Here is a 144179-nt window from a genome sequence, read left to right as displayed (position 1 = left end):
GAGCGAATTCCACTACAAATCTACGATAACCAACCGCAAAAACATTAAGATCTTATTGTGATGGCCCTGAATGATTACCAAGACCAACCATATCTTTCTTAGATCCGAATTATCTACTTGAATTTTCACCCTAATCCATGCCTACCTTCCAAATTGTAGCTCAAAATACCCCTGTTTAACTCCCCATCAAGCCTACATCATATTTCAATAAATCTCATTAATTAGAGCTTACCATCCGTCATCCCAACTTCATGACTAATCAGACCTTACCATTGTACTCGGAGACCCCAAAAACCTCAGCACATCAAATTTCATGACCAAACACCTCCATTTGATCGTTAAAAAAGTAAAATTCTATTTCCGGCCCTCTTCTTGATTAAAAAACCATAAGCTAAGACCATGATCAAAACTAAACCAGTCAATCTACACCTCTGATCAAAGATCCATCAATTCCATTAAATTCAGTATGTTCAAACGTTCCAACCCACCAAATTTCATCCAAAAATTCCCTTGTTTGACCCTTATCAAACAAAGATTCTATTTTACAAAAACCCGTTGATCCAAATTTGTCAGCCATAGATCTCAATCATCCCGACTCTATTTGACTAATCAGACACCACCACTATGTTCAAAGACCCAAAATACCCTAGCATGTCAAATTTGACATCCTAGAGGTGTAAAGTGGGTCATGTCAGGCCGACACGGCACAGCCTGTGGGCCGTACCGTACTAGCCCACGGTTCATCACGGGTTGTGCCACCCTCCCCAGTGAAAATTTTGGGGGTCAGCCCAGCATGGCCCATGGCACGGGCCCTGCCATGCCGTGCCGCAAGCTGGGGTGGCACGCAGGCTAAGCCTTAGGCCAGGTCGAGCCATGCATCGGGCCAAAGCTAGTTATTTAAAAAAAATGACAAAAATTTAAAATTTTAATTTTATATGAATTTTGTGTATAAAATTGCTTATATATGCAATAATTAAATAAATTAGTATAATAAAATTAAAAAATATATTTATTTTATTAATATATTATATATTATATATTATTATATAATATTATATATATATGGGTCGTGATGGCCTGTGAACCTAAAACCCCAGACCCAACACGACCTACATGGTCATGCCGGGCCGGGCCGCGAGGGGCACGACCCAATTTACACCTCTATCACATCCTAATTCATCCATTTGTCTGTTAAACTAGAAAGATATCATTTAGACGCATCAGATTGAATCACCACATCAGTAGTCCCAACCCAGGACCTCAAGAGTGTAGGGTCTGATGTCAATCCCTTACCTGACCCGTTAGAACACTTGGATCAATGAAATTTAGCCTAATAGACCCAGAAAGCCCAAAACCCAAAGGTACCCCACTTAAAACCAAGAAAAGACAAAATAGCATTTTAAAATTCATCAAATTTACATTTTTTGCCACCAACAACCTCAAATACGAAACTGCCATGACAGGCATGCCTCAAGCTCCCATTAGATGCACAAAACCCATGAAAACCATCCCAAATCGGTGAAAATATTTCACCAAATAGGAAAACTTGACTAGACATTTGTTTCTTTGAAGAATTTTCACTTATTTGTGTGAAAAATTTGCCATTGAGTCCCAAGCACTATATTTGGACGAATTTTAAACCTTTTCTCCTCATTTTTTTTCTCTATAAATAGATACCCAACTTGAGCTTGAAAAAGGGGTGCAGTTTTCCAACTTTTATAATACACCCGTTCTACTTAAATCCTTAAATCCTTGAAGCCAAGCTCAAGCCTCAAATTTGTTTCTCCTATTTTCCAGACTTAACACCAAAAACATTCAATCCGGATCCGTAATTCGCTCAAGCTTCATTTGAAGTCTTTCTAGCTGTTGGAAAGTTTGTATCGAGGTCACACATGAGGGATTTGAAATTTGCATGAAACATTCAAGCATTCAATAGTTTCAAACCACTTTCAATCTCATCCAACCACTCTTTTGTTCAGTTTGGCTGCTATCGAGGTCACCATGCATTGACAAGGTTACATTTGAGATGTAAGTCCCACACGTTATCTTCTATCTCAGGTTTTGATTGTAGGTTGCTTGAAGTTCTAAAACCTTGGAGAATTCTTGGCTTCTTCTAAATTGAGTATAGAGGCAGAGAAGGCAAGGCTCTTAGGAAAATTAGTACCTAAGACCCGATAACATCACTTTCAAAGTCGGTCTTAGGAGAAGCTGAGAGCACATTTCTCCAGATTTCATAAATTCTAGCAGCTGTGTTCACTGGTTTTCCATAAGAAATTGAGCCTAAATAACTCCCATATTGAGCTGCTACAACAGTTTGGAGAGAGGGGTGCCTAATACCTTCCCTCTCCCAATCCTTAGGATTTGAAATCTCTTAATTGTGTGTCTTTTCCATGAAAAACAAAGTCACTATCAAAGGCAAATCAATTTTTCAAATTAAAAAATGAGGACCCATTTCCTCTAAAAAATGGGTGGTGACTCCACCTTTTTAAGCTAGCCATGATCTTCTCGGAATGCACAGCCCGTTCCTCTAAAAACTCATGGTGTCCAATGAAACTAAAATCTCTAAAACTCAGCAGCATCCTCATCTGTTGTTGCAACCACTGTGTACCCCATCACTAGTTATCTCAAATATTACATCGCTCATTCCTATCAAGCTTGGTAGTACAAATTATCTTCTTTGCATCATGTTTGACATGTTTGACACTGTGAGTACCCTACTGGTCACCGTGAGTACCCCACTGTGAGTACCCCACTGGCAATATTTGAGATGTTTGACATGTTTGACATCTTGGATCATGTTTGGTAGTACAACCACTGTGAGTACCCCACTGGCCACCGTATGATGTTTATTATTGATGGATCATGTTTGACACTGGCAAAGAAAAGTTCAGCATTTGAATCCTGGTATGAAAAGGATCAAATGCTCCTTTCTTGGATTCAGGCGACTCCGTCTACATTGTGTTACGTGACACGGTAGGAGTAAAGTTGGTTAAGCAAGCTTGGGACATTGAGACATTCTCAAATGCCGTTTTGCATCCCCGACACCCATGCACATCACCACCTTATGTCGACAATTGCATAGGCTCAAAAAGGGATTACACACCATGACCGAGTACCCATAACGGTGTAAAGGCATTTGTGATCAGCTTGTAACTTGTGGCTCCCTTGTATCTGATGAGGAGTTTCAAATTTGTCTTCTTGATGGATTGCCTCCTTCATACCGTCCTTTTGCATCAACTTTTAAAGGGCAATCTCGTAGAGATGGTGTCACTCTCTAGGAACTACACGATCTCCTTATTTGTGAAGAATTATATCTTTAATTTGGATTTTGGCACTTGCTCACAGCGCCCACATAAATCTAGATGTAATACATTCAATGGTCGTTCCTCTCCACAACAACGTGATAATGGCATTGGCAAATACTCTAGATCATCAACAATGACAACCACATCTCCACCCAACCCCTCTAGTGTTTCTCACTGCCTTCCCTTGATCTGGAGAACAAACATACACCTCCATTGTAGAATCTCACCACGTCTTTTTGCTACAAAAAGGAAGCCCCCGAGGGAAGACCTCTTGCATGGTGCATGAAACTTTGAAGCCCAACGCTTTACGGGCTTCTTTTGATTTTCACAAAATCTTTAATTATAACTAACAAGTTGATGGGCCCGATTCTCTCTTGGGCTCAATCCCACTTTAGAAAGCTAGGAAGAAAGGAGATTAGAAAACCTTTGACTATCATAACAACAAGGATTCCCCTTAACAAATCGGGAAACATAGACTTGGAGAAGAGGGTTTTATTTTGCTCTAGAATAGTTAAATACTAATTTAAGATGATGAAATTGGTTTATTTTCTTTTTATATTTTGATAAATAAGATTGGGGTTTGCATTTCTCAATATGGATCAAGCGCTCAAGGTAAGTGGTAGTTTTGAGATCAGAGATGTTTTTTGAGGTCTTATTTGCTCTAACAATACGTCCTTCAAATGTGTTTTTTGTTGAAATGGAGAAGAGAACTTGTAAGTGCAGAACTCCTTGATTAATTTCTTATCATTCTCTACGATGGAAATGGAGATCTGCTAAGACAAGGAACTAGAGTCGTGAAATAGGCCTGTTCTGACAACCAAGGCTTCAGCCGTTCAGCGTCAATGATCAATGATGCTGAAGGAATCAATGGATTCCAGTGCTGAAATCATCACAAGTCGTCTCAGATAGTGTTATGTTTGTGTCTTGAATTATTTGTGGCGACCCACTTCATGAATTCGTTCCGAATTAATTTGAGAAAAAAGCCAAAGGTAAATTTTCATAGTGGTTTGTAGTGGATGCGTAGGGCTTGGGCCGCTAGGACCCGACCCATTTTCATCTTATAGGTCTGAACTGAATACGAAGAGTTATGTGTTTCGGGGGTTTTATCTCTTGTACATAGAGTCTGAGTCTTGTGAGAGACAAGGGAGACATTGGATGTATTTGGGGCTTAGGGTTTTTTGTGAGAGCACAACACTATATTTCTTCTCCATTACCTACTTCATAGTGGATTTTTGTTCCTTCTTCACCTATGGACGTAGACTATAAGCCAGACTGCGTAAATCTGTGTATTCTCTATGGTTGTTTCTCTTTATCTCCGTTTTACTTTCATTCTGAGTGCCATTTTGAATCTATTTTCCTGGATTTTTCTGCAACAGATAATGTTTCACAAAATACCTTTTCGTGTTGAGTGGGACATTTTGTCGTCAGGTAGGAATAGTGGAGTCATGTTGCCAAACCGTTTGAAGAGATGCATGGCTGAAGCAATGGTAATTAGTTGCATGCTTTTCCAAGGAGTTTTGGTATTTTATCATTTTTTATTTTTCTTCCAAAATGGTCTCAAAATGCCTATATGGCACCCATGTTTACTCAAAGCAGCAACACCACCCAACCGTAACAAACAACTCCGGAGCAGTTTGGCTTCAGTTGGTGCAAGCCAGTGCTCATACAATTCGAACAATCTCGAGGATAGGCACATGCCTTAGTTGGCCTGGCTTAGCTTTCCTTGGGGACTCTTGGGGTGTGAACCTATGGGAAGTTGAAGCCGTAAGGATGTGCCTGGGCGAGGTCACGGAATGCTTCCTATTTTAGTGAAGTACTTAGTTGAATTTGTGTGTTTGCTCATAGTGGCTGAAGTCTTAGGCCAATGCCATAGACGAGGTCCCTGTAGTGTCTTGCCTTAGCTAGAAGTTCAAGTAGGCGTATGGCCCATCAAGAGTCATGTGCCTTGGTTGTTGTCCTGTCCAAGCGTATAACCTTGGCGATGGTTGTGTGCTTCAGCTAGTTGCACAACCGAGGGGTCCTGGTAGATGGGCACAGTCAGAACATTTCACTAGAGTTGAAGCTGAGGGGGGAGGAAATTTTTACTTTTCATTGATAAGCCTTCAAAATTACAACTCATTTGTAGTACATTCAGAGATTATCAGAATTCCAAGTACAAGGAACCGATCTTCCATTCAAATACTCTAGCCGAAAGGTGTCGGAGTTGAGGGGTCCTAGCAGTTGGGCATAGTCAGAACATTTCACTAGAGCTGAAGCTGAGGGGGGAGGAGTTTTACACTTTTCATTGATAAGCCTTCAAAATTACAACTCATTGGTAGTACATTAGGAGATTATCAGAATTCCAAGTATGAGGAACTGGTCTTCTATTCAAATACTCTAGCCGAAAGCTGTTAGGGCCAATGACCTTCTGTAGGGATCTTCCCAATTGGGGCCAAGCTTGCTAACACCAGGCTCAAGTACCATAACTTTTCTGAGGACGATGTCTCATTCCTTATAATGCATTTCTTTCACTCAAGATTTGTTATAGCAGGCTACCCTCTGTTGGTAGGCCGCAACCCTAAGTTTAGCTTGTTCTCAAACACCTTCCAATAGGTCTAAGTTATTTTTGAGTTCTTCATCATTTTCGGCCTCAATTCCATGTCAATTTGAACGAGGTCTCTCCCGTGGTAGTCTGAGGTCTTGTTTGGTAAGCCCATAGGGCGCTGAATGGCTCGTTGGCCCAAAGGCATTTAGCTTTGTCTAACCTTATCTTCAGTCCATCAAGGATAGCTCTATTGGTGACCTCGGCCAGGTCGTTGGTTTGAGGGTAGCCTACCGAGGTATACTGTTGATTAATGTTGAGAACAAAAAACCATTCTCAGAATCTAACGTCATTGAATTGTTTACCGTTGTTAGTAACGAGCATTTGGGGGATGTTGAAGTGACAATTGATGTTCCTCAAAAGAGATTTTGAATCATCTTTCTGTAATGGTGGTCAAGGGCTTGGCTTCGATTCACTTGGTAAAGTAATCAATTGCGATGACAAGGTATTTCTTGTTTCCTGTGGCTTGAGGGAAGGGGTCAAAGAGATCCATGCCCCATTTGAAAAGGGCCATGGACTGCTAAGCTCCAAGAGGGTGATGGCTGGCCGATGGGAGATGCCAGAATGTCTCTAGCACCAATCACACTTCTCCATAAGCTCGGTTGCATCCTTTTGAACGTTTGGCCAAAAATACCCTTGTCTTAGTGCTTTTGGGGCCAAGGCTCTTCCTCCGAGGTCGTTGCCATATGTGCCTTCATAGATCTCTTGGAGAACATACTCACACTCCTCTTGATGAAGGCATCGGAGGTAGGGTAAGGTGAAAGAATTTCTATACACTTTCCCTTCAAGCAAAGTGTAGTCGGCCGCCTACCGTCAAACTCGTCTTGCTCCGTTTCTATCAGCGGGCAATTGCTCATGTTGTAGGTAGGCAAGGATGGGGTCCATCCAATAGGGGTTGGCTTACATGAGGAGCACCTAAACTTCTTCGATGTTGGGTCGCGCTAGTTTTTCTACACGGACAATGCGGCTAAGGGCTGGACCCGATGTGCTTGCCAATTTGGAGAGGGCATTAGCCCTCATATTCCCGGCTCGGGGGACTTGCAGCAAGGGAAAGCACAGGAAGTGACGGGCAAGCTTTGGTACTTTGGCCAAGTACTTGGCCATGTTGGGTTCTCTAGCCTCGTACTCATTATTCACTTGGTTCACCACTAGCTAAGAGTCACTGAAAACTTAAATGTGCTGGGCACCAAGGTCTTTGGCAAGTTATAAATTAGCGAGCATTGCCTCATTCTCAACTTCATTGTTAGAGAGTAAGAAGTCAAATCTCAATACGTACTCCACTTTAGTGTCATATGGGGCAAGGAGTATGATACCTAGTCTGATTCATTTTGCGTTGGAGGATCCATCTATGAACAACTTCCAAGTCGGTCGAGGTCTATTATCTTTTATTGGAGATTGGCTGAGGGGTTTACTGAAGGTGCACTCCACCAAGAAACCAACCAAGACCTGCACTTTGATTCTAGGCCTCAGCTAGTACTATAGGTCAAACTCAAACAACTTAATGGCCCATTTGGTTAGCCGACTAGAGGTTTCCGGCTTGGAGAGGATGGACTTGAGGGGTTGGCTGGTCAATACAATGATACTGTGGGCTTGGAAGTAGGGTTTGAGTTTCTTGGTCAAGAGATATTAGATAGGCCCCTACACTCCTTCTTCTCTCACTAGTATGGAACTAACGGCCTCATCCCCGGCCAAGAGATATAGGAACTACGTGTCTCTTGGAAGCGGCTGAGTGAGTAGAGGGGGCGAGGCGAGGTAGGACTTCAACTCATCAAAGGCTCATTGGCATTCTTTAGTCCACAAGAAGTCCTTCAGTTTCTTTATGGTGCGAAACAAGGATAGGTAGCAATCAGTCGACTTCAACATGAATCAGCTGAGGGTAGCTACTTGGCCAGTAAGTCTTTGAGTTTCTATGATTGACCGAAGTGGCATCACGTTAAGTATAGCTTGAATCTTCTCTAGGTTGGTCTCAATACCCCACTGCATGACGATGAAGCCCAAGAATTTGTTTGCGGTGACACCAAAAGCACACTTTTTTGGATTAAGCTTTATGTTATAGTTCCACAAAGTGGCAAAGGTCTCGACTAAATCCTAGGTGTGTTGGTTAGCCTTTAGGCTTTTGACAACCATGTCATCTACGTAGGCTTCAACGTTTCTTCCCATCTGATGCTCGAAAACCTTGTTCACAATCTGTTGATAGGTGGCTCCGGTATTCTTCAGGCCGAAGGGCATGACTTTTTAGTATTAGGTGCGATGCTCAGTGATGAATGAGGTCTTCTCCTCGTCCTCAGGGTGCATCTATATTTGGTTGTATCTAGGGAAAGCATCCATGAAGCTCAATAGCTCGTACCCTATAGTGGTGTCAATGAGGTGGTCGATCACTAGCAAAGGAAAGCTGTCTTTAGAGTAGGCCCAGTTGAGGTTTGTGGAATCAAAACAGAGTCGCCATTTCCTGCTAGTGTAATGTACCTTTTGGATGAAGTCGATGTCAAGTAGCTTGTCAAATTCCTCTCTAATAGATTTCTAATGCTCCAATGCAAAGTTCCTCTTTTTTTGCCCAACTAGCCTACAACCTGGGTCCATGCTCAACCTTTGATTGAGTAATGACTGAAGGGTCAATTCAGGGCAGGTTAGCAGTAGACCAAGCAAAGACGTCGACATTGGTTTTATGAAAACTTACCAGTTCGAAAAGGGTGTTTGGAGGAAGGTTGGACCCGATGTGTACTGCCTTCTGGGGCTTGTCCTCATCTAGGGGAACTGAGACAAGGGCCTTGGCTGGTTGGCTTCGGCTCGCTAGTTTGTCCCCAAGGTCGAATCCTTCCACCAGTAAAGCTTCCTTGTTTTTCCTTTTAGCATTGCCACATAGCATTGTGTAGCTGTTTATTGGTCCCTCCAAACAACTCTGACGCCATGCTTAGTGGAGAACTTGAGGGTGAGGTGGTAGGAGGAGATGGCTGCCTTGAGCGCATGAAGGGTTGGCTGGCCGAGTATCATGACAAGGAGCTCGGTCATCCTCATCACCTACCAAGCATCATGACAACGAGTGGCACGTCGACCGATTATAGCTGCTCTACAGTCAACTTCATCTTTTCAAAAGTGTCATGGAAGAGGATGTCAGATGATGATCCATTATCGATGAGGCTCCTCTTGACCATGAACTTGGAGATGGTCATCGTGACCACCAACGCATTGTCTTGGGGCACCGGGACCCCCTACAAGTCATCATTTGAGAAGGAGATGACATCATCTTTCTTCCGCTTCTTGGGAACCGGCCCTTGGATGTTGAGTTGCTTGGTGTAGGCCTTGTGGTCCAAGGCCAAGGCACCACCTATGGTTGTGCCCTCCACTATGATGTCGAATAGATTGTTGTGCTTTTGTTGCTATGAGGATAAGGTGCTGACGTTGCCTCCAACATATTCCTTCAAGAGATCGAAGCAGATGAGAGACTTGATCTCATTCTTTAAGTCATAGCAATCCTCCATGTCATGGTTGGTGTCGCGGTGGTATTTGCAATATTTTTTGGGATTAACCCTCTTGGGGTTCCTCTTCATCTTCTCATGTCACTTTACTCCTATTTCCTTACTTGCATGAGAATTTGCATATGGGTGGAGTTGAGTGGCGTGTAGTTGTTGTAGGTTAAGGTTGGCGGCTTCTTGTTGCCATCTTTATTGTTGTTGTTGCCACGACCATCACCATTCTTCCTCTTCTTTTCTGATCCCCCCGGCCATGGTCAGCCTTGCCTTCTTGACGCTCGCCGGCCGAGGCCTCCTCGATGGTGATGTACTTCTATGCTATATTTAAAAATTCTGCCTTGGTTTTGGGTAGTGTCTTGGCAACAGAGCACTTGAGAGGCCCAAGTAGGAGGCTGTTGATTGCTGCATGCATGGAGACCGTGGGGTCGAGATCTCGAACCTCGAGCTCTTCTTTCTCGAAGCGGTCAACGTAAGACTGCAGACTCTCGCCACGCTTCTATCGGATAGACATGAGTGAGATGACGCTCTTCTAACACTATTGGCTACTGATAAAGTGGGAGAGGAAAAGACTGGTGAACTACTCCCTTGAAGGTTTCTTGGAAGGCCCAGCATGTCAAGTCGTAAGAGCATCTGTAAAGGAGCATAAGTGCTCTAAATCTTTCCAGGTGGTCGTCCGAATCAGTGGTTGCGTCGTACATCTCCAATGTGGGGGCATTGAAGTGGGACAATAGGGACTCTGAGATGATGGAGTCGTTAAAGTTGTCCATTTTGTTGGACGACGGACTCTGGCTTGTAAAAGCATTACATCGGCCCTCCTTAACCTACTGAAGTTCATTTTTCATGGTGGCAATCTATGCTTGAAGGTGGACAATCTTCTGGTTGATGGGAGTCTGGGCCTTGTCCTGGTCCTCTCAGACATGGAATGAGTCAAACCAGTTCCTAGAGTATTCGAATGCGGGCACATCTTGATTCCTTCTGGACATGGGCATATCCTAATTCCTTCAGGCCTATCGATTGTTGAGGAGTTCGCGAAGCTCTGATACATGCGAGGGAGAGGTGTCTGCCTCTAGCCCTCGAAGGAGGACCGTAGTAGCTGGAGCACCCGCCATCATCCAGGGGGCTTTCCACTCGGTAGTGTTGTTCGTAGTCCTGACGGTTGTCGCGGGACCCTGTTGGATCCCCACCCCTTGGTTGGAGGTCTTCGGTAGCTAGCTTGCGTGTCAGCTATTGCTGGATACGGAGGGGTCGGCCTTTTTGTGTCCAACGGTATTCGAAAATCCGATTTTGAATTAAATATTCGACATAATTGAATTGAATTCAGATAGTTCGGATATTTAATCGGTCGAATTCGGATATCGCATTCATACCGATTAGTTAATTGGATTCAAATTCAGATATGATGTGATTTGATTCGATAAATATCCAAATTCGACCAATTATTTTATTCTTATATATAATATATAAAATATTTTATATAATTTATATATATAATAATTAAGTTATATATTTATGTACTTTATATCAATAAAATATTTATTTTATTTTTATTAATTATCTCAAGTAATTAATTAAATGAATTTGAATCAAATCAAATATTCGAATATTTAATCCGATTCGAATTCAGATATTAATTTTCAATAATCAAATCAAATTCAAATATTGGGTTTTCTATTCGGATTCAAATTCGGATATTGTCTAATCTGAATCGAATTCGATCGGTTTACACCCCTAATCAGTGAAGCCTGAGAAGAGTGTCCACTGTGATGCCCCAAGGGTGGCCTCCTTTCGAATTCTAGCGGGGCAGACCCTGAGGGTGGCCTCCTTTCGAGCGCCCCACCTTGTCCAATCTCTAGGTGATGTTATCGAGCCGATCGAGGACCATCCTGAATTGGTCCATGGTTACCAGGTTCTGAGCATTTTGAATATTATCTTGATTATCAGCAATTGTGTTGGAAGTTTGGTAGTCTTTTCAAAGAATAAATGTTCACTTGAGGAAAGTCTTAACAGTCGTTCCCACAGACAGTGCCAATTGTTGCTGCCTAGGCTGAGAGCTGATGTGTCTGAAGGCTATTAGAGTTGAGGGCTTATTGGTCTGACCTATAGAGGAAGAAGCATATCAGAGGCCCCCAGTGTTATCCTAGGGGCAAAGGCTTCAACGGTTGAGTTAGTAAATGCGTATTGAGGGGTCAGATGAGACCTGATGTAACCGTTTTTGGTCATGTACCATTTTTTGTGATGTATAAATTTTTTGGCTAAGTACCTCGTTGTTTGACCCGGTGGTGACGTGCCTTGGTGATGAGCTACTTGGTGGCGAACTGCCCGGTGGCAAGCTCCCTGGTGGAGAGATACTTGGTGGTGAACTGCCTGGTGGCGAACTGCCTGGTGGCGAGCTGCCTGGTGGCGAGTTGCCTGGTGGCGAACTCCCTGGTGGCGAACTGCCTGGTGGCGAACTGCCTGATGGCGAACTGCTTGGTGGCGAGCTGCCTGGTGGCGAACTCCCTGGTGGCGAACTGCCTGATGGCGAACTGCCTGGTGGCAAACTCCCTAGTGGCGAACTGCCTAGTGGCGAACTCCCTGGTGGTGAACTGCCTAGTGGACTCGTCACTTGACTTGCTCCTAGGCGGCCTACAACTTAGAGGATGGTGGAGCTCCCTGGTGCAGCGCAACCCGACTACCCTCCACGTGAGGTGATTTTCTCTCCTTTGTAGGTGGCGGGAGCTGAGGGACCTGCGAGAACTGAATCAGAGGACCCGGGGGTATTTTCCCGGCGGGGACTCTCCGATGCCTAAGTTAGCATTCCGATTACAGAGGGCTTGGAGAGAAATGAGAGAGCTAGAGAACGGGGGTTACCATCCTTAGGCCGCGTGCAGGCTGCCCTTAGGCCGTGTACAGGTCGCGCCAGGCCAGCCAGACCAGTGCCCGGGGGGGGGACACCAACTTGGTAAGTTGTTGCCTGGGTGTTTGCCTAGTTGTCACGAGGTGCCACGTATCGCAATTTCACTGGAGGGCCAAATCTGCCCTCATCAATTGTCCCCCACTCCCGAGCTGAGAGTAACTCTGCGAAGGGAGTAGATTTCTTTTGGCCTGTAAGTCGACGAGCTAGTAAGTTTTGATCCAATTCCTTTGGCTTTGGGAGCTGCCTGTATGTGGCGAGCTGCCAGTAAGACGAGGGGGTCTCCGCCAGTTCAGTAGTGTAGCCCTTAGGTTCTGGGGCAACTTATAGTTCACTTTTGCTGATTTGCTCTTGCTGAGGAAGCGACTGGATATTTAGCAATAGTGTGGCCCGTAGGCTTTGGGAATGACTCGTAGTCTTACTCTTCTTTGACTTTTGCCCGTGCCGGAGAGGCGACCGGGCCTTAAGCAGTAATGTGTCCCGTAGGCTTTGGAGTGACTCGTAGTCTACTCTTTTTTGACTTTCCCGTGCCGGAGAGGTGACCGAGTCTTAAGCAGTAATATGGCCCGTAGGCTTTGGGAGTGACTCGTAGTCTACTCTCTTTTTTTTTGACTTTGCCCGTGCCGGAGAGGCGGCCGGGTCTTTAGCACTAATGTGGCCCGTAGGCTTTGCCTGTGAGATGTCGAGCTATGATTGTGTTGCATCAGTTTCATAATGCCGGTCACCCACTCCTACAAGAAGCTACTAGGAGGTCGACCTTTGGGGGCAGCACTACTAACTTTAGGTCGCCAGCTCACACGGGAGCCTTGGAAGGCTCGACTGGTAAGGGTGCCTATGTAGTCTGTTGGTCGTCAACTCCCGCGGAATCCACGAAGTGCTCATCTTTGTAGGGGGACCTTGCGGAGAGGACTGATGAGGCATTATCTGAATTTAAAGTAAGGTTGGTAGAGCTACTTAGTCTGTTAGCTCCCTGCATAGTTTTTGAGTTCATAAAAAATGTAAACTATAAAGCGATAGTTTCAAAAAAGTGAGGACTTAGCTTTGGTAAGATGAGAACTTAGCTTTTGTAGGATGAGAACTTAGCTTTTTGTAGCGTGTTCTCACAGACGACGCCAATTGACCCGGTGGTGACGTGTATATATTTTTTGGCTAAGTACCTCGTTGTTTGACCCGGTGGTGACGTGCCTTGGTGATGAGCTACTTGGTGGCGAACTGCCTGGTGGCGAACTGCCTGGTGGCGAATTGCCTGGTGGCGAGCTGCCTAGTGGTGAGCTGCCTGGTGGCGAACTGCCTGGTGGCGAACTGCTTGGTGGCGAGCTGCCTGGTGGCGAACTCCCTGGTGGCGAACTGCCTGATGGCGAACTGCCTGGTGGCGAACTCCCTGGTGGCAAACTGCCTGGTGGCGAACTCCCTGGTGGTGAACTGCCTAGTGGACTCGTCACTTGACTTGCTCCTAGGCGGCCTGCAACTCAAAGGATGGTGGAGCTCCCTGGTGCAACGCAACCCGACTACCCTCCGCGTGAGGTGATTTTCTCTCCTTTGTAGGTGGCGGGAGCTGAGGGACCTGTGAGAACTGAATCAGAGGACCCGGGGGTATTTTCCCGGCGGGGACTCTCCGATGCCTAAGTTAGCATTCCGATTACAGAGGGCTTGGAGAGAAATGAGAGAGCTAGAGAGCGGGGGTTACCATCCTTTTTTTTTTTCCTTTGGCTTTGGGGGTTGGAGTCCTTATATAGTGGTGCCCTCGCGGGTTAGGTGGGTGAAAAGTCTTCAAACGGTAAGACGTCATATCCCATCAGAACCGGGGTACGGTGATGAACTCCTCGAGGTTGTCAGGCTGGCGCTTGTGTCAGGCGGCTAGGTCGGCGCCTGCGCCAGGTTGTCAGGTCGGCGCCGGTGTTAGTCGGCGGATCGGTGTCGGGGCCAGGTTGTCAGGTCGGCGCCTATGTCAGTCGGCGGGTCGGTGTCCGGGCCAGGTTGTCAGGTCGGCGCCTGTGTCAGTCGGCGGGTCAGTGTCCGGGCCAGGTTGAGGTCGGCGCCTATGTCCGTCGGCGGGTCGGTGTCCGGGCCAGGTTGCCAGGTCGGCGCCTATGTCCGTCGACGGGTCGGTGTCCGGGCCAGGTTGCCAGGTCGGCGCCTGTGGTAGGCTGATCCAGCCAGGTCGCGTAGGCCGCGCAGGTCGCGTGCAGGCCGCGCCAGATCGCGGGCAGGCCGCGCGGGTCACGCGTAGGCCGCGCCAAGTCGCGCGCAGGCCGCGCAGGCCGCGCCAGGCCACGTACAGGCCGCTCTTAGGCCGCGTGCAGGTCGTGCCAAGCCAGCCGGACCGGTGCCCGAGGGGGGAACACCAACTTAATAAGTTGTTGCCTGGGTGTTTGCCTAGTTGTCACGAGGTACCACGTGTCGCAATTTCACTAAAGGGCCAAATCTGCCCTCATCAAGACCTAAATAAAATAGAGATATCTCAGATGAGTTAGAAAACTTAAAGCATTTAAAGCATTAGATGCCAAGATAACTTACCTAAGGAATGACGCTTGTTATTTCTACTTAACCTGGAATTTGTTATGGGTGAACGGTTAAGATGCAATTTGCTGAATATCACATATCACTGTCCTGAACCTGCCATGTGCGCCTATGCCATTGGGCTTGTCATGTGCGCCTCCATCAGGAATCACTTTAATTCCTTATGACAAAACCAAGAAAGTTGGTACTATAACTTTAATTACTTTAATTCGTTGTCCAATTTTGAAAGTTGGATAAGAAGGCTTTAACATCAGCTTTTTTTTCTTTTTTTAATGGGTTGAAGCTTTACTACCTCTTTAAAGTAACCTACTTTATAACAACAGCCAAAAATTATTTCGCAATCAAGGGCTATTTCGTTAGTGGGAGGTATAGCAGCTCAGCATCCATGGCTCGAATGTGCTTAATAAAGTGAAAAGTCAAAATTTGAATGCATTTCGACCTGGAGGCCCAATAATTGCATTTAGTCTCTGCCATACAACTTATGATTGAAATCTGCCTGTAAGGACGTAATATTAATCAAGAGAGAAAGGTATGCCGTATGCCTCATCTACCAAGGATTTTATAAAACGGACCGGACAACGGACGGTTTTGGCCATCGGTTCCCGGGTTAAATAGGCCAGTTTAAATGGATGGCCTGTTCTGTTTTAAAAAATAAAAATTAAAAGAAAGCAGTGAAAACCATTATTTGGGCAAGAATGGTTTCAGGATGAAAAAAAACCAATTGCCTACATGGTTCGAGGTCAACCGGTTGGACCGTTCAGTCCAATCCAATTTTCAAAACCTATAGCACTTAATATCATGGTCAATACAAAATTGAAGTCCCATTTTTCTTTCCCCTTTTTATACATCTCAGCGTGACAAAGATTCTTTTCCTTTTTTTATGAGAGATTTACTAAAGCACCCGCATAGTTTTACAAATTTCCTAAAACATATTTTATATTTTGCATTTTACTAAAATGCCCCTATATTTTGCAGCTAATTTTCTAAATGGACCTTTCATTGGGTGGGAGTGGAAAATGATGGTTTTGACCCTGACACCAGTTCAAACAAATTTCTTTTTACTAGAACTTGAACACCATTATTTCTTTTTACTAGAAAGCCAAACAAGGGATTGAATTTCTTTCAAGTGGGTACAATTTTGTGAAACCATTCTTTCATGAGCCATGCCCTTAATATTTTAAAGTGGGTACAATTTTGAAGTGCTAGGGGTAATTTTGAAATAAATAGGCATGAGCCATGCCCTTAATATTTTTATTTTCCACTCCGTATACGTGATTATGTGATCATTTCCAGATGGCATTACAAACTGTTATCAAAGGAAGATTCAACACACTATAGAGGGTGTTTTAGTAAAATACAAAAGTTATTAAATGGCCATTTTTTGAATCTTTGAAACTACATAACGAGTGTCATAAATGGCCATTTTTTTGGCCCTTTAATTTTTAACGTGAACAAAAGTTAAATGAGGCATAATCATTCACATAGATAAAGCATCCCAGCAACTACCCAAATGTCACATCCCTTCCAACTGGAAAGAACAAAACAGCTAGCATTATTTTAGCCTAGGCCAAGTTATTGTATAGGGATTGTAAGGGGTGGATTTTGTAAATTCTATATTCTTCTGGCTACCCAACCCCTCCCAAACATGAAAAATATAAAATCCTCTCCAACCCTATCCCTCCCATGTTTGAGGATGGGTTTGTGATGGGTCTACAACCTGTATATATCTAAATTTTTGTTATTTTCTATTATTTATAAAAAAAAAGCAAAATAACATACACAAACATCAAAATTTCTATTTATTTGATTGAAACATGTAAAAAATATAAAAACTATCAAATATCTTTTACATAAGCTTCAAAGCATTAATTAATTTTTAAATTTATACATAACACATAAGCTCATATGCTTTAAAATAACGTCTAAATTAGAAACAAGATGTGTAAAGCTGGCTTCTACATCAAATTAGAGACAAGCACACCAATTACAAGTACATTTGTTTCTGTTACAAGTACATTTGTTTCTGTTTGTGTAGAAGCAACTTTTACATTAAGCTGTCAATGGATTTCCATAGTTTTTCGAGGGAGAATAACATTATGTCATATATATTAACAAAGGAGGAAGGAACTTAAGACGAAAGCGCCCTATATATCTAGGGGTAGACATGAATGGAGCTTTTCATGAGCTATTCAAGCTCAATTTATGAAAAGCTTGATTTGACTTGGCATAAACTGAGTTTCAAGCTGAGCTCAAGTCCAATAAATTTGGCTTGTGAGGCTAGCAAGCCTAATCGAGCCTATATTATATATATATATGCAAAATAATAAATAAATTTTATATGCAAAATCAGAAGTATTTTTATATGTATAATGTTTATTTTTTTATAGGAAACTTTGCACATAGTTGAACTTGCTCTTTAACATGAGTTTTTGACTTGAGCCGAATTTGAGTTTAAGTCCCTAACTTGAATCAATTATCGAACTTGACCCTCATTTTTTTTGTGAATAGAGTTTGACTAGCTAGGTATTTGGCTCGTCTTTAATTAAAATCTACCCCTAAACACCAGATTATATCTACAAAAATATTTAACTCCTGTAAAGTTGCAGCGATATTTCTCGCCTCCAATGGGTAATGTTCCAATTTCCTGGGTCCTTATTGATCAGCTTTGAGCCAACATTAATAGAATCACTTACCACTAGAAAGAAGAAAAACCTAGTTGTTTGGCAATGTAAAGACTTGTGAGAGCAGCAATGGATTTCGAAAGTTTCGATATACTTGATTCCACATCCGGTCTGATTATTTTGTTCGAACTTACATATAATTAATAATGAGATTGAATGTACACTTAACTCCACCTAGGTATGAAAATAAATCTGTTCGGATTCAAATTAGGGTATCTCGAATCCAATCCAATCTGAAGATCTGGTCGAATCTCACAAATGATGATTTGAATCCGAATCAACTAAGGATATTGGATATCCAAATTTGATTCGATCCGATTCAAATAACGAAAATTTTAATAAATTATTAAAAGAGAAAACATAAAAGTGTATATAAAGAAAATAAAAATACACTCCACAACATTTTAATGCTCGTTCAAGTGAAGGCAACAAAAGTTATATATATATATATATATATATATAGTGGCAAGGGTCATTGTGAATTTGTGATTAACTCCAGTCTCGAGGTATAGCAGTGTTGTGTTCATGATTTGGCCCATGTTGCTTCATCTCATTGTCATCCTATTCCGGCTGCTTCTGATGACGAACGCAGCAGCTGCAGCAGAGGCGTCCACATTAATGTCTCTGACAAAGCCCGGCTGTGTGCAGAAGTGTGGGAACCTCAGCATCCCTTACCCGTTTGGCATCGGCGATGATCCAAACTGTTTCTTGAACGAAGATTTTCAGTTGATCTGCAACACCACCGGTGATACTCAACTACTGCAGATGTCCCACAGTAGTACTCTGCCCGTTTTGAACATATGGCTGCAAGGCCAACTGACGACCTCCGTTTCTGGAGCTACCAAATGTTACATGTTTGGGGGCAAAGACCGGTGCGGCAGAGGTATGACATGGCTTGGGCTAGTTTTGCGAATGTGTATAGGGTATCTGATACCAGAAACAACGTGAATGACCTTAGAATCGTTGGCATCCGAAGTCAATTAGTGCTGGATTGGGCAATTCGAAACAACAATAAGACTTGCGAGGAAGCACGACGAACGAACAATTATGCCTGCGGGAGAAAGGAAGCAGGAATTACGCATGTGGGGATAATACCGACTGCTCTATCTCCAACAACAGCCCTGGATATATTTGCCAATGTATCGACGGTTTTCATGGGAATCCTTATCTTCCCCATGGATGCCAAGGTATGAGTTATCAGATCTTAATTTTTCCGGTTTGGATTCAAACTTCTCAATTTAGTTAACTAGGAAAATAAAGGTAGGCATCTTATATTACTGCATATACGATACCACCCATTGCTACGTTTCGGAGAAATGTGTGGCCGATCCAAACTATTCGTTGGAGGATGTGTCTAGAGTCTAGACCCGCCTTGCCTTCAGTCTTTCTGTTTTGGACTTTTGGGACTTTTTTGACTGCACTTTACCTTACAATTCTGATTTGCAGCCCCCTCCTACTCGTAGACCTCTCTATAAACCGCATTCTGCCGGTAAATTTGGCATCAATCCACAGAAAGGATTCATTCCAGCCCTAGTAAAATGTTGGTGACGCACACATATCCTCTAATACACCCCTCAAGTAAAATGCTTGGATTTGAAACTAGCTTACTCCGTAAAGTCTATAAATATGCTCGCTCCATTGATGGGTTTAGTACTCAAGATGTACATCCGCTATCTCATCACCAGGAGAGATCAACTGAAGTTGATGTAAGCGCGTGTGATCAAGATAAGGACAATAAAGTGGTAGTCAACTTGACATGCCAAGGTTGTACACGAAAGATAGGGTGATGTTATCACACTAAATGAGTGGTGGCATCAAGAATCAAACTCCAATCTCAATTCTGATTCTAATTCCGACTGCAAATCAAACGGACCCTTATATTCCAAAGCATTTGGTAGAGGCTCGCCACTGAACTTTGATAGGTGTGTGAAGATAGTCATGGAAGAGCTAAGTGGCATAGAATTTTCCATGTGCATTTATTTGAGTAAATTGAGGATATAACACCTCTGAGAGAGTAATAGATGGGAGGAATGTGAAAGTTGATCGTTCAATGATTATGTTGTGCCAAAAGTGAACTAGAGAGGTAGAATTTCAAAAATTTATAGAACCCAAATGTTGAAATTGCACAAGTGACAAAACTGGTTTTTCTTATTGGATCGATTGCGTTCTTAGACCATGAAAGATAAGATTTTTTGGATCAAAATTAAATATATTACCTTGATATCCAAAAGTAAAAATCAAAGTTGTGTAAACACCCAAGCTTGAATTTTCCCGGTAACATAGCAACAAGTTGAAGATGGTACAACTTTATCCTTACAATTTTGGATTTCTTCTCTAGAACTTACAATAGCAAAGGTCCAATCTTTGTTACATTTTTGGGTGGTCTTTTGACCCGAAACAGACCTAAAATAGTGCTAGAATAATGGATAATAGTTATGATCTAATGTGGTTAAAAACTCCAGCCAAAAGGTTTCACAATGGTGGGATAGAATTTAGGTAATAAGGAAAAACTTGCATAGTTTAATCCCTTTTAACTCTTCTCTAGACTGAGGGTTGAAAGAGCCCTCTTCTAATCTATTAATAACTCCTAACTCATTCAGGATAAGACTGCCACTACATCGGAATTCTTCTAACTAGCCAAACTACAAAACCTACTTTTACTACACTTATCTAGCACATAGTTTAACTAGGACTCTTATGAAAGACTCTTAATTATCTATTAGAACTTTGTTAATTTCAAAAATTTTTTATCCAATTAAGAGGTTATAGCTTGTATAGAGTGGAACTCACAACATAACAGGAGTACGAGTATGCTACAATTCTGTAAACACTTGACACTACATTAAGGGAAGGACTTTTTTCTTCTTTATCTTTATATCATGGTGTCCAACTTCTAACACCATTAGATTCTTCATTGAGGATTCAAATAATTCTACTGATGACAAATTTAAGACTCTAAGCAGGAAGTTGTATAAAGTGTTATTTGTGTTTTAACATAGTAGCAGATCCTATCACATTAATTATTTAGCAACATATAATTCTTGAATGTCTCAACATACCTAGTATTTGACCTCAAAAGGATTTAACTAGTTAGTATATCAAGGACATACAAATTTGATATCCATTTTGATATCAAAAATTGTTGTTTGGTATCATTTACGCCATGTAAGATGGTTTTTGAGAAATCATGTTTGAGTCTGTTTGGTACTGATTTATTTTTTGTTTTAGAGTTATTATTCAATGCCATGTTGGATGCCATGTCTTCCTCAAAAAATCGGATTTAGTAAAAAATCAGGAAATCACAAAAAATGTGATTCCTGAAAAGGGATGATTTCAATAATTGATTTTTGGCTGATTTCCTAGAAATAAACATAATCGGCCAACCAAACAAGAAAGAAATCACTAATTCTTCAAATTCTGTTATGGATCCTACATGGCGCCGATTTATGGGAAATCATCCTCGATGCCAAACATCACCTAGAAGTACCACTACTGCCGTCCTTCGTGTCATTCATTCGTATGCTCTAGAATTTGCGTTAAAAGATCTTGAGCCCTTGAGTTTGTTCTTGGGTATTGACTGGTCTTATTCTCTTGCAAAGTAACACATTCTTGATGTTGTCAAATGGGCTGATATGGATGGATCAAAACTCGTATCATCTCCTCTACCTCTCAAGTCATCACTTTCTCTAACTTTAGGTAAATTTGTCTTTGGGCCAACGACTTATAAGAGATTAGTAGGCGCTCATATGCTATGAACTGGGTATGCCAATTCATGCATGCATCCACTAATGAACACTTTGTTGTAGTTATGGCATTTATAGATTCACTTCCGGCCTTCACAAATGCAAATTAGCAAGGTAACCAGATGATGGGCAATTCATTGGTAATTATGCCATTTACCTTAGAATTTAGTCTCTTGGGCTCTTGTAAACAAAAGACCATAGCTAGGTCAAGTATAGAGGCCAAATTAAGATCTCTTGCTGATGGCACTGTTGAAATCATATGGTTATAATAATACTTAACAAGATTTGTGTTCTTCTCTCTTTTGGCCCAATAATTTACTGTGATAATGTAGGAGCCATTTACCTCTTTGCCGTTTGAGTGTATCACTCTTGCACAAAGCATATTGCTATTGATTTTAACTTTTTATAAAAGTAGGTAAATTCTAAGCAACTCCAAATTCATCATCTGTCTTTTGCTAACCAGCTCGCCAATCTATATATATACTAAAGTAGAAACATTCTACATCATGGCTTGAGCTTTCTCCCTTACCCCAACTGAGAAATCTCAGATTCTTTACATTTTAGCCTTCGTTGCTCCCTCATGAAACCACCTCATCACTCCCTTCACCCTCTCTTATTTTGACATCTCAACATGCCTGGCCCATCCCTCTTTCCTCTATGTTTATCCCTTTGGATATCCTTTTCTAAAACTATTCCTAAAATCACTCTCATTCCTAATTATCTCTAATTCTTGTTTATCCTATCCCCTACTTTTGATCTATATCTATCAAAAGAATATGTAATAAACTTAAAAATTGTATTAAAATTAGAAAATCATTATAATATATTTCATAATATTTGAATTAATAATAATTTTATATTTTACAAAATGAATAAAAAAATTATGTATTAATTTATGCATTATGAAATTCAATAAATAAGTAATATTTAAATAACTAAATAATGATATTATTTAAATAGATAAATAATATTGTAAATAACTAATTTTAAATATTATAAAAATAATAACTAAATCATATTTTAAATATTATTTAAAAATAAATAAAATGGATTAAATAAAGATATTATGTAATAACCTTAAAAATTTTATCAAAAACAAAAAAATAATTATAACAAATTTAATAATATTTGATAACAAGAATATAAAATATAAATAATTTAAAAAGTAACTAAGTAATAATATAAATAAATAAATTTTAAATGTTTTAAAATAAAAAAATTAATACTGGATCATATTTTAAAGGTTATTTTAAAACAAAAAATAGATTAATAATGAAATTATGTAATAACTTTCAAAATTTATTAAACACAAAAATTTAATTATAATACATTTAATAATATTCGATAATAATAATATAAAATATAAATAATTGAAAATTTTTAAGTATTTTTGAAATAGTGAAAGTAGATTAATTAAATAATCTAGAGGGTAAGTAAGCCCTCCAGGCGACTTTATTAGCCCTACCTCTCAGTTGTCCGCTAGCAAGGAATTGTTAGATCGCGCATCAACATATAAGTTAAATTGGAGAAGCAACACAAGAGTTTATTCAAATGCTGCTGCAGCTTCATTCTTCAACATAGAGGAAGGTGAAGGGCATTTACACAAGTTCGAAAATTGAGAAAAAAGAAAAAAAGAAGTAAAATGGTTTAGGAGCAGTAAATGAAAGAAACAGAAAGAGGGTAGCACTTCCTTTAATGAAAGAATTAAATTTTATTAAACTTACTTTTAGATAACAAAAGCAGGGTGCATTTACTCTACAACTAAAACTGAGGAACAGTATGGGAGAAAGAAGTTAGATACAGTAGTAACTCTCCAACTGAAATTGAGAAACCGTGCAGGAGAAAGAGGCTAGAATGGGTTGCCCCAAGTGGGAAGTACAAAAAAAAAGAAAAGGAGAAAGTGTAAAATAGAAAAACAAAGAGAAAACTTAGGACTGAGCCAACCAAGTTTACCTGTTCCACCCCAAATTTGTCATCCAAAACGAAGAGAAAACTAAGAGAGAGAAAGAGAAAGAGAGAGAACTGAAAATTTTTGGAAGATTTTGAGAGGGACGATTTTCGGAAGGAAAATACAAAAAAAAAATAGAAAGCTGGGATCGAGAAGTTCTTTGGGTGCTTTCTTAGTATAGTGTGGTGGTTAATTTCCTATTATATCATGATTAGAATGGTGAATGGTTTTGTCTCTAGTTATGAAAGGTGGAAAACAGATAGAGGGCATGCTGAGTTTTCAACTTTTGAGACATGAAAAAGGAATGAAGGGTGGGTTAAGCCCATATGATGTGGCCATCTTTATTTTAATCTATACTCTACATAATAAATTATAGATATTTAATTTGCTCAACATGAATTAAAAGAGGAAAAATTTGTTTAATTTGTTGTTTTCTGTCCTATCACCTTGTGATACTACATCGAGCTGACGATGATGACGACAGCATTTTTGACGTGGTCGTCAGATACAAGGTCTGGTTGCCAAAATAAATGTGGGAATATTGATATCCCATACCCATTTGGCCTAGTGGGAGATGATCCAACCTGTTACAAAGATGATGAATTTAAGTTGTTCTGCAACACTGCCGTTGATCCTCCCCAATTGACGATTTATAGCGGCAGTGACGATTACTGGATTGACCATTCCATTCTGAATATATCACTTGAAGGTGAACTGATGACCTCCATTTGGGGAGCTGTCATATGTAACATGGAGGCAACAAAAGGCCTGCGGAGCGGCATTAGTGTTAAATATAAATTTCCAAACACATACAGGCTCTCCAACACTGGCAACAGATTAATCACTGTTGGTTGCAACATGTATGGAGCTTTGTTTGGCGATGTAGGCTGTCGGTCCTTATGCCAGAAAGATGCAAAAATTATAAATTCATCCTGCGGTGGCTCTGGTGGTTGCTGCCAAACAACGATACCAAAGGATCTTAATGAGTTTCTACCTTCCATAGGATTCTTTTCTGGCTTCGCACAAAACTGGAATATCAGCAGATGTGGGTTCACCATCTTGTCCGATAAGGACTTGTTTGCATCACAAGTGTCAGGTCTTTGGGATGTAAGAAACGACGTGGAATACCTTTTGAACATTGGGATCAGGTCTTCGATGATATTGGACTGGGCAATTCGCAATGCTGGTTATGCCTGCGGGAGCAATGCTGGTTATGCCTGCGGGAGCAATGCTCATTGTATCGACTCCACCAATGGCCCTGGATATCTATGTCATTGTCTCCAAGGTTACCAAGGGAACCCTTACCTCTCCAATGGATGCCAAGGTATGCAATCTCAATTGTTCTCTGTTTTTATTTATAGCCACCCAAACTCTCAATCTTGTTTAATTAATTAATTTGATTAGAAGGCTCTATTTTTGGATTCACAGCGCTTGACAGGTCAAATACAAAAAAGACATGTGAGAAAGGAAGCAGAGATTATGCATGCGGAAACAACACCGACTGTTCTATCTCCAACAACAATCCAGGTTATATATGCCACTGTATGCAAGGCTACGACGGGAATCCTTATCTCCCTGATGGATGTCAAGGTAATACATTCTTTCTGCTCTTTTTCATCATCAAATTGCACAGTTTAATCTATGCAATTGTTCTCACATATATAGAGAGGATCGTTAAGACAATATGTTTAACACCTACTCTTTCAAACCGCACTATATTAAGGCATATATGCATAGACAGTATATTCAGTAAGCAACATGCATCTGTTGTAGTAGAAGCTAGGCTCCGGTACATTGATTGGGTACCAGACCGTGAAACAGTGCTCTGTTTAGGAATGTATTTTATTTTGTACACATTAAATTTGAGTCGAAATAAAATTTTCACAATTTTTTTCAACTTGCAGTCTATTATTCATGTTAATTTTCTGTTATTATTTTTTTATTTTTTTCTAAATTTTCTTAATTTAGGAAAATTGGAAAAGAAAAAAATAGGCCCAAATTGGGCCCAACCTACGATGCCTCGGTTCCTTAGGAGGGGCACCGTGCTGCCCAAGCACAACCCACAAAGGCCTGAGGCCTGGCATAGCACAACATAGATGGCGTCTAGGCCGCCTTCAATCTGTGTCATGCTGTCACGGCATGACCCACATTACAAGTCTAATCCCATCCACTCTATACTTCTTTTGGGCTCGACAATCTACCTGATTGAGTTGAGCATATGCCTTTCGAGCTAAAGAGCTCTCTGCCCCTGTTGTCACCCCCGTAGAGATAATGGTGATGAATCTAACAAGAGGGGGGTCTTGATCACCTGGAGCTTCAGCATTGCTGGGGGATGGCTTTGTCGTGGTCTAAGAAGTCGGCAACGTATCTTCCGGTCTCTATCCTCGTCATATGGTGTCCTCAATTTAATTGAAGAGCTCCCTGTAGTCCTTGGTGTCATGGGTATGGTCGCAGTGGAATCAATAGTATTTGTCCTAACATCTTTGTTTTACAATCTCATCTGCTCTGGCCAGTAGATGTAATCTCTATACTTCACCTGCTATCGGCTCGTGGAGTGTCAAGTAGCATGTACTTTCTGAAGTTTCATAGATTGGACCTCCAACTATGATAATGCTACCTGTCCAATCTCTTACTATCACAAACAAACTGACGATCATCTCCATCATTGCATTTTGGAATCATGCCACTATTCCTCAACTTCTCTCCTACTGGCCTGCACATACTCCATTAATGTACTTGTCTAAACATAAGATAAGCTCAGACATGTCGTTCATGCATGAGGGCAGCCACCTTGACCAATGGGTCTAAGTCCTACATCTGTATAAACCCGATGTTGAATCTTGATAATAATTCTTAGAGGGACTCGTAGCAACCCTCTAGTGTCATTGGTTGCTAATGTACAAGGTGAGCATATCTTTGAATTGGCTCTAGGAGCTTAGAAAATGAAGTAGTACTAGAGCAGAGTACCATTCATAGGTAGCTTCCTTAGGACTCACGAGGCTTAACATCCTCACCCACGATAAGATATTAAATTTGTGCATTTTCCATTAATTCAAACTTTTGGTATATTGGTAAGCACTTGATCCTTAAGTCATACTTGGTATTAGAGCATAGGTTGCAGGTTCAAGTCCCCTAGGTAATGCTAGGGGAGAATTGTTAGTTAGGCTACAACTGTCTTCATCCCTTAGGCTGCATTTGTTTTAGGTATAAATTCAGTTTTACACGTATGGGAAATGGGAATCGATTTAGTTATCAATGGAAATTGGGACTGGTAGATTTTGAAAATTTACACAGACCATATTTGGTTGTTAAAGTGTAAATTTGGTGAGATGGTGCAGAGGAGGAAAAGATGATCTACAGAGGAGGAGATAAGCAGGAGAAGAAGAAGAAGAAAAAGGAGGACGAGAACAGAGAAAGAGAGAACAAAAGAGAGACAGATGGTGAGAGAAAGGTCGGAGGTGGGTTCAGATCTGCCATTGCCAACAGCGGTGACAGAACAGAGAGAAAAATGGGGGGAAGAAGAAGAAGAAGAGAGAGAGAGTGAGAGAGAGAAAAATCACCACTGCCGCTACCGCCTTTGGTTCAGATCTGCTCTGGGTTCAAACCGGAAATGCCTATCAACAAACTCGTCGACTGATAATGTCTTTGAAGATTGAAATATAAGGGTATGATCTTTGGTAGCAATGTGGATGGCCGTTGTCCCCAAGTCAACTCCTTGTTAATGCAAATGCTAGTCTCCCTCTCCACACTTGACAAATGACTAATCTGAGAGCAAAAACTGTCTCTCATCTCCTACAGAATGGTTGTCTTCTGGGAAATGGATTAATAGAATAAAAGAATGGAAATGAAGGCATAGATTAAGATAGAAGAAAGAAATCTCACTCGGGCATGGTGGGTGTCGAACCCAGAAGCATCAAGGGTGTCGTGGAGGATGAACTGGTTGTCTTGGGTGAGGTTCTAGCTCTGGCATTGACAAATGAGGCGAGGTGGAGACGATGACAGAAATGGAAGGTGCTTTGGGAAGTTGGAGCGAGAGGAAAAGGTGAAGAGGTGAGAAGGGAGGAAGTTGTTGTAGTCCATGGAGTCAGAGTACTCATGGCCCCCATGTTTCAAGGACGGAGGTGGGTTCTGGATTGTGAGAAAATTTCAGTCTGTCAGAGAGAAAGAAGAATCATGAGAGAAAAAGGAGGAGGAGAAGTAAGGGTGGCCATGAGCCAAGCTCTTCACGAGCTACTTGAGTTCGGCTCGACTCGGTTTCAATTAAGCTTCGAGCTAAGCCCGAGCCTAATAGAGCTTGACTCATGAGGCTCGCGAGCTGACTCAAATATATAATAAATTTATAGAAAATAATATATATAATAAAAATATTATAATTATTAATTTTTTAAATATTAAATAAAAATATTTATATATTATTTTTATAAAAAATTTTTTCTCAAAATGAAGATCGAGATCGAGCCTTGTAAAATAGTCTCGAGCTGAGCTCGAGCCTCATACTATTCAGCTCAACTCGACTCAAATCCACCCCTAAGGAGAAGAGAGAAAGAGAGAGAATGAAAGAGAGACAAATAGTGAGAGAAAGGTCAAAGGCGGATTCAGATCTGTCACAGCAACTGGTAGCAATGGTGATGATGGAACAAAGAAAGAAAGAAGGGGGGAAGAAGAAGAAGAAGAGAGAAGGAGAAGAGAGTGGCAAAGAGGAAGAAAGAGACATTAGTTTTACATCAATAAATTCAATGTATATATTACATCGATTATAGGTGTAAAGAAAATTCAAAATGAACTTTTACACCAATTTATGGTGTAAAATTAACTCTTTCCAAATGAATGTAAAACCGACCAATGGTGTAAAGTTTACCCTAGTTCAAATTTCCACCCAAACAAACGTGGCCTTAAGGCTCGCAGGGCTTAACATCCTTACCCACTATAAGGTACTAAAGTTTTTTTTACACCATCAATCATCGCTTGATCCTTTAAGTCATACCTAATTGTTAACCTTATGTGTTTTGATGATAACAACCTCATTGATAGTATCAGTGGATTTAGAATTTAAGTATGTTGATAATTCAAGTGATTCCATAAATAAGCTAGAACCCAACCAAGAAATGCAAATCTACTCTCATGGACAAGAAGAAGTGAAGAAATCAAATTTTAGGAGTTTATGAAGTTTGTTTTTACATTTATTAGGACTCAATGTAATAATATGACATGATGCACTACATGGGTTAGGTACAGAACTATTTTGGTTTACTACAAGAATAGAGAGTGATGGTTAATTTATATAAAGTTCATAGGCTTTCATTAATAAACTCTATTTTAGACAAAAATGTGAAAAATCTATGTTTGGAAGCCTAAGGATTTGATTATCAAACTTTAGGAGTTGATTGGTTATTGTTCTATGTTTGAGGCACTAGATTGGTTATTGTTCTATGTTTGAGGCACCCTTAGTAGTTGACTAATTGTGATGATTGATATTAGTGTCACCTAGTAGTTGACTACTTAGAAGGTAGTAGTCGATTGCCCAAGGTTGTCAAGTCTGGGGTCACACTAGCACTAACCAATGGTCAACTATGTGTGACAACCAAGATGACCTTGCAAATAGTAGTCGACTATAAAAAGGTAGCAGTTGACTACTAGAGAAAAGAGATTCCTTCTCACACATAGTAGTAAAACTATCATGGCCTAGTCAGTCGCCTACCTCACAATGAGAATGAGATTTTTTTGACCATTTGAAACACCAACGATTATCTCCTCTTTGGATAAACCATTAATTTTATTGAAAAATTCATTTTTGAATGTTTCCTAAAGGAGGAGAAAGATCATCCTCCAATGGCTCAATAATGGTTACAAGTGCTTTTGCATTGATTCAAAGTTATTTAGGTAGTGTTTCAAATGAAGAACAAAAATAGGAGAAAGTTTTGGAAGTTTTTTGAGAAAGAAAGTCCAAAGAAAACAAAGCAAATAGAAAGAGAAAAGTGTGAAGAGACTTTGTGCTAAGAAGAGTTTCATTCTTGAGAGAAGAACTATTTGTGGTTGATTATTTCTCACCAAGCATCTTCTCTCTTTTCTAGTTTCAGTACCAGTGCATTCTCTTGCATTTGTAATAGTTTAATTATATATTTCATATCAGCCTTCTAGAGGAATTTTATTCAGTAAAATTATTGTTTATTATTATATTTGTTGTGATTGCACATATGAAGCCATTCAGTTATTGTAAATAATTTGTTCGCATTTAAGAAGTCCAATAAAATAGTGGAGTTGAAACTCTCATAAGGTGTGCCTGAGGAGTGGATATGTAGGTTAAGAACAAATGAATCTCTACAAATCTATATATATATATATATATATATATATATATATTATCTTGGGATCAATGCATATATTATTAGTTCATTTGCTCTCTGTTACATTGTTTTTGCATTCTCGATAGATAAGGAAAAATAGGCAATATCCTTTTAGAACCCAATTCAACCCACTCTTAGATTGGGCCACACTTGGGTAACAATGAAGGCCATGCACATAATGGCATCGATGGCACTATGGAGCATCACTAGAGCCTTGAATCATTCTAGGTGGTTAACAAGGTCTATGGTGCCATCATATTTCTTGAAATGGGGCACTTTAAACTTGGTCGGGGAAAGATCCTCCAGGATCTCCTTTGTAAATACTGGTTCCTTAATCACATGGACTTTTGTAGAAGTAGCTTGGTGGCTCTAGTTATTCCCCATTTGGTGCATCTTTTTGCGCGGTCTTCCAATTGTTTACAAGTCAGGTAGACCAATTTTCAGTCTATTCCCATTTGGTTTACAGAAGATCTAACCGTCAAAGGCCAAAGAGCCGAAAAGATTCGAGAAGCCCATTTTGGTCTAATTCTAGGAAGCTCCAAATGAAGCTTTTCATGTCTTTCACATTTTATTCTCGTGTGGAAAGACATGGAAAGACACACAAAAAGACGTGTATTTTCCAAACTAGTTTTGGGCTCCTCAGATCATCATGCAAAAGCTCAATATGTTCTTTCATTGTCAGAGCTACCAGAAGATCTTCCCAAAAAGACTTGCCAAATGACCCCTTATACTCTTTCTAACCTGATGGCTTTTCTCAATTGCATCAAGCCTTTGGCATATGTCCTGGAGTTATTAAGCCAATGTTGTGTTTTTCGTGGCTTAGTTTTAGGGATGGGTTGTCCCTTTATCCTTAATTAAGCTCGATGTAGAATGAGGACAGTGGGGTTGGACTTGTGGCCCCAAGCATTCCTTGGCTGCAACAGCGAAGAAGTTATCAGCCTTACAAGTAGGTGTGGGGCAAGGCCATGGGGGCCAATCTAGTCTAGGGGTGGATAAACAACTAAGGGAAGCACAATACGGAAAGCAGGTCCTTTGCAAGGACAAAGTTGTGTATGCCGAAACAAGCGAAGGCAGAGGCTGAGGCAAGGACATTGATAGGGTTAGGTAACTGATCAAGATTGGGGCAAGTAGGCAGCTATAGCAGCAATGCAGGCCACATATCTAAAGGGCAGGGAACCTGAAAAGATTATTGCTAAAACCATGGCCACTTTTACTTTGGTAACTCCATGGGTGGAGTATGCAGTTAAGTGGAAGGGGTTTCCTACATCATAAGCATCAGATGTATGAGTAGACGAGTTGATTGCAACCGACGACGAGGACTTGATCAAACAATGGGATGCACTAGCGAACTGAGTGCAATGAGGGCATTACACAATCAGGTGGGGGAGAAAGTCACGGAGTGACACAATATGGTGCTTGGCTAGAGGTTTTGTAGATGGTTCTTGAGGTTTCTAACCGATTCTGCATGTTTCTGGAGTATTCCAAAGCGTTCTAAGGTGTCCTGGAGTATTCTCCATGTACCTAGAAGGGGCTAGGTGCTGGGGGAACTCTCTAGAACCTTGTAGAACAATTCGGGTATGTGTGGAACAACCTAGAGGGGTTGAGAGCAATCAAGACTTCCTCTAGAGTATTCTTAGATCTTATGGAGAAGGCATCCCTCTGAAAGAGTGTAGAAAGTAGAATGGTCTAGATGTGCTTCTACATGATTCCAATTGTACATAGTTCTAGAGGATTCCTGGAAGGGGTAGTGTATAAATAGGGGATCTCTCCTTCATTTGCAATAGGCTTCCAAGTTGTAAGAGCATTCATTGAGTTGTAAGCTTTCTTCTAGTGCAATACAATTTCTTCTTACAATACTTGATGTGCTCTTGTGTGCCTTGGTGTGTGTCCTTAGCACTTAAGCAGCCTGGCAAGAAGGGTCTCAGGCGTGCAATTTTGTTGGCTTGTTTGGAGGGCCAAGTGAGTGCCACACGACTTCAGCCAATGGGAGCAGTTAGGTCATGAAAAGAGATTATCTTAATGCGATGTCTATGTTCAATGGGCTGTGGAATCGATGATAATGATGTTCCATGCTAGTAATAAAATACATGGGATCTGCACCTTTCATAATGGGGCTTATGAATTTATTACTAACATGAAACATTATTGCTGGTTCTACAACCTGCTAAATAGACATCACATTTAGCTAATCCAAATTTAAGCATATAAGGGCACATTTCCCAAGGTAAAGATATCTACACACTCCCAACTCTTAAATTCTACATTTCTCTCATGTTCATAAGCTCTTCAGCTTGTATAATTATGACAGCTCGGCTTAGCTAACCACCCTACTCTCTTATTGACATGAGCACTAGAGTGGGTTGCCTCAATTGAGCAACCAGACTATGCAAGAAAAAATGGCTCAAATGATTGACCCATCGGTTGTTGGCCAGAATCAGCATGGTTGACCTCCTTCAACTTGTCGAAGAGAGAACCCCCACCAAAGTCAACCTCGAAATGCCCAACAGTTGCGTCACTCCAATTCTTAAATTTGAAGAAGTCCATACCTAATATCTTCTAGTAGTCATCTATTGGCACCACGGTCACATCTATGGCACCCTGCCAGCTCCCTAGCTAGATGCTTACCCCCTGAACAATGCCCTCGATCTCATGTTCTTGGGAATTAATTTCCTTGATCGTGTCCATGCTCTTTCTAACCTCTAAGCCTATGCGCTTTGCCTCCCCAATTGAGACAAAGTTGTGAGTCACCCCTGTGTCGATCATGGCCTGGGTCTTTTCACCATTGATCAATGCCTCAACATACATCAGCCTTGACCTAATCATGGTCTTGGCTACTCCCTTAGCTGGCTTGTCCATCTTCTTAACACTGCAAAGTAACTACAGTGACTCCCATCTTGGCCTCCCCATGATCGTCTTTCTGCTCCCCATCTGTGCCACTAGTGTACCAAGTGCCCTCCCCTGACTTAGGCAGGTTGGTCTTGCCATCCTGAGGTTTGGTTTGGGTCCCCCTTGCCTTGGTAATCACTTTGCATGCCCCAATCATCCCTATGGTTATGGTGAACTCCTCCACCTATGTCATGGCCACTCCTTGCAAACTTGGGCTCCATTGAGCTACCTATGTTGCTCTCCCCCAACTTCTTTGCCTCGGCCTTGGCAGTGGCTAGATCTTGCATGCCCCTGCATTGCAACTCAATCTTTGCCCACGATTGGAGTCTATCCATGAAGTTGAACAACTCCTTGTCATCCATGTCAGGTATCTCAAGCATGAGTGTGGAGAACTCCCGTACATAGTCCCTAATCGACCTAGTATGCTTCAACTTCCTCAAATTGCACCACGCCAAGTACTGTACATTCTTTGAATAGAATTGGCATTTCATGCCCCGCTTGAACTTATCCTAAGTGTCAATGTGACACTACCCCTTCTCCATGTCTGCACATGCCACCTCCACCATAAGGCAGTTGTGTCGGTTAAGTACCTAGTGGCAACACGTACCTTGGCTTGCTCATCCCTTATGTACATGGCTTCAAAGTACTGCTCCATGTGCCATAGGAAGTTGTCCAATGTCCACGCATCCCTGACACCATTGAAGTGAGGTGGCTTAGGTGCCCTTACCTTTGGCATGTCCCGTAGAGTCCCCACCTCATCCTATGCTAACAGCTTCTTATAGAGCACCACGTCTGCCTTCAGCTTGTCCACATTAGCTTGGACCTTGACCAGGCTTCCCATCATCTTGGCTTCCAGCCTTTCCCACTTCTTGTCTTCCACATTCCAAGCAAGATCTATGACCTCTCCCATGTTTACCTTGAGCTCCACCAGCCTACCCTCCAGGCCATCAACTCGACTACCCATGTCTGTGAACTTGTCTTGCATGTCTCCCACGGCAAGCTCCAACCTCACCATCCTAGCCTCCAATGCAGCAATGAAGTCCCTTGATGCTTCCCTTGTTTCCTTTGAGTGGCCCTTCTCCCACTTGTGTGTCTTGTTATTGTCGAGTTTGTCCAACATTATGTCCACACACAAGCTCCCACGCACTCCTAGCAAAGTTGCTCTGATACCACTTATCATGACCTAACTACTCCCATTGACTAAAGTTGTGTGGCACTCACTTGGTACTCCAAGCAAGTCAGCCAAACTGCACGCCCAAGACCCTTCTTGCTAAGTTGCTTAATTGCTAAGGACATACACCAAGACATACAAGAGCACACTAAGTATTAAGTATTATAAGAAGAGATTGTATTGCACTAAAAGAAAGCTTACAACTCAAAAAATGCTCTTACAACTTGGATGCTTTTTACAGTTTGGAAGCCTCTTGCAAATGAAGGAGGGGACCCACCCCTATTTATACACTACCCCCTCCAAGAATCCTATAGAACTATGTACAATTGGCATTATCTAGAAGCACATGTAGAATATTTTACCTTCTACACTCTTCTAGGGAATGCCTTTTCCATAAGATCCAAGAAAACTCTAGAGGAAGTTTGGATTGCTCTCAACCCCTCTAGGTTGTTCCACACAAACCCGAATTATTTTACAAAGTTGTAGAAAGATCCACCAGCATTTAACCCCTTCTAGACACATGGAGAACACTTCAGAACACCCCATAACACCCCATAACACTCCATAACACTCCACAAACATGTAAAATTGGCTATAAACCTCAAGAAACATCTAGAAAACCTCTAGCCAAGCACCCTATTGTGTCATTCCATGACACTTTGTTCTTACATACCTTCTAGGGAGTGCTCTTGTACTGTTTTCTAGTGGGGACCCATTGGTCTACAGAGCTACCAATGGTTGAGTTAGGGGTTTGCCAAGCAAAGAGTTTTGGGCTATTTAGGTGGGTTTGGTTAGCATTCCCCCCATGCCCTTCTCCTACTAAGGATTGTGGTGTGTATCAATGTTAACTCTTTTGACCAGATGAGCAAATGCCATCTCAAAAGTCTCCTTGTTTGCTTTCAACTATGTATCAATCTTCAATTCAGTCATGTGTCACTTCTCCAAATTATCCACGTGTGCTGAACTTGAGTCATGACCACATCATATGCCAAGTTCTGTTGTACATGAACTCTTTTCAAAGCAATGATGGTCTAAAGCCATTCCCAAATATTGGATTTATTAATCCATTGAATGAATGGGTGTAGCACTATACGTAGCTTCAACAATTGGCCCAAATAAAAAGGTGCGAATTCAGGCATGCCAAAGAGTCCGAATCTCCTACACTCGAAGTTTTTGGGCGGGGTGTACTTCCAATAACAAATTAACATGTCTTCTGTTCAGAGTGTGGACACCCACACGCAAGGAGTGGGATTAAACGATGAAACTTCCATTGGATTAATATTTTACTTTTTAGGGGTTCACAGTAAGGGCAACTTTTCGCCCTAAAAACCAATAAAAGATAATATTTTTATAAAATAATAGAAAAAAGTTACTTTTTTTTTTAATATCAAGGAAGGACAATGACACTGTTCATTATCTTCCCCTACGTCTAGCCGGTTTCAGCTCTCTGTCACCACCCTCGTCAGATTTCTAGATATTGAGGTCAACTGCTCATGGAATCCTATAACCTCCAACTCAAAGTGGTCTCCTGCAGACATCTGAAGTCCTTCAATTTCTTCCAGAAGCTTTCCATCTATGCTGTCATCTCCATCGTCAACGATGAATCATGGCAAAATCAATCACTTCGGCTGTAGAGGCAGAAAACACCAATAAATAGAAATGGAGACAAAAACCCCAAATGGAATCATGAGACGAAATTCGATCTCAAACATATCTCCTTTCTTGATTGCGATAACGTCTTTATCGAATTTGATTTGCACTGCAACGGTATCATCTTCGGATATAAGAGCATCGAAGAAGTTTGTGTCCCGTTCAAACATCTCGTGGATGAGCTTGATGAATCCATTTGGTTCGTTACTTATTAGGTTCGGTCTATTTATGGAAAACCAAATGGAGTTTTGAAGTACTCTTATAAATTGAATGATAAAGGGAAGAAGTATCCGGAAAGCAAGAATGAGAACGGTGGCTTTCCAGTGCCATCATTGAGGCTCACTATCCATCACCTTACATCAATAACCTCGCATCGGCAATTCATTATCTGTACCCGAACATAAATTTTGTACCACCGCCGACAATCGGAATTCATTATCAGACCCTAGTGGAGGTTTTGTTGGGTAGAAACCAAGTTTATCCACAAACTATTTCTCTCCCAAATAACCAAACTTGTAGATATTCAGCTAGCACAATCACAAGCAAGATATCAACCAAAAACAATCATAAGCCAAGCAAAGAGAGACACACGATATTTAACGTGGAAAACCCCTCCAATGTGAAGGGTAAAAACCATGGGGCCAAGGAGACCCAACCAAAATATCTACTAATAACTTGAGGTAACAATTATAGCAACTCAAACACCACAATATACTCACAAACTTAGAGCAAATACAGATTCTCAAACATATACACAAGAATAACAAAAGCAGTGAAAAAAACAGTTAGAAAATCTCACAAACGTGGCTACTGTTCAGGCCACAAACTTCCAGTGCTCCAAATCAGATCTCCACCGTTCAGATAGTAGGTCCACGAGTTCCGAAGAAGCCCACCAAATTTCAGCCAAATCGGACCACAGATGACCCTTGATCAGAATGTTTGATGAAGACTAACGCAAGCTGTTTTCTTTTCCCAATCAGCTGCGAGTTACTTCTGTTCGACCTCAAATAACCGACGATTCCGAATATCGATCAAAGATCCAACCGTTCATAATGCGGAACATTGAGTCGACCATCTACTATCCAAGTTTCAGATCAATCGGACGGTGGGTCGGAAAGTTTCGACCGTTTTATGAACTCTGTGCATTGAAAATCTGCAGCACAGTTTTTTTGATTTCTCTCTTTTTGCTCTCTATTTTCAACACACTCAAAGATCAGATATAACCCTAGTTTTGAAGACAAAAACAATGGGCTGAAGGAATATGGGTTGTAACATGGGTCAATGTCTCATAATGGGCTGGACCCAACAATTCTCCCCCTCCAGCCCATGAGAGAAGGGAGACACTTCAAAAAGCAACTATCCAAATTTAAGGCTGACTGCTCGGGCACACAGTTCAAGCATCTCTTGAGGCACCACTTTTGTCATCATGTTAGCAGCATTTTTGTCAGTGTGAATCTTGTCAAGTTCAATCAACTTGGAGTTCAAAACATCTCGAATCGAATGATACCTTACATCAATATGCTTCGATCTGTTATGAAATGTTGGATTCTTACCAAGATGAATGACACTCTGACTGTCATAATGTAGTATGTACCTTTCTTGAGTGAATCCAAGTTCTTACATGAATTTCTTCATCCAAAGAAGCTCTTTACAAGCTTTGGTAATAGCAATAAACTCTGCCTCGGTGGTGGATAATGCAATACAATTTTGCAATCTAGATTTCCACGCCACAGCTCCCCCTGCAAAAGTAATCAAATAGCCTGATGTAGATTTCCTTGAGTCCAAATCTCTAGTCATGTCTAAATCTATATAACTAACAAGCACAGGTTTTTCAGATCCAAAACAAAGCTTTAAACCGCTAGTACCACGGAGATATCTCAAAATCCATTTCACAGCATTCCAATGCTCTCTACCTGGATTAGCTAGAAATCTACTAACCACACCAACTGCATGAGCCAAATCTGGCCTCGTGCAAACCATAGCATACATTAAGCTTCCAACTGTAGATGCATAAGGAACACTTTGCATGCCTCTCTTTTCTTCACCACTAGAGGAAGACTATCCATTACATAACTTAAAGTGTGCAAAAAGAGGCGTACGTACTGCTTTAGCATTTTCCATGTGAAAACGCTGAAGTAAATTTTCAATGTACTTTTCCTGAGACAGCCACAACTTTTTAGCTTTCCTGTCACGTGAAATTCTCATGCCAAGAATCTGTTTCGTAGGCCCTAAGTCTTTCATTGCAAAAGACTTGCTCAATTCATGCTTTAACTTGTCAATTCTGGAAGCACTGTGACCAACAATGAGCATATCATCAACATACAACAATAAAATAATGAAATCATTATAAGAGAATTTCTGAACAAATACACAATGGTCAGAAGTAATCTTCCTGTAGCCTTGTTGAATCATGACTGACTCGAACTTCCTGTACCATTTTCTAGGAGTTAGTTTGAGATCATACAAGCTCTTCTTCAACTTACAAACAAAATTCTCATTTCTTTTAATTACAAAACCCTTAGTCTGCCCCATATAAATTTCTTCCTCCAAGTCACCATGGAGAAATGTCGTCTTCACATCATTCTGCTCAACTTCCCAATCAAGACTTGTAGCTAAACTCAACACAGTACTGATAGATGACATTTTCACAACAGGTGAGAAAATTTCTTCAAAATCAATACCTTTCTTTTGACTGAAGCCCTTGACAACCAATCTAGCTTTGAATCATGGTTGTGAATTGTTTTCCTCTGTCCTCAACCTTTAAACCCATCGATTATTTAAAGCTTGTTTGCCCTTAGGCAACTCTACCAATTCAAAGGTGTTGTTGTCATACAAAGACTTCATCTCATCTTTCATAGCATTGAGCCACTCATTTTTGTTGTCACTTTCAATAGCTTCATCATAACATTCAGGTTCCCCACAATCAGTCAAAAGAACATATTGGTCAGAAGGATACTTGGTGGAAGGTTTTCGGTCTCTAGTAGACATCCGAAGTGAAACATCAGATGGAATAGTAGAAGCCTGATGTTGTTCAACTGCATCATCATCTAAGGAAACATCAAAATCCTCTATACTATGTTGATCATTAGCTTCCACATCATTCTCAACCACATCTGGTACATGTGTCAAAGGAGCTGGGTCAACATTAGTCAAATCACCACTACTCTGAGAATTACTTGCATTCTCTGCCTTATCGATGTCTTCAATGGTATGGTCCTCCATGAAGACCACATCTCTGCTTCTAACGAGTTTCTTTTCAACTGGATCATAACACCTGTAGCCAAACTCATGTTGACCATACCCAATAAAGATGCACTATCTTGCTTTGATATCTAACTTAGACCTCTCATCTTTCGGCACATGTACAAAAGCCTTGCATCCAAATACATGCAAGTGATTATAAGAAACATTCTTCCCATACCAAACTCTGCTAGAAACATCACCTGCAAAGCAACAGTAGGGGACAAATTAATAACATGCGCAACCGTGAGTAATGCCTCACCCCAAAATGATCCGGGTAATTTTGCCTCTGAAAATAAGCATCTGACTCTTTCCACTAGTGTTCTGTTCATCCTTTCTACAAGACCATTCAGCGGAGTAGTCTTAGGAGGTGTTTTCTGATGTCTAATGCCCTACTGTCTGCAATACACATCAAATGGACCACAATATTCACCACCATTATCAGTGCAAATGCGTTTAAGTTTCATTCCTGTTTCTCGTTCAACTGAAGCCTAAAAAACTTTAAACACATCAAGCACCTGATCTTTGGATTTCAAAACATAAACCCAAAGTTTTTTTGAATGGTCATCAATAAAAGTAACAAAATAAAGTGCACCACCATGTGTCTTTACCTTTAATGGACCACAAACATCTAAGTGTACTAATTCAAGAAACCTTCTTTTCCTGGATGGAGGATGATTCTTGAAAGAAACCCTTTTTTGTTTCCCCGCCAAGCAGTGAACACATCTTTTCAGCGTCGCACCTTTCAAACCCGACAAAACATTTTTCTTGGCCAAACAGTCAAAGCCCTTTTTCACTTATGTGACTAAGCCTCTTGTGCCATAATTCTAATAAGCTGTCACCATTAACTGCATTCACAGAATTTGCAAAGATAGAAACATTCATCAAATATAAGTTAGAAACTTTGTTACCTCGGGCCACAACCAGATTTCCTTTATTGAGTTTCCATTCTCCATTGCCAAAGAAGTTACAGTAACCATCATCATCAAGCTTTCCTATAGAAATCAAATGTAAGTGAACACTAGGAGCATGCTTAACATCATTCAGTATCAACTTTGTTTTGTCGCTGGTTTTTAAGCAAACGGTTCCAATGCCTATTACCGAAACAACTGCACCATTCCCCATCTTCAAAACCCCAAATTCTCCTGAAATATAAGATGTGAAAAAATCTTTTATTGAAGTCACATGAAATGAGGCACCACTATCAATCACCCAACTTGTCTCATGACAAGCAACATTTGTCAAGTTATCATCATAAACAAGAACAAGATCATCATCAGTGGCAATAGCAACATGATCATTATTTTCATGTTCCTTTTTCCCTTACTTATTATTAGCACTCTTATTTTCTCTTTTCCATTTGTAACAATATTTTTTTATATGTCCCATCTTTCCATAATAATGACACTCAAGATTTTAGTGTCTTGATCTTGACTTGCTTCTACTTTTAATTTTACCCCTTTCATTTTTATGTTTGCTTCTCCCCCTATTTTTTTGTGACAAGAACCTCGGACTGTGTAGATGAAGCTTGAGACATTCTTCTCATCTCCTCATTCAAAACACTACTTTTAACATATTCCAAAGTCACATTACCATCAGAGGTAGAATTAGCAAGTGAAACACGAAAAATTTCCCAAGAATTCGGTAAAGTGGCAAGCAACAAGAGACCTAAAATCTCATTATCCAATTTTATGCCCATACTTGACAATTGATCAATCACTCCTTGAAATTCATTCAAATAATCAGCCATGGAGTTTCCTTCCTTATATTTGAGCTGCATCATTTTCTTAAGCAAAAATAACTTATTATTGTCAGTCTTAGAAGCATATAAATTCTCAAGTTTATTCCACAATGATCTTGCATGTGTCTTATGTTGAATATGATTATACACATTTTCATCAACAAAATGATGAATAAATCCACATACTTGTTCATGCTCAAATGCCCATTCTTCATTACTTTTGGATTTAGGCTTTTAAGAAGAAAATACAGGCAAATGCAAACTTTTAACAAACAAAAGATCCTTCATCTTGCTCTTCCCAAATGATAAAGTGTGCCATTCAAATTTATCATTCTACTTGTGCTAATATCCATAGCTACACCAAATCAATCAACCTGGCTCTGATACCATTCTGTTGGGTAGAAACCAAGTTTATCCACAAACTATTTCTCTCCCAAATAACCAAACTTGTAGATATTCAACTAGCACAATCCCAAGTAAGATATCAACTAGAAACAATCATAAGCCAAACATAGAGAGACACACGATATTTAACATGGAAAACCCTTCCAATGTGAAAGGTAAAAACCATGGGGCCAAAGAGACCCAACCAAAATCTCCACTAATAACTTGAGGTAACAATTACAGCAACTCAAACACCACAATATGCTCACAAATTTAGAGCAAATACAAATTCTCAAACATATACACAAGAATACCAAAAACTGTAAAAATAACAGTCTGAAAATCTCACAAACGTGGCTACTGTTCAGGCCACAAAATTGCTACGAGCTACTTTCTTTTCCCGACCAGCTGCGAGTTGTTTCTGTTCGACCTCAAATAAACAACGATTCAGATCTCCGATCAAAGATCTAACCGTTCAGAATGAAGAACAATAAGTCTCCACCTGCTGTCTAAGTTTCAGCTCGATCGGACGATGGATCAAAATGTTCTGGCCGTTTGATGAATACTGCGCACTGAAAATCTACAACACAGTTTTTCTGATTTCTCTCTTTTTACTCTCTGTTTTCAACACACTGCATAGATCAGATATAACCCTAGCTTTGAAGACAAAAACAATGGGCCAAAGGAATATGGGCTGTAACATGTGTCAATGTCTCATAATTGACTAGACCCAACAGTTTTATTACCGGGTCCTAGCTCCACTCCTGCCACCTTCTCCGATTGCGCAAGCGGCATATTATCCTCTTCCGCTGCTGACGTTGATGGTATATCCAATGCCACCAGAGTGGAACAGATTGGGATCAGGTTAAGGTGGGTACCACTACCAGGTGGCTGTGGGAGGACAGTCAGGGGCAGACTTTACTGACACGTGGGGAGAGTATTTACGAGACAATGGAGAAAATATAAGGAAGTTTTGGAATGAAACTCTAGACAATGGAGACAATGGAGAAAACAAGAGTAAAAGTGAATAAAAAAGGAGTGGTAACCGATTCTGGACTCCAAACAATGGAACCCTCCTTCAAGTTGATATTGAAATATTCAAGTTCGGGATGAAGAAAAACCTGTGACTTGGTTATTTGAATCTTGCTCTTGACCAAAGGTGGAAGAAGAAAACTCGGTTTGAACTGAAACTAGAATAAAACTCAGATTTGTTTTGAATGAAACCTCCAAATCCCGCTCTTAATCTAGAATAAAACTCGCAAATGAGTGTTTTTATATAGATTTTTCGCCCTTCGCTGAAGCTTGAAGGAGGTCTTCTTCTGATCGTTAATGGCTGAAGCTCGAAGAAAGGGTTTCGACATTTGGAACAAATGTGAACAAAAAGAAGTGTTACTGACACTGAACTCCAAACAAGGAACTGACACTGAACACAATGACGTGTTCATTTGTTATTAGAAATGAACCCCGCCCACATATTTCGAGTGTAGGAGATCCGGACTCCCAAAGGCAGTGATTCTTGGTTTCAACCATGCACCAAAACCGTGTGTCATTTGCAAAAGTGAACTCTCTGGAAGGGCTTTCAAGAGTTGCTTTTAGATTTGAGGTGGGAGTCAAACAGCTCGTAAGCTGTCTGGTTATTAAAAGCCCATAAAGCCCAAAATAGCAGTCTTTTAGGCAGAAACAGGGCTTTCAACTGTTGTTGCTTCTTAGTGGCATCTCCAAATCCGGTCAGTGAAAGCAGTTCAAAGAAGCTTCAGCCCTCTCAAACAGGCACCTAATCCGACCACTTTAGCGGTAAAATCAGTGGCACTTGGCTCTTAGATGAGATCAGGATGTGGTATTATGGAGACCCAATTGATACTTGTTACTACAAAACTTAACTGATTTTAATAAGGTGGAGTCATGATGTTTTGGTAAGGGATCAAAATCTAATAAACATGGATTAGAGGGGCCAATATTTAATAAACATGGATGGTAGAGGCCAAAATATAAGTCAAATATAAATAGGATTATGGGAATTTTAAGTCCTAAAGGGGCCATCTGGCCCATGTCTCCCCTGGCAACACCCTTAATTGATCCAGTGGATGACTCAAACCATATTCATCAACTGCTATTGGGTATGATTGCTACCTTATGATTGAATTGGATTGGTGTTACAGAGTTGTGTGAGTGAGATTTTTCTTAAATAGGACATAATATTTACAATTTTCAAAGCATACGTCATGCAGGAAAATGCTGTCGCCATAGGCATCATTTGCATCACGTAATCCAAGTTTTTCTATCGACAATTAGAAATTATACTCACTTATATAAGCTTGTAATATATTATTATCCATGGGATCATTTAATCTTGGTCATACTTTATTTTATATATTTCAAGCAAGGGTTCAACCATGATATCGGAAAAACTTGTAACCAGTCAACTCAGTATCATAACAAAAATTTTTGATCAATCAAAACTTTCCGTGAATTTTGATGAAAAAACACTTGATTGGTTATCACTTTCGTGATGCCAGTCGATTGGTTAATAAATTCTTTTGGCATCATGTAGTTTGCAGCATCATAGTGATCAAAGCCCAGGTGGTAGTTATCAAAGCTCACTGGGGGTTTCAGATCATTTTAAAATAACAGGGTTGAATGTGATTCACTGTATATATGAAAATTTCACTGTTTCTCTTCCCTGCGGGAATGGGAATCCCACTATATATCACGATAATCATCTTATCAAATGGGGAAGAATATGAATAGATTCTCGTAACAAAAGGGAAGAAGGAAATTCCACAAGAAAGAAAGCTTTAATATTACAGTACTGTGCTGTTTCACCTCATCTTACAACAATACAATTGATGGGAATTTTGAATTTTTAATGTCAACACAGCCCTCTCTAAATCGCCAGAGACCAAGCCGGGCTGCCAAAGCAAATGCGGTAGTGTTAACATCCCATACCCGTTTGGCCTCGTTGGAGACAATCCTACCTGTTACAGAGATGAATTCAAGTTGTTCTGCAATACAGCCACTTACCCTCCGCAATTGATAATGTACAGAAGTCGGTTCAATGACATGTTGGTTCTTAACATATCGCTAAAAGGCCAACTGACGTTCTCCATGTTTGCAGCGGTAAAATGTTACAAGGAGAAGAATGTAGGCCCAGCAGAATACACTATACGGACCCTACTGCCAAATGCGTACAGATTCTCCAGCTCCCTGAACAAGTTTACGGCCATTGGTTGTAACACACAAGGTGTCATGTCTGATTACATTCAAAAGAACAACTTCCACATTGGGTGCATTTCATTCTGTCCTTATGGCACGGAGTTGACGAATGTATCTTGTGATGGCATTGGATGCTGCCAGACCGTGATACCAAAGGATCTCAGTTCATTTCTGCTATCGCTTCGCAGTTTTAGTAACGAATATAGTACAGCCTATACTCAGAATATCAGCAAATGCAGCATTGCCTTTCTGTTCGACCAAAACTGGTTTCTTTCAAATGCATCCAATATATGGAATTTGAGTAATCAAGTGGATTACCTTGGAAATGTTGGGTTTAGAACTCCAATAATACTTGATTGGGCAATTCGAAACAAGACCTGTGAGGAAGCCCAGAGTGTACCGTCTGATTATGCATGCGGGAACAACACTGATTGCACCAACTCCATTAATGGCCCTGGATACCTTTGCAATTGTAAGAAAGGCTTTCTCGGCAATCCTTACCTCTCTGATGGGTGCCAAGGTAACTATCTTAAATTTTATTTTTATAGTTTCTTCTTTTAGACTGAAGCAATTAATTTATTATTATACTATATGCCACACATAAATTCTTTCCTTTGCTCCAAACCCATTCCAAACAAAAAGAAGAGGCCCACTTAGGTTTGAATAAATTTCAGTAAATGGATTAAAATTTAATTTTAAAAGCCACTTCGCTTGGTTCATTTAAAATATTAAAAGTTTATTAATATAAAAATAATTTCTTTAAAAGCTATCAAAAAATAATACAAATTTATCTCACAATACATAACCCAAAAATAATATTTTGGCTGGACTTAGACATGCTCTCCCCAAATGGAAATGTCTTAAAGGCAAGCCCATGCATTTAAGATATTAGTTAATAAATATAAATTATTAATAAAAATCAACATCCGGTTAAATTCAATTTATAAAATAATAATAAAATAGTAATTCTTAATACAAATTTATTAGACAATACATAATTAAACTGAAAAATAATGCTTGGAGATGGATTCAATTTGACTTAGCCCGATTAGAACTGTCATAAGTCTCCTACCTTAATTTCGCTTAACAAGGCCTATGGTCCCAATTAATTTGACGCAAACGTGAAGGAATCATGTGGCCAACCCAAACCATCATGTAAATGTACAATCCTACTTCCCATTAATCTTCAATTATTCTTCTGCTTCCCAATCCATAACATTTTTCGTTTCTTTGTCCCATCTTCCTATTATCTAAACATGCTTCCTTTGAGAGTCTTGATCTGTTGTATCCGACATGGTTTTCTAATCACGGTTGGACTGTTCGGCTTGGGAACTGTCCAGGCAGCCGATTCCGTTTTACTCTAAATTCAGTGCTGACCAAAATCTGTTGAATAACTGTTGGTCAGAATGGTTCCGTTTTTCAGGTCGTTTTTTAAAACCAAAGTATCCAATGAATTGTGGCGGCAGCTTTCCTCACTATAAAATTTGGATAGGTGGAGCTTGCATGTGGCTTCATTCCTGAAGGTTCACATCTACTGCAACCGTGATTACATCACTCTCTTGCTACTTGACAATGAAACATAAGCACATCGATCAGTCATGGAAATTAAAAAGGGATTTTTGGACTGCAATCCCCCTCAGAAATCTAATTTGCAACCCCCTCCTAGCCCCTATAAATCACATCCTGCCTGTGAATTTGACATCAATCCACGGACAGGATTCAGTCCACCCCTAGTCTACTAGTAGCTCCACCTAGGGGTGGATTGAATGGTAAAAAGCCCAATTAAAAAACAGTTCATATAATCTTATGAATTTATTCTCATCACTGACCTGTCTATATTGATTAGGGGATCACAAAGGAATACTGTGACCATACCCACTGTGAATTGGAACCACACATTTCTATTATGAATTGAGAGATGTATAGCTACAATTCGACCAATAGAGAGTGGGTAGAAAAAGTGAGTAGAAAGTCTGGGCTGGAATACCTTATGCCATCCCAAGACCTAATTATGCATGTATAAATCACATGGTTAGTATCATGTTTCTGGCTGACCTCTTGTGCCAAGTTATTCTATGCAAGGCACTTAGAGGTTTGTGGTACCAATAGCTACTTTTATTTAAAACGTCATTAATATTTTGCTTGGTTGAGACTGTTTTCATTAAATAAAAAGGAATGTTTTTATTAGAAACATAAATCAGGGGTTGTCAAGAAACATCATCAACAATTTGATGTTTCTTGTTTTGCGAGGCAAAGTCTGAATGTCCTGATTGATGTGGCACTGGCATGGTGCTAATCTGAATTAAAAAAAAAAAAAAAAAAAAAACACCAGTCAGAATTATGAATAACAATATGTATGGGATTAAAGAATGGGTTCTCAGTCTACTGAGACCTATAAGGTAATACAATTAGACTTAGAGTAGAATACATTGAAGATAATTAAGTTGAGAAGGTGGTTAGGATAAAACAGAGATAAAGCCCATATAGAGCCCAGTTTGTTTGGCACGTCTCGGACATTTCATTATCACTTACATGCCCCCCTCAAGTTGAACTAGTCCACCATGGGAGTTCGCATGGACCTAGCATCAGCAAGATCGGCTTTCTTTAACAGAACAACTATGCACTCACAAGGAGGTGGGCATGCTTGACACTTGAACACCAAGGAAGAAATGGAGATCCACCAAGTCCTTGATGGCAAAGCTAAGCTCTTATATATATATAGAGAGAGAGAGAGGAGATGACGGACCGGAAGGCAGAGGCACAACTCCCAGTGATGATAATGTCATTGACGTTGATCAAGACGTAAATGATGGCACTAGCTGAAGTCTAAAGGAAGAGAGATGGATCACATGTGCAGCCACGGAATCCCAGTTGCAAGAGACAAGAATATAGCCAATAGAACTAGGCCCATTAGGCCTATTTGAGCCCATACAACCCTTCATGTAATTTGCAAACAAAGTTGGGCTTGGAGGGGTCCACAAAATTGGGCAGTTACGCGATATAGATCTCCTCACAAAGAAACTCATGGAGAAACACATTGTGAATGTCCAATTGTTTGATGGGCCAATGATTACAGACAACAAGAGAGAGTACCATTCTTATTGTGATGGGTTTAACTACTAAGCTGAAAGTCGTAGTATAGTTAAGCCCATAAGCTTGAGTGAACTCTTTGGTCACTAAATGGGCCTTGTAATGAGCGAAAGATTCATCAAAATTCTTCTTTAATTTAAAAATCCACTTCCACCCAACAATATTAACCTGTGGAAGTGGTGAAACAAGTGATCACATGGAATTCTGGACGAATACATTGTATTCACATTGCATGGCCTAACGACACTCTGGGAACTTGGATGCAAGGGAGTAACTAGTGGGCTTGGTGGTGGCAGCATCGACAAGAAGAGCTTCAGGCATGGCATGGCATAATGAGTTGCTAAATTGTCTAAAATGTGAGGCAGGTACCGTAGGCATGGTTTTCAAAATCGGACCGGGCCGGAAAAATCAGGAATCGGCCACCTGACCAGTTCCGTTTTCCCTTAAACCCGCTTTTCCCCCTAAAACCATTGATTTTGGTCAGTAAACTGCTGAATCGGATGGTTAATCGTCGAACGGTTTTAATCATTTTCTAATTTTTTTAATTTTTTTTTTTATTTTTATTATCAGAACAGGCTAACTGTTCGGGTCGAACGGTCAGACCATTTGAACCGGTAACCGGACCCCTGACTGGTTTGGTCACCGGTTCGTTTTTAAAAACCATGACTGTAGGTGCTCATCGTACAATATCAGCAAGTCGGAGAAACCTCTGTGGTGGTGAGTGTGTGATCAGAATCATTAGTAGATGCATGTAAGACGGGCTCAAATGGGCCTGGGTGCAATAAGAGCAGAGACTTCAGAAGTAGGTGCATGTGCATTTAAGATGGGCTTAGATGGACCTGGGTGCAATCTAAAGAACCAAGAGAAGTTACAACATGACTGGTGTTGGGCCTAATGGCAATAGGGTGCAAAAGTTGAATTGGCGCCCCATTAGTGGAGGGGCCCATCGAAGGAGGTGCAGATCACTAGGGACCTGGAAAAATGGCACAGAGATGTATGTGGGTAAACTTGTAGCAACTAGTGGAACAGAGACTTCAACATACGAAGAACTTTGTATCATCAAACCTATTATTACGAGAGACAATTACCTTACTAGCAGATGGTAAAAAGCACATGTAGCCTTTGTAAAATGCACTATAACCAAGAAAACAAAACAACCAGTCCATAATTGAAATTTATTCTTATTGTAGGGCCATAATAACGGGTAGCAATAGGGATGGCAACGGGGCGGGTATGGGCGGGGCACGCACTCCCCGTCCCCGCGGACCCGTTCCCGAAATCAAGGTGAAGATTCAATCTCATCCCTGGCCCTGTCGGGGACGGGGAATCTCCGACATGTATCCGCCCTGTCCAAAAGACAATTTTAATAGATGCATCAGGACACATTTTAGATATGTATAAATATGTTAAAAAATTCAAAAAAATTATAAATTTTATATGATTGTAAATAAATCATTTAAATGTAAAAAACCATAATTTAACTTTTATATAAAATGTGATATATCGATACATAATTAGTAGCCATTGAAAAATGATGGAATAACCACAATGTGAAAAAAACAAACATAACTAATATACATCAATTTTCAAATAACCGATATAATTATCTTAATATTTATTAATATATAAATTTTAATAATTAATTTCAGCATTTATTAGTAAGCACCACTAAGAAAAGAAAAACAATTGACTTAAAACTAAAAGTGCATGTAATTTCACCAAACAAATTGGATTTGTTTAGTGGTGAAATTATGTGCATTAAAATCTGGTGACTAGTGTTTGAGGCTTACTATTGTTAATGTTTGTAGTTTTTACACTAACAAAACGAAATTAACGAGAGAGAGAAAGAGAGAGTCATTAATTTATAGAATTAATGAGAGATTTGTAATTAGGCACTAAAATTCAAATTTAAATTTAAATTTACCTTAAATATATGAGTAATTAACTAATTAATGAAGAAGTTAAACTTAAATAGATAAGTAATAAAAGACATTAATGAGAGAGATTCGGTATTAAATATAGATTATTTGAACAAAAGTCGGTTTGTATCGGCGTATTTCGGGATTGTATCGACCGATACAAATTCGAAACGGTCCCATACGAGCACGTATCGACTGATACAGATCCGAAACGACCCGATACGAGACCGTATCAGCCGATACATACGAAAAGCTACGGAACACATGAATTTTACATGTTGCGTATATCGGTTTCTTATGAACTTGATATCATCTCTACAATGTGTCGATCGATCGATGCTTACGCTCAACTATCTCACAGAGCAAACGTATGCATACCGTTTCGCTTGTATTGGTACTGTGTTTTTTTTTATAGTTAGTTTAGAAAATTGTGATTAATAAATTTATTTAACAATATTTATCTCAGATTTTATGTCTCATTAAAATAAGAGTTTTCTTCTCTGACTTCTGACATTTTAGGATTTGATGTAAAATCTATAGCACATATAATATTATAGCTAATGTTTTGTTTATTCTCATTCTTTTGCTAGACATAAATGAGTGTGAAGATCCAAGTAATAATCTTTGTGTAGGCGTTTGCACTAATACAATTGGATCCTACCATTGCTCTTGTCCCAAAGGTCGTTATGGTGATGGTAGGAAAGATGGCCAAGGTTGCAAGAGTAAAGTTTTCCCTATAATCAAGGTCATAGCAGGTACCTGTTCTTTGTCCTAAAGTCTTTTAAATACATTTTGCTCAATCAATCACATTAGTTGTGGGCCTTTGCATGACAAAACAAAGGAAAATTTTTTCGTGAATGTTATAGGGCCCATTCCTGACTATGTCATGTTATACACCTTTATAGGTAGTCGGGGGTTTCATTGGGTGGCTTTATAGTTCTTTGGGCGTTTCTGGGCCTGGGTTCTGTGTTATAGGGCCCATTCCTTTGTGATGTTTTTGTTTTTAAATAAATTTCATATCTTAACTTTTCAAAAAGAAAATTTTCTTTCTGTAAGCATGTTGAAAGCAACTTTCTCCCTTCTCTAGTTGCATCATGCATGCTACACCTTAACACATATTGTGAGGATAGCAACATATAAAATTATATTTTTGTAAACCATAAGATGTAACGTTTATGGTAGTATAATGGTCTTTTATATTATTAATTGGTATCTATTTCTCATTTATATCATATTGACATGTATTTTGGAAATATAAAAAATATTAATATGGGTTCTCATATTTGCATGTAATAAGGGACAGGCGTATATTGGACCCTCTAACAATCACCATATATGACTCCTTTCTCTCCTATCGCAATTCTTTTATCCAATAATCAACATATATTTTATGCAGGTATAAGCTTTGGCATCTTGGTTTTACTCCTTTGCATTTCTTGGTTATATTTCCTTACAAGGAAGAGAAAACACATGAGATTAAAAGAGAAATTTTTTGAGAGAAATGGTGGCTTGCTTTTACAACAGCAGTTATCTTCAATGGGAGGTTCAAATCTCTTAAAGATCTTTTCATCTAAAGAGCTAAAGTTGGCAACCAATAATTATAATCAAGAATGCATCATAGGTCGAGGTGGGCAAGGCACAGTATACAAAGGTGTTTTACCTAATCATCAAGTTGTTGCCATTAAAATGTCTAGAATAATGGATGAGAGCCGGATTGAGCAATTTATAAATGAAGTTATCATTCTTACTCAAATTAACCATCGAAACGTGGTAAAGCTTTTGGGTTGTTGTTTAGAGACTAAGGTGCCTTTATTAGTTTATGAATATGTCTCCAATGGAACCCTTTTTCATCATATTCATAAAAAGAATGGCATCTTTCTTTCATGGAAAGCCCGACTAAGGATTGCAACAGAAATTGCTAGTACACTTGCTCATCTACATTCTGCAGTTTCTATACCAATCATCCACAGAGATATCAAATCCACAAATGTGCTATTAGATGAAAATTGTACAGCAAAAGTTTCTGACTTTGGACTTTCGAAGCTACTTCCTATGGATCGAACTCAAATAACCACATTGGTTCAAGGGACCTTGGGTTATTTGGACCCTGAGTATTTCCACACAGGTCAATTAACAGAGAAGAGTGATGTTTACAGCTTTGGAGTAGTTCTTGTTGAGCTCTTAACAGGAGAAACACCTCTTTCTTTTGAAAGATCACAAGAACAACGAAATCTTTCTGCATACTTCATTTCATCAATGATGGAGAACCGTCTCTTTCAACTAATTGAAAGTCAGCTTTTGACAGAGGACAATATTGAAGATCTTCTTGTAGTTGCTGAGCTTGCTAAAAGATGCCTCAATGTAAATGGTGAAGAAAGGCCCTTTATGAAAAATGTTGCATCGGAGCTACAAGGATTGAGGTTAGAAAAGCACCCATGGGTTCAACCAATAGAAGAAGAAAGTATGAGCTTATTATCTAAACCCATGGAACGCTATCATGTACCACTAAGACAACGTGTTGGCGATACATCTATTCAATCTTCTTTGGAAAAAGAAATGATATTGTCGATGAGTTTCCCTCGCTGAGTTGACCTAAGGAATTCCATAGGTTTAATCCTATATGGTATTTGTAAATAATGTGTTCCTATGTTTGTTGAATTCAAAAGAAAATTCTATATTTATGGAGAAATAACAAAATCTGAGCAGTCTTCCTTGCACATAATCGGAGTTCCTTTTTTTCTCTTCTGATTTGCAGCTGTTGTGTAAGCATTTTATTAGCTCAGCTCGTTTTGATAATGGTTATGTTCCAAACATATCCATTGGCATACAACCCCAAATTGCAAAGTCATATATATTAATTACCCACGTAGAGCTCTAAACTCTAGTTCTGATACAGCCTCGTATATAAATGGCGATCTTTGGAAGCTGAAAATAGATTTTGAATTGAAGAACTTCCTACCAACAACACACTCTCCTATGGTTCTCAACACTTCCGAGGCCTCTTTGAGTGTTTCTCTTAGTAGTAGTCCCCAACAAACCCAACACTGCAAAGAAGGTTGCTTCCTAAATGACCAAAATATCACAATATAAAAATGCAAATAGAGGAACATTGTCTGTGCAAGAAACGATGAATAATTTACATTGCCTTCTACAGATTTAATCCATAACCAAACTTGGGCTTTCTTATACAAGATCTTACAGCAAAAACGGAACATTATCCAGCCATGCCTCCGGACTCCTAGAATCCAGGCAATGAAATCAAATGGGTCCATATTATCTTCTTGCTCAGATATGGACATTCCAGATGAAGATAGTTTTCACAAATTGCATTTGTTCTCCTTGGAAAGCTTCGAGGCACATTGTTTGCATGCATAGAATGAAATAGCTGTTTTTTGTTTGATGAGCACTGAGGGGTTTCAAAGTTATGGTGGGTTTCAAATCTATTATTTTGGGCAGTACTGTTGGCTTTGTTCTAGGAAAGGGGCATTTGCATTTGCATTTCTCTGGTTACAGATGGTGAATAAAAAAAGGGAGAGAATTTTATTGGTTTTTAAAACATTATAACAGTCACAGTCACATGATGCAAGAAGTTAATGGATTATGACGAAAAATTAATTGTTCAGAGTATATCTCATTTGTTAGAGAACTTGAAGGTACTTTAAGTAATTTGTAAACAGCAAGGTAGAGTCTAATTTGACAAACCCTAAGGGTAGTTCAAGTATTTTACCATTTTTTAAATTGTGTTAAGACCTCCCCTATCAGGTGAGATCTTCGACAAAAATCTCTTCCCTTAGCATTCCATCCGGATCCTTTTGCATGTGACATCTTGTGATTTTTTAAAAATCTGAAATTTGACCTTCATTGCCCTTAGCATATGAACCAAGTATTGAGGCATTAGAGGTCCCTTTGATTACAAAACAATTGATCAGAGTTTCTCTTGTAACTTAGGCTGGTGTTCGGCAAGTCTTTTCACACGGTCTTCTCGGCTTCAGCAAGTTTGAAAGACTGAAAATTGGTCTTTTTCTGTTTGGTCGCCAAAAGTTGAAAAGATGAAAAAAAATGTATGTGGAAAAATCCAAAAAGACCAAAAATGTCAAATTTTAGGAAGCTTCAAATGAAGCTTTCTGATATTTCTATAAGATACATAGCCTCTAAATACGTTTTTAAAAACTTGGAAGACCAAGCCACTTACCAAATAGTCTCTGTCTTTAAAGACAAGACCCTGAAAGCTTAATATCTTTTGAACATCTAACTTGTTGGAAAATCTTTCTAAAAAGACTTACCAGATAACACTAAATTAGTTGAATGTTGGACAGAATAATTCCCTATAATTTGTAAAGCATGCTAGATCTCCACTTAAATTGAGACATCCATCGTAAAGGGAGTACCATCGAATGACTAAGAGGAGAAATGAGGGTGTAGCTTTGGGCTTAAACTGTGGCATATCATAGTCTTCTTTGTTGTGATTCCACTTTAATGTCATATCAGCCATTGCTTTTTGTTAGTCTTTCATTGACTCGAATAATATTAGACTTCAGTTGGCCCACGTTTTGGGCATACCAAGAGGAGAGAAGAGATACAAGGTTTGCACCTTTCTTGGAATTCCTCATAGGAAAAATGCCACGTGTTGTATGCCAACTCACTAAAGAGAGGGTGCGGAGTCCATGAAGCTTTAAACCTCAAAGAATAACGCCCTTTGGGATTGATTTTAGAATAGGCATGGAATGTAATTTCTTTGTTCTCAGGTGACCTGAACACTTTAGGAGTGTTTTGTAGTGTGGATGAGAGATTTGGGGGTGTGGACTACACCCTATGACGGGGACCAATCCATACCATACCACAATCCACAATTGTTCTAAATAGTGGTCAAACTATGTGGATTGAACAAATCCACATCCACAGTGACATTCTGTAGGTGTGGATCAGTCCACACCATACTTTTTAATTCGATATACCTCATCTACATTTATGAATGATCTACAATTCTACACATTTATTCATAAATATCCAATTTTTGCATTTTATATAATAAATATATTGAAAAATGCATCAATGAATTAATATTAACCAATAAATATTAATTTTTATAAAAACTATCATTTTACAAAATGACCCTGAAATGGAACCATTCTGGCCACCGATTTTCGGGTCGACAGTCTAACCGTCCGATTCGAACGAATGGCCCATTCTGATAAACAAATTTAAAAAATGGTCAAAGATCATTGAATAGTTTAAGGGTTCGACCACCCGGGTCAATAGGCTATTGACTTTTTCAACAATTTTTTGCCAAAAACCGAGTTTGGGGTAAAACGGAACCACTTGCCTAGACGGTTCCTGGGCCAAATGGTCCAATCATCCAGGTCAACAGTGGTTCAAAAACCTTGATAAAAACAATAGAAAAATAATTAAAATTTTAAAAAATATATTTTAATATTTAAAAATATTATTTTTTGATAAAATATTAAAAATTTAAAAATTAAATAAAATAATTAATATTTTATTGATAAAAATATTAAAATGTGAAACAGATAATAGAATTTCAGCCTTTCAAGAAAAGTGTAAAGCAAAGGATCAAAAATAGAATGTGAACGGGCCCTAACTATGCATTTTTGCCGTTGATGAAAAATTAGGGTGTAGACGGCCAAAAGAACTCACGGTGCCGAACACCGCCTTAAAATCCGTTAATTTTTATGGGAATGGACCACGATGGGAGAATGATCAATCCCAGTTGCAGTTAAGTGGCGAACCCAAGCTCCACTAAACTTTTCAGTCCAATCAACAGAAGCTAACGTCCTGTCCAATCTTTCACAAACAAGATCATGAAGATCCCTTCTATAATTCCATTGGACCATGCAAACCTCGGGCCTTTGAATCCGAAGTCAACAAATTTGCAAGTAGACCTCAGCTCACGTAAAACCTCGAGAGTGGTTAAGATTGATCAAACGTCCAGATATTTCCTTGTTGTTAAGCACAATATTTAGATCTCCAATTAGCAGAACAGGGTGGTTAGCATGAATTATCAAATTACAAATTTGATCTAAGATGATTTATCTCTTGCATGCAATGGGACGCCCGTCACTAAGCACAAATTAGACTCCATGTGAAGTGAGAAGACAAATTGAAAATGTTTTCCATGATGATATATTAGGGGAATTATACGTTGTTTGGTGAGAGATAGATTTATCCATCACAAAATATGTTGGTTGGGCTCCCTTACCACGTGGAGGGCTCATTATAAAAAAAAAGGTAGAAGTCAAAGAGGCTCATAAAAAGCAGCCTAACGTGTCTTTTGCATTAGCAAAGACATTTATGAGCAAATAAAACTTGCTCGGCAAGTTGATTGAATTGGAACAGTTCGGTGAAGCTTTCCACCGAAAACAGAAGAGAGAGAGAGAAAAAGAGAGAGAAAGGGGAAAGAAGAAGTGAGGTTTTTTTTTGTGGTTTTTCATGGGTGAAGAACATAAAACTGCATGGTGACCCTTTCTCCGGTTGCCTTGGAATTTTAGTATGCAGTCGATGGCACCTTAAGCTGTATATCTACTTATTTGATTTGTTATTCCTCTTCTCTATTATCATTTTGGAGAAATTTATTTTTATCTCTGAGTTATTTGGTGATATGTGACTAAATCCACCTTTGGGTGAATAGTTGATGTTGATAGCCTCTAGATTTACTGCTAGAGAAGAACTTTGCTATATCCCATTGATTTATTAGTGGAAGTTTAAGTGGTTAGTTGCTTGTGGTTTTTCCTTTCGGTTTGGAGGGTTTTCCACGTTAAAATCTTGTGTCTTTTATTTGTGGATTGTGTTCTTATTATTGCATATAATTTTTCTACTTGATTGGTATTGTTTGGATTGCATGCCCATTTAATTGCACAAAGAAGAAAACAAAATTATTTTGTTGCCGTTCAGATATATATTTTGTTATTTGGTTATTGTGAGATAGTAGGCTTTTTCTCAACAAGTGGTATCAGAGCCAAGTTATTTTGAGGAATTTCTTGTGCTAATTAAATGGAGGTCTCGACCAGTAACAATAGTAGCACTATGATTAGGCTCACTGATTCAAACTATTCAATACGGAAGTCTAGAATGATGGATATGCTCTGTTGTTATGACTATGAAGACACCATATTAGGTGATGAAGGCAAGCCAGAGGGTATGTTTGGTAAAGACTGGGAAAAACTAAATAGAAAGGCAATTGGAAAGATCAAGTAATGGGTGGATAATACTATGTATCAGCATGTTGCCAATGAGACTAACGCCCATAAGGTGTTGACTATTCCGCAGGAGTTATATGAGAAAAGAAATTATCAGAATAAAGTTTTTCTTTTCAAGAAGATTATGTGTTTGAGATATCAGGATGGAATTTCTGTTTCTGAGCACTTGAATGTCTTTCAATGTATACTGAACCAGTTGGCTGCTATGGAGGTAAAGTTAGATGAAGAGATTCATTCTATGTGTTTGATCAACTCATTGCTTGACAGTTGGGATACTCTTGTGGTTTCTCTTGTAAACTCTTTTCCAAATGGTGTACCCACTTTGAAAATGGTGAAGGAGAGCATGTTGAATGAGGAGAACAGAAGAAAAGACCGAGGGTTAACAATGCGGAGTCAAGTTTTGGTTACTGAAAGGCAAGGGAGAAGCAAAAGTAGAACTCCAAAGAATTGTGATAGCAATGACAGGTCTCGAGGAAGATCCAAGTCAAGGAAAGAGATTAAGTGTTATCACTGTGGCAGGCCAAGACACAAAAAGTTCCAATGCAAAGTACTTAAGAGGGAACAAAGCAAAGAAAAGGGCGAAGAAAAGAAAGAAGAAGCCAATACTGTAGCAGTTGTAGTTAGTGATGATGTTTGTATTATATGAGATGGTGGTAGTGTCAATCTCACATGTCAAGATTCACAATGGGTTGTAGACTCCAGTGCTTCGTATCATGTCACTTCTCGTCGTGATGTTTTCTCTTCATATTCTAGTGGTCAGTTTGGTCATGTGAAGATGGAGAATGATGAAGAGTGCAAAATTGTCGGTATAGGAGATGTCTTCCTGAACACAAATACTACATGCAAATTGCTCTTGAAGAATGTGAGGCATGTTCCTAAGATTCACCTTAATTTGATTTCCACTGGGATGCTTGATGATGACGGCTATCATAACTACTTTGGTGAAGGAAAATGGAAACTCACTAAAGGGTCTTTGGTGGTAGAATGATGAAAAGTGCAAAATTGTCGGTATAGGAGATGTTTGCCTGAATACAAATACTACATGCAAATTGCTCTTGAAGAATGTGAGGCATGTTCCTAAGATTCACCTTAATTTGATTTCCACTGGGATGCTTGATGATGACGGCTATCATAACTACTTTGGCGAAGGAAAATGGAAGCTCACTAAAGGGTCTTTGGTGGTAGCTCGGGGAAACAAGTGCATCTCTCTCTATGTGACAGAGGCTAAATCTTGTGGGGGAGAGGTAAATGCAGTTGAAGACTCTTCCATTGAACTTTGACATACATGGTTGGGTCACTTGAGTTAGAATGGTTTGCAGATTCTTTAAACGAAGCATAATGTTCCAGGTTTGAATTTTTCTGACTTAAAGTCATGCTCTCACTGCTTGGTAGGTAAACAACATAGAGTCACATTTAAAAATTTATCTCCTTCTAGAAGAGCAAGTGTTCTAGATTTGGTCCATACTGATGTTTGTTCTATGGACTCTTTGAGTCTTGGTGGTGCTCACTATTATATTACCTTTAATGATGATCATTCCAGAAAAGTCTGGGCTTGTTGTTTGAAAACTAAAGATCAAGCTTTAGATGTTTTCAAGTATTTTCATGTTGCAGTTGAGAGGGAAACTGGAAGGAAGTTGAAATGTGTTCGTGTAGATAATGGCGGTGAATATATATGACCATTTACAGAGTACTGCAGAACTCATGGGATCAAGTTTGAGAAGATAGTGCAAAAAACACCTCAACACAACGGTGTTGCAGAGAGAATGAATCGTACTATTAATGACAAAATTAGATGTATGCTCTCTCATGCAAAGCTGCCTAAGTCCTTTTGGAGGGAGGCAATGAGAACAGTAGTTGACTTGATAAATCTTTCTCCTTCGGTTCCTTTGATTGGTGATGTTCCTGAGAAGGTTTGGAAATGAAGAGATGTATCTTATGATTATTTGAAAGTTTTTGGTTGTAGGGCATTTGTGAATGTTCCTAGAGATGAGAGATCCAAATTTGACAATAGGACAAAGCAATGTATCTTTCTTGGGTATGGTCATGAGGAATTTGGGTACAGGTTTTGGGATCCAGTCAACAAGAAACTCATTAGAAGCAGAGATGAAGTGTTCCTCAAGGATCAGACTATTGCAGACTTTGAAAAGTCAGATAAGCCAAAGTCTACAGATCATGAACCAGTTGACCCAGGTATGGTTGGTCCACCAGTTGCAAATACTGGAAATAGAAGAAATGTACAAGAAGATCAAGATGAAAATACCCCTCCACTTAATAATGAGCTAGTAAATGAAGAAGAACAAGCAGATGAACAAAATAATTTAGAGCCACCAGAAGTGCCTCAGTTGAGAAGATCCACTAGAGTGCGTTAACCTTCTGTAAGATACTCCCCTACTGAGTATGTAATGATTACTGATGGGAGAGAACCAGAGAATTATCAGGAGGTTTTGTCTCATGAGAAGAAACAAGAATGGTTAAAAGCCATGCAAGATGAGATGAAATCCTTGCATGAGAACCATACTTATGATCTAGTAAAGCTACCAAAGGGTAAGAAGGCCTTGAAGAATAAATGGGTTTTTAGATTGAAGAGTGAAGAAAATTGCTCACAACCACAGTACAAGGCAAGACTGGTTGTGAAGGGATTTAATTAGAAAAAGGGTGTTGACTTTGAAGAAATTTTCTCACTTGTTGTGAAGATGTCGTCTATCAGAGTTGTTTTGGGATTGGCTGCCAGCTTAAACTTGGAAATTAAACAACTTGATGTGAAAACCGCTTTTCTCCATGGTAACTTAGAAGAGGAGATTTACATGGAGCAATGTGAAGGTTTTGTAAGACAAGGTAAAGAAGATCTTGTTTGCAGGTTGAGAAAGAGTTTATATGGGTTCAAGCAGGCACCCAGATAGTGGTACAGAAAGTTTGACTCCTTTATGGAAGCTAATGGGTACAGTAGAACTACTTTTGATCACTGTGTGTTTGTAAAGAAATTCTCTGATGATGATTTTGTTATTCTCTTGCTTTATGTGGATCATATGTTGATTGTTGGTCATGATGCTGCTAAGATCAACAAGTTGAAGAAAGAACTCAGTAAAGCTTTTGCTATGAAGGATTTGGGTCCAGCTAAACAGATCCTTGGCATGAAAATCATCCGTGACAAGAAGAACAAGAAGCTTTGGTTATCCCAAGAAAAGTACATTGAGAAGGTTTTAGAGAGATTCAAAATGAGCAAAGCAAAACCGGTTGTATCTCCACTTGCAGGTCATTTCAAGCTTAGCTCCAAGCAATGTCCTACAAGTGAGAAAGAGAAGGAAGAAATAAAGAATGTGCCTTATGCATCCGTAGTTGGTAGTTTGATGTATGCTATGGTATGTACAAGGCCAGATATAGCTCATGCTGTTGGTGTGGTTAGTCGCTTTCTCTCTAATCTAGGAAAAGAACATTGGGCAACTGTGAAATGAATTCTCAGATATCTTAGAGGTACTTCTAGAGTTTGTTTGTGCTTTGGAAGTAACAAACCAGTGCTAGATGGTTATACAGATGCAGACATGGCTGGTAACATTGACTCTAGAAAGTCTACATCAAGGTTCTTGATTACCTTTCCAGGGGGAGTTGTTTCGTGGCAATCAAAACTGCAAAAGTGTGTTGCTTTGTCTACTACTGAGGCTGAGTATATTGCTATTACTGAAAGCTGTAAAGAAGTCTTATGGATGAAGAAGTCCCTACAAGAGTTGGGCCATAAAAAAGAAAAGTTTGCTCTATACTGTGACAAACAGAGTGCAATCCACCTCAATAAGAACTCTACTTTCCACTCACGTTCTAAGCATATAGATGTGAGGTATCATTGGATTCGAGATGTATTGGAGATGAAGCTACTACAACTTGAGAAAGTTCATACTGGTGATAATGGCTTAGATATGATGACCAAGACTTTGTCAAAGGAAAAGCTTGTTGTTTGTAGGAAGGCCGCTGACATGGGGCTGCCACCCTCCACGTGAGAAGTGAGAGGGAGATTGTTGGTTAGGCTCCCTTCCCACATGGAGGGCCCACTAAAAAAATAAAAAAAAGGTAAAAGTCGAAGAGGCTCATAAAAAACAGCCTCACGTGTCTTTGCATTCACAAAGACATTTATGAGCAAATAAAACTTGCTCGGAAAGTTGAGTGAATTGGAACAGTTCGGTGAAGCCTTCCACCGAAAACAGAAGAGAGAAAGATAGAGAAAAAAAGAGAGAAAGGGGAAAGAAGAAAAGAGGTTTTTTTATGGGTTTTCATGGGTGAAGAACACAAAACTGCATGGTGACCCTTTCTCCGATCGCCTTGAGATTTTAGTATGCAGTCGATGGCGCCTCAAGCTACATATCTATTGGTTTGATTTGCTATTCATCTTCTATATTATCATTTTGGAGAGATTTATTTTTATCTCTGAGTTATTTGGTGATATGTGATGAAATCCACCTTTGGGTGAGTAGTTGATGCTGATAGCCTCTAAATTTACTGCTAGAGAAGAATTTTTCTATATCCCATTGATTTATTAGTGGAAGTTTAAGTGGCTAGTTGCCTGTAGTTTTTCCTTTCGGTTTGGAGGGTTTTCCACGGCAAAATCTTGTGTCTTTTATTTGTGGATTGTGTTCTTATTATTGCATATAATTTTTCTACTTGGTTGATATTGTTTGACTTGCATGCCCATTTAATTGCACAAAGAAGAAAACAAAATTATTTTGTTTCCGTTCAGATATATATTTTGTTATTTGGCTATTGTGAAATAGCAAACTTTTTCTCAACAAAATATTGATAAGTCCAAAATTTATTTAAAATAGTAAAATCCTTATCAGCCTCACAATGGGTTTCGGAAATGAAGAAAAGATCAAGACGTATTTGTTTGAGTAATTTATTGAGATAACCTCATCAATTCGAAGCTAAAGTCTTCATGACTAGGGTGGTGCCTGGCTTGCCACTTTGAATCATAATATCGCAAGCGAGAATAGTTCTAGAAGACGTGGAATAGGAATTGAAAAATTCATGAATGAGATTTCACATAAAAAAAAGAGGTAGAACTAAAAATTCTGGGAGTGGATTGAATCCTACTTGTGAATTGATGTCAAATAAACAAGCAAGATACGGTTTATAGGGGAGGTTACTATTAGACTAAGAGGAGTTGCAATTCAGATTTCTGAGATGAATTATAGTCCATTAATTCCAAATAAAAAAGAATCTTTTACAAATGTTTAGAATTGAATGCGAACCATGATGGGGATAGATTACTACATTTAGCCCTGCCCCTCCCACCGAAGTTATAATTATGACTTGAAGCCTTATTGAATTCGGCATTTATTAACAGAATTAGTCAGACATTTTCCCATCACCATCCCAGTCTTACTTCATTCAGTTTTTCTTTGGTTTTTTGAAAGCGGGATGATTTAAGGGTAGATGAGACATGGTTTTCGACGTAGATACAGCAACCACCAACTGTGTTGTCTCTTCCGGTAACTTACATCATAGATACAGACGAAACCGTCGACCCAGATTTTCCATTTAAAGCCCTTGATGTTCACTTTGGTAATACTATCTCGTAGGATTCGAGAAGCAGCTTACATTATTAGAATTCTATCTTGGGCCAATATGGACCATCCATTTGGGTTCTATGATATATAGTGACCGGTTAATTAGCAATATATAAAATATAGTCGTAGAAATAAAAATACAGTATAAATCATTTGAACCGGAACGAATAACAATTCAACCGCGCGTCACCAGCCGCCTCACTGTTTTATCAAAAAGGCACAGTGTTTTAGTCCGATCGATCTAATGCAAACTCCAATAAGCTAATACTAATACACTACTAACCTTTTTTTTTCTGATTTTCGGTATTTTTAGCACAACACATTAACAACTCACAGAACTAATACAACAGTATTAACTGTTGGATTAACAATTCACGTTTTTGATCTTCGGCATCGTCTCTGACGAAGACCGGCTGCCAAGAGAAATGTGGAAAACTTAGCATCCCATACCCGTTTGGTGTCGGGGATGATCCTAACTGTTTCATGAAGGAAGATATTCAGTTGTTCTGTAACACCACTAATGGCTAAAGGTGGTAATGGACCGGTTTTGTATCGGACAAATCCGGTTCATTGGATTGGATTGAACGTCGTCTGTCTATAATAAATTTATATTAGATTAGTTGGATAAAGGTACTATCTGCTCAGTTCATATAAGATAAGAATATAGGTGACAATGGACCGGGTCTGAAATCAATCTAAATTAAAAAATAATTTAAACAGATTGAACAATGCAGACATTGAATTGAACCACTCCATAATTGTCCAAAATATTCATTGCATTGGATTGGACCAGATCCATTTATAATGAAGTCACATTGGATTGAATTGATTGGATCAAATCCAGCCCAATTTACACTCTAATTACCCCACAACTGTATGGAAGATACGTGATAGTCATGATTGGTCTAACCTTGGATTCTTTCTTTAGATCAGTATGCAAAAGGATTCATTACTTGGTTACTTTTCCCTTGAAAATAAAATTGATGCTGCTTGAAGAAAGCAGTCAAATAGTCCTTGTCAATAGGGCAAAGCTGAGGTAGAAGGACGAAGCCACACTTCCAGACCTGTGATCAAGAATGGATGTCAGAGGCCGGAGGAGTTATCCCTAGGTAGATACTCTGACGCTCAACTCAGTGGGAGGTTGTGGATGGTCGAATCCTTTACCTTAAGCATGACATACCATTTTATAACTGAAGATCCGTGTCCTAATTAGATTGGGCTTCTGGGGTCGTCTGGACGAGATAAGCCACTGAGGTGTTTGGGATAGAGTCCTATTTTCCTACGGAGTTGTCTTCCTTGCTCCTCTTTATCCGTAGTTATGCTTATTTGCGTGATGTGTGGCTGACATGGCTAGGAGGATAAGATGGGGAGCCATGACAATAGCGTAGCCCGGCCTAGGGCGTGGAGTCAATGTATACTACGCTCCTAACCGAGCTATGCTGACATGGCCGAGCTGACCGAGTGATGACTAGGCGGCCACGTGTCTCCTAGGACCAACTCAGCCATGACCCGAACACCATTCCCTTAGTTCTGAAGTCGATGCATGAAGTGTCCAATTGAGGTGTAGTGCGGCAGACTAGATGCTTTATTCCTCGACTGAAGAACTTCAAGTTGAAGTCTGGTTGAGTGTCTGGTCCACTTGTTGTTCCTCGATTCTTGCTAGATTTTTGGATTCGTGCCATGTGGGATATGATTGAGGGGTCCTTTAATCGTCAGCTGCAAAACTCCAAGAATTGCATGTTTGGAATCCGAACCACTCCCCCAGTTCTATAGCCAAGGAGGGGGAGTGCTCGGCCAAGGTGTTGTGTGGTCGCGTAGCTCAGCGGTGCACCGAGGTGTCGAGTTGGGCTTCGAGTTTTGGGTCTTCCTAAAGGTGCCAAGGAAGGGCTCCTCGTTTTTCGGCTAACTTGTTGTATGGTCGTTTAGCTCGACCCGGTCGGTGATGCTGTGTCAAGGAAGATGCCGAACTTCAAAGTCTGGGTCTTCTCCAATGCTCGGTGGTGATGTGCCGAGGTAGGGCTCTCTGTTCTTCAGCTGAGGAACTTGTCTTAGAAATTTCAGAATCCAAACACCATTCCCCCTGTTCCAAAGTCAAAGAGTGGGATGCCCGATTGAGGAGCGGCGCAGCCTCCTATAGTCGGTGTCTATTGTTGGTGTCTTGAGGGGACCCGAGGGGTTAACTGGACTAGTGGTACTGGGTGAACCTCGGGCATCCGTGGTGTCAGTTGGACCAGTAATGAAGGGCGAACTGGGGCAATTAATGCCCTATCCATTGCATGTCAAGATCGCCACTTCGGTTCCTGAGGCTACGTGCATGCGGTGACAGTCGCATCGATTGGTCTTCCCAAGCTTCGCAAGAGCGGCGTTTGATCCCCACCATCAGTCTGGCATCGATTCGCATTCTTGGGGGTTATAAGAAGGGGCGGATGGGCATTTCTACTTCACCACATGCGAGAGGGATTGCCTGGATAGCTCGACAGAGGGTTGTTGTGTTGCTCGGGTTTTGTCTCTAATTCCACAATTTTAAGCTCAGTAAGATATCTTCCCCATCTTTCTACTCTTCTTCCTGTTCTTCTTCCACTTTTGGATCTTCGAGTTCTAGCGACTCTTATTATGAGTCCAAGGTCTAGGATTCTGAGACTACCGAGGTTGAGGAGACCAAGGCTAGTCCTTCTAGGGTAGAAGTGGAGCTTCCCTTGTGGGCTGGTCATTGGTTCGGAACCATCCCCAGCGTTTTGACTCCTAGGGATATGGCTCGGATGCAAGCTATGTATGACATTCCCGAGGAGTTAGGGATGAGGTGTCCATAGCCCAGCAAGATGCCAACAGATACTTGGCCAGGCGAGATATGCATGCATGAGAATAGTCTAGAAATCAGGTTGAGGTTTCCTCTGAGTGAAGGTATCGTCGGGGTATTTGAATGTGATGAGGGGCATTTTGGTCAACCCCATTGAAGATGGACATGTGGACGTTGGTGACAGTACAACGTCCTACTCAGCAGGACAACACGTTGTAGTCAATATCAGATACGTGACTGAGTTGGAGAGAACTCAGCCCACAACATCCAGCATAACGAAACAGCTCGCTAACGACAGGCAGTATCGGGTGCACGACCGAGCTGGAGCGAGCTCAACTCACTTACTTGTCCAAAATAGTCCCACAAACAATGCCAACGAGAGCGCTATAACAAAAACACAAGGAGCAATCCATTGAGCTAACTACATCAAGAATAGCTGACGACCTATAACCGCCGCAAAGATCTAGCAAGCAACTGACCAATACACCCCCGAAGTATGGAAACAACTCCAAGCAAGGCTCGGAGACGTTACCCAACAGCTGCTAGGCCCCAAGAGTCTATAAAAAGACCTTAGGACAACTTCTAAGGTATGCATGCATAAGCTCTCACTCTCTCCTAATTTCCTTGATAAAATCATGCACTAACTCAACCATTGGAGTATCCTCCTGGGTAAAAAATTTACCTGGGCACTCTTACCTTCTCTTTCCTTGTGATAGATTTCAGCTCAGACTCCCAGCTTGACTTCACAGCTTGGCATAACAAGCTTGACTTATCGCAGACTGGACTCGGGCCGAGCCACCTTAGCAGACAAGAGGGAGTGGACAGACCCTGTGCTGCATCTATTGGTGGGCACATTTTGTGCTTCATCAGGATGGTACTGAGTTTTTCCGGTGCAGCTGATGCCGAACTCCTTCTGATTCTTGCTTAGCCTCATGTCCTACTGTGCAGTAAATAACATCGAGTTGACACTAGGTATGGTGAGCTTCCTTCAGTTGAAACATCCCTAGCACGACTATTTCTATTTCTTGACTAGGAAGAACGTCAAATGGCTGGTCGGGCTTCCCTCCTCTGTGAAGTATTGGAACAAAACCTTTTTCTTTGTGTGTTGTCCCGAGGGCCTCCCCTTCCCAACCAAGCTGCAAGTGTCGAGGACGAAAGTGCCGTAGCCTCAGTCGTCCATGCTCACTTGGGAGGAAAGGTCGGCCCTGAGAATGATCGGTGAAGTACATGTGGTGGTGTATAATTGTTTTGAATTGTTGATGGTTGCTAGGCTAATGTGTGGGGTGGCCAGTCTATTTTCTACTGCTTTTAGTTTACTTTGTTGAATCTCCTTTTTTTCTTGCTCTCATATTTATAGTCGCAATTCTTCAGTGTAGGTGAGGAAATTGTGAGCCATGAAGAGAACGTTTGTTCGATGAAAGAAAATCGATAGAGACAAAACCAGATTAGGGCTCGTTCGAAGGCGGCTCCCCAGTCGTGGTCCTCTGATAGGTCGTTTCATCGCAAGAAAAGGGTTTGATAGCAGGGCAACGATGATGAGGATGTGGTGGTAGTGGACTTGGAAGAAGCTCACCGAGATACAGCCCACTCGCAGACTAAGGCTGGGGATAGCAACTCGGGCATACATATGCTGCGGTGGTCAGTTCGTAGCGAAGACGATCTTAAGATGCTTGGTGTCCCCGAGAAGTTGCTTCGGGGAATGATGATAATTCCCATCACCTGGGAGGCCACGAGTGCTAGCAGCAACGTGCTAGAGTGTTCTCTCATTTGGGGCATGGCTCAAGTAGGCTTTTTTGCATCCTTTCTCTTAAGTCGTTTCCCCTTATGCTGACCTTGGTTCTTGTTTGCAAAGTGCGTGCTTGGCAATTGCTTTGGTTGATTGCCTGTAGGAATTGTGGGTACTGTTTGAGAAGGAACATGTTGAGTGCATGAGCCTGAAGGCTTAGCTGATTGAGCTCCAGGCAACTAGGGAGATGACGGTCGGGCTAGAAGATGAGGTGGCCAAACTAAAGGCAGAGCAGGCCAATGTTGTGTATAGCTTGAAGTAGCAAATTGTCGAGCTGAAGGCGAAGTAGGAGCAGCTGAAGTAGGAGGCCGCTGAGGCAACAGTGGCTCAGTACAAGAGCTCGGCAGAGCTCTGTCAAGAGATGGACCAATATGCCTCAAGTTCCTATGAGGTGGGGTTCCTCGTCTTCTGCGAGAGAGTACTACATCACTATCCCAAGCTGGTCGAGGCTGCATAGTCTTGGGACTTCTATGATGACGTGACTCCTCCCGCTATGAACAACCTTGCTGTTGAGGAGGTCGATGAGGATGAGGATGGTGCAGATGTTGAGGATGGTAATGAGGTTGTTGATCTCCCCGTTGAGGATTGAGGTGCCACGGGGTTATTTGTTTTTGCTGTTCTTGTAATGGCTTGGTATGCCGAGCTTTAATTGCTATACTTATTGCTTAACTTAATGAAAATCTTTTGTTCTAAACTCATGTATACATGTGCTTTCATTGGGCTCCTTGGTCTTACCTTTGTCGAGGTCTGGGTTTGACCAAGATCTTTAGTCTTTGACTAGTGGGGCTGGAGTATATTCCGAGCTCTCATCTTTGGGATGCTTAGTTTCTGATCTTGGGAGCTTTTGGTGCTCTTCAAGGTCTGGCCATTCCTTGGCTAGCTCTGACTGATAGTCGGTAGGCGAGTGGAGTTTAATGACTACCCTTAGGCCTTGATGGGCTAGGGCATTCTTCTCCACCTTAGGCTCAGGCCGTCAATGGCCGAGTCGAGTTAGTTGGCGATGATGCACTACTGAATTATGCATCATGAGCTCATGCCTTTCCAAGATCAGTTGAGTCAGTGAAGTGTGTCGAGCTACAAACGTGTTGTGTGGTGTATGTGTTGTGAGGTGAGTGTAGTGCGATGAATGTTACGCGGTTGTGTAGTACGGCTTACGTGATGTGTGTGTAGTGTTGTGTTGGGCATGGTGTGTGTGCATGCGGTGCGCTAAACAATCATCAAACGTGTGGCTTGGATAAACCATTTTTCATTGATCATCAACTCATTGATAGTACATTCGAAGATTCCCTGAGTTCCAATTCCTCAATACTAGTCGACCTTCGAGCTTGTCAAGTTTATAGGTGCCCAGTTCGCTGATTCTAGTGACCCTATATGGTCCCTCCCATTTTGAGTTGGGCTTACCTTCTCTTGGCGTGGGCACAATGACCTTCCAAGGAATGAGATTGCCTATCTTGAACTCACGTTTTCATACCTTAGAATCATAGTATCTCACCATCCTCTACTATTGTGCTATTATTTTCACATGTGCTCGGTCCCTGGATTCTTCTACAATGTCTAACTTTGCACGAAGGTTCTCGTCGTTCTAATTTTCATCAAAGAGCTCGGTTCGGAGAGTTGGGGAGCCTATCTCCACAGGTACCATGGCCTTGGCTCCATAGGTCGGGTTAAAGGGTGTCTCTCTAGTAGTCGTTCGTGGAGTAATGTTGTATGCCCAAAATATGCTTAGCTATTCTTTAACCCACCTCCCCTTGGCCTGGTCGAGCCGGGTCGTCAGGCCGTGCAATAGAGTACGATTGGTTACTTTGGTCAACCCATTTCTCTGGGGTTGATGCATAATCGTGGTTTTGTGGTTGACTTTAGGTCAGTGCGGAGGGCCTTAAACTTTCGGTCGATGAACTGTGTCCCATTGTCCATGATGAGAATCCACAAAATTCCAAACAGGTAGACAATACCTTGTTAGAAAAGTTCCAGGCATTATGCATGGTAATGTGTGCCAATGCCTTGGCTTCCACCCACTTGGTGAAATAATCTACCGCCACTAGGAGAAACTTCTTCTATGCGACCGCAGTGGGGAAGGGGCCAAGGATGTCCATTCCCCACTATGGGCTGATGATGAAGGTTGGAGTGACATTGACAACTGACGCATTTCCCAATGAGCTAGGTTGCATCTTGTTTCATTGTTGGCCAAAAGTAACCTTGCTAGAGTGTTTGGTGGGCTAGGGTGTATGCACTGGAGTGGTTTCCACAAATCCCTTCATGGATCTCCTTGAGGATGTAATTTGCCTCTACTGGGGAGAGGCACTTCTGGTATAGGAGAGTATGCAAACAACAGTAGAGTTGACCTTGGATAAGGCAGTACTGGCCTGATCTATGTTGGAACTTCTTTTCTTCTATCTGATCTTTTGGGAGGATGCCTTCTCGAAGGTACTGCATGATGGGGTCCATTCAGGACAAACCGTGTTATATCGGTAGGATGAGAAGGGTTGTTAATGCAATGCTCGACTGAGCCAATGTGTCTATCCACACTGTGGCATCGAGGTTGGACTTCGAAGAGTTGGCTTGTTTTGATAGTGCATCGACTTGCATATTCTCAGCCCGATGGATCTGCTGGATGTCAAAGTGTTCAAGCTGGTGGATGAGATCTTACGCCTTCTGTAGATAGCTTTCCATGGATGGCATCCGCACCTCAAATTGGCCGAGGATCTGGTTAACTACCAGTTAAGAGTCACTAAAGGATTCATACTCGGTCTCAATATTGGATACTTTAAACTCAAACCCAAGGGCATGCTCTAAGACTGTGTATCTGGGTCGAGGAGAATGAGGCCGGCCCCACTGACCTATTGATTTGATGAGTCATTGATGTGCAAGGTCCATACTTGCGGTGAAGGGTCGGGTCCTTGGTGGTAAATGTGCATTCGGTATTGAAGTCGGCTAAGGACTGGGCCTTGATCGTAGGACAGGGAGCATACTCAATGTTGAACTCACTCATCTCCACTCTCCACTTGACTAGGTACCTAGACACTTTTGGCCTCTAGAGGATCTGCTTAAGGGGCTGGTCAGTTAGTACCCAAATGTTGTGGGCCTAGAAGTAGGGTTTGATCTTTCTGGCTAAGGTGACCAATGTTAGGGCCATCTTTTCCAAGTTAGAGTATCGGGTTTCCATGCTGTTGAGGACTTTGCTGGTGTAGTAGATTGGCCTCTGTACCCGGTCTTCCTCTCTAACCAGTACTAAGCTAACAACCTCATCCCCTGCTGAGATGTATAGTAATAGCTCATCCCCAAGGCTCGGTTTGGTAAGGAAAGGCGGCGACCTCAAGTATTGCTTCACTTCTTCAAAGGACCGCTCACATTTCTCGGTTCACTAGAAATCTTTTGGTCGTTTGAGGGCTTTAAAGAAGGGCAAGCACCGATCCACGAATTTGGACATGAACCTGCTAAGGGTGGCTATTCTCCTGGTGAGTCGTTGTACTTCTTTGTAAGTCTGAGGTGATTTCATGTCAAGGATAGCTTGTATTTTCTCTGGGTTGGCCTCGATCCCCCTCTGTGTCACCATAAATCCTAGGAATTTGCCAGAACTGACCCCGAAGGCACACTTGGTTGGGTTCAGTTTCATCTTGTATTTCCTAAGGGTGCTGAAGACTTCCTTTAGGTCGGTAAGGTGATGCTCGGCCTTCTTGCTTTTCACCAGCATATCGTTGATGTATGCTTCCATGTTCCGACCGAGCTGATCCTCGAATACCTCATTCACCAACTACTAGTAGGTAGAGTTGGTGTTCTTGAGGCCGAAGGGCATCACCTTGTAACAATGCAATCTATGGTTGGTAATGAAATTCATTTTCTCCTAATCATTAGGATGCATTCAGATCTGATTGTACCCAAGAAAGCATCCATGAAGCTCAAGTGTTCATGCCCTGTTGTCTTGTCGACGAGCTGGTCGATCCTCGGTAAAGGGAAGTTGTCTTTGGGGTAGGCTTTGTTCATGTCAATGAAATCGATACATATCTTCTACTTCCCATTGGATTTCTTCACCATCACCATGTTGGCCAACTAGTCAGGGTATTTAACTTCCTGAATAAATCCGGCATCGAGCAGCTTCTATACCTCGTCGGCGATCACCTACCATCGCTCTGTAGAGAAACTCCTCTTCTTCTGTTTGATAGGTTGGTTGTGACGGTCAGCGTTCAACCAGTGTGTGATGACTTTGGGATCAATCCCCAGCATGTCCGTGGTGTGTCCGGAAGTGTATCGTTAATCACTTCAGGACACCAGTTTTAATATTTATAAATTTCTCAGTTTCTCATAACAATTACAAACATAATAAATGGTGAGAATGGGTCGTATCTTTAGGGAAGCGAGGGAAAAATCTTTATGAACTTTAATCCAAATAAAAGAACATAAAGGGAAGTTGCAGAATCACAAACTTTTATTTAATTAAATTAGAATTCATTAAAAATAAAATTTGAACACTACTAAAAGTGAAAAGTGCATAAAAAAATAAATAACAAAATTAAATACATAAAAGAAACTAATTAGAAAGTCTATAATCCGATCAAAGGTAGCAGTCTCCGGATCTCTCCTTTAACCCTCGAACTTCTCGAGCTAGGCCTTTCGTCTTACCTGGCCGAATTCCAGATATGCAAGAAAGAAAACGAAAATTAAACTAAATGAAAGTAAATTGCATTCTTTGGACTCCTTCAAAGTAAATTCCAGAATCACTTAAGCTTATCTTCTCAACCTTTCCGCTTTCAGAGACTCCTTCAACATATGGTTTAAGTCTTTGACCATTGACTTTGAATGCGCTTCCATTCTTTGGATCAACAATTTTAATTACACCATATAGAAACTCTATTTCCACAATAAACAACCCATCCCATCTAGACCTTAATTTACTAGGGAACAAACACATCCTAGAATTAAAAAGCCAAAGCTTTTGATTCAGTTCAAAAGTTTTTCTTGAAATGATTTTATCATGGAAGGCTTTTTTTTTGGCTTTATAAATGCGCAAGCTTTCGTAGGCCTCATTGTGCAATTCCTCTAATTCACTTAATTATAGGGCTTGGTGGGATCCCGTTTGGCCTAAATCTAGATTGAACTTTTTGATGGTCCAATAAGCCCAATGTTCCATTCGATGGGAATGTGACATTCTTTACCAAAAACTAGCCTATAAGGAGACACTCTAATGAAAGTTTTGTAGGCAGCCCCTGATAAGCTCAAAGTGCGTTGTCCAGTCTGTCAGATCAATCTTCCCTGTTAAGCCTAATGGACTTTTGTAGAATATTTTTAATTTCCCTATTGGACACTTCTACTTGACCATTTGTTTGGGGATGATAGGGGGTTGCTATTTTTGGGGTGATTCCATATTTGCAGAGCAAAGCACGGAATTGTGCATTAGTAAGTGCAACCCCCCATCACTGATGATTTTTTGCGGACACCTAAACCTAGAGAAAATGTACTTTTGAACAAATTTCATTACAACTTTGTAGTCATTGGTCCGGGTTGCTACCGCCTCAATCTATTTCGACACATAATCAATGGCCACCATAATGTATTCATGACCAGATGATGGCGAAAATGGTCCTATGAAATGGATACCCCAAAACATCAAAGATTTCTATAGCTAGAATAGGGTTGAGTTGCATCATGTCTCTACGAGACATATTAATGATAGATTGGCTTCTTAGGTAGTTTCGGCTAAAGACATGGACATCCTTAAATAAACTCGGCCAATAAAAACCATTGTACAGAACTTTAGCCGTGGTTTTCTTTCCTGAAAAGTGCCCCCCATAAGCGAGAGTGTGACAAAAGTTGAGGATGCTTTAGTGTTCAAACTCGGGGACACAATGCCAGATCACTTGATCCGATTAGATACAAAATAGCTCAGGATCTTCCTAGAAGTAGTATTTGAGTTGAGAAAAGAATCTGTCTTTCTCATTCTTAGACCACTCATCGGGAATTTTACCTATTGCTAAGTAATTGACAATATGAGCGTACCATGGGCTTGCTCTTTTCAATTTGAATTTGGGATAGATGATCAACTACTACATTTTTAGAGCCCTTTTTATCCCGAATCTCAATGTCAAATTCTTGCAAAAGAAGTATCCATCTGATGAGCCTAGGTTTGGCCTCTTTCTTAGACAACAAATATCTTAAGGTCAAATTCTTGAGAAACTTTTCCAGAGAAAACACCACAGCTAACAATTCTTTCTTGGTAGTGGTGTAATTCAATTGATCCTTAGATAGAACGGCTAGCATAATATACTACCATAGGGAATATATTAACCCTTTGTCCCAAAACTGCTCAGATGGCGTAGTTAGAGGCGTCACCCATTATTTCAAAGGGCAACGACCAATCGGGAGGTTGAAGAATTGGGGTTTGGTCTGTGCCTCTTTCAGATAGTCAATAGCCTTAAGACAAGCCTCATCAAAATTAAATGAGACATTCTTGAATAAAATATTGCATAGAGGCCTGGAGATCTTGGAAAAGTCCATAATTAACCTATGATAGAAATCAGCATGTCCGAGGAATGAACATATTTGCTTCATAGAAGTAGGAGGTGGGAGCTTAGAGATTAGGTCAACTTTTGCCTTATCTACCTCGATCCCTCATTCAGAAACTATGTGGCCTAAGACAATCCCCTCTTGGACAATGAAGTGACTTTTCTTCCAAATGAGTACCAAGTTTCATTAGTGTTCAAGATAGGTTTCAAAGGAATCCCCGAAGATAGAGAAATCATCCATAAATATTTCTATAAAGTTACCTACCATTTCTAAGAAAATTGCCATCATGCACCTCTAGAAGGTTGCTGGTGTATTACATAAACCAAATGTCATTATTCGAAAGGCAAATGTTCCATATGGACAGGTGAAAGTAGTTTTCTCTTGGTCTTTAAGGTAAATGGCTACTTGGTTATACCTAGAATACCCAGCTAAGAAGCAGAAATATTTTTGCCCTGCAAGTTTTTTCAAAATCTGGTCAATAAAGGGTAGAGGAAAGTGGTCTTTTTTCTTGACTATGTTGAGTTTCCTAAAGTCGATTCATACTCGCCATCCCATGGTAAGCTGGGTAGGGATCACTTCACCTTGATCACTGGTGACCACGGTGAGTCCACCCTTCTTAGGCACCACTTGCGTAGCACTTACTCAACTTCTATCTGAAATTGTGTAGATAATACCCACATCCAACCACTTGACTACTTCTTGCTTGACCATTTCTCACATATTTGGGTTTAACTGCCTTTGCATTTCCCTACTTGGTTTGGAACCCTCCTCCATATAAATATGGTGCATTCAAATGGATGGACTAATCCCTTTCAGGTCATCCACCGACCAACCAATGGCACCCTTATACTGCTTTAAGATATTAATCAATTTCTCTTCTTGTATAGGGGTTTGGTAATGTTTGGTTTGGTCCTAGAAGCACATGCTTAAGGGAGTTTGGCAAGGGTTTTAATTTTAGTTGCGGAGGAGATTCAAGAGAAGGCACGGGTGGTTCATTCTTTAGCTCTGGGAGAGGTTCAACAGTAGGCCAAGACTATAATGGGTGTGTTGACTTTGTTAAAATATTAGCTTCCTTCATCGGGTCATCTGCTACGACCGATCTGGATTCTCTGGGGTTTACATTTATTATACAACAATCTTGTTCTGGGTAGGTAGAAGGACTTCCAAACTCATACAGATCTTCACACATTTCCTCCCTTTGAAGGGTTGAGATTTCTTCATCATTTTCTAAGTATGGGACATTAGAGGTTGTAAGATCTGGGGTTTACAACTGGTTGACTAAGCATTAAATCATTTTCCCAGTGTAGATTAGCTTCCATGAACCGAATTACTTTGCTCTCTATTCTTAGGATTGATTGTTGCTAAGCTAAGATCAGTTGTTGGAGCTACAAAAATCTATCTTCAAGGGAATCGACTTCATAAGGCTGAACTGGTTGAGTCCAAGGGTAATCATTGTATTCATAGAGAGTTTGGGCTTTAGACCATTGAGAGTGCACATCTAGCAAGGTGGGTTCTTAGGCTTGGGCCTAATAAGCGAAATTGGACTGATTTTCCCACCCAAGATTATATGGACTAAAGGATGGTTTAGCATTGGGTTGAAAAAAATCTGTTAGCTGCATGTACTTGCTTTGGAATGACCGTTTGACATGGGTTCGTAGCAGAGCACTGACTAACATGAGGGGCAGGCTTGCATAGATGGAACATGTTGGGCAGGATGACGAGGTTGGGAATGGGCTAAATTATTGACGACATGCAAGGACTTGGTCAAGTCTTTGGGCCATCCCGTTAATCTTGCCCAGTTGTCGAGACACATGGTTCCACTTTATATATGGCTTAGGTTGAAAGTAGTTTCTCATTACAAACTCCAACCACTGAATTATCTTTTTTTTTTGAAATTTAAAATTTAAATTTTTGAAATTTAAATTCATGCAAGCAAGTAAGTCAAACACACGACCTAGGGATGACCTAGAGTTTCCTAAACTAGTTGTCCAACCAATTTGAATCCTCTTAGGTTCACTTGGAATTACACCACTTCCTTTGGTTAGCCAAGTAAGAGGTGGGGATGCGGGAGGTTTCCCTTGCTCTCGCAAGGACCTAATTAAGTAACCACAAGACCTGCTTGTGCTTAACCATTTAACTCTTTCCTTAGACACCAAACGCCGGTTATGACAAGTAATTACAAACTTCCCTAAAATTCAGCACACCTTTGAACCAAATGTGAGGCTCCCTAAAGGATCTTGTTATCCAAATTTTTAATTAGGGTTTAAGGTGAACTGCACATGAAGAATGGTGATTTTTGGGCCAAGGAAGGGTGATGAAATCCCCACCTTATCTTATTTAAATTGAATTTCCCTTAAATGGATTAATTAAAAGAAAACAACAAACAAAATGAATGCAACTAATTATAATGCATGAACAAGTATTTCTACTATTCAATTCCACAATATAAAATAAAATAACAAAGAAAAACTAATTAAACAAATGGAGCAATTAAAATAAAAATAAAAACCTAAAACATTCACAACTAACAAGATAACTTCAACAATTAAATAACCCTATATGATGCAGCACTAGAACTTGTCAAACCCTAAATGTTGGAATGCAATTGCAAAACTTTTAAAATATTAATTTTTTATATTTTACTTATTTTATTTATTTATTTTTATTTTTATTTATTTATTTTTCTTAAAATTTGAAATTTAAAATTCAAATTCAAAATCAAATTCAAATTCAAATTTAAATTCAAATTTGAAATTTAAACTCAAATTCAAAAATTTTAATAATTTCCTATTTAACAATTAATTATTCAATTAAATAACTAAAAAAACGAAATTAAATAAAGCAACAAATAATTATTGCTAATAGAAAATAAAATAATTAATTATGCTAAAAAATTAACAAGTGCCAAAATAAATTCCAACAAAAAATAGCTACTCAAAAGATTAAATCAAAAATACAAAAAAAAGAAGACTAAGTGGAAAAAAATAAAATAAAATAATTTTATATTTTTTTGAAAAAAATGATCCTAACAAAACAAAAATTTGTTCAAGAAATTGAATGGAAAGAAAAAATAGATAAAAAAAAAGATAGAGAAATAATACTAAAAAGAATAAATCAGATCTAAAAAAGTTACCTAAAAATTCAAAAATCACTATTATACCAAAAAAGCAGTTCAAAAATAAAAATAAGAAAATAAAAAATAAATTGGAATGACTACACTTGAAATAAAATCCAATTTCTCTTCTCTTCAATTTTCTTCCGTATTCCGACAATGCTCCAATACCCTACCTTTCACTATTACGTCCTGCAAAATCAAAGAGAAACAAGAATTAAACTGAGATTACAGATCAAGTAATCAAATGAAAATAAAAAAAAATAATGAAATAGATTTAGACAAAGCAAATAAAAATTTTTCTCCATTGCTTCCCTAGCAACGACACCAAAAACTTGGTGTGTCCAAAAGCATGTCGTTAACCACTTCGGAACACAAATTTTAATATTTATAAATTTCTCCATTTCTCATAACAATTACAAATGCAGTAAATGGTGAGAACGGGTCGTATCCACAAGGAAGCAAGGGAAAAATCGCTACGAACTTTAATCCAGATAAAAGAACACAAAGGGAAGTTGTAGAATCACAAACTTTTGATTAATTAAATTGGAATCCATTAAAAACAAAATTTGAACACTACTAAAAGTGAAAAGTGCATAAAAATAAATAAATAACAGAAATAAATAAATAAAAGAAACTAATTAAAAAGTCTATAATCCGATCAGAGGTAGTAGTCTCCAGATCTCTCCTTTGACCCTCAAACTTCTGAAGCTAAGCCTTCCGTCATACCTGGCCGAAATCCAAACCTGTACAAAAGAAAACAAAATTTAAGCTGAATGAAAGTAAATTGTAGAAAAGAAAAAAAATGGAACAGGAAATGAAAGAATAGAAATTAAAACGAAATCTAAGATAAATTGGTTGGGATCCGTATCTAGAGGTAGCAGTAGTGGCTTAGGCAAACTGCAAGTAGGAACCCCTCTTGCCTGCGCGTCCTCCCCTTCCTCTACCCTTGAACTTCTCAAGATCAACCTTCCATCTTACCTGGGGATATAATCCAACCCCTTCTCTGGAGCCCTTGGGTCCTTTTTATACAGAAGGGTGGAAACAACTGGGATTAGAGAGAAAGAGGGAGGTGATAGCTGGGTTTTAGCAAAGATGTGGATGCCCTGGGGTTTCTAATGGAGGGTTAGGATGGTTCTAAGGTGATCCTAAGGCTGAGAAGAAAATGAGAGGGCACCCAATATTATGTAGGGTTGAGATTTGGGCACCCAGAAATGGGTGGTGGAGATTAAGACGCCTAGTGCTGAAAGGTGGAGATTAAAAGGAATGGGTGACGCCCTAAAGTGGATGGCTTAGATAAAGAATAGAATGGAGGGATGAGATCTAATGGTTAAGGGCTAAATGGTGAGGATTTGAAGTTAGATGGTGCCTTTGTGTTAGAAAGCTAAAAAGAGAGTGCCATAGAATGAATGGTAGAGATTAGAAGGGATGGAAGGTAGAGATTGAGCAGCTAGGGGTGGCTATGGTTTGCTAAGGATGAAAAGAATGAATTAGAAGGCACCCTAGGGTTTGCTAAGGAGAGGGGAGCATGTTAATACAGTAGGAGGGGCATCATTCTAGGTTTAGTAGATAGGAGCCACCCTCTTGTGCTAAACACCATTTCTCTCAGTTGGTCTTCACACCAGCTTCCCAAAATCTGCATTTCAGCCATGAAACTTCCCAAGTTTTCCACGAGAATTTTCTAAAGACCCTTAGAGGTCACAATATTGAAGTTAGTTGGGAAAAGGGACACTTTGATTATTCTAAGGCCTAAAATTACCCTTAACCGATGCCCTTAAGGTATCAAAATACAAAGTTATCAATCCGCAGCCAACTAGGCGAACATGTTGATGTGATCTCTTAGCAGTTGTATTAGCTCTTCCCAAAGGTGATTGCCTAGGAGAGAATCGACTTGGACCATTTTCTCATGGTCTTCTTCATTGAGCCACACCTAGATGAGGTCTTCTAAAGGTTGGTCACACTGTGTCCTAACCTCATATCACAAATCATAAATCTCAGCTATCAGCATTTCTGTGGCTAGGTGTGCTCCTCGGGAAGAGGTCAGGTAGCAATGTCATGCTATCCTCTGGTTCCCACGTGCGAATCCCATGCCGTATTGGGTTGGGAACTTTATGGCAAGATGGAAGGTGGAGATGGAGGCCTGTAGAGCATTGGGGGTCGGCCTGCCAAGGATGGCATTGTAAGAGGATGGGCAACAAGCCATGATGAAATCCACCATGGTCATCATTCTGATGTTGCCATCTCCTATCAACAAGGGAAGGGTTATCCTCCCAATTGGCATGAGGGACTCCTTGGAGAAGCCCATCAGGAGAGTGTTGACAAGGGCGAGGCAATTTCTGTCGATGCCAAGCTTATCGAATGTTTCTTTGAAAAGGACATCTGCCATGCTACCTGTGTCCACTAAGATATGGCGTACTCCAAAGTTGGCTATCTCGGCAGTGATTACCAGTGCATCATTGTGTGGGCTCTACACTCCTTGAAGGTCATCTTTTGTGAATGTAATCGGATCATCTTGCCTCTTTTTTTGTTCACAATGGTTGACCTCGCACAACTGAGTGTACTTTTTTATGCCCCGAGCTGCTCTCTCCGCCTACAACAATGCCTTTGGATATCACATGAATTACATCGGTAGGAGGAGCTCAAGGGGTGGCTGGGCATTTTTGATGTATGGCTCTTTGTGTGCTTGCTTCTTGCTTTTGTTGACGAACCCATCGAGGCACCCACGCCTGATCAGATCTTCAATGTGGTTGCACAGGTCAAAACAAGTATCTGTATCATGGTTGTGGTCTCTATGGAACTTGGAGTACTTGCTACAGTTCCTCTTGTTGCTCTGCATTTTTATTTTCTCAGGCCACCAGACATAGCTGTAGTTGCAGATCTACATGAGAACTTCAGACTATGGTATACTCAACAACATGAAGTTCCAAAAGGTTAATGGAGGTGTCTGAGCTCTATGGTCGGGCCATTGATCTTGCCTCTTATGGTCCCGGTCTGACCTTTCTGACTTTCGTTCGTTTGTGTCCCTCCTCTTCTTATCAGACTTTTCCTCTTCTTCACTCAGTTGAGCCTGCACTTATTCCACGGTAATGTATTTTTGAACGTGCTTCATCAATGCGACTATGGTCTACAGAGGGTTTTTGGAGATGGGGAAGTTGAAGGGCAAAGGGCAAAGTCCATGCTGAATAGTAGTGATGGCTACTGATTGGTTCAGGTTGCAGACTTGTAATGCTTCGGAATTGGACCTCGCCAGATAGTCTCCAAGAGATTACCCTTTCCTCTGCCACACCTGCGTGAGGCTGGCCGAAGTTTTCCAATGCTTTTGAGTGACTGTGAACTACGTCAAGAATTGGGTTTCCAGACGTTCCCATGACGTAATGGAGCACGGCGGAAGGGATGAGAACCATGTAAGGGACGGGCCATTGAGAGTAGCTACTAGTGCCTTGCACATCAAGGCTTCTAACGCCCCATGGAGCATCATCTGGGCCTTAAGTGTGTCGATGTGGTCAAAAGAGTTTGTTTTCCCGTCGTATCTATCGAATTGCGGGGCGCGCCACCCCACGGGAGGCACCTCGTCCACGATCTCTTGGGTAAATAGTGGTTCTCAAGTAAGCTGAGTAGTTGGTTCCACTAGCTGATCTACGGCTGAGGCCATGCTCCTCTAGACTTGGTTGTGCTCCAACTCCTTTAAGTGCTTTCAGAGTTCCTAGATTTCGGCATCCCTATGGTCTAGAGCCGCGGTGTGTATTGTCCCTTCTTTCTTAGGACGCACAGGGTAGTCTTTCACAGAGCTAGGTTCAGCAATGGAGACCATGAGAGGTGATGTCTGTCTACCAAGCCTTTCTTTGGTGGGGATCTACGTGGTTTGGTGTGTTCTGTTGTGGCTACTGGGTTTACAAGTAGATAGAGAGGGTAAACTTTCTTGTTATATCCTGCTTTTCTTGTTTGGACTGTACTGTCCCCTTGTCAGCTTGGTGTGTTTTGTTATCCTCAGGATGAGGATCATCCTTCGTGCACGTCGGGGTGTGAGACGAGGCCGCCCTGTTGGGTGGTACTACGGGTCCTAGGTTCTACATCATCTTGAAAATCTTGTCGACCTTCTTCTGCATCGTATGGAATTGCATGGGGTCAACTATGGCTGGGTGTTGCTAGGCTTCTTGGGGTGGAGGACTGCAGTGGCAAGATTCCCGAGATGGGGATCGGCTTGTTGATCGCTCAGAATGATTTCTTGGCATCTTAATCATTTTGTTGATTGTGTGGAGAGAGATTTTGGGAAGGCTTTTTGTGCATTGTGGAGAGAGATTTTGGGAAGGCTTTTTGTGCATTTCCATAGATGATGCCATTCTGATGCTACTCGATCAAAATCCATTTCTAAGTGATAGGATTACAGAAAACAAGAAGGTTAGAATCCATTTTATTTTGGGTTTGAGGATTTACTATTGCATTTCACATATTCTTGAAAATGCTAAATTACGTTCACACTTTTTCAAATTATAAGTTAAAAACTGAAATAAACAAACAACAATGCATGAACATGTGTAAATAGCATTCACATGTTCATTACATTTCTTTCAAGCCAAACACAACCTTATTTTTCTTTTCATTGTGAATATTTTGTTAAATTACTCCACTCTTTCTCAAGAGTACGTAGCTTTTTTGAGAGTATGCTTTGGTTGTGAAAGCCTTGTTGAACTGCTCTAGCGATTCTCAAGAATGACTTTGCTGAGGAAGAAGTGAAAGCAATGATATACATGGGATTTTACAAATAATTTTAAGTGAAAGTGTAAGATGGTCTCATAAAATAATGTAAAGGTAATTCGATATTTTAGAGATGTTTAAAACACACAGAAAACAGCAACTTGAGAATATTGTTTAAAGTTAATTGACAAAATGCTAAGAAAAGGCAAAATGTTGGATCTGAAATTTCAGGGTGGTCTTTGTTAGAAATGAAAGCTCAATGAGCTAAGGCAAAATGTTGGATATATGTCACTTACCCCCAAAATATCATATAGGCTGCATGTGGAAAGGATGCAGAATAAGTGTGAATGCAAATATGTAGGATGCAAATAAGTGTGAATGCAAATATGTAGAGTGTAAAATGTTTCATATAAATTGCAAAATTGGGTTAGATTTGCACTAGCAAATTTACTTTCTTACCAAACAGACTTTTAGTTGTAATGGATGCAAACATGAATTCCAATAAAGCATATGCTTTTTTTTTTATCAAAAGCCCACTTGAATGCAAATTTCCTCCTTTTTTATTGATGTACTTTTACATCATATTATCAATGTAAATATGCATTGGTCTGTTACTTGTCCATGTATAAATGTAATGTTGCTAAACATAGGCAAAAATGAACCAGAGTGCAAATTTACTCTGAACCGGGATTTACACTCCATTTGCATCATTTCCATACACAGTCATAATCTTAATTTCACTATTTATAATTAGATCGAATATGGGTCTACCCCTATCTAATCCAATATATGTTTCAATTTTTTTTCAAGATTTTTGGTTAATGATATGCAATGTCAAAATCTTTTTAGTTCATTTTATTAATAATAAATAAAATTTTGTTAATTTTTAGTTTAATTTATTAGTGCTATTAAATATATAATTACAATAGATTAAATTCGATTCAAATCCAACAGATAAAACTTGATTAGAATCGAAATATGAACAAATCAAATTTACATACGCCTTAATCAGTGAGATTAGAACTCGAACTCTACTGGTAAATTGTTTAAAAGTTCACCTTGTACAGCAGGTGTAAAAGTATATTTTTCAGAAAATACTTTATTGATTCAATTCAATAATCCAAATTTTATTTTTAATTTACTAGAATCATAAAGAGAGGTCCATATATAATATTATCATGATTGAACCTTATAATCCCATTTTGCACAAATCAGGATTTGCTCCTGACAGAAGTTTCCTTGTACATCCTACCATGCATTGAAAATATTTCCTCATCAAAAATAACATTAAGTATGGGAGATCTTTCCAATATATTATTAGGATATGATGTGAGATTGGTGTGAGGAGGGCCTTATGATGAAGAGATCCAAATTCATTTTACATGCATAAAGCAGATCAGAAATAAATTTATACACGCCCTTATTCGTAACTCATCCAAACTTAGAATCAAAATATCCACAAGAGAGTTATTTAGAAATTAGAATATGTGAAATTATGAATTATATTTTCTATTAGGCTGTGTTTGGTTTGAAGGAAAAAGTAGGAAAAGGAAAGACAAGGAAACCTTTACAAATTTTGTATAAGTTTTCATATTTTCCCTACTTTTCTCTACTTTTTCCTTCAATAAAACATAGCCTTAATGATTGACATTTCAAGAAAGAAAAATTGAAAGAAATTTTCACAAATATTTAGAACTTAAAGCGACCCTTAATGGGATAGATTATGACTGGATATGAAATCTTTGAACCAAACGAAAATGGCAGCCCCCTCCTAATTTAACATCAATCCACGGGAAGGACTGAATCCATCCTTAGAAATCTTAACTCTACCCTAGGGGTGGACCCATCGAACTATAAAAAGTCATAAAAAATGACTTTGAAATCAGATTACCCTTTACTCAGCCCCTCCCACACGCCAAGTTATAATTGTGACATGAAAACTTATTAATAGATTGACTTTTAATTCTTTATTTTTTTCTATCCTCATTTGTCTTTCTAGTGGACAGAAAGCGAAAGGAAGAGTAGACGAGACAAGGTTTTAGACGTAGATAGAGCAACCACTAGGTGTCTTGTCGCTTTGAAGAGATTATATCAAATGTACGAGACAAAAGCATGCACAGATTTTTCTGTTAGAATCGTCAATTTTAATTTTAACTCTTGTTTGGGTTAGAAGGAAAAGTGTGTGCCACAGCTGCACAGCACACCTTAGATCGATCGATCTCACGGCACATCTTAGCCATACATCTTGTATATATTATACATGCATGCTTGTATTTGTTATATATGTAGAGATGTTTCCAATACAGGGTGGGATGTGATGTTAAGGTCCATGTAAAGTATATTCTGTATTCTGTAAAGAGTAGATTCCAATTCAGAAAACTGTAAGAAAAGTCATTTTTCTTACTTTTTCCTTCAAACAAAACACAGCCATAGCCCTAATGTTCACTTAGAAATATAGATTGTAAATTATTATAATTAATTTCATAAGGTTCCAAAAGCAGCTTATTTTCTTAGATTCCTATCTTTGGCCAATATAGTTGTACCATTTGGGTCAATGAGAATTGGTGATGGTGACCAGTTAGCAATATAATTGTACAAAATATAATATTTACAGAAATTATCTAAAACTCACCATGAGTTTTCAACATTCCTCTTAAACTCGTCACAACTTTTCAAAATACCTAAAACTCATCACAACCTTTTCAGTTTTCAATTAGATTGTTTTCTTTTTTGCATTTTTAGTGTTTTGTTATAATTTCCGTTTCTTTTACATTTTTCTATTTTCTACAATCTATAAATTTTTCTATATATTTTTTTTATTTGCAAGTTGTGTTTTTATATAATTTTATGTATTTTATCTTTGAAAATATTTTTTGAACTTTTTTCCTTTTTTCATGTCTTAATATTAAAATAGTAATATATGTACACCCTTTAATTTATTTTGTATATATTTTATATTTTTCTATAAAGATTAATTAAAAAATGCTAATATATTAACACCCGTTAGTCTGTTTAATGTCAAATCAGTGACATGATGAGTTTTAGACATTTAAAAAAGTTGTGATGAGTTAAAAAGAAATATTGAAAACAATTTACCTATATTAAAATAGAGTTGCCAAGTTGGATTAAGTGTTTCTTGTTTTATTCTTTTCCGTGATTTGTTGTTTTTTCCAATTTGTACATTCATTTATTCATGACATATTGACATCCCGTGGATCAGCAAATCATTCGAACCAGGCGGAGTAACAGTAAAAACGTTACCAACCAGCTTAAAAGGCACAAAATTTTTGAGTCCGGTCTAAGCCAGCACTAATACAATAATATCTTTTCTTTTTCAGTCAAGATAGAAAGGTACTTCCATTTGTCCTATAGCTATAGGGTTGAAAGCTTAGTTTAACGCTAGAGAATTGGAAAATATGTTTAGTTGAATTCATTGACTTTGTGAATTGAAGATGATGGAGAGAGTGATTTAGTTGACATGCTAATTAATTAAATTGTGACCTGACCATAATAAGCGTGGATCAACACTTGTATATATATGTTAATAGTGGAATTCATGGCTCGTTATGATTTCCGGTATAGCAGCGTTCTGTTCTTCCCAGTTCTCACCACACCAGGACCCGTATATCTTATGGCCATGCTTTGGTCCATGTTACTTCACCCAATCCTACTACTGCTGCTGATCATGACGACGGAAGAAGCAAAAGCAGCAGCGTCTTCAAAATTGTCTCTGGCAAAACCCGGCTGCCAGGAGAAATGTGGGAACCTCAGCATCCCATACCCGTTTGGCATCGGCGATGAGCCCAAGTGTTTCCTGAATGAAGATTTTCAGTTTTTCTGCAACACCACTAGTGACCCTCCCCAGCTGATGATGATGCACTCCATTTCGGATGATAAACCGATTTTGGACATATCGCTGCAAGGACAAGTAGCCACCACCATGTGGGCGGCTTCCGAATGTTACGCGGGTGAGGGCAATGACCTGGTAGTGAATACTTCTTCCTGGGAACTTCCAGAACCATACATGCTGTCAGACACCAGAAACAGATTCATAACTGTCGGTTGCGACACCTCTGGAATTTTGGATGGGTACAATGGCGAGGCATTCTACATAGGTTGCAGTTCAGGTTGTCTGAACGATACGAAAGAGACATTGTTACCATGCGACAATGGTCTTGGATGCTGCCAGTCCACCATACCCAAGGGCATCACTGGACTTAATATTTCCACAGAAAGCATTTTCAACTTCTCCTACACATGGAATATCAACAGATGCGGGTATGCCTTTATGTGTGACAAGGATTTGATGGCCTCACAAGTTTCACGCCTTTGGAGCATGGGAAACAATGTGAAATACCTTGAAAATTTTGGGATCCAGACTCCAATAATACTGGATTGGGCAATTCGAAATAAGACTTGCGAGGACGTAGGAGGAATGGAAGATAATATTGTCTGTGGTAACAACACCTATTGCACTAATTCCACAAATGGCCCTGGATATCTTTGCCACTGTTTGCAAGGTTACCAAGGGAATCCTTATCTCCCTGATGGATGCCAAGGTATCAACTATATTAATTCTGCCTAATAATTCTCTTTTTCTTTAACTATTCAGATTCAAATGCTTTATTTTTTATACGTAGTGGTAGACTTGTCAAATGCAAACAAGACATGTGACAAAGGAAGCAGGAATTACGCATGTGGAAATAACACCAACTGCTCTATTTCCAGCCACAACCCCGGATACATTTGCGAATGCAAGCAAGGTTATGATGGGAATCCGTATCTCCCCAATGGATGCCAAGGTATGAATTCTCTTTTGGGTTTTCTTTTTGTCTGTATCTTTCTTTTTGGTGGTTGTAAAGCTATCTCAGCTCCTGTGTTTTGCGGGTATTCTTTTGGGTTGGGTGTTGTAAAGTGGTTCGTTTCCTGGTAGCTTTTATTTGGGCTCAGTTTTTTTCGAATTAATGGAGGTGTTTTATACTTTTATGAGTCCTCTTGTATCTCCTTTTTTTTCTCTATTTTTTTCATTTTACTAAATTTTATTTTATAACTAAAAAAATCTCAATTGGTTCAGATTCTTTTTTTTGATTTCACGACCTACTTTTTTTTTGTATTTTTAACTGTTTCTATCATTAATAACAATAACCCTCTTCAGCATACTTGTTTTTTTTTAATATGATGCAACGACAGTTAGTTTTTAAACATTTTTCATCTTTTTATTTTTCTTGATAATAAAATAATATTTTATTGAGAGAGAGAGAGAGAGGAGACGATACAAAAGGGACCTTGCAACCAGGGACCACTTAAAAATGAGAACAGCCATGAAGCATTACAACCCTATACGAAGGTAGGTCCAAACAAAAACTAGCCCACCACAGCTGATAACTACAACCCACTGGACCAAAGAAACTAAAGCCATCAAAACAAAACAGGAGCCATACTGGAAGGCAAAAGAAACAATTAAGCTGACCTCCGTCTTCCACCTGCCCCGACCCAAAACACTAATTTATTATTTTACTAAATTATTTTTATAATCAACTGTCTAGAAAAATAATTTGGAGTTTATTGATACTTTAAATTAAGATTTTTTCGGCCAATACATCGGATAATTTGTGGTAACTATCAAACCAATTTATTGATTTTTAAGACATCTAATATTATATTAATTGTTATAATTTATTTCTTATATCAAATAGATTCACTACTATCTATCTATATATCTAAAGTAAGATTGTCCAAAGTAACCATGCCTTTCCTTCTTCCAAACCTCCTTCCTAATTTCCATTTTTTTTAAGTTTTATGTTTTAATTCCACATAATTATCCATTAAACCAATAAGGAAATGATATATATAGACTAAATTATCTCTAAAAACAATAGATATAGAAAGATGAATTTGCTTTGCTAATGTCTAGCTAAGTGGAATTTGGTTTTCCTACCAACACTTGATCCAAGGCACTACAGCTGTATATTTGGAACATCTCCCCAGATGATAACAAGTAAACAAGAAAGATGTTCCCCACTGTCCTATGGGTAGGATCGTTGTGGGTAGGAGATCCGAGCTTAGCGAAGTGGCATCACTATCTACTAAACTATCTCAAATTATCTCCAATTTCTTTTTATCCTCTCTCTCACTTTGCCAAGTGATACCACCATCCCCCACTTTATCCTAAGTTATGTCTAATTCCTATTTATCTTTACCCCCACTTTTTATCTATATCTATCTAAACAATGTTTGAATTAACAAATTTCAGAACTATTTAAATATTACAATTAAATTATATAATTTAAATACACCAAAAAATAATCATAACACATCTAATAATATTTATATTATTAATAATTTTATATTTTACAAAACTCACCATGAAATTTTGTAATAAAAATAAAAATTATAATTTTTTTGGTTATTCAATTTAAATGTTATTCAAATTATAGAAATTTAACATTACAAAATAAAATATTATTGAAAATTTTTAGTTACTAGATATCTTAAACAATAAAATATTGAAAATAGAGAAATAATTGTATAAAAAAGTATTTAATAAAATTCAAATAATGGAAACTTTTAAATATTTTACATATTATCTATCTATCTATCTATCTACATATTTATATGTGTGTGTGTAACACAATATTTCAAATAACTAAATTTTAAATATTTAAAATAAAAGTTATATAATAAATTTAAAAAATAATAGATATCATAACATTCAAATTAATAATAACTTAATATTTTAAAAACTGAATAAAAAATTATGTAATAATAGAATAAATTATAATTTTATGTATTATTAAATAAAAATAGTTAATATTTTAAAATGTTAAATGATGATATTATTTAAATAAATAAATAATATTGTAAAGTAATTTAACTTGTACCAATTAATAATTCTAGAAATGAACTTTCAAAAAGTTAATATTTATTAATAAAATTAATATGTATTGTGTTTTTAGTAATTACTTATTTTTGTGATTATATTTTCAATAATTATATATTAATGTACATTTGCCTTTTTATTTATCATAAAATTATTTTCATTACTTATTAGAGATTAAACTATTGATATTAATTTTTGAAATTAAACTTATTATACTATTTTTTATTTTAATTTTTTATAAATTTATTTTGATTAATTATAAGTTTTTATAATTTATTGATTACTATTTATTAGAAATTGAAATATTATTTGACATTACACTATTTATTGAATAATTTAATATATTATTGCATTTATTATATTTTTATTAGTCTTTATTGTATTTTCATAATAGATTTATTCTCAATACTTGTGTATTTTTGCTATAAATTTTCTATAATTAGTGTAGATTAAACTATTATCCTTTATTAGAGATTAGACTATTAATTTAGCAAAAATTAGGAGTGTTCACAAGTTGGTTTGGTTTGATTACAAGCTGTTTGGCCAACCAAATCGAATTGGTCAGGTTAGGGATTTGGTCACCCAAACTAATTAATCACTAGTGAAAATCAACTAATTGGATTGCATAGGATTTGATCGATTTTCAAATTGGTTAATTGGTTTAAAAGATTTAAACTTAAAAATTAAAAAATTACAGTGGTATTATGACAAAAATTAAATTTGGGGAGTATTAATACTTTAAGTTAATATTTTTTTGAATCTAAAATATATAATATTTTCGTTAGGAATAGGCTAGGTAAATTAGTTGATCTATTTATTTTTAATATTATTAAAATCTAGTCTTATATTTTTTTTATTTTACTTTTTTATAATAAATAAATATTCTAATAAAATAAATAGAAACTTGAAATAAATACAAATTTTAATAAAAAGATCATTAATAAGCATTTCATTTTATGACAAGTAAATTCTTATTCTTTTGCAATTGATGACAAATGAGTTCTGATATTTTTTAGTTTCTTTATAATCCTTTTGAAACCCATACCATATCCAATCCTGAGCATCCTCAACTAGGCCCGAGATAGGTTTAGCTAAATGCAATAGCTGTTCAGCAGGTTGTAGAGTCAATGATAATGCTACCCACCAGTTATATTTTATCAATGACGTGTAGCATTACCAATGTCGCTACAGCCGGTCACACAGCTAAAGCATTCAGCTAATCGGCATTCCTGACATTCACCTTTCCGTCAGTAGAGTGCATGGAAGAACGTTAGCGTCCTAAATTCAAGGAACGATAATTTTTTCCAAGGCTCAGTTTGGATTTTGGAAGAAGTACAAATAGCGCAAAACCGTATTTGCAATTTATACAGTACATAATTTGTATTTGTATTCGTTCCAAATGGAGCTAGCCAAAGAGCTAACTGAAATGAATTCATTAGGTTCAGGCTGTTTATAGATAATAGTGTCATCGTACCACCAGTGCTATTGATTTAAACCGGAAGGAAAGAAATTAGAAAAACGCTATGGCTTTGCTCCTATTCTAATACAGCTGATGATGATGACAATGGTTACAGCTTTGCAAAAGTTTCCAGATACAAAATTGGGTTGTCAAAACAAATGTGGAAATATTAGCATTCCATACCCGTTTGGCCTTGTTGGAGATGATCCAACCTGTTACAGAAATGAATTCAAGTTGTTCTGCAACACTGCCACTGACCCTCCGCAACTGATGATGTATGGCCCTGATTATGATGTGTCTTATGATATGATTGTTTTGGAAATATCACTACCACGAGGTGAATTCACTTTCTCCATGTGGGCTGCTGTCTACTGTTATATGGGAAATAATCGAGACTCAGATTCCTACACAACCAGTACCAAAATTCCGAAGGCATACAGGTTCTCCAACTCACGAAACAAATTTACGGCTATTGGTTGTAACACAGAAGGCGTCATGTCTGATTACGATGACAAAAAATTCCATTTCGGCTGCATTTCGTTTTGTTCTAATAATGCTACAGAAGTGACGGGTTCATCCTGTGATGGAATCGGATGCTGCCGAACTGCAATACCAGAAGATCTTGATTCATTTTATCTATCACTTGACAGTTATAGCAATGAATCTACCACAGACTACACTTGGAACATTAGCAAATGCAGCATGGCTTTTCTGTCCGATGAAGGCTGGTTTAACTCAAATGCTTCGTATCTGTGGAATCTAAGAAATAAGGTGGAATACCTTGTAAGCATTGGGTTCAGAACTCCAATAGTACTTGACTGGGCAATTAGAAACGCCAATAGTTGCGAAGATGCACGAAGAGGAGGATTGTCCCATTATGCGTGCGGGAATAACACTGAATGCGCCAACTCTCAAAATGGCCCTGGATATCTTTGCCATTGCAAACAAGGTTTTCGTGGGAATCCTTATCTCTTCGACGGGTGTCAAGGTACGGGTCCGGTAGATTATTTTTCCTTCTTCAAAATTTAAACATATAGAATAAGCCAATTCAACAGATCAAAGTTATATATGAGTCATGAATATATTTAATTAGTTTAAGTGATAAATATGATATTATTTCCATGAGTTTCTAATAAAAGAAACTATAAAATAATTCTTGACCTCCGATGAAAAGACATTCCACAGATGTATCATATTACCAACGCTTGATTGGAAGTTCAGGCTGGCCAAGACCCAACTCAGGCCCAATGTGATTTACTGGGCTGGATTTCAACAATGTAACTTAGGCAAACATTTGACTTAGGCTTGATTCAAACTCAACAGTCAGCATCTTTGGGCTGATCTAGTAATGACCCAAAGAGACCCAAATTGCAGCTTTAGTAGCAATTATATCCATGGAAAATCTCCATCAGACATGCTTTGCTATAGGGGGTTGACGAAATTCATGAGGGTACACATGGAGACCGGATCTGCTCCTCACACGCACATCCTACAATGCATTAGCCACATCTCCCATATTTATTATTTACGGGAGATGTTTTCAATGCACGGTGGATGTGCATGTGAGGAGCAAATCCCGTTCTATACACATGCACCTATGTTTGTTGGGAATTGGGATCTGCTCCTCAAAGAACACTCTTTACACCAATCTCACAGTGTATTTTGATTACACATTGAGATATTCCCAATCTGAGATCTGGACATGTCGTGAGGTCCATATAAGGAGCAATTTGTTTAATTAATTGTTGGATGCATGGTCTCTTTCGGCTAAATGACTCCTATGAATTCATAGCTGAAACAAACTGTTCCAGTCATGTACGAAGATACAATAGGTGATTTCTAGTCAACACAATCGCCAATTGTCATAATTGAAAATATTCTTCATTCAAATTTAAAAATATAACTACAAAATTCATGAGTAATCATAAATCTAAATGCTTCAATGCTGCGTCGTGGTTAAATTTTTTGAATACTTGTTGATGAAGGAAGATTTTGCCCGACCTCGCAAATCACGGCACGTGGCAAAAAAGGCAAGCAGCTAAGCACTCAAGACAGCATACCGAGGGTATAAACGCCAAAGGGAAGGGACCAGCAGGCCCAAGCTCCCTACTTAGAGCTCGAACTTCCTAGCAAGAGGCCCGAGCTCCCTACTTAGAGCTCGTACTCCCTAGCAAGAGGCCCGAGCTCCCTACTTAGTGCCTGAGCTCCCTACTTAGTACCCGAGCTCCCTACCTAGAGTTTGAACTCCCTAGCAAGAGGCCCGAGCTCCCTACTTAGAGCTCGGACTCCCTAGCAAGAGGCCCGAGCTCCCTACTTAGTGCCTGAGCTCCCTACTTAGTGCCCGAGCTCCCTACCTAGAGTACGAACTCCCTAGCAAGAGGCCCGAACTCCCTACTTGGTAATCGGACTCCCTGCGAGGAGCCCGAACTCTCCCTTTTGACCCCGTCACACAAAGCAGAGACCCGAACGGGCCCGTCTTCTGACAGTTCGGGGCCTCCCCTTCTCCGAAATCGAGACTTTGCCTTACGCACCACTCCAGGCACTTCGCTTCCAGAGCATTGAACTGGACGAACCATGTCGTACCTAACACCACACCGAAGGAGTCCGTATCCGGGGGCGTCGCACCTGATTGATTTGGGATCTGACGCTTGACGGCCGCATTTCCAACGGCCACCTGCCACCGTCACCTGTCACCACTGCCTCTAGTTACAGAGACGGCTCCGACAAAAGGAGCAGTGACAGTTCTGCCCCAGCAGAGGTGAGGACGCCTGGACTGGCAGAAGCACAGAAATACACATTCCTGACCTAACAGGAGTCTAGGAGTGAGTGCGCGAGGTGGTTATAAAAGGCGCTCCACCCCCAAAGAGAAGGTATGCAAACTTTGCGCTATCTGGTTTATCTTGCCTTTGAAAGATTTTAACTTAAGCTTCGGAGGCTTTACACCGGGTTCTCCTCGGAGCTTCTTCATCTCCTCCGTTTCAGGTCCCCGCTACTCGATTCAGAGGCAAGGTCATTGACAGCTAAGACCGGCCGGATTGCGCATCATCAATTGGCGCCGTCTGTGGGAATTCGCTTCAAAAAGCCTCCCCTCAAACTCTCATACCCCCTTCTTTCTTCTTCAAAAAATCCAACACTCATGGCCTCTTCCAGCAACGCCGGACACGGCATAGAGACAAACACCACCGGGGAACAGCTTCAAGTTCCCGTGGTGTGCGTTGGACAATTCACCATCCCCCTTTCGGTGGATGGAATCCCCAGTTTGAATGCGCCACAAGCGGTGGCGTTCGTAAACCTTCCTACCACAAGCATCCCCTTCCCTCCCCCTATTGAGACATCCTTTATTGAACCGACTGTCGTCCCCCTGGTAACCAGCCAAAACCGGTTGGACGACCTGATGCAGTGCATGCGGGCAATGCAAGCCCAAATGCAACAGTTCCAGCAACACCAGCTTCACCAGCACCAAGTGCTGCACAACATCTATCAGTATCATTATCAACAGCAGTTCCCCCAACTGCCACTGAACCAATCACTACTTCCACCTCGCCACCCTTCTCCGAGGCCGATCAAGGCCTCCCCGCGGGATGGGCGCCCCCACCAAGGAAAGGCCTCTGGGCCCCAGAACCCCCTTAACAGCCAGGCCTCGTCCCCAGGCCGAAGAGAGAAAAAAGTCATCCTCGCCTCGCAGCTCGCAGGCGGGTCGGGAACCTCGCCGACGAGGTCGGCACCTCGGCGCTCCAAGCCCGAGTTCCCCCTTACGGAAAACCGATTCGGCGCACTGGCAGCAGCAGACTACCAACATTCCGGGCCCATCGAGCTCGGCAACACAGAGGCCAGCAGCGCTAGTACAAGGCCCACTCAACAGCGGAGGCGTCAGCGAAGTCGCCGAACCGCCACCCGTGTCCTGTCAAAGCTCAGAGGCAAAGAAGAGACGAGCTCGGACGAGATAGGAGTTGCCCCGATTCTCTCAGTTCCTTCCCCACCTCTGGACAAGTATGACGGGTCCTTCAACCCCAACGATCACGTTGACGCCTTTCAGTCCCAAATGCACCTCGCCAGAGCCAGCGAATCATCATGTGCGTGGCCTTCACCACCACCCTCTGGGGGGTAACCCGCACTTGGTACAGGAACCTGGCCCCCGGGTCGATAAAGTGCTGGGCTCAGTTCGTGCAGGTCTTCACCGCACACTTTGTCACCAGCAAACGGTGCCCCAGAGCAGAGGAAAGCATCTTCGGAGTAGTCCAAAGGGAAGGAGAATCCATACGGGACTACATCAAGCGATTCAACGAAGCATGCTTGCAGATACCGCGGTTAGACCCCGCGGTGCAGCTCGCGGCGGCAAAAAGAGGGGTAACGCACAAAGAATTCAAATGGCACATGGTAGCTAACCAGCCCGCAACCGTGGCCGAATTCCTCAAGCTCGCGGACAAGTTCATGAGGACAGAGGAAGAAATCAACCAACGAACCGAGGGAAGGTGAGCCCTCTAACCCAGTCGACTGGAAAAACCCGGCCCGAGAGCCGAAGTCGAACCAGTCGTTCCGAGCCCCCATAGCAGTTCGGATGGATTACACGCCACTGAACACAAGGCGGACCGAGATCTTAATGACGATCAAGGACGCCCCATACGTGAAGTGACCACCTCGCCTAAAGGAAAATCCGAACGAAAGAAATAAGAATTTGTATTGTAGTTTCCATAGAGACCATGGTCACAGTACCGAGCAGTGTAATAATCTCCGAGACGAGATAGAGGGGCTCATCCATCGCGGATACTTGAGAAACTTTGTACAGCACAACAATAATAACAATAAGACAGATCGGCCAGGGGAGCATGAAAAGGATGCCCCCGAATCTAGCAGCAGGCCTGCCGAACCGTTGCAGCGATAGCCTCTAGTGGAGAGGCCAGTTCGGGGAACCATCCATGTAATTGTGGGAGGTTCGGTGGTAGCAGGGTGTACCTCGGCGGCAGCCTGGACTTCAGTTCGCGAAGCGGCCCTCGAAGAGCGGAACCCTCCAAAGTGACCAAAGACCGAAGAACCAATCTTCTTCACGGAGGACGACGCGCGAGGAGTCTGCTACTCCCACGATGACGCGCTTGTCATAAAACTAAGGATCAGCGACTTCGAGACGCGTACTCGTAGATTCGGGCAGCTCGGCGGACATCCTCTTTAAATCAGCGTTTGACCAGCTACAGCTACGGAGGAGCGAACTGAAGCCTGCGAACACTCCCCTGGTGGGTTTCAGCGGAGAGGAAGTCAGGCCCCTCGGAAAAATAACAGTACCTGTGGAAGTCGGCACATGGCCTTGTGCGGTCAGACTCAACCATGACTTCCTGGTTGTCGCGACCCCCTCCCCATACAATGCCATAATAGGGCGGCCGATCACGCATATCCTACGGGTGGTGGTCTCCACCTACTATTTGGCCATGAAGTTCCCTACGGACTTCGGTGTGGGGGTAGCGCGGGGCGACCAGCTCGAGTCCCGCAAGTGTTATGTTGCCGCCCTGAAGGGAAAAAACCAAGGCAGCCGGCGACCTCGATCTGGAGTGGCTTGCGGAGCAAGGCGAGGAACGAGCTTCGCCCACAGAAGAAACGGTCGCAATCCCGACTTCGCCTACGGACCCGGCTCGCACACTCCAGATCGGTGCTTCCATCGAAGAACCCCTACGGACCAAACTGGTGAGCTTTTTACTTCAAAATTTAGATATTTTTGCATGGTCCGCGGCCGATATGCTCGGTATTGACCCTGACCTTATAACTCACAAGCTTAACACTGACCCTGTAGTCAAACCCGTTAGACAGAAGAAACGCAACTTAGCCCCAGAACGCTGGAGGGCGGTCAACGAGGAGGTCGAGAAGCTACTCGCAGCAGACTTCATAAGGGAAGTCCATTACCTGAGCTGGGTGGCCAACCCTGTGCAGGTAAAAAAGGCGAACGGCAAGTGGCGCATGTGCGTCGACTACACCGACCTGAACCGAGCTTGCCCGAAAGATTGCTTCCCCCTCCCAAGAATTGACCGCCTAGTGGACGCGACCTCGGGACATGAGTTGCTAAGCTTCCTGGACGCCTACTCAGGCTACAACCAAATCCGGATGGACCAGTCCGATGAGGAAAAAACCAGCTTCATAACCGAGTTCGATCTGTACTGTTACAAGGTCATGCCCTTCGGATTAAAAAATGCCGGGGCAACCTTCCAAAGACTTGTAAATAGGCTGTTTCGGCCCCTGATTGGCACGAAGATAGAGTGTTATGTAGACGACATGGTCGTCAAGACACAATTTTCACAAGAATTAATACAAGACTTAGATTCTGTCTTCCAAATCCTGCGTCAGTTTAGCATGAAATTGAACCCCAACAAATGTGTCTTTGGCGTCACCTCGGGCAAATTCCTAGGCTACATTGTCAATCGGCGCGGTATTGAGGCCAACCCGGACAAGATAAAAGCCATCCTAGATATGAGACCACCTCGGAAAGTAAAAGAAGTTCAGAGGCTAAACGGCCGCATAGCCGCCCTAAGCCGCTTCATGTCCAAGTCAGCAGACCGCTGCCTACCTTTCTTCAAAGCAATGAAAGGCAAAGGGTTCGAGTGGACCAAAGACTGCCAGCTCGCGTTTGACGAGTTAAAAGGTTACCTCGCCAGTGTGCCAACCTTAGCTCGGCCCGAGGAGGGTGAGGTCTTAGAACTATACCTCTCGGCAAGCGACGATGTGTTCAGTTCGGTACTAATAAAGGAAATAGACCGGGTCCAGCGACCCATATATTATGTTAGTAAAATTTTGTAGGGAGCAGAGACAATGTACCTGCAGATAGAAAAGCTAGCCTATGCACTGGTGATAGCAGCTCGGAAACTCCGCCCGTACTTCCAGGCTCACATCGTCATTGTCCTGACCGACAAACCTCTGAGACAAGTTTTACTCAAACCCGAGGTTTCCGGTCGACTGACGAAATGGGCCATCGAACTCAGCGAGTACAATCTCCAGTACAAGCCAAGAACTGCCATTAAGGCCCAAGCCTTGGCAGATTTTATCGCAGAATGCACGTTTAGCCTCGAAGCCCCCGAGCCGGTCGAGGCCGAGATCCCCAATTCGGGTGAGCTCGAAGCTCCCAAGCCGATCGAGTCCGAACCCTGTGAAGTAGCAGCCAGTGTAGCATCCCTCTTGGTTAAACCAAGCGCGAACTGGGATGAGGAGCCCTGGATCCTTCACGTAGATGGCTCCTTGAACTAGCAAGGCAGCGGGGCTGGAATAGTGCTACGCGGCCCGAGCGGAACAAAGTTGGAATACGCACTACACTTTGAGTTTGCGGCATCCAACAACGAGGCGGAGTACGAGGCACTGATAGCCGGGCTGAACCTAGCGCACAAGGTTGGAGCAAAGCACGTAGTTATCTGCAGTGATTCCCAGCTCGTGATCAACCAAGTTACAGGCGAATACGAAGCGCGCGAGCTCACAATGATTGCATACTTGGCAAAGGTAAAGGAGGCTCTGCTCAACTTCCAGTCACACTTCATCGAGCAAATCCCGAGGTCAGAGAACACAGAGGCCGACGCCCTGTCTCGACTAGCCAGCACGAGCCACAACGCCATGAGGACCATGTACGTAGAGGACTTACCTCGGCCCAGCATTCTCGGTGGGGCAGAAGAGGTCGCTCCCGTCACTAGAGCAGAGCCGAGCTGGATCAACCCACTCGCGAGCTTCCTGTTAGACAGAACCCTCCCCGCGGACCGCAACGCAGCCAAGAGGGTGCAGCGCTAGGCAGCCAAATACGTCATGATAGACGAACGGTTGTACCGACAATCCTACACGCTCCCCTACCTGCGATGCTTGCGCCCAACCGAAGCCGAGCTGGTACTCCGCGACACTCATGAAGGCTTGTGCGGCGGACACCTGGGGGCAGAGCCCTCGCCTAAAAAGCACTTCGACAAGGATACTACTGGCCAACGATGAAGACAGAGGCCATCGAGCTCGTCAGAAAATGTGACAAGTGTCAGAAGCATGCCAATATCCACCACCAGCCCGCTGCCGACCTCAAATACCTCACCAGTCCATGGCCCTTCGCCCAATGGGGCATCGACCTTCTGGGACCATTCCCACCAGCGACAGGTGGGAGAAAATTCCTAGTGGTGGCAGTAGATTACTTCACAAAGTGGATAGAAGCTGAACCTCTGGCAATAGTTACAGCCCGAAACATACAGAACTTCTTTTGGAAGAACATAGTATGTCGCTTCGGGCTACCTCGGGTACTGATCTCCGACAATGGCAAACAGTTCGAGGATATCAAGTTCCAAGAATGGTGCCAAAATATGGGAATTCGTCAGAACTTCACGTCGGTCGCACACCCGCAGGCAAACGGTCAGACAGAAGTAATGAACAGAGCCATCCTCCGCGGACTGAAAGCACGACTAGACCGAGCTAAAGGGTTGTGGGCAGACGAGCTACCAAGTGTTCTATGGCCTCACTGAACCACAGAAAAAACCGCCACAGGAGAGACCCCCTTTAACATCACCTACGGCACCGAGGCGGTAATCCCGGAGGAAATCGAAGTACCTACGCTGCGACTAGAAGCATACGATGAACAGACAAACGAAGGCGAGTTACGCACCAACCTCGACCTACTGGACGAGGTGAGAGACCTCGCGCACATCCGAGCTGCGGCCTACCAGCAAAAGGTAGCTCGGTATTATAACGCGCGAGTAAAGAAGAGGAACTTCCGCGTCGCCGACCTGGTTCTCCGTAAGGTCATGGTGCCCGAACCCGGCGTAGGGAAACTTGGACCAAATTGGAAAGAACCCTACAGAGTAAAGAAATCACTCGGGGGGGCATACGAGCTCGAAACCCTAGAGGGAAAACAAGTACCCCGAGCATGGAACATTGTCAACCTAAGGCGATACTACCTATAGACCACCAAGCGAAATGGGTAAAATCACCACCAAAGCCTACGGGCTAGGATGCCGAGCTAACGAAGGAATCTCGACATAAGCAAAGAAAACAGTCTGCACGAGTGCGGTAACCCGGGCAGAAAACAGACCGGACGTATAGTCAGTTTGGCAAATACATTTAGTTCGGAAAATATGCTAAGTTCGGGAGAGAACAACAAGCACTTGAACAAATCATTCCATTCCAAAAGTAGGGTAATACAAAAAAAAAAAAAGTTTTACAAGCCAGGAGCTATTTCATCATCGTCTGAAGGCACTTCGACAAAACCCGAAGGCCCCGCCTCACCCTCGGAGTCTGGCTCGGCGTCAGCAGCATTAGCCATCTCCTGAGTTATGCGTGAAGTGGATATGGCGCTAACATCGAGCTCGGGGTACGTATTCCGGATCATCCACCGGTTTAGCTTAAAACCCCTCCTATATGAATCCTCCATCAGATCGTCAAAACCCGGCGAAGCGATGTACTCTTCGACGGCCTTCTTCTTAGCATCTTCGATACCTTGGGAGAAGATCTGTGTCCTCTCCCTGATGTCCACTTGAAGATACTCGACCTGATGCTGCAGATCTAGCCTCAAATCCGCCATTGCTTCACCACCACTCCCATGGCCTCGGCATCTCTCTAAGACCTCGCCTGCCTAATTTGGGAAAAACGAGCAGTCTCTTCGGCAGCACGTGCAGTCTCTTCAGCAGCATGAGTAGTCTCTCCAGCAGCACGAGTGGCTTCCTCGACCGCACGACGAGCCTCTTCGATAGCTCGCGCCTGCCTCGAGCTCCTCTCCACCTGAGCCGCCAAGGCGTGAATGGAAGAATTTACCTGCCAAAAAAGAGACCGAATGATCAAAAGAACCAACAAAACAAAAGCCAAAGAGCTAAAAAAGGAGAACACTTAGCACCATAGCGTGGGTAACGGCACGGCAGGCCACTTGATGCAGGGGGAGATCAGTCCATGCCGCGACCTCCTCGGGGAAGATGGCCTCTTTACTCTTTTGAAGAGCGTAGGTCGGCGTCAACACGCTCCTGAAATCCCCCGGGGCCCCAGAGCCCGAGGGACCAGCTCGCGTATGAGCAGACCCGGAGTAAGCAAGAGCACCGGAGTATGTAGGAGCCCCTGTGTATGTAGTCTCAGCATAAGGGCCCCCTGCCGGCTACTGCATCGGAGGGACCATCTCGGGCCCCCTGTGCGGATCTTCTGGCTGGTAGCCCGACACCTCGGGCTCCGCATCCTGAGGCACCTCGGCGCGAGTTCGCTTGGCAACCCGCTTTCTCCTCTTCATACCTTGAAACAAATGTCCACCTCGGGTCCCTCGCGAATCCACCACACCTGCGAAAAGAAGTTCGCCATCAGTAAAACAGCAAGAAACACAGCAAGATAAGAGTCTCTAAGTGAAGGACCTACCCGAGCTCAGGCCGGCCGCAATGAGCTTGGCCTCCGTCAGATACTGTTCACACTTCAGCCCAAGCCGCGCCCATTGCCGGAGGCCCTTTGCCGTCTTCTTGTCAAGCGTAACCCCGGAGTCTGGAGTGGCCATTCCCCACCCGGTCTGAAAAGGCCACCCCAGCACACTTCGCACCCCGAAATAGTCCCACTTCCATGCTGGGACCTTGTTGGGGAGCTCGTGTAAAAGCTTAAAACCCGGGCGAGGAGACAGGTAGTAAGCCCGCCTGCGCCCGGGGAGAGGACCCGCTTGCTTCTTGAGCATCAAGATTGAAGAAAAAATCTCCAAGTCCAACGGAAAGCTCTCGTCACAGAAAAGGGAGATTGTCCCCACCAAGTTCCGAATAGAGTTCGGGTGAAGCTGGCCGACTGTTACGCCGAAGTGGTTCAAGACTTCGACTAAGAGGGGGTGGAAAGGCAATCGCAGCCCCGCGGCGAGCTGCTCCCGGAATATTATGATCTCATCAGGACCATGTTCCAAGGAATGCTACCCGAAGGTATGAAATAAGCATACTCATCGGGCAAGTTATAGTAAGTAATGAGGGATTGGAGCCCCTCGGGCGTCATGGTCGAAAGGCCGAACTTGTCTAACATCCGACCCCGGCGAGAGGTGGATCCAAACTACCCGAAGCGCCACGGCCTGTAGGCTCGAACTCTTCCTCGAACTCTACCTCTGGCTCGCTAAGGCTATCGGGGGATGCAACTTGGTTCGTAGAACCTGCATCAGACCCGCTGAAATGACTATCTGAGCCATCCGAGCTAGGCATTGGGAGTAGACCTAGGAAAGTACTCAGCCGGACGAAAGCTGTAGACCAGTGGAGCTCAGACGAACGGAAGACCTTGAGCGCGAACTGAAAAAAACTTGGACGCGAACTGGATGCGAGCTGAAACTCAGACTCGAGCTCGAGAGATACAAAAGCGACAACAAACCGGGGTCCCCCCCCTGCTATTTATGCACACAGTGACCAAAAGACAACGGCTCAGATCAAAGCCAATCTGACGGCCTACGACCGCCCTGACCGCACGCCGCCCGAAACCGGGACGTGATTGGCGCACGTCTTTCTAAAACTAACAGCGACGGCGCGCATCTTTTCGAAATTGACGAAACGTCAGCGCACGTCTCAGAAAAAACGGCAGCGGCACATCTTTTTAAAATTTGAAAAAGAGCCCGCTTTCGCGCCCCCAAGTGGCGCGCCCCCCTTTTTTTTTTGAAATTTCGAAGCAAAGCGCGCACACCGCCACATCTAGCAACATTTAGACAGGCCAACACGCTTCCCGCATAAATGGACGCTCGAAGAAACCCAAGAAACCCTGACAAACGCACCTTGCGCCAGCAGATCCAAGGTTCTAAGTGCAGGACAAATCTACCTGACACCTCGCGAACTCCTCGCGCCAAGGCATGACCTTAGCACGAGGAGTGGGGGGCAATTGATGAAGAAAGATTTGGCCCGACCTCGCAAATCACGGCACGTGGCAAAAAAGGCAAGCAGCTCGGCACTCAAGACAGCATACCGAGGGTACAAACGCCAAAGGGAAGGGACCAGCAGGCCCGAGCTCCCTACTTAGAGCTCGAACTCCCTAGCAAGAGGCCCGAGCTCCCTACTTAGAGCTCGGACTCCCTAGCAAGAGGCCCGAGCTCCCTACTTAGTGCCCGAGCTCCCTACTTAGTACCCGAGCTCCCTACCTAGAGTTCAAACTCCCAAGCAAGAGGCCCGAGCTCCCTACTTAGAGCTCGGACTCCCTAGCAAGAGGCCCGAGCTCCCTACTTAGTGCCCGAGCTCCCTACCTAGAGTTCGAACTCCCTAGCAAGAGGCCCAAACTCCCTACTTGGTGATCGGACTCCCTGCGAGGAGCCCGAACTCTCCCTTTTGACCCCGTCACACAAAGCAGAGACCCGAACGGGCCCATCTTCTGACAGTTCGGGGCCTCCCCTTCTCCGAACTTGAGACTTTGCTTTACGCACCACTCCAGGCACTTCGCTTCCGGAGCATTGAACTGGACGAACCACGCCGTACCTAACACCAAAGGAGTCCGTATCCGGGGGCGGCGCACCTGACTGATTTGGGATCTGACGCTTGACGGCCGCATTTCCAACGGCCACCTGCCACCGTCACCTGTCACCACTGCCTCCAGTTACAGAGACCGCTCCGACAAAAGGAGCAGTGACGGTTCTGCCCCAGTAGAGGCGATGACGCTCGGACTGGCAGAAGCACGGAAATACTCATTCCCGACCTGACAGGAGTCTAGGAGTGAGTGCGCGAGGTGGTTATAAAAGGCGCTCCACCCCCAAAGAGAAGATATGCAAACTTTGCGCTATCTGGTTTATCTTGCCTTTGAAAGATTCTAACTTAAGCTTCGGAGCCTTTACACCGGATTCTCCCCGGAGCTTCTTCATCTCCTCCGTTTCAGATCCCCGCTACTCGATTCAGAAGCAAGGTCATTGACAACTAAGACCGGCCGGATTGCGCATCATCACTTGTTGGTCACTTGTTAACCAGTAATTTACAAAGCATGCATGTATTATGTAGGTTGTAGGCCAAGCTTTGTTTACATTGTTATTATGATTTTACAGATGTGAATGAGTGCGAGGATAAGCCCTGTTCACACTTCTGCGTTAACACAGAAGGATCTTACCACTGCGAATGTCCACACGATAGTTACGGTGATGGGAGAATAAATGGGACTCGTTGTAAGGAGAAGAGAAAAGTCTTCCCAGTAATTACGGTCACGCTAGGTAAGCCTCCTTAATTTATTAATTACCGGTACATGATGTTAGTGTTATATTTTGTATTCATCCGAGAGCTTTAAATCCATGTACTGCATTTTTTCTAAATACAGTTGAAGTCAGCATTTCATTAGAATTAGAAGATTACCCATAGACATCTATTTTACTCATGAATATCTATTTTAAATATTAAAAATAATAATATAAAGAGAAGTTCTTATCTAGATAAGTTTGTTATGTTCCAACACCTAGGATCCACCATAGAAGCGAGATTTGTCATGCATGAGAGAGATGCTGTGTTAGATGATTAATGTTGGGAGGGTGTTGAAACATATTTTGTTAAGAGGTGATCCCAACAACAATTCAACTTTGCTTATGGTATCATGCTATTAATCTCTGAATATGTGATGCAGGTATAGGCTTTGGGATCTTGATTGTACTCATTGGTATTTCTTGGGTATACATCATTATAAGTAAATTAAAATTAATGAAGATGAAGGAGAAGTTCTTTCGACAAAACGGTGGCTTACTTTTGCAACAGCAAATATCTTCACATCATGATGGTTTTGAATTTATAAAAATCTTTACAGCTGAAGAGTTAGAGGTTGCTACCAATAACTATGATATTGATAACATCCTAGGACAAGGTGGATATGGCACTGTTTATAAAGGAATACTATCCAATCATCAAGCCATAGCCATAAAGAAGTCGAAAATAGTGGATGCAAGCCAAATCGAGCAATTTATAAATGAGGTTATTATTCTCTCCAAAATTAATCATAGAAATGTAGTAAAACTTCTGGGGTGTTGTTTAGAAACTGAAGTTCCATTGCTAGTTTATGAATACATCTCCAACGGTACACTTTTTGAACACATCCACAAAACGCATGGAATCTCCTTGCTTTCCTGGGAAGATTGGTTAAGGATTGCAACAGAAACTGCTAGTGCACTTGCTTATCTACACTCTTCAGCTTCAACCCCGATCATTCATAGAGATGTCAAATCTACAAATATACTATTAGATGATAATTATACAGCAAAAGTATCTGACTTTGGAGCTTCAAGGTTGCTTCCCATGGACAAAACTCAAATAACCACATTAGTTCAAGGGACTTTAGGGTATTTGGATCCAGAATATTTTCACACGAGTAAATTGACAGAGAAAAGTGATGTTTATAGTTTTGGAGTGGTTCTTGTGGAGATCCTACTAGGGCAAAAACCCTTTTGTTTTGAAAGATCTGAAGAAGAACGAAATCTAGCTACATATTTCATTTCATTAACGAAAGAGAATCATCTTCTTCAATTGATTGAGAATCGATTTACAACTGAGGACAAGATTGAACAATTTCTTGCAGTTGCAGAGCTTGCAAAAAGTTGTCTTAGTGTGAGAGGGGAAGATAGGCCAAATATGAAAGAAGTAGCAGATGAGCTAGAAAGATTGAGAAGGTTAAATAAACACCCATGGGTTCAACCAAAACTAGAAGAGAGTGTAAGTTTACTATCTGAATCCTCTAGCTTCAATCCTGCATTTTCAAGTAATTACCCTAATGACGTATCAGGGCAGTGTACTTTGGTGAATGATATGATACTATCAATGGATCTCCCTCGATGAGATTGTCTATCCCTTCACAAAGAAAGAAAGAGGAGCAGAATGTATCAGAAGAAGAGGTAGAGGCGGCAGAAGTGGTAAGGCCTTGTAGGTGTAGGTGGATCTCTGGTTGAAGTGTGGTTTTTGCTTGCGTGAAAGCTCGGTGTTGCTGTTTTAGATGTGTCGGAGCAGGTTGGGTTTTGGATTCAGTTTATTATTTTGAGTTTTGTGTGATTGGTGCATGGTTTTTCTTTTCTCTGTCGTTGTCTTTTCGTGTGGATAAGAAACTACTCATGTTCATATTTCAACAAGTATGGCTATGCTAATAGAGTACATGTCCACATGTAATTCCCATTCAGAATTGATTTAGCAGTTTTTGGAGAACAAGTTGAGCATTTCATTTTAGGTTGGGAATTTCTAAATATTATCATCTGGTGTGTATTAAATGTCTTTTAGTACTGTGTGACGTTTCAAATAATTATAGATTATTTTCCAAATAACACTTTGGCTAATGTTTCACAACCTATATATTACTAGCTAGTCATCCATCGACATATATTATTTCTAATGCATCTTTTATATCATATAATGTGATGAATGCAATTAAAATATTCTGAGAAGCAAAAGAACTATGTTGTTTATAAGGGTACATCTTTCAACAATGAATGCCGATTGAGACACCATAAAACAAGGCCAAAGCCCACACACCAAAGGCAAGCTCAGGGCTTAAGCCTGATCAGTTGAAACTACACCAACAATTGGAAAAAAAATGCCCAACATCAAAGACACCACCCACACCAAGACTCAAAACAAAAGCGCCATGGAGCTAAAACCTATCTATTACCACAACAAACAAAGCAAGACCAAGCCTAGCTAGTCCAAAATTTCAATAGACGGCTGAATTTTTTCCCTTGCGATCGCAAGTAATTAAATACTCTCTACATACTTTTGAAAGGATGAGAATACAGTGAGACATTGAGAACACACCCTGTGGATTTAACATACATGTATGACAGATATTTCCAATGTACAGCTGGATGCTATATGACAGATATTCCTAATATACAGCTGGATGCTATGTAAGTAAATCATTTGCTTGCACAAGATCCGGGCTCTGTTCCCCTACTTCAAGTACTGCATGCTTACCTGTTGCTAGACTTCACCACCACATCACTGTAAAAATCTACCAACTTTTGGGATTTTCTACAGCTTCTGAGGTAGTCAAAATTATTAGAAGTGGAACATTGTCCAAGTCCGACTCCTCATCTGGTTCATCTTTTTTTCTGTTGTAAAATTAAAGTTTTATTATAGAAACAAAAGTGAAGAGAAAAAACATACAATATATAGGCCTTATTCGAAGAAGACCGGCCCAAAAACTATCAAATAATAGTTTAATCTCTAATAAAAATTAATCACTAAGTTATAAGAAAAATATAATAAATACAATAAGTACCATGAATTAAATTTAAAATTTTCAATAATAGTAGTTTAATCTCCAATAATTGTAAAAAAGATTTTTGTTAAATAGCAAACAAAATAAATTTATACATAATCATTGAAAATACATTTATCACCAAAAAAAATAATAAATAATTACTGAAGTACAACAAATATTAATTTGAGTATATATAATTATATAATAAATACAGATCAAGAGTTTAAAATTATTATAAATAAATATTAATTTTTAAAAGATATTTTCTCGAATTATTACTTGATATAATTGAAATTAGTTATTTACAATATTATGTAAAAATATTAAATTATTATTAATTTCAATATTATGTTTTAACTATATTTCTAATTTTTAGGATTTTTTAAATTTATTACAAAATTTCTTTATTTTAACTATTTAAAATATAGTTATGTTAAATAATTTTTTATTTAAAATAGTTAATTTATTTAAATACTTAAATAATATGTAAAATATTTAAATTTAAAATCTGAATTATTTATTGAATTTAATTATCCATAAAATCATAATTTATATTATCATTACATATTTTTATTATTAATTTTGTAATATATTAAATTATTATTAAATCCAATTTTATGTTATAAATATTTTTCTACTTTGAAGATTTTTTTTTAAATTTATTACATAATTTTTTTATTTTAACTATTTAAAATATAGTTATGATAAATATTTAGTTATTTAAATATTTAAATAATCTAAAAAACATTTAAAATCTTTTGTTAATTAAATTTTATTTATTTCAATCTATTACATATTATTAAATATTGAAAAAAAACATTTAAGTTGATAGTCAATAAAAACATAATTTAAATTGTTAGTACATAATTTTGTTATATATTTTGTAAAAATATAAAACTTTTTTTTGAGTTTTAATAAATATTTTAAAGTTATTATATAATTTTGTTTGAATATTTGAATAATTCTTAAATTTTTTTAATTTAAACTTTCTTTAGATAGATATAGATAAAAAGTAGGGGAGAGGATAAATAGGAATTAGAGATAATTTAGGAGAGAAACTCTCTACTAAATTATAACTTTTGAGAAAGTAGTGAATAGTGGGGGAGATAGTTTAGGAGAAATTTCAGAAGAAAAGATTATTTAAGTTATTAGGAAATTGCATCTCAATAGTTTTTTAAAAAATGACATAAAATAAAAAAATAAAAAACGAGAAAATTTCTTTATCAATTTGTTTTATTAGGATGGGGAGGGATAAGATGGATTTTTCTTGAATATTCTTCTCTTCCTATATTTTGGTTTGTGGGATGTTATGAGATGGGATAGGCTGGGAAACTAGGGAAAAACTTTAGTTATTGGGGCCAACAGCCTATGCTGTTGAGAGAATTTCTAGTAATGCCACGTTACTATGAGAATGGATAAATTAGTAATTATATCTTAATTTATTTTGACTAAAAACAAAAGCCTGGGTGTGAATAGATGAACTGCTCAGAATGTGCTCAGCCCAGAAACTATTTCAACAGCCTATGTTGTTGGGCCCCAACAGCCAAAGTTACCCCATTAAACTAGTGGAAAAGGAGGGGAAGCTGGTTTAACAGAAAAAACACTGTTCTAGTAATATTTTTCGGAGTTAATATTATAAAAATGAACCAATAATAAATTATTATTTATTTAATCACATATAATTAAAATAGTTTAATTAAATTAAAAGAAATAATTGACAAAAATATGAATTAATTTAAAATAATTCAGAAATTAATTATTAATTAATAATGATATATTGAAATAATTAATTAAGTTATAAATATTAATAATAATTTTTAAAGTATTAAAAATTAAAATATTAATTAATTAACTAATTATTAATAATAACTATTTAATAATTAACAACAATTTAGTCAATAGTTTAAGTGATAAATTATGTAAATAATTTATGCATGCGGGAATAACACGTACTGCTCCATCTCCAGCAACAGCCCCGGATATATTTGCCAATGCATGAAAGGCTACCGTGGGAATCATGGATGCCAAGGTATTAAAGAATTCGTTTGTTCAATGAAAAGTTTTATTCGTCACCAAATTGCTCTTTGGCCTGAAATTATTTTTGTAGGAATAGGGTTGCAAGAGCATAGACATGAAACCCGGCATAGACCCAGTTTAATCCAAATTTCATGATCCGAATTGGCTCGATCCAATATTACAAAGCAGTCACGAATATAGCATGGATGGGTGGCTGACAGATGGCCACCTATACCGAGATGGAATAACTGCTGGAAAATTCTAGAATAACTCCCCTGCTTAGAAAAGAGAGAGAACATATAAAAGCCATTTTTCCAAGTCGGTGGTTGATTTATGGTTAGTATTGGTTATGAGTACACCTGATCATGAGCTGGGTCGGGTCGGGTTTGGATCGGGGTTTTATTCATCATTAATGGAAATACGTTAGGCCTGAGCCTGAGTCCGGTCCGACCAATGGGCCTATAACTTGGGCCCGAGCTCGGTCCTGATAAAAAGCCCAAAGCCCGAGCTCAAGCCCGAGCTCGAAGCCTGACCTAATAAAAAAATTATATTTTTCCCTCTTCAAATTAGAATTAAAAATTTAAATGTTTTTTTTCCCTATTTAAATGAATAATGGGCCTACAAGATGGTTTTTTTCCCTTTTTCTTACGTTTTAAAACACAGTTTTACATTCTGAAATCAAAAAATTTATTTAAATGGATATAATCACATAAACCATTTTAAGTCTAATTTTAGGTCAGGCCGGGCTGGGCTCGGGCCGGGCTATTTTGACAAAACCTGAACCCGGCTCGAATTTATTGCGGGCCGGACTTTTTTGCTCGAGTTTAAGCCCGCAGACCTATAAACATGTTCAAGCCCGTCCGAGAGCCGGGCCGGGCCGGCCCATCGGGCCACCCGGCCCATGAACAGGTGTAGTTCTGAGGTGGTGTTGTCCATAGCGTAGTGTTGGGATGGTTAGTAAGATTTTTATTATCCCTTGAACTTTCATTTACATCAAAACCACCCAATATTATGGGGTCAGTCGCAATTATTCCCTTAAACTTTCATTTGTGATACAGATCTCTTTTAACTTTCACTTTGCAACAAATACCTCCAGTCGTTAAGTCAGACGAGAAAATGTGTTAAATTACAAAAATACTCATCAGAACTTTTGTTATTTTCTTTTCCTTGCCCTTTTCTCTAAAACCTTTATGAACGAAACGAGCCAAAATAACAAGAGCCATTTTATTGGTATAGAACTTGCCCAACCCCTGGTGCAGGCGAGATTTGATCCCAAGCCTCTACCCAGCAAGAGGGCTTACACCAACCAGTAGGCATCTTGCATATAGAAAAATAAGTTGCTTTAAACTCTTACTTCATTTCACTACAAGGCCAATTGACATTCTCAAGGAGGGCTGCTACATCCTGTTACATGGGAGAGAACCGAGATCAATAGGGGATCGCGTCAACCATCGAACTACCAAATTCTCCAACACCCGGAACAAATTCACGGCAATTGGTTGTAACACACTTGGCATCATGTCTGACTCCCATGACAAAAACTTCCACAGAAGTGAATGGGTCATCTTGTGAAGAATTGGATGTTGCCTGACGGCAATACCACATGATCTTGGTACATTTGATCTAAAACATCAAACGTATAGTAATGACACCAGTTCCGCTTACACTTGGAACATCAGCAGATGCAGCTTTGCCTTTCTCTCGGACTAAGACTGGTTCGTTTCGACTGGATATAAAATATGGAATTTAAGAAACAAGGTGGACTATCTATTAAACATTCAGTTCAGAACTACAATGATTGTTGATCAAGCAAATCGAAACATGACTTGCGAGCAAATGCAGTGAGGAAAGTCTGACTATGCGTGCGGGAAAAATGCAGAAGTTGCAAACTCCATTAATGGCCCTAGATATCTTTGCCATTGTAAGAAAGTTTTTCATGGGAACCCTTACCTGTCCGATGGGTGCCAAGGTAACCAATCTAAACTTTATCTTTCTACTTTATTCTTTATGCGAAGATAAGATCAATGTATGAAAAAACGAAGGTAAACATTTCGAAACAATGGGTGCCAAGGTAAATGATGATGCGCGATCTAGTTGCTCCAACGTCGTCCCGTAGGATTATCTTCTTGGGTGAGTACTTGCAAGATCATAATGTACAAGTTCTATCCCCCCCCTCCCCCTTTGTGAGGGCTGCAGATACATAAAGTTATTATCGGCATGACTTGGCAGTTTGGGGCCACAACTGCACTGCATCAGCCTCGTAGTGACGCCGATCATCTACTCTTACAAGAATCCACTAGGAGCTCGACCTGCGGGGGCAGCACTGCTAACTTTAGGTCGCTAGCTCACACAAGAGCCTTAAAATGCTCAACCTGCAAGGGCGTCCATATAGTCCGTTGGCCACCAACTCCCACAGGAACCACGAAGAGTTCGACTTGTACAGGTGACCTCACGAAATGGGGCTGATGAGGCCTCGTCTTGGTTTACGGCTGTTGAGGATGAGTTGAGGTTGTTCTGCTACTGTCTACATCGGGCTTCTCCCATGCTCAGATCTGGAAATTCATGCTTCATCTCATAGAATTACAACGCTTCAATCCCAGGGGGAATCACTGATGGCTCTACCGTCGGGAGAGGACTGTTCACATACTGCAGCGATGTATTTATCTGAGGCACTAGGATTGCTAGGTTAGGCTTGAACTTTGTCTGATTGTCACAGAGGAGTTCTCAAGGTTCATCGCAGATGTTGTTGCCCCCCACTAATCGGTATTCATTTTAAGTGTTGATGCTGCTCAAAAGTGCCCTTGAGTTCATAAAAAATGAAAATTAGAAAGCGAGAACTTTACTTTCTAAAAGGTGAGATCTTAGGTTTTTGGAAGATGAGGATTTAGCCTTTTAGAATGTGAGAACTTAGCTTCTTGTAGCATTTCCCACAAATGGCGCCAATTGATGATGCACGATCTAGCTGCTCCTAACTGGAAGATGACTTGGGAGCTAGTTGCATAGTGAGTTGGTTCGAACTGTAAGAAAACAGATCAGAGAACCTGGGGTGGTTAACCCAACGAGGTCGCTTCGCTGCTTAAGTCAGTGTTGTGTTGTCTTAGTTGTGAGCTGAAAGCTTGAATTTAGAGAGAGCTAGTGAGAAAAATAATCACGCATACCTTCTTCTCTTGTTCTTTGGGGTTGGTGCCATTATATAGGCATTGTTCGGTGTGGGCCTCATGCATCGCATTCAAGATTTCTGGGAGGTCATGCCTAACCGGTCTGAAATCCTCGGAGGTAACTACCATGCATGTTGACCACCCTCTGGAATGTTCGGTACGTGGGCCAACTTTCGAGAAATGTGGGAGTGTCAAGATATGCATGCCGAATTTGTTGACAAGCATGTCTCGCAAGTCGCCACCTGGACCTCAGTCAAGCCGACAAGCCCTCAAGGGAGGTCTTTCCTCGCATCGAGGTCACTTTGGCTAGTGACGAGGTGCTACAAGTCAACCTTGGATGAGGTGCTTCTAGCCGACCTGAGTTGTGGTCGAGGTCGCCAGTTTGGCGGTGAAGGTAGGTCGCCAGGTCGGGGCAAAGAGAAACCGCAATCTAGGACTCCAAGTCATTTTTTAGAAGATGTCCAGGTGTCATCCAGTTATTCCAAGATGCCATGTGTCATGATGTCATTGAAGGGCCAAATCCACCCTCATAAATTGACCTAGATCACGGTTTCTCTTCGCCCCATCCTGGCGACCTACCTTCACTGCCAACCTAGCAACCTTGAGCACAACTCAGGTTGACTAGAAGCACCTCGTCCAGGGCTGACCTGTAGCACCTCGTCACTAGCCGAAGTGACCTTGACGTGAGGAGCGACCTCCCTCGAGGGCTTGTTGGCCTGACTAAGGTCCAGATAGTGACCTGCGAGACGTGTTCACCGACAAATTCAACATGCATATCCCGAGACTCACATTTTTCAAAAGTTGGCCCACGTACCAAACATTCCAGAGGATGGTCAATGTGCATGGTGGTTACCTCTAAGGATTTCGGACTAGTTAGGCATGACCTCTTAGAAATCTCGGATGTGGTGCAAGAGGCTCACACCAAACAATGCCTATTATAAAGGCATTAACCCCAAAGACCCAGAGAAGAAGGTACATGCGATTATTTGCTCACTAGCTCTCTCTACATTCAAGCTTTTAGCTCACAACTAAGATAACACAATACTAACTTAAGCATTGGAGCGACCTCGCCGAGTTAGCTACTCCGAGTTCTCTGATCTATTTTCTTGTAATTCAATCCAAGTTACTACACAACTAGCTCCCATATCATCTTCTAACTAAGAATTGCTAGATCGCGCATCATCAATAACCATTCAGACCAAGGATCCTCCATGAAGCCTCGTCTATATTTAGCTTTACACAACTCACTGCTGGCTTTGTCCATTTCGTAACAATAGACTTTTGCCTCCAAATTAGACCAAAGTTTAGATTCAAGCTTGGGAGATAAAGCTGGAGTAGTGTAGAAGACTCCTTGAGGAATTTTATGCTATATATGACAAGAATGTCTAATCCCGCACCATATCAATTATCTTCATGGATCAAAGCAATTTTTCATGGAGCCCTTTGATTTTTCCCAGTTTGAAGAGATAATGCTGTACGTTCAATCAGCACTTTGGACGTTAGGCTGAAGACAAAAAGGACTCTGGATCAGATACCGCTAAAACGCCACCCACACCTATTCACAGAACACTACCTCCCTGCATTCGGAATATCTCCCCATACAATAATTTCTAAGAGATTGAGATATTCCCATATGTGGCTAAGATGTCATGTGGGTATATGTTCCCCATGTGTGGCTAACACACAACCCCCACAGAACTTATAATAGTGATAATATCATTGGAATATAGAATATAGAAAATTATAATTTTAGAAAAAAATATCATTGAAATTTCATGATCCCTAACTTGAATAATAGATTAAAAGTATTGCATTACTTGGTAGGAAAATTTTCATTATTAATCATTCCCTCCAAAGCATATTCATGCCATTAATATTGTTTAATTATTACTATTTTCATTACATGGTTTAGTTAAAATGTGATTAATGAATTCATTAAACAATATTAATCTGGGGTATAAAAAGTAATAATAATTTTCTTTATTGCGTATGACCTAATGCTTCATTTATTGTCCTTTTGCCAGACATAAATGAATGTGAAGATCCAAATAATTATCCTTGTATAGGCCGTTGCACTAATACAATTGGATCTTACCATTGCACTTGCCCGAAGGGGAGTTATGGTGATGGTAGGAAAAAGGGCCAAGGTTGCAAGAATAATGTTTTCCTTGTACTTAAGATCACCCTAGGTAAATGCTCTTGTCCTAATCCAATTTTCACCCAAGTGTTATAAAATATGTTTTCTGCATTCAATTTCTTTCTATTCGTCAATTCATTAAGTCATGTTCCTTTGAAAATTACAATATGAAATAAGTACTTACATTATACGATACCTCTACTTTCTATTAACTCATTATCTATTTCTTTGCAGGTGTAAGATTGGGCGTCTTGTTTTTACTCATTTGTATCTCTTGGTTATACTTCATTATAAGAAAAAGAAAACTCATGAAATTAAAAGAGAAATTCTTTGAGAAAAATGGTGGATTGCTTTTATAACAACAACTATCTTCAATTGGAGGTTCAAAGGCAATAACAACTATCTTCAATTGCTTTTACAACAACACAAATAGAATTGCAATTTTTCCTTCACCTTTCTTCACAAATAAAGTGTGGTCTGACTGGCATTGTTTGAACCCCATCTGTTGAACTGCTAAGTGAAACTTACCAAACCAGGCCCGAGGTGATTGTTTCAACCAATATAAAGATTTTTTTAACCTACACACTTTCTGTTCACTGTCTTTGGCACAAAAACCTGGAGGTTGGGTTATATACACATCCTCTTCTAAGTCACCATTCAAGAAAGTATTTTTAATGTTCAATTGATGAAATTCCCAGACAAGATTTATTGCCAATGAAAGAAGAATCTTGATAGACTTCATATTGGCTACTGGAGCAAAAGTCTCTACATAGTCCACTCCATATACCTATGTAAAACATTTTTCCACTAGTCTAGCCTTGTACATTTCAATAGTTCCATTAGCATTGTGTTTTACTATGAACCCCCACTTGCAACCCCCTGGTTCCTCCCTTTAGAAAGATCCATCAACTCCTAAGTGTCATTTTTGTGTAATGCATCAATTTATTCATTGAATCTGTCCATTCAGGCTTGGATAAAGCTTCTGCCACATTCTTAGGGTGTCCTAGCACAAGAGCTTCGTTGAAGCAATCCACTCGAAACAAAGAAAGTTTCACAATGCATTGAAACTGAGTGAACAATCCACTCAGTTTGGAACTGAATGAACACCATGCATTGAAAGTCTTTCACAATTTTAGGGACTTCATCTCTAGATCGCATAGGGTAAACCCAAGTGTATCTAGAATAATAATGGACTAAGGTAATGAAGTACTTTTATGCAGCGTCATTAGGTAGAGTAATAGGGCCCCAAACATCAAAATAAACAATATGAAACGTAATTTCAGATCTTTTATTTCTTAAAGGAAAAAAACTTCTATAATGTTTACTCCATTGACATGTCTGACACTACAACTGACTCACTAACAAAGACTCAAACAACTTTGGAAGCATAGCTTTTAATGACTCAAAAGAAAGATGACCATAATGATTGTGCCATAAATAGGCTTGACTCTCACTAGAAGAACTCAATGACTCTTTAGCCATAAGACCAGCTTTATTCTCCAACACATATAGACCATCCACCATGCTTCTTCTACCAATCGTCTTCCCTGAGGCCAAATCATGAAACACACATGAAGACAGAGAGAAAGTAACTGAACAATTCAATGAGTGAATAATATTACTAATGGAAAGCAAATTTATAGGTAATTTAGGAACATGCAATACATTAGAAAAGGTAAGGCCAAGTGAGAGAGATATGGTTCCTTGGCCGGCTATGGTGGAGAATGAACCATCAATTAATCTCACCTTATCACTCCCAAAGAGAACGTTGTATGCCAAAAATAAATTTATCTTACTAGTCATGATGTGGTTTTGAGGCTCTGTAGTCAATTACCAAAGGAGAATCAGAAGTATGAGATGACACATGGAAGGTAGTGGCAGTGTTACCTGATGTCGATGCAAAAGAGGTAGAAGGAGTAGGACCAGAATCCATATGGCAAAGAGTCCTACTATATAACTCCAAATGGTCATTAAAGGAGTTGATAATCTCTTCCTTAGGGTCAAAACTGGGATGCCTTTCTTGATTTATCATGGGCCTAATCTCTTGAGATGTCATATTATCTGAGTTATACTTTTTCTGAATCTGTTAACTGTGTTTCTTGACCAGATCAATTATTGACTTTACCCAAATCCTATGCTTATTTAGGTTTTCCATGGAGATCACAACATGTATCTCTGGTGTGTCTTGTCTTCTGGCAGAGAGTGCACCAAAGTTTACTCTTGTCATCTATTCTCTTTTGAGAGTCACCCTTCTTAAAAGTACTTCTAACATTAGTATCTGAACTTCCCGAGACAGCTAGGGCAACTAGTTCCCCCTCTATACAATTCATCACACTTCTACTCTCTTTTGACTGAACTAAGGCATAAACCACCTGAACTGATGGAAAGTCTTTACTTCCCAAGATCTGCACCCTAGTGGACTCATATGAAGGATTTAGCCCAAAGAAAAAAGCAAATACCCGTTGCTAAGATACAAGTGACTTGTATATCTTTGCATCTTCATCATACTTCTAATTCACATTACGATAGTGATCAAGTACTTTCTATATCGATGTCAGATCTAAATAGTGCATTGAGAGACTTCTTTCCCCCTGCTTGCAAGTAGAGGATTCAGCGTACAGTTGGTATATCTTGGCATAGTGTCTTTGCTCTAAATAGATGAACTTTGCTTGTTCCCATATTTCACAAGTAGTTTCAGCCCACATAAATGTCTTTCTTACTTGTGGCAGCATGGAAACCAAGAGTCATGACATCACCATACTATTTTGTTGGTTCTACCTAACATATTCAACACTTCTTTTCTTTGGTTCCTTCACTTTCCCATTGATGTATCATATTTTTCCCCTAGCACTGATGTAGAGTTTTATTCCCCTATACCATTCAAGTTAGTTCAGACTGTCAAAGGGAATAACAGCCATGAGGAAACTCATATCCATTTTCCCACTCACTCCATTTTGACTTTTTGAAACCCCTGAAGTAGCAAAATTCTTAAACGACATGGTTAACACAGAATATTTTATCTAAATTCCCAACTTAGGATCCCTCCTTATATCAGAAAAAAAACTCCACACACAACAAGTGACCAGTCCACACACACTTCAATTGTGACTTAATCTAAGCACAAGAACAACACCAATTTTCAAAAAAAAAAAATATGACAAAACTAATTTTCAAACCTATATGGAATAACAGTCCCAGCCTACTAGTTTTTCAGAAGGTCTACAAGCATTGATCATTAAGAGAGATCCTTACACACATGAAATCAAGCCAACAAGCGAAGAAAACAGGTCATCTGTGATCTACAGTCACCTTTCACAGGTATAAGATCACACGATCCAAAACAAAAAGAGGTATAAACTTCACAAGGGTGTGCCGACATTCAGTGGTTCAGATTCATTCGTTTTCCTCTTGGTACACGACCAAGGAAGAAATAAAAAAAATAGGGTTGTATTAGTCGTAGATCTAATTCAATCAACCTAGATTCAATCTTTTGTTCCGCCTAAATTCAACAACTTGAAGAAGAAACTTGATCGCCCAGATTCAATAGCCTTGCTCTTATACCATCTTGGCAATAAATCCGATTGAAAAACAAAGAAGAAGAGAAGAGAAGAGAAGAGAAGAGAAGAGAAGAGAAAAGAAGAAGAAAAAAAGAAAGAAAGGAAGAAGAAAGATTGGAGGCATGAAATTAAGGTAGATAGAGAGTATGTTATTATAAAATAAATAAATCTTTACGTTTGAAAATTATGGTAAAATTAAATTAAGGCAAAGCTAATTATTTTTTCAAAAAGTTAAGGCACGTTTTTTAATTATTTTTGTGTAAGTTATTTTTAAAATTAAGGTAGAGAGAATAGGTTATAAAAAGAGTAAATAAGTCTGCATTTCTGGAAAAGGTAAAATTAAATTAAGATAAGTTATTTTTTTTTCTTTTCTAAAAATTAAGGTAGGGAGAATAGGTTATAAAAAATTTAAGGGAGAGAGAGATTCTTCTTTCGTGGTGGTTCCAATTTCACGTCGCATTCATTGTTTTCGCTCTCACAACTGGCAAGCAAGCCACATTTCACGCTGGTTTGGTCAGCTCTCAGTCAGGCCCAATTTTACGTCCCTACGATTGGACAGATGGCAGCCGATGCAACGAGTTTGGTATTCAAAGAAGAATAAATCTTATTGGGGAGGGTATTTTATGGAAATAAGCGATAATTATTGTATTAAATTCCATTTCCTGAATATATATATATATATATATATATACATAATTATTCATTTCTTCTTGTGATACAACATTAAAATCATTTTTAGTTCATTTTATTAATGTTAAGTAATATTTTGATGATTTTTAGTTTATTTTATCTATGCTATTTGATATCTAATTACAATATCCAAATTTAATTCAAATCCAACCTAAATTCAACAAATAAAATTTAATTAGAAGTCAAATAAAAATAAATCAAATTTAGATACAACTTATATTTACTTATATTTAATTCCATTTGATCCATTTGCTGCCCTAAAAAATGTAACATCTTGCTCTAAAACATCTCTATGTCAAGAGTGATTATGTGTTTTCATGTGAGACGTTTTTCCCTTCAAACTACCTTTAGAGCAGGCTATTGCCCATTAGACATACTTTTGTTTGTAGATTATCAGGATTTGACTCATAATACTAACATGATTGAGCCATATAATCCCATTTTACACGGCCTTATTCGTAGCTCATCCAAACTTGAATCATAATATCGCCAAGAGAGGAATAGTTCTAAAAGACATGGAATCGGACACCAGAAATAGATTCATGACGGTCGGTTGCGACACATCTGGAACTTTGTATGACTCCGAGAACGAGGCATTCTATGTGGGGTGCCGTTCAGGTTGCCTGAACGATACGAAAGTTATGATGGATTTATCATGTGATGGCCTTGTGTGCTGCCAGACCACCATACCCAAGGGTATCACCGATTTTCAAATTTCCACAGGTAGCCTTTACAAATTCAGGTACACATGGAATATCACTAGATGCGGGTATGCCTTTCTGTGCGACAAGGATTTGATGGCCTCACAAGTTTCACGCCTTCGGAATATAAGAAACAACCTGAAATACCTGCAAAATTCTGGCATCCAAACTCCAATAATACTGGATTGGGCAATTCGAAACAAGGCTGCTTGCGAGGACGCAGGAGGAATGGGCTATAGTATTGTCTGTGGTAACAACACCTATTGCACTAATTCAACAAATGGCCCTGGATCTCTTTGCCACTGTTTGGAAGGTTACCAAGGAAATCCTTATCTCCCTGATGGATGCCAAGGTATGACCTTTTTATTCTTACTATATATTTTGATGACATGGAGCAAGCATTTCACCAATCACAACTATTTATAGAACATGCTCTATGTGATTTCTCTGCATCGTGCCATTTGCTCGTTCCAACAGTTTGCTAATATCTTCTACTTGGAGTTATATAAGCCGGCTGATCAATTTTCAGTTTATAATCTTAATATTTGGAAAAGCAGCCTTTGATTTAAGAAATATTGTTTTGTGTGCCTAGCATCCAACTGGCCAACTGCAAAAAAGGCATGTGAGAAAGGAAGCATAAATTATGCATGCGGGATTAACACCAACTGCTCTATCTCCAACAACAGCCCTGGATATGTTTGCCGCTGTTTGCAAGGATATCAAGGGAATCCTTATCTCCCCCATGGTTGCCAAGGTATGAGTTCGTTTGCTGTAAAATAAAGATAACGCGCGATTAGGGCTTGTAGATCGTGCTCACTTGGCCCTGCATGTGCGGCTCTTATTACAAATTTTATTTTATATTTTGTTGCAAAATTTTTGTTCATAAATGAAAATGTTCAAAACACTCGTGCAATGATGTAGCCTGAAATCATCAAAGAAATTAGCTAGAAAAATATTTTAATTCTACATTTAACCCTAATGTATATCCTTTTTTTTATTTTTAATATTTTTTTGTCACAAAAAAAAGACATTATATCGAGAAAACTTCTGATCAATCAATTTGTATAAAAAACGTGGTAACCAATCATGTCTTATTTATCAAAATTCATGCATGGATTTTGATTGATCAAAACTCTACTTAGACCATGTCCTTGCTGCATCATTGATTTACCCTTTTTTAAAACATAAAAAAAAAATCACCTATCGCATTTGCTCATCGACTTTTCTCGGAATGAATTTGTTGTAATTAATGTATTTTTGTTGTTTATTGCTTCTATGTTGAATATGCTCCACATAAAGTTATGAAAGCAAGAAATTAGACTGGAAAATGTATTTACTGTTTCCTTCATCACCTCGTCTTACTACAACGAGCTCACAATGATGATGACAGCATTAGTGATATCGTCGGATACAAGGCCTGGGTGCCAAAGCAAATGTGGGAATGTTAGCATCCCATACCCGTTTGGCCTAGTGGGAGATGATCCAACCTGTTTCAAAAATGATGACTTCAAGTTATTCTGCAATACTGCAATTCTTCCTCCAAAATTGACGTTTTATGGCGATTATAAGGGAGATGACCATACCATTCTCCATATATCACTTGATGCTCATCAACTAACGACTTCCATTTTCGGAAGCGTAAGATGTTACGCAGGTGAAGATGAATACCCGGCGGGTTATAGCATTAGATATTCTTTTCCAAACACATACAGGCTCTCCAATACCAGAAACAGATTCATGGCAGTCGGTTGCGACACGTATGGCAAAATGGATGATTACAAGGGCTCTGTGTTCTATGTGGAATGTCGATCATCGTGCTTGAACGATACAAAAGTGACAGCTAGTTCATCTTGCGGTGGCTTTGGCTGCTGCCAGACAACCATACCAAATGATCTTAATGACTTTTATGCATTCATATGGAGCCATAACGACTTCGCATACACATGGAGTATTAGTAGATGTGGGTACATGGAGTATTAGTAGATGTGGGTTGGCTGTTCTTCTGTCCGACGACCAGGATTCATTATTTGATTCACAAGTATCACAGGTCATCTGTTATATTTGAACGGTTGAATCGTTAACCTAAAAATCGGTGGTCAGAATGGTTTCGTTTTTGGATCGTATGAGTCATATGCTCAAATGACATAACACGTATGATACTACTTAATAGATCACACACACTCAATTTTTTGCCTATAATTTTTGTTTTTAGAATGGGTCGTTTGTTTGAAATAGACAGTCGAACCGTTGACCCAAAAACCGGTGGCTAAAATAGTTCTGTTTTCGGATCGTATGAGTCACACGTTGGAATGGCATAACACGTATAATACTAGTTGAGGAATTTGGGATTTAGATCAATACTAAATAATTAGTACAACAATTGAGTGTTATCCATGTCCCACATTGCTTAAGGAATGAGGATGAAGGCTATATATAAGACTTTTCTTAAGATAATAATTCTCATAATTGAATTGACTAGACATATGTGTTAATACATTATACATTTCAAGAATAATTAGCCCTAGCTGAGTTCTAGAAATGCTTAGAGAAAGGATGATTGAAAGATTCTTCATTCCACAACCTTACATTTGAATGCAAATTGCATTCCCTTTGTCTTAATTAAGTCTGGAACAACCTAAAACGGTAGGGTCTGTAATTTTCGACATAAAACTGAATTGATCGGTTCTCAGGGTAATCGGGTCTAACCTGATGGATTAGATTATAATATATATCAAAAACCAGAACTTTCCTAAACAGAACCGACCAGACCGCTTTGAATCCGTCCCTTTGACAGCCCTACAAACCAACATCTCAAATGTTGCTGGACCAGTTAACAATACATTGATGAGTGACAAGTGGTTTCGATTGGGAGGGACGGCTAACGAGTGATAGGTGGTGGTTTCTGTGTCGAGTTCGGTGTTGGGCTCTTTTCTCATTTGGTGATTGGTGCCTAACAAAGTTGTAGGTGGGCCCTCTTCACAAGCCCAGTCCCGTTGACTAACATAGAGTTCGAAAAGGAGACCGTTCTAATTTAAAAGCACCATCGGGGAGTATTAATCGAGTTGAGTGGAGCCGAGTATCACGAGCTCGAGTTCGATTAAAAAACATAGAGTTCGAAACTTGACTTGAGTTGATACTTGAGAGCCGGCTCGAGTAGTTTTATTTGAGCCGATTTTAAATAAATTAATATTAAGTATACTAAAATTAAAATATATTAAAAATTATAAATAAATTAATATTATAAGTATTATAAATAAAAATATGTTTTTGAATGTCAATTATAAATGTATTCATTTATACTATAAATAAGTTAATATTTATTTATATTATAAATACAAATATATTAAAAATATTATATTATTTTGTTATGAACTCAATTAGGCTCATGAGCCGCTCGAGCTGATTAAAGCTTGAACTTAATTCAAACAATTACTCGACTCGAGTTTAAGCTCAACTTGAATTTGATTACTGTAAGCCGAGTTCGAGTATTTAGGAAGCCGAGTTCGAGTATTTAGGAAGCTCAACTTAACTAATTGATTAATTAGTTAATCAATTGATCACTGGTCTCTATTTCTATGCTTCGGTAGTGGGGTTTGTATGCTTATGCAATACTTTGCTCTCTGTTTTTACATTACTTGTTCGACTATGATATTGGAAACTGGAAAGACCTTGTCGGTTGCAAAAGCGCCACAGGTGAAAGGAGGGGAATTGCGGTAGGAGGCTGCGTTAGTGAGGTCGTTTTCTACTCTACAGAAATAGGCCATCGGTTGGTGGTAACTGGTAAGTCGTCTCCAGTGCCTGGCCTGGGACAGACCTTGTCGTTGGAGAAACGTTGTGCTGTGTTATGCTGGTTGAGACACAGAGGTAGTGATAAGAAGAAACGGTGGCTGCGAAAGTAATAAGTGGGCTCCGCATCACGGGAAGTTGGAATTTCAAATTCATTTTGGCAGAATGATGGTTTAACTGCTGTGAGCGTAACACTTCCCTTGAAGAACCTGATGAAGCGTTTAAGTTGGAATTTCAAATTCATTTTGGCAGAATGATGGTTTAGCCCAGGGTTAAAATTGATGCCAACTAATCGAACGACATTGATATTATAAATTTACAGTAGAAATCAGAATTCTGTATTGAGCCTATCTGTATTTCTCCGATTCATCTTTGCATGTTGCGCCTGTCTCACCATCCTTGAAGCAGTGTCGAATGGCGCTTTAATTGCGGTTTCTACTGAGACTATTGGAGACTCGGATTTGGGTTGAGGGGATATTCGGATCAGGTTGGAAAGTGGGAGACAGAAGTGAAGTTGAGGGGCTGATCTTGATTTATAAAAGCTGGGGTGGCAAAGAAGGCTGATTTGGAAGTGTTATGTAAGAGGCATTCGGCTAGAAGAGTTTGGTATGCCGTGGAGTTGGTGGAAGGAAGTGTCTATTTTGTAGAGAGGTGAATTAGAAGATATTCTGTCATCTTCACAAAGTAAAAGGGAAGGTAATGGAGGCAATCAGCGGCCTTGTCGAGGCACTGAGCAGACAAGATACGGGCTCCGGTGATATAGAGAAAACGGTGAAAGAAGTCAGAACCGACTTCTATAAAGGGCCCCACGTGGACCATTTAAAGACCAAAAAATTTGTTTGAACTGCCCCTTATAAACGGTGAATACAAGTATAAATAGGGGCTCACCCCCTATGGTTATCATTGTAATTTCAAAGTTAAAAGTGGTAAATGTTGTTGTGTTAGTGTAATAATAGTTTGAATATATATAAATATTTGTAGGTAGTTTGCATTAAGTTATTTGCATAGTTGTTTCCTAGTTATGGTGTATTTGCTTCCTTCAATTTGAATGCTATTATATTGCTTCCTTTTGTGTGGTTCCACTTGTTTGTTGTGCTCTACAATGAGGGTGCCAAGGTCTTTAGATTAACTTGATGAAAGAGATGTTTAAGTGCTGTGAGTTAGAATCTAGGGAAGCCAGAGACAAGGAAGGGGCTGGAAGTAATGACTCATAAGATGATTGCGAGCGTAACACTTCCCTTGAAGAACCTGATGAAGCGTTTAAGTTCAGAGTTCGACCAAGTAGGTTGATTGATTTTTATGTGGATGCCTCAGTTAAAAGAGATTTAAAGAGATGTAGGGATGTAAGAGGAAGAGGGAGAGAAGACAGAGGGAGAGCCACTATGTAACTGTGCGTTTGATCCATTTGTTTTTTTCTATAGCTTTTGCTAGAAACGTGGGAGCTAGTGGAGGTTTCATTTTTGTTTTTGTTTTTTTTTTTTTTCTTTTTCTTCTTTTTGATTAGGAAGGGTGGTGTTGTGTTTCTTGTCTCGTTTTCTTTTGGGTCTTATCGGATGGAGGCTCCCTTTCAAGAAGTTCAGGGTGGAGGGAGATCCTCTCCCCCACCCTTTAACCCTAATGTATATCCTTCTTTTTTTATTTTCAATATTTTTTTTGTCACAAAAAAAAAGACATTATATCGAGAAAACTTCTGATCAATCAATTTGTATCAAAAACGTGGTAACCAATCATGTCTTATTTATCAAAATTCATGCATGGATTTTGGTTGATCAAAACTCAACTTAGACAAGAAATTAGATTGGAAAATGTATTTATCAAAACCAATCATGTCTTTTTTATCAAAATTCATGTCTTATTGCTTCTATGTTGAATATGCTCCACATAAAGTTATGAAAGCAAGAAATTAGATTGGAAAGTGTATTTACTATTTTCTTCATCACCTCGTCTCATAATGATGATGACAGCATTAGTGATATCGTCGGATACAAGGCCTGGCTGCCAAAGCAAATGTGGGAATGTTAGCATCCCGTACCCGTTTGGCCTAGTGGGAGATGATCCAACCTGTTTCAAAAATGATGACTTCAAGTTATTCTGCGACACTGCTGTCCTTCCTCCAAAATTGACGTTTTATGGCGATTATAAGGGAGATGACCATACCATTCTCCATATATCACTTGATGCTCATCAACTAACGACTTCCATTCTGGGAAGCGTAATATGTAACACGGGTGACAGTTATGGCATTAATTATTCTTTTCCAAACACATACAGACTCTCCAATACCAGAAACAGATTCATGGCAGTCGGTTGCGACATGTATGGCAAATTGTATGATTACGAGGGCTCTGTGTTCTATGTGGAATGTCGATCATCGTGCTTGAACGATACAAAAGTGACAGCTGGTTCATCTTGCACCGGCTATGGTTGCTGCCAGACAACCATACCAAACGATCTTAATGACTTTTATGCATTCATATGGAGCCATAACGACTTCGAATACACATGGAACATTAGTAGATGTGGGTTGGCTGTTCTTATGTCCGACGACCAGGATTCATTATTTAACTCACAAGTAGCACAGCTCTGGGAGATGAGAAACGATGTGGAACACCTTGTCAATGTCGGGATCAACACTTCCATAATTCTGGACTGGGCAATTCGAAACCAGAGTTGCGAGGGAGCAGAAAGAGATGTAGTTGTTGATTATGCCTGCGGGAGCAACACCTATTGCACTAACTCCACAAATGGCGTTGGATATCTTTGCAATTGCCTGCCAGGTTATCAAGGGAATCCCTATCTCCACGATGGATGCCGAGGTATGGTATTAAGTTCAAAGAATTTATCTTCTTTTACTTTAAAATTTAAATACAAATATTCAATATGAAAATTGAATGATAATAAATGCATTATTGTTATTGACGTACGGAAGTCGCTAATCAAAACCATTGATCTGGTAAGGGAATTCTTTGGATCGCCCATGTGCTCATGTCTTACAGTTTACTCTTGTAAGGATGTCAAATGATCGAGTTCTGTATGTATGGGTTTTGCAACCCAAACCCGATCTGAAGGCAATCCAACCCGACTTGACTACTTGGAATAGGTTTAACAAACCCGACCTGACCCATCCAAATAACAGTACCAGTGTTTTTAGCTTAAGGTTATATCTGTTTTTTTGTTCATGCTCAGTTTGGGAAGAGTAGAAATGTAAACATGTATTTCATTGTGAGCTAGCGAGCCCATAAAGTTCATGGAGATATGGGCCTAGATCTGATGTGGTGGTACAATTGTGAGCCCATAGCGCTTTTGGGTAGCCTTCATAGGTACTATTGTGAAATTGTTTGAGCCCATAGCGTTTTTGGTCAAGAACCATTTTGATCTGGCCAATTTGACCGCTGATCCATTCGACCTGATCACTTGATTACGGGTTGCACATTTAATGTATGCAAAATTTCGGAGGCCATAACTTTGCACTCCAATGTTTGATTGTGGTGATTGGGTAATTTTTTAAGATCTATGCATTCCAAGGAGCCATACACACCTTGCCCCACAATTTTTGCAAAAGAAAAAACACTTTTTTTGGCCTCAAATTTCAATTTTTAACATTTTTTATAAATAAAAAATTAAAAACCAAATTAGAAAAACATAAATTAAATATAAAAATATATATAACGTATCTAAAATATTTTTACATTATTTATTGATAAGATATACATTTATAAACATATATGTACACACACACACACATATATATGATGTAACATGGCTTGAACCAATCGACCCGACTAGTTGAACCAGTGAACCATGACTTGGAGGAAAAACGGTTTGGCCTCTAGGTCAGTTTTTAAAACATTGAACAAACCAGCCCACTAAAGAACAAGAGGCATTTGGTAGAAGAGAACGTGCCTGTATAAGTTTAACATGGCTTGTAACACCTCGTGAATGTGATTGTGCTAGTCTTCTACGCATGTTGTTGCTGGACTCGCATCTTTATAACTTGGAGTTGTACCATGAATTGAAGCATCCTTTTTTGGAAAAAACAATGTAACTAGGACTTCCATTCAGCACTATAATAGGTTGTTGGTGGCTCTTCTTTTTCCTAGCTTTCTTTTGCTTCTCCTATAGATGTGGTGGTAAGGCTAAGTGTGGTTGTCTATGTGTTTCTATTGATAGAGAGTCATGTCTTCATTAAGATCTACACCCCCTTTTATAAAGGGAGATCCCGGGGACCTGAAAGTAAGGAGCCAAAATGGATTTTACTCCTACTTGGAAAGGGGATCTTCGATTCGGTGTTGACTAACATAGGGACACTGTTAAGGGTTTGCCACGTGTCTTATGAGATCTTCCTAAGGCAAAGTTTCATTTCATCTGAGAATTCTCATACTACACGTGTGTTACTTCCCTTTATGGGTCTCCTGTAATGGCATAGTGTGGCTGGCATCAGAACTAATATGACATGTCCCTATTTGATCCTATTGGATGTCCTACTATAGTTGAATTCAGTTGATAGTATTTTCGTCCATTGTAGGATTGTGATGGTTTCGAGCTAATTGTAGGTCTGTGACGAGTTATGGACCCATTGCGGTTCCACATTGGCTTGTTTATCACCTTAGATGTTTTTGTGATTCCAATTTGGTATCTTCATCACAGTTGTAGTGAGGATAAATTACATGTACTTACATTTAGGCCCTTGCTTATTAGTAAGAGTGTTCTTATCAATAAGCATTTCTGTGATTACTGCATTTTAATATTGGCTAGAGTATTGTGATCGACACATGGGCAAAGGCTGTTTTTTGGTTCATTTTTAGTTGATCGCTGATTTTTTCTTAGGTTTTGTTGTCGTGTGTGTGCTCCCAACAACTTTGGCTATTGAAGGGGGGTTTTTGCAAAGTTTTGACTACGTCTTGAGAAAAGGGTGTTACTGTTGGGGTGTATGATTTTGGAGTTTGTTGCTGTTAAGGTTGCTTGACTTTTCATACTATTAGCCCCCTTCTTTCTTGATGGGAAACATTTTGTCGAGAGGTTGTTTTGGTCATGTTTGGTTTTTCAGCCCCCCCATGTCTTGACAAAATGCTTTTTGTCAAGAAACACTTCGAGTGCATTCATATATTGGCATTGTAGTTTACCCTATTGTATCTTGGTGAAGTGTGCAGCTTTTCTAATGTCTTGTGTGTATAATATTATTTTTGGATAAATCTATTTAAAGGATGGATTCCGTCCTCTTCTTCTTCTTATGCAATATTTTTTGGGAAGGATCTCTTCTATCATTCATGTAAGTGGTACCATGCTATTGTGGTTGTGTATATAGTGGGTCACAGTTAGTCACATGGTTATGTATGTTGGATGTATAACCATTGTCTCATATTCATTGCTAGTTGGTCACATGTTTTTGCGGGTGTGCCGGGCTTCATGTTTCTTCGTTCGGATTGGCTATTATGTGTTGTGGTAGCAGTTTTAAATTTGATGTTTGTGTGTATTGCCTTTTTCTAGGAATAATAATTTAAATGTGTAATGGCCGGTATGTCAATTGTATGCTAGCGAGTAGCTAGTAATCATTTGTTTTGGCTCCTTACGCCGCTGTTTGAGTTGTCAATGTGAATGGGACTACTATAAAGGGTACTATTCACTTCAAACTTTGTCTTCACATTCGCTTTGCTTCTGAAGTAGTTCTGTTTAGTTTTGATCTTCTTGTTTATTTTTCTTTCTTGCATGATTTGTCCATCTCCGGTATCAATGGCTCCTCACAAGCAGTAGAAGGTTGTGCAATCTAATTGCCCCTTCATTGATTTTGTAAGGGATGTGGACACTATGGAACTACTCCCCGAATACGAGTCAGTGAAGATTGTTGGTTGCTGGTCATGGGAAGGTTTTCTAACCTCCCATGCCTGAGTCCAAGGGGAAGGATGGCATGTTTGACGTGGTGGAGGTGAATGAGGTTGCATGTTTTTATGGTCATTTGAGGCACACTATTTACTTCAGTTGTTCTAAACTAAGCACTGATGCTTCTAGGTCCTTAATAAATTTCACAACATGGACTCTTTTCCTCCTAGAAAACCCCATGTACTATTGGTTGCTCCAGAGTGCCAGGTTATTAAGATTTGTGGACTATTTCTTGGACCTTTCAGATAGAGATGGGGTGGATTATATGTTTCCACTCTTGTCCCATTGGTGTTGCCGGACACATACGTTCGTAGGTGCATTCAGTGAGTTCAGTGTCACTATTGATGACATGGCTGTTCTGCTTGCATTACCGTTGGGTGGTGCCATTTCAGCCCACCATCCTCAATACGCCAAGTTCATTCCCAATATCCTGACCGATCTATATACAGAGTTGGGGAAGAGCTCAACATTTACAAGGCACAGGTAGATGAATCGACTGCCTGGGGGAAATGGCCCCTCAAAACCTAGATTGGTTTCTGGTTTGAAAGCACGGGACCAATAGATTTTAGGGCCAGAAAGACAGATAGTCAATGTCATTTCGCAACATTTATTCTCTATGTTGTGTCATGGTTTTTTTTCTTGGGAACCCTAACTGTGGCCTTAATACCATCCCGGTTCCTCTTGCGGTTGTTCCAGTTGGTGGTCATCAGCTTTCATTGGCTTCGATGTTTCTTGGATATTTATATGTCCAGATGGATGATATTATTCATTAAACCATGGACTCTAGCTATAAGTGTTTTTTATCATATGTGTTTTCCCCTTTTATGTTAATGTTCATTTGCAAGCACTTGTAGCTAAGCGTCACTCCTTAGTGATTGTCACAGTTATCTGTTATTATCGCTACGTTAGTGGGTGATAGTTATGAGGATGTGTCACTAGACATTTGTCGTGGGATGAGGTGTCTCAATGCTAAGAGAGAGAAGTGGTTTGGCATTGGTGAGATAGAGTAGAAGTTTGCTTCTCTAGAGAATTTTGTTTCTCGTCCATATGCTCAGCATGTCTGCCATGCCTTTCTACATTGGAGTGAGTGTTCCTGAGGGTAGCGATCAATAGTGTGTAGTGGATATCGATAACCCTATCATTTGGGCTGCTCAATTGTATCTTAGATCCCAGAGTGGCTAGAGAATCAACATATCTATTCTTGGCCCGATTCTGGTCTTCGTAGGTTATCTCCAAGTCTTTGGTCAATTTTTGGATCAATGTTCTATATGACAAGATTGTCAATTCTTTTACTATGGTGTGACCCCCCATTTGTCCAATTACTATCGTGGAATCTCCTATGAATTTTACTTTCTTTCCTTTGGAATCCCTTGCTATTGTTAGACCCATCACCGGTGCTTCATATTCTGTGATATTGTGGGAGTAGGGGAATTGCAATTTGAGGGAGTAGCCTGAAGTCTATCTGGTAGGCGAAGACAATATACCTCTGGTTCCTGTAGAGGAATTGGAACTACTGCCATCGAATGTTATAACCCATCCTGCCTTCTCTACTGCCACGATGAGGGGGAGGTCTTTGGGTATCTCTTCAAATATGGAGAAATCATCACTAGTAGGAAAAGCAACTAGGAGGTTTGCGACTGCTTGACACTTTATCACTCTAGTTTGGATGTATTCGATACTATACTCAATCAGCTTCATCATTCATTCGACCAATCTTCTAGAGAGTAGGGATCTATCAATGAAGTACCTGATTTATCACACTTTTATGTAGTAAAGACTAATGCTAGACACTATTGTTCCATGTGTAAGTAGATGTTCTCTGTTGGTTTCAAACTTCTACTCGCATAATAGATGGGCCACTCTACTTTTTCGTCATTCTCTTAGGCTACCAAACAGCCTATGGCTTCTAAGTTAGATGTTATGTATATCCTGAATTCTCGACCACCATTTGGATGGGAAATGGTTAGGGCTTTGGGTAGTGATCTCGACTACCAAATCATGATTCAGCCACTAGTGATAGCTACACCATCTTCTTCCATGCTTTCCCTTCTTGAGGTCGACTCCTGCTAGTGGTGGTTGTAGGTTGATTACAAGATCTTCCATGAGCTTGCTCATGATCGTCACTTCATTATTGGTGTAGGGGAATGGAGGGGGTGTTGGCAATGGGCCATTTCATCATATTTGGTTGTCATCAAGATAGTAATGCCCTTGGCTGGTTTCTCTAGTATTTCGGGGTCTATGATCGATGACATATGTCTCATTGTTAGTGTACTATAGCTCTGATGAAGCTAGCCATGATCCCAGGGTGGTGATAGTCTATGCTATTCTCTCAATGCAATTTTAGAGTTGGTCGAATGTTTCAATCTCAATGTTCTCGATCTCAATCCTACATTTTGGGTCTGCGATCGATGACATATGTCTTGTTCTTAGCATACTGTAGCCCTAATGAAGCTAGCCGTGATTCCAGGGTGGTGACAATCTATGTTGTTCTCTCAACACATTTCTAGAGCTGATTGAATGTTTCAATCTTGATATTTTCGATCCCAATCCTACATGTTGGGTGCATCCCCTGGATGCATTGCTCCACGAAGCCCATTTGTGTTGCGTGCTCTTCGAAGACCAAGTGTGTCAGTTTTTGAAATCATATGACATATGCCAATAGGTCTTCCCCAACACGTTGTTTCGTGTTGTGTAGGTCCACCATCGTCAACCTCTACTTGAGGGTGAACCACTTAGATAAGAACTTCTTGGCTAACTCATCCCATGAGTCGATGCTCCCTACTATCAGGTTGACAAACCACGAGTATGTTGGCCTAGTCAAGGATTTAGAGAATTCTCGAACCTTTAGGTCTTCATCGAAAGAGAACACTCCTAGTGCATCTTCAAACTTGTTGGTGTGTTCCTGTGAGCTCCCCTTTTGCCCATCGTATTGTGGCCACTATTGCAAAGGAACATAACCAGAGGAATATGTTCCGGCTCTCTTCCACCAAGCCTTGGGCGTACTCCCTTATCTCCATTCGATTGATGGGTGCCTCCACCGTCGCACTACTTGGTTGGACTACACAAGGTTGTTCAACAACAGAGAAGCAGGTCCTCTACGCCATGTATGGTGTGGCTGCAAGGTTGCTTTCGGATCGATGTTCTGTTGCTCCAGGGTTTAGACTCCCAAGATAGCCTACGGAGACGGGTGCAGAAGGGCTAATAGGAGTGAATGGGGAGTGTTCAATCACTATCGTTTTTTGTAGGAGTAATTGTAGGATGCCTCTCATTTCCGCTTGCATCTGTTTTGACAATCAAAACTCGTACACCTTGTTGGCCAAGATCTCAATATCAGCCTGGTCGACAGTTTCCTGGCCAGTCTATTCCTCAACTCCTGTGTTAGTGTTGTCAAGGTTGTTGGACTGTTCCTATGGGATTGGGGAAAGGTTAATTCTGTGAGCAGTTATCTCCATGATCAAGAATATAACTAGAGATTCTAATATAGATGTAGTGGTAAAGCTAAGTATGGTGGTCTCCTTGAAAGGCGAAGGGAGGCTAGGAACATGGGTAGGCTATGAGCTTCTATTGACAGAGAGTCATGTCTTCATTATGATCTGAACCCCCTTCGATAAAGGGAGATCCCGAGCTCCTGAAAGGAATGAGCCAATAAGGATTTGACTCCTATTTGGAAAGGGGATCTTTGATTCGGTGTCGACTGACAAGGGAGCACTGCTAGGGGTTTGCCATCTATCTTATGAGATCTTTCTAAGACGAAGTTTTCTTTTGTCTGAGGATTCTCATACTACATGTGTGTTACTTCCCTTAACAAGTTTGCTGTAGTGACATGGCACGGGTGGCATCAGAACTAATTTGACATGTTCCTGTTTGATCCTAATGGATGTCCTACTATTAGTGAATTTAGTTTAAATAGTGTTTTCATCCATTGCATTACTGTGATAGTTTTGAGCTCATCGCTATTCTATGGCAAGCTATAGATCCGTTGTGGGTTTGCGTCGGCTTGTGTGTCATCCTGGATGTTTTTGTGATTCCAATTTGGTATCTTCATTAAAATCACAGTGAGGATAGACAATATGTACTTATACTACTCATTAGGGTTGTTATTGATCCATAAAATCAATTTGGACATATTGGATGGACCAACAATGGATGGAACAACAAGACATATTGAATTGGATCACTCTGGAGTCCAGATTTAATCATTCAAAGTATCTATTTGATTGAATTGAACCTAGTCCAATTGTAATAAGTTTATATTGGATTGGGTTGGATTGAGCTAATATATGGTTCATTGATAGAAGTTAAAAGTATGGGTGTCAATGGACTAGGTTTGAGTTAGAATTAATCTTAATTAAAACAAATTTGAACAGATTGGACGGTCTAAACATTGAATTAAACCAATCCAAAATTGTCCAAAATAATCATTGGATTGGATTGAACCTGCACCATTTATAATGAACAGGACATGTGAAAAATAAACAGCTTGTAATTTAAAAACATTAATTTGTATGCATAGAATTGGACGGATCAAATGCGAACAGGACATGTGAAAAAGAAAGCAGAAATTACGCATGCGGGGAGAACACCAACTGCTCTATCACCAACAGCAGCCTTGGATATAGTTGCCAATGCATGCAAGGCTATCATGGGAATCCTTACCTCCCCCATGGATGCCAAGGTATGACTTTGTTTTCATTAACTTTTGATGAAGAAAGCTTCACCGAATATATTTGCTCAATGGCTTATCCCGTAATGAGTTTATGGAAATTAATATATATTTTGTTGTGTATTGCTTTTATGCTTAATTTGTTCAACTTGAATGAAAAAAGGAAATTAAAATGAGAAATGTATTCCTTGTTTCCCTAACCTCCTCTTACTACATGGAGCTGACGATGACGATGATGACAAGATAACAGCAACTTTGGCAATGCCAGATACAAGGCCTGGCTGCCAAAGCAAATGTGGGAATGTTAGCATCCCATACCCGTTTGGCCTAGTGGGAGATGATCCAACCTGTTTCAAAAATGATGACTTCAAGTTATTCTGCAACACTGCTATCCTTCCTCCAAAATTGACGTTTTATGGCGATTATAGGGGAGATGACCATACCATTCTCCATATATCACTTGATGCTCATCAACTAACGACTTCCATTCTGGGAAGCGTAAGATGTTACACGGGTGAAGATGAAGACCCGGCGGGTTATAGCATTGGATATTCTTTTCCAAACACTTACAGGCTCTCCAATACCAGAAACAGATTCATGGCAGTCGGTTGCGACACGTATGGCAAATTGGATGATTACAAGGGCTCTGTCGGCTGTTGGTCATCATGCTTGAACGATACAGAAGTGACAGCTAGTTCATCTTGCGGTGGCTTTGGTTGCTGCCAGACAACCATACCAAACGATCTTAATGACTTTTATGCATTCATATGGAGCCATAACGACTTCGCATACACATGGAGTATTAGTAGATGTGGGTTGGCTGTTCTTCTGTCCGACGACCAGGATTCATTATTTGACTCACAAGTATCACAGCTCTGGGATATAAGAAACAATGTTGAATACCTTCTTAACGTTGGGATAAGGACTTCCATAATTCTGGACTGGGCAATACTTAGAAACCAGAGTTGCGAGGAAGCACAAAGAGACGTGGCTGGGTATGCCTGTGGGAGTAACACCTATTGCACCAACTCCTCAAATGGCGCTGGATATCTTTGCAATTGCCTGCCAGGTTATCAAGGGAATCCCTATCTCCCCGATGGATGCCAAGGTATGGTATTAATTAAGTTCAAAGAATAATTAATCTTCTTTTACTTTAAAATTCAAATACAAATATTAAAATTATGAAAGTAGCATGATAAATGCCTTGCTGTTTTGTGTCACATGGAACGGGTTCTATACGGGTTTTGTTCGACCTAAACCCGATCCTATGCGCAATAACACGACTTGACTAGTTGGAATAGGTTCACCAAACCCGACCTGACCCATCCAAATAATAATATATACCAGCATTCTCTCGTATTCCTGTAGGTTAGTCTTAACCCGAAAGTTAATAACAATTACCCGAACAAGATCCCATAGTCGTGTTAATAACAATTAGCAATCTGAATTTTCAGTATCTCCTAATAAGAAAAATAGTATTTAAAAGCATTATTTTTGGGTACGTAGTGGTAGACGGGTCAATTGCTGCCAAGAGCAAGACATGTGAGAAGGCATCCATCAACTATGCATGCGGGAAGAACACCGACTGCTCCAACTCTACCAACAATCGTGGATACATCTGTCATTGTATGGAAGGTTATCATGGGAATCCTTATCTCTCCAACGGATGCCAAGGTATGTTGTCATTTATAACAATTCCAATGGATGCAAAGGTATGTGGTCATTTATAACAATTCCCTGTAAGAGAAATGTAGTACAATTGGAGTAATTAGACTTGCTCTTGATTACACCATCTGATACTACAAGAAATAGAGGGGCCATATATTCAGTTTAAACTGCCAGCTGTCGATATCTGAAAAACTTCTAATCAGTTAATTGGAATCGTAAATTTAATTTTTCCTATATCATATCTTTTTCTATATCATAGCTAATTAGGTGTTATTTATTGGTCAAAACTTTTTCTATATCATATCTTTTCGTTTCCACTTAGACAAATTTAATTTTTTCATTTTGTAAAAAATACATACTCAACAGTTAAGTTTTGATCTCCATCCTTATCCACCTCTCTTCATGGAAAATGGAAAATTCAGGGCCATTCAAACCGGTAACCGGACCCCTAACCGGTTCGGTTTTAAAAACTAAGGCTTTAACCGTGTTACTTTACCTTGTCTCATAACAACTTGTGATGATGACAATTGCAACAGTCTTTCCAACATCTCCAGAGACAAAGCTAGGTTGTCAAAGCAAATGCGGGAATGTTAGCATTCCATACCCGTTTGGCCTCGTTGGAGACGATCCAACCTGTTACAGAGATGAATTGAAATTGTTTTGCAACACAGCCGCTGACCCTCCGAAACTGATGATGTATGGCCCTGATTATGCTGAATATGGTGATGAGATTGTTTTAAACATATCACTGCAAGGTGAATTAACTTTCTCCTATTGGGCTGCTGTCGAATGTGATATGGGGGAGAAAACATACCGCTCCGAGACCAGAATTCCGAAGGCATATAGATTCTCCAACTCCCGGAACAAACTTACGGCTATTGGTTGTAACACACATGGCGTCCTAGAGTCGTCCGCCGAATGCGTTTCATTTTGTGGCTATGACACAGAGGTGACAAATGTACATTGTAATGGCACCGGATGCTGCCAGAAGGAGATACCTGAGGATCTTGATTCATTTGATATATCAGTTGACATTTACAAGAATGAATCTACAACAGCCTACACTTGGAATATGAGCAAATGCAGCATGGCCTTTCTGTCTGACAAAGACTGGTTTAACTCAAGTGCTTCTAATATATGGAATTCAAGAAATGAATTGGACTACCTTGTAAACGTTGGGTTCAGAACTCCAATAGTACTTGACTGGGCAATTCGAAGCAATACTTCTTGCGAGGAAGCACTACAAGTGACCAGCACCGACTATGCTTGCGGGGACAACACCAATTGCATAACCTCCACAAATGGTCCGGGTTATCTTTGCCAGTGTAAGCAAGGTTTTCAAGGGAATCCTTATCTCCCCAACGGCTGCCAAGGTACGGATTCATTATATTCTTTTTTTATTCGTCAGTATTTATATTTAGATATAGAGACAAGTTACAACCTTAGGATCAATTGTCGGGTCGGATTTCAGCTTGGCTTAGGCTTGAACTACCACTGGCCTAGCCCAAAATTACATACACGAATCATAAATTTAAGTCATCAAATGTGATATTATTTCCATTAGTTTCTAATGATCTGAACTAGAATCGAATATTTGCCCTTTGATAAAATTATGTCACACGTCCCACAAATGTACCAAAATTTGTGGTTTGAGAAAGCCATTGCAATAATGACTCATTTCTTCTAACTTCTGATATTTTCTGATTTGTTGTAAAATTTACAACACTTAAATATTTGAGCTAATGCTTTGTTTATTATCGTTCTTTTGCCAGATGTAAACGATTGTGATGATCCAAAAGGAAATCCTTGCATAGGATCTTGCATTAATACAATTGGATCATACAATTGCCCATGTCCAAAGGGTACGCATGGTGATGGTAGGAAAGATGGGCAAGGTTGCAAGAAAGCTTTCCCTGTAATTAAGGTCATCCTAGGTAATGCTCTTGTCCTTATGCAATTTTCTGCAGGCATGCAGTAGCAAATTTCTCGCTTCTGTAGTTACAATTTGAACTTTGAACAAACAACACCACCTCAAGTTCAGTTAACATGAACAATGGATTTCTCAATATTGATATCCAGCTAATCCCTACTATATACAGACCATAAAACAATCACCCCACCCCAGAAGCTAAACACAAAAACCCAAGAACAATGGATTAGTTTTTCTTTTCATAAAAAAGGTCATTTTATTAGTCAACTTATGAGATGTTGTTCCTTGAGAAAATTACAACATATATAACAGTGGTTATTCAGTCATTAACTAATGATTGATATATATATTCTATGCAGGTATAAGCTTTGGCATCTTCTTGTTACTCATCTGTATTTCTTGGCTGTACTTGATCATAAGGAAAAGAAAGCTCATGAGATTGAAAGAGAAATACTTTGAGCAAAATGGTGGCTTCCTTTTACAACAACAATTATCTAATGGAGGTTCAAATCTCTTAAAAATCTTCTCAACCGAAGAGTTAAAGTTGGCAACCAATAATTATAATGAAGAGTGCGTCATAGGCCAAGGTGGACAAGGTACGGTTTACAAAGGCATTTTACCTAATCATCAAGCTGTTGCCATTAAAATGTCTAGAATAATGGATGCTAGTCAAATGGAGCAATTCATAAATGAGGTTGTCATTTTAACTCAAATTAATCACCGCAACGTGGTAAAACTCTTGTGGTGTTGTTTAGAGACTGAAGTACCTTTGTTGGTTTATGAATATATCTCCAATGGAACCCTTTTTCACCATATTCATCAAAACAATGGCATTTTGCTTTCGTGGGAAGATCGATTGAGGATTGCAACAGAAACAGCTAGCGCATTTGCCTATCTTCACTCCAAAGTCTCTATACCAATTATTCATAGGGACATCAAATCCTCAAATATATTATTAGATGAAAAATATATTGCAAAAATTTCTGATTTTGGAGTTTCCAAGTTACTTCCTACGGATCAATCTCAAATAACCACATTGGTTCAAGGGACATTGGGATATTTGGACCCAGAATATTTCCACACAAGTCAATTGACAGAGAAAAGTGATGTTTATAGCTTTGGAGTGGTTCTTGTAGAGCTCTTAACAGGTAAAAAACCTCTTTCTTTTGAAAGACCACAAGAACAAAGAAACTTGGCTACATATTTCATTTCATCAATGAATGAAAATCGTCTTTTCGAACTAATTGAAGATCGACTTGTGGATGAGAAAAATGTTGAGGAACTTTGTGTAGTTGCTAAGGTTGCAAAAAGATGCCTCAGTCTAAAAGGTGAAGAAAGGCCCACAAAGGAAGAAGTTGCAATGGAGCTACAAAACTTGAAAAGGATGAGAAAACAACCATGGGTTCAACCGATAGAAGAAGAGAGTGTGAGCTTATTATCTGAACCTTCAGAATTCTATCATGTTGGTGATACATCTGAGCAGTCTTCTTTGCAAAGAGATACGATATTGTCTATGAATTTCCCTCGTTGAGCAATAATGTAGGACATCCCTTAGGTCTAATGTTCTTTTCCTATCATTATAGCAATATTGAAATAAGGATTTGATCATCTCCATTAAACTATTTATATATTTTATTAGTAGATTTCCATCATCTTATGTATGAGATCCAGTGAATGTAAAAAAGCACATTGAAAATAATGCTTTACTTTCTTCTATGAAAAATAAGATTTCATTTCATGTTGTACCAAGTATAAAATCTTAGGAAGCTGATTACAAGAGAATTCTTTCATGTTTGAGTATCTAGAAGCAAACACTTTTTGCAAGAAAATGCAGTAAAGCTTACTTTTGTATATAATCCACTCTCTAATGACAAAATGATCCATTGTTTGGTACAATATGGTTAAATTATAAGTTGACAAGTATGAGAACATGGATTCAACCAGCCATACTTTGCATGACACATAATAAGATGTTCCCCTTTCCTTCTATTATTGGTTTTCGTTTTCTCTTTCATTTGTTTCTCCTCAATGTTGGATGTGAGGGGATAATGTTAGAGAACAAAAACATATTGGGGACCATGTCTAACTGCGAAGTTGTTAAAAATGAGTTGGTTTTAGCTTTTAAGCTATTTTCTTAAAACTAAAGTTATTATATGGTTAACGGTTTGGGCGGGTAGACGGAATTAGGTGAATCCATTTAACTTTATTTAAATAGGCCATTAATGAATTGATGAATTAGATAGGTTATATTGCAACTCAACCCAAACCCAAACCAACCCAATTGTCGCCCCTACGTTAATCACCATAGTAGAGGAGGATTAGGTAATGGTGCTGAGCTACCAGAATTAGAGGTGGTTGATCAAGTGTAAAAAACTGGGGGTTTATTTTTAACAAAGTCGAGCATGAAGCCATGCATTCGTCAAGCACAGCCCAAAAGCAAAAGGGTTCAAGTTGCTAGGCGTGTTACTTTTTGTTAGCTAGCTAGGGTGATGTAAGGTGCCCTTACGATGAATGGTTGTATGGATGGAGTTGTTGTTGTTGAGGGGCGGGATCTGTTATTTGGGTAGTTCGCTTGTGTTTTGAGTGCTTTTTGGACCCGGTGAGATCAGTACTTCTGTACCTTGGGCTGATGTATCTTGTATACTGTACATCTATTCTTTTTTGTTTTGGTAAAATTTTATTTTACCTTAAAAAATATAATAAATATTATTTACATTATAGTTCAATTAAACTCTTAATTTGGATCTAAATTTATAAAGAGGTATGTTAAACTTTGAGATTTGAGATCAATTTTTAGAATTCAAAAATGTGTTCAGATGTTCAAATGGAGAACCAAAGTAACCTTCGAAAACCAAAAACACCAAGTTCAAATGTGATCAACTCAGTGAACTGAACCCAATCTTAATTATCACTGTTTTACGAAAAGAATGTAAAAACACCATGTAGCCAACTTATGCCGAAACCTATACCATTGTTTTCTCTTCAAAACTTTCCACTTAAAATAATATAATTCTAGCAAGGACCTGTGGGATTCATGGGATTTGTCAAGGGAAAGTGTAACAACAAGCATCAATAACCATTACAAGGAAGGAATGCAATATTGTTTTAAATAATTCATCTTTATTTTACTAATTTGTTACAAAAATAGTTTAGTAATTTGTGTTAATTATATTAATAATTTTTAAGAAAAATAGTTAGCTACTACTAATTATTTAATAAAATAATTAATTTTTCATATTATCAGTTCATGTTTTATTTTATTTACTATACTATATTAATGATTAAATTTTACAATTTTTTGTAAATGTTACTTAAATATTAGTAAATATATAAAATTTGGTTGTAGTCATAATTAAATTAATCTATATATTACCATTTTTAGTCATAATTAAATTAATCCAAGCCTGAGCTCAAGTTTTAAGACTTTGGGTTGGGCTTTGGTTGATCCTCGACTTGACCCTTCCCCTAACTTGCACCCCTAAGAGCAATGTGACATTTGTAATTAGACTGAACCAAACCGAGTACAATCCAAGCATGCATTATTTTTGGGTTTTCTTACTATTTAGATAAAAATTATTAAGATTGAAGCTGAATGGCTATGGGGATGGGCTACCCACATTGTATAGCCTAATGAACCAAAAAAACATAAAAGATCTCAGGCCAAATCATTATAGTGTAGTAATAGTTTTTAAGGTTTCCTAGCCCAGCCTAGCCCACACCCCCAAGCATAATAATGTTTGTTTAGGCTTGGGATAGGTACCGGATTGCCTATGTTAACTAAGCTATGATTCTTTTACAAATTAAAATTTCTACGTAATTTTAGTTTATTATAAAAAATATATAAAATTTCTGATCTATATATTTATATGAAACTTGTTATCTAAATATATATGTATATAACTAAGGTTCAAAATATTGATACATATCAGGCTATATCGACTGATACGTATCGTATCGAGGTTGGGTCGACAAGTGGTTCAGAAGATAGATTGCCCTTAAACCAGCCCCTATGAACCATATTTGAAAAAAAAATAAAATAACAAAAAAAAGAGTACCGATACAGTGTATACACACTATCGACATATCACCCTGTATCAATATTTTGAACCTCATATATAACTTCCAGGTTGAGCTTAGTGGTTGCTTAGCTTGGACCTACCTAGTAGGGCCATTAATAGACTCCAAAAGTCTGATACCTGATTTGACTCTAAATCTGAAAATCCTGGATTTGGATGTTAGAACTAGTATGTAATTAATAATTGGATCAAATGTGGATTTAACATCATTCGGTCTGCCTAAAATCCAAGTTCAATAAAAATTATTATTTTATGTATATATGTAGTATAATTATGTATACATAAAGATATTATGTACAATTATATAAATTAATAATTGATAAATTTAATATTTTATATTTATATACATTTATTATACATATACACTTTAAAATAATTAACATTTTAAAATTTTTTTTTGTCATTTTAAACACAATAAAATGGTTGTAGATTAAATTTGCATTTGATCCCAAATCTAACATAATAATTAGATGTAGATGTGGAGATGGAGATTTCATAATTGAATGTGGATGTGGGTCCACTAGGATCCGATCTGAATTTGTTCAATTTAAAACACTACTACCTACAATATTTGTGGGCTAGGTGGAAATCTATGCTAGACCTAGCTCAGAAGAAAATAATTGCTTGAGCATAAAAATTTATAGGTCTAGCTAGGTTAGGCTAAATTATAAACTATTATCCCTTAGTAGAAGGAGCCTTATGATATTTCTAATCGTGCCATTATTAGATTTATTTTTTAATTAAATTTTAAAATTTTTATTTGGAATGCAAATGGTTTGTTTTATTACTTTTAATAAATTTTATAGTTATTATTTTATTATTACTATTATTATTATTATTATTACTTATCCTATTATTTTTACTTTTCCCCTTTTCTTTTTTAATTTTAACAAAATTATACATTTAGCTTCAAAAAAATTATTTTTAATTGTCTTATTAATATTAATTATTTTAAATATAATTCAACGCACTTGAATTTTTAATTTGTGTACTGATTTTTATTAATTTCTTAATTTTTAATAGTTCCTAGATAAAAGCTTAGTAAAATTTAATATTTTAATAATTTTAGTATGTTTTATTAAATTTAGTTTTTAGGCTTAAATTATAATTTTATGACAATTAACCAATTAAATAAAATTTGAATATAAAACAAATAAATGAGATTTGTATGAGAGTAGAATTTGTGGACGTGATGTGGACCTGGGCCTGAGTTGGATTGAAATAATCACCCCTGAGCAAATTTCTTTTGATTTATTAGATTAATGACGATAGGTTAGAAAATAAAATATAAAAGGCGTATCAGCTTGTATCGATTTTTTTTTTTTGTTTTATTTTTTCGAATCTAGTTCAAAGGGGCCGGTATAAGGCTAGTCTACCCCCTAAAAGACTCGCCGACCTAAAACACCCCCTATATGGGAGAATCCAAAAGGCCTCGTTACAATATGTATCAGTGGTACGACCTGATACGTATCGATATTTTGAACCTTGCTCTTAACTACATCAAAAGTTTTGTTTTAATAATGGGTTTAGGTGTTTTTAGGAGCGAGCTGCAAGAGTTCAAGTATTCAATGATTGTCTCAAATTTTTCTATCTTAGAGGAGGTCACTTGGGAGTGCGAAGTTTTCCTCAAGTGTTGTTTGATCAATGTGGTTTGCAATTCAGTGCAAAAGTGGATGAGGTTAAATGTTGGCTTACCCTCTGTTGGCATCTCAACTTGAAGCCAAAAGTCAAAAATACATTATTTTCCCTATTTCAGATTTAACGTTAACGTGGAAGCAGACTCCAAATGCCCAAATTCCATTAAGTGGACATTTTGAGTTACCCCCCCCCCCCCATATCTCTTTCGCTCTCCATCTCTCTTTGTAGTTAACCAAACATAGGATCCCATTCTCAGCTCTCCCTTTCTCTAAGTCTCAACTACATCCCCCTCCATCATATTCGGAAGGTGGTTTTTAAATGTTGAATCTCAACTAGCCATCTACCACTAGACTCAATATATTGAATTTATACATGGGAGAAGAGGCTCAATTGAAATATATCTTTGATTAAATCAGTATAAGTTGGGCACGAGTTTTAGTACAAAACCTACACAGATATAGTATTGACATTTTTTCCACTGTTTCACCTAGTTGAGAATTTGATATGTTTGAACTTAAAAACTCTAGGGCTTGTGATGGTGGGGAACGAATATAATTCCACCCTCAGGGCATGGGTTTCCAACAACACCACAACAGCAGCAGCAGTAGCAGCAACAATGTCATCTCTCAAAGAATGGGACCCATGACTCTATCTCACTCCACCAAGCCAAAAACCCATCACATGATTGACTTCTAACTCAACTTCCCAAGACCGGAGAGCCCAAACAGCCCTATTTTGATTTATTGACCTCCTATTTGGGAATTCCAATACTATATATCAAATTATTGGGATATGGAGGAGAGTGGAGTTGTTAGAACTTGGGATGTGAGAGAGAGTAAACTAGGTAAGATATAGTTGTAGCAAATGGCAAAGGCTCAAGATGTTGGAAAAATGGGAACTTGTATTGGTTTGTCCTCAAATGTAGAAGCTTAGTCCTATTTAAATTGGAGCCAAGTCAATGGAGCAAAAGCCAACTGACATTCTATATAGTTTCTTTACATTTTCTAGAGGCTTGGAGATTTAATTTCTGGTCATACCTGATAATTAGTTCTAGAAGTTTGAATTTCTGGAAAACTTCTAGAAAGTGGATTATTTTTTTAACACTCCTCCTTAATACACTTTCTTGTAACTCCTAATTTCTCTTGTAACAACTCAAACTTTGAACAAAGTAATGCCTTTGTGAAAATTTCTACTAATTATTCTTCAAAGTAGCAGTGCTTGAGCTCAATTTCTCCTTTGCTAGTGTCTCTCGTAAAAAGTGGTACTTGATTGCAATGTGTTTCGTTCTGCTATGGTATACTGATTTTTTGCCATTGCTATAGCAAACTTGTTGTCACAATAGATCATTGTCGGTTCCTTTTGCCTTTCACCCATGTCTTCGAGTATTCTTCCTAGCCATATAGCTTGACTTGTTGCTACCGCTGCTATGTATTCAGCTTCTTCGGATGATTGTGCTAATGTGTCTTGCTTCTTTGATACCCAAGAGAATATTCCAGAACCTTGTGAGAAGGCATAGCCTGAGGTACTCTTCATTTGGATTTGTACCAAATGAAGTATTCTTTTATGCCTTCCAAGTATCTTAGTATCCTTTTTGCTGCTTCATAGTGAGCTTGACTTGGGCTTTGCATAAACCTTGAGAGTAGACTTGTTGCATACATAATGCCTGGCCATGTAGTTGTGAGGAGTAAACTCCCAATAAAACTTTTGTAGATTGAGGCACCAACCTTCTTTGAACTATCTTCTTTCTTGAACCTCTCATTTGTAATGAGTGGTGTAGCAACCATCTTGCATCCTTGCATCTTGAACTTCTTTAGTAGGTTCTTGATATATTTCTTTTGTGATATAAAGATACCTTCTTGATTGATCTCAATGCCAAGAAAGTAGTGCATTATTCCGAGATCACTCATCTCAAATGTCTTCATCATATCTTTTTTGAACACCTTGATCATTGTCTCATCGTTTCATGTATACATGAGATCATCTACGTATAGAGAAGTAATGAGAGTGTTATATTTACCTGGGGTCTTGATGTATAGAGTAGCCTTACTTTGACTCCTAATCCTTGATTGATGGAGTAACTATCAATCTGATTGTTCTATGCTCGGTGTGCTTGCTTTAGGCCATAGAGAGCTTTCTTCAATCTTAGTACCTTGTCTTCTCGTCCTTTTACTATAAACCCTTGAAGTTGCTCTACATATATTTCTTCCTAGAGCACTTCATTAAGAAACGCCGACTTAACATCAATTTGATAGATCTTCCACTTCTTCTATGATGCTAATGCTACTAGTGTTCTTATAGTGTCTAAGTGTGCCACCGAGCAAAGGTTTCATTGTAATCTGTCCCAAGCAATTGTACATAGCCTTTAGTGACTAGTCTCGCTTTGTGTTTTTGTATTAAGCCATTAGGGTTGAGCTAAGACCCACTTAACTTCAATCACTTCTTTGTCTTGAGGACGATCCACTAATTCCCATGTCTTATTTTTCTCAATCATATTGATTTCTTCCTTTATCGCCTTTACCCATACTTCTTGTTTTGTTGCTGCTTCAAAGCTTTCAAGCTCCATAGTTACAAAGTTGCTTGTCAAATATATCTCACTAAGTGAAAGGAGGGAGAGATCCATCGTATGGACGCCAAGAATGCAGCGGAACAGGGTGGGCAAATTTCAAATATTTTCTCTCCTCCCTTCCAACTGGAAATCATATTCCCTGATTTTATAATACAATATTCAAGGATCTAATCAAACCAAAGCCGAACCAAATCTGAACCAAAGAGAAAGGGAAGGGTTATACCTAATACGGAGAGTTGGTATCTCCCAACGTCGGTGTTCATGCCCAAAGAATACTCCCAAGATCTGCTCCCACTGAAGATGACGTAGTGATACTGGAATAGAATCAGCAATGTTCGTCCTACGAACCAAATTCTTCACAAGAATTCGATGGAAGCGAAGAGCACCGTACACAATCAGCCTTTCAGCAAAGAATGATATCAAGAATACCTTCTTGATCTTTCCCTCTCAAAGAGATCGAACCAGGCAGTGAATGGCGACGGCTGGAGGAGAACTCTAGAGATGAAGTTGGCGTATTTGCTTTTCTTCTCTCTAGGGTTTCTAAGATCCTATCTCAAATTGCAGGAGGATTTTTCCGCTAAACACTTGGTTCGAATTCTTGTAATTCAATATTAGGGTTTCTCCTCTTTCTTAGTGATTAAGAAACCTCCTAATCCTATTAGGAGTTATCCCAATCCAAATCTGTATTTGGATATGTAATTATCTTAATCCTATCTACAGATTAGGTCAGCCCACTCTTGATCTCATCAGGAGGTTACCAGATTCAAATCTTTATTTGAATTTTGTCTCCAAGAATGGATAGGGTCAAGACCCAATCCTTTGGCTTGCCCTAAT

At 39.7% G+C, this 144179-nt stretch overlaps 4 protein-coding genes across 9 annotated transcripts; all 4 read left to right on the top strand.

Moving 5' to 3' along the window:
- The first annotated feature begins 17838 nt into the window (after positions 1-17838).
- LOC148791522 (wall-associated receptor kinase 5-like) lies at positions 17839-51491 on the top strand. Of its 6 annotated transcripts, none has more exons than XM_088888106.1 (6): positions 17844-18637; positions 23626-24465; positions 24570-24731; positions 43436-44290; positions 49370-49534; positions 50176-51491. In XM_088888106.1, exons 2-6 carry the CDS (start codon positions 23859-23861, stop codon positions 51363-51365), a joined length of 2979 nt encoding a protein of 992 aa, XP_088744232.1. In that variant the 5' UTR covers positions 17844-18637; positions 23626-23858; the 3' UTR covers positions 51366-51491. The 6 variants fall into 6 exon arrangements, with proteins under 6 accessions (XP_088744230.1, XP_088744228.1, XP_088744229.1 ...); XM_088888105.1 differs by having other exon boundaries at positions 17845-18637; positions 23647-24465; XM_088888104.1 differs by having other exon boundaries at positions 17839-24465; positions 43673-44290.
- A 32414-nt stretch (positions 51492-83905) lies between these two features.
- LOC104591207 (wall-associated receptor kinase 5-like) lies at positions 83906-103928 on the top strand. The gene is made up of 5 exons (XM_088889041.1): positions 83906-84992; positions 85074-85235; positions 88888-89760; positions 101707-101868; positions 102273-103928. Exons 1-5 carry the CDS (start codon positions 83972-83974, stop codon positions 103469-103471), a joined length of 3417 nt encoding a protein of 1138 aa, XP_088745167.1. The 5' UTR covers positions 83906-83971; the 3' UTR covers positions 103472-103928.
- Positions 103929-117037: 13109 nt separating this feature from the next.
- On the top strand, positions 117038-119630 carry LOC148791521 (wall-associated receptor kinase 17-like). Its single transcript, XM_088889043.1, has 3 exons — positions 117038-117493; positions 117734-117895; positions 118532-119630. The coding sequence occupies exons 1-3, from the start codon at positions 117082-117084 to the stop codon at positions 119119-119121; spliced, it is 1164 nt and encodes a 387-aa protein (XP_088745169.1). The 5' UTR covers positions 117038-117081; the 3' UTR covers positions 119122-119630.
- Positions 119631-122881: 3251 nt separating this feature from the next.
- On the top strand, positions 122882-136791 carry LOC148791520 (wall-associated receptor kinase 2-like). Its single transcript, XM_088888210.1, has 5 exons — positions 122882-123743; positions 131318-131479; positions 131718-132575; positions 132974-133141; positions 135425-136791. The coding sequence occupies exons 1-5, from the start codon at positions 122882-122884 to the stop codon at positions 136594-136596; spliced, it is 3222 nt and encodes a 1073-aa protein (XP_088744336.1). The 3' UTR covers positions 136597-136791.
- Positions 136792-144179: the final 7388 nt, after the last annotated feature.

Source organism: Nelumbo nucifera, chromosome 5, assembly GCF_055504915.1.
Source record: "Nelumbo nucifera cultivar China Antique chromosome 5, China Antique-T2T, whole genome shotgun sequence".
In the NCBI taxonomy this organism is placed as follows: domain Eukaryota; kingdom Viridiplantae; phylum Streptophyta; class Magnoliopsida; order Proteales; family Nelumbonaceae; genus Nelumbo; species Nelumbo nucifera.
The sequence above is the reverse complement of the archived record's forward strand: the minus strand, read 5'-3'. Positions and strand labels throughout refer to the sequence as shown.

Excerpts from the sequence above, each read along its gene's own strand:
- LOC148791522 (XM_088888101.1), top strand. The coding sequence starts at position 23,613 with ATGATGACGACAGCATTTTTGACGTGGTCGTCAGATACAAGGTCTGGT. Across the intron at positions 24,466-24,569 it reads CCTCTCCAATGGATGCCAAG|CGCTTGACAGGTCAAATACA; the intron begins GTATGCAATCTC and ends TTGGATTCACAG. Across the intron at positions 49,535-50,175 it reads TATAATCAAGGTCATAGCAG|GTATAAGCTTTGGCATCTTG; the intron begins GTACCTGTTCTT and ends TATTTTATGCAG.
- LOC148791521 (XM_088889043.1), top strand. The coding sequence starts at position 117,082 with ATGATGGATTTATCATGTGATGGCCTTGTGTGCTGCCAGACCACCATA. Across the intron at positions 117,494-117,733 it reads TCTCCCTGATGGATGCCAAG|CATCCAACTGGCCAACTGCA; the intron begins GTATGACCTTTT and ends TTGTGTGCCTAG. Across the intron at positions 117,896-118,531 it reads TCTCCCCCATGGTTGCCAAG|CATTAGTGATATCGTCGGAT; the intron begins GTATGAGTTCGT and ends TGATGATGACAG.
- LOC104591207 (XM_088889041.1), top strand. The coding sequence starts at position 83,972 with ATGTTAATAGTGGAATTCATGGCTCGTTATGATTTCCGGTATAGCAGC. Across the intron at positions 85,236-88,887 it reads TCTCCCCAATGGATGCCAAG|CTTTGCAAAAGTTTCCAGAT; the intron begins GTATGAATTCTC and ends CAATGGTTACAG. Across the intron at positions 89,761-101,706 it reads TCTCTTCGACGGGTGTCAAG|ATGTGAATGAGTGCGAGGAT; the intron begins GTACGGGTCCGG and ends ATGATTTTACAG.
- LOC148791520 (XM_088888210.1), top strand. The coding sequence starts at position 122,882 with ATGATGACAGCATTAGTGATATCGTCGGATACAAGGCCTGGCTGCCAA. Across the intron at positions 123,744-131,317 it reads TCTCCACGATGGATGCCGAG|AATTGGACGGATCAAATGCG; the intron begins GTATGGTATTAA and ends TTGTATGCATAG. Across the intron at positions 131,480-131,717 it reads CCTCCCCCATGGATGCCAAG|CAACTTTGGCAATGCCAGAT; the intron begins GTATGACTTTGT and ends ACAAGATAACAG.